This window comes from Phocoena sinus, chromosome 3 (genome assembly GCF_008692025.1).
Source record: "Phocoena sinus isolate mPhoSin1 chromosome 3, mPhoSin1.pri, whole genome shotgun sequence".
Taxonomy (NCBI): domain Eukaryota; kingdom Metazoa; phylum Chordata; class Mammalia; order Artiodactyla; family Phocoenidae; genus Phocoena; species Phocoena sinus.
In genome coordinates, this window is record NC_045765.1 from 139,605,597 (window position 1) to 139,743,878 (window position 138,282).

General features: G+C 38.8%; 1 protein-coding gene across 1 annotated transcript; it reads left to right on the forward strand.

Annotated features, from left to right (window-relative positions):
• The first annotated feature begins 17,176 nt into the window (after positions 1-17,176).
• On the forward strand, positions 17,177-101,623 carry C6 (complement C6). The gene is made up of 17 exons (XM_032627153.1): positions 17,177-17,319; positions 18,790-18,946; positions 20,226-20,370; positions 24,781-24,922; positions 29,642-29,780; positions 34,511-34,711; positions 48,417-48,657; positions 53,881-54,003; positions 63,624-63,790; positions 66,336-66,561; positions 67,453-67,624; positions 67,966-68,077; positions 71,242-71,374; positions 72,276-72,464; positions 77,450-77,540; positions 86,516-86,757; positions 101,442-101,623. Exons 1-17 carry the CDS (start codon positions 17,177-17,179, stop codon positions 101,621-101,623), a joined length of 2,805 nt encoding a protein of 934 aa, XP_032483044.1.
• Positions 101,624-138,282: the final 36,659 nt, after the last annotated feature.

The following is a 138,282-nucleotide window of genomic DNA, read 5'->3' on the forward strand; positions in this document are numbered from 1 at the left end:
AAAGAACCAACTAGAAGAAGTACACACATTTAAAGGATATATTTTCTTGCTCAGTCCTAAAATATTTTCTCTCATCTTTATTGTCTCAGATACTCATGGGTGAAATTGCTACACCAGCCCCAAGTGTCTTCAGCACTGGTCTGCAGCATACCACTCTTCCTTCCTAGCTTAAACTTTCAGGCTTTACAGGAACAAAGACGCAGACCTACTGGAGAATGGACTTGAGGATATGGGGAGGGGGAAGGGTGAGCTTTGACAGGGCGAGAGAGAGTCATGGACATATACACACTAACAAATGTAGTAAGGTAGATAGCTAGGGGGAAGCAGCCGCAAGGCACAGGGATATTAGCTCGGTGCTTTGTGACAGCCTGGAGGGGTGGGATAGGGAGAGTGGGAGGGAGGGAGACGCAAGAGGGAAGACATATGGGAACATATGTATATGTATAACTGATTCACTTTGTTATAAAGCAGAAACTAACACACCATTGTAAAGCAATTATACCCCAATAAAGATGTTTAAAAAAAAAAAAATTTTTTTCAGTCTTTAAAGTCTCAGTACAGTATAGGAGAAAGAAAACAGACCTCTATTCTCGGTCTGACTTGCTTTGGTCTTGGATAAGTTACTACCATGCATGTTAAAGCATGTTATCTTGGAGTACTGGCTCCTTGCTGTGCTTCTACGAATCTTTATACCCACTGAAATAATCACTCCCCGCCACTTGGTGAAAGTTTAATTTTTCTGAAGAATATTTGTTTTAGCCATTTTTCATATTAAGGATATAATTAGTATTTTTAAAGAAATTTTCTACTATTTTGAAAAAAAGTTTGAAAAACATTTAATTTACAAATAAGGAAACAGTTACAATGAAGTAAAGTGACTTGTTGAAAGTCACCTAGCTGGTTATTGCAGAATCAAGAGTAAACTATGTCTCCACATTCTCAATCCCTAGTTTTCTTTTTTCCTTTTTTTCTATTGCACTATTTTGTCTCACTTCACCTTAGCATAATTACCCATATTAGCAACTCTCAAGCTATACTGTGAACCTTTCATAGAATCATAATTGTCATTAGATGTAAAGAGCACATTTGACGATTGCTATTTTAAGTCTTTCCAGATTAAATATTTTATTTGGTTTTGCTGGGATACAGAAATAATTTTTTCTGTAATAAAGTTGTATCTAGTAATCTTATTAAATTCATTTGTTAATTCTAATATGTATCTGTAACTCTTTTTGGATTTTCTATGTACACAATCATTCTCTCTGTAAGTAATACCATTTTCTTTACTTTCTTTTCAGTATAATACCTTTTTTTTCCCTTCCTTCTTGCACTGGATAAGATCTCTAGTACAGTATTGAATAAAAGTGGTGATAGGGGTTTCCCTGGTGGCCAGTGGTTGAGAGTCCTCCAGCCGATGCAGGGGACACAAGTTTGTGCCCCGGTCCGGGAAGATCCCACATGCCGTGGAACAGCTAGGCCCATGAGCCATGGCCGCTGAGCCTGCGCGTCCGGAGCCTGTGCTCCAAAATAGTGATAACGGACATCTCTGTTCTGCCCTTAGGAAGAAAAGGTTCAATATTTTTCCACTAACTATGATATTAACTACAAGTGTTTTGGGTTTTGTTTCATTTACTTTATTCTACCTCATACCATTTATAAAATTATAGTGTAACTATAGAGAACTAAAGACGATTTCTGAAATATAAAACTATAGGATTAACTGAAGAAAATTTAGGACTATATCTGTGACTTTAGATTTCTTAAACAAAATGATTTCTTAAGTGAAAGAAAAACTATCCAAAGCAAAAATTATTAGGGAAAAATAGACAAATTAAATTACATTAAAGTTAAGATTCTCTCATCAATCAAAGATACTATAGATAAAACTAACACACAGGTGACAGACTGAGAGAAGAGAGATCTGTAAAATCCAAATCTTACAAGACACTAATATCTAGAATGTATGGGGCACACCTGAAAATCGGGTAACAAAAGTACAAAGGAGCACAATAGGAAAATAATCAGAGAATATGAATTGTTAATTCACAGAGAGCCAGAATGTCTGGTGAGCATGGTTTACTGAAGTTCACTACTGATCAGAGACATGCTACTTAAACCATCCTGAGATACCACTTTACATGCATCAGAGGTAATATCAGTAGGTTGGCTAACAAAATATGCTAGTAAGAAGTCCACATAGGCTGCTGGTAAGTGTGTAAACGTGTATAGCTTTTCTGAAGAGCAACCTGGAAGTCTTTAGGAATTTTCTCACAGGTTCACAAGGAAAGAGCAAATTGTGTTTATAACTGCAGAGAGTTGAAGCCAACAAAAATACCTGCTAAAAAAGTGGATAAATAAAATGTAGTTGATACAATGAATGTCTGTGTTCCAGTAGATTTACACTGAATAAGGCTCAGAAGCATAATGTTGAATGAAGGAAGTAAAAAACCAAATAAAACTTTTAGCAAAATACCATTTGTGTAAATTACAAAAATACACATGGAAAATAATCTTTGTATTTTTACGATATAAACACATATATCTAAATAATCATATGTAACGACCAACATGAAATATACTACCACATAACTAATCTGGGAAAAGAAATTAAACAAGATCATGGGGGAAATTAGTGAAATAAAGTAAAAGATCTGGGCTTCCCTGGTGGCGCAGTGGTTGAGAGTCCACCTGCCGATGCAGGGGACACGGGTTCGTGCCCTGGTCTGGGAAGATCCCATATGCCGCGGAGAGGCTGGGCCCGTGAGCCATGGCCGCTGAGCCTGCACGTCTGGAGCCTGTGCTCCGCAATGGGAAAGGCCACAACACTGAGAGGCCTGCGTACCGCCAAAGAAAAAAAAAAGGTAAAAGATCTTGCACAGACCAATGACGATATGGTTCTATAAACTGTGGAATGTGATAAATTCTGTGCAGTTAAATCTTTCAAAAAATATATGCTGTCAGACTTCCGGGAAGATGGCGGAAGAGTAAAACGCGGAGATCACCTTCCTCCCTACAGATACACCAGAAATACATCTACACGTGGAACAACTCCTACAGAACACCTACTGAACGCTGGCAGAAGACCTCAGACCTCCCAAAAGGCAAGAAACCCCCCACGTACCTGGGTAGGGCAAACGAAAAAAGAATAAACAGAGACAAATGGATAGGGACGGGACCTGCACCAGTGGGAGGGAGCTGTGAAGGAGAAAAGGTTTCCACACACTAGGAAGCCCCTTCGCGGGCGGAGACTGCGGGTGGCGGAGGGGGAAAGCTTCGGAGCCCTGGAGGAGAGCGCAGCAACAGGGGTGCGGAGGGCAAAGCGGAGAGATTCCCACAAAGCGGATCGGTGCCGACCAGCACTCACCAGCCCGAGAGGCTTGTCTGCTCACCCGCCGGGGCGGGCGTGGCTGGTAGCTGAGGCTTGGGCTTCGGTCGGAGTGCCGGGAGAGGACTGGGTTTGGTGGCCTGAACACAGCCTGCAGGGGGTTAGTGCGCCACGGCTAGCCGGGAGGGAGTCCAGGGAAGAGTCTGGACCTGACGAAGAGGCAAGAGACTTTTTCTTCCCTCTTTGTTTCCTGGTGCGCAAGGAGAGGGGATTAAGAGCGCCGCTTAAAGGAGCTCCAGAGACGGGTGCGAGCCACGGCTAACAGCGCGGACTCCAGAGACGGGCATGAGATGCTAAGGCTGCTGCTGCCGCCACCAAGAAGCCTGTGTGCGAGCACAGGTCACTATCCACACCCCTTCCGGGGAGCCCGCTACTGCCAGGGTCCCGGGATCCAGGGACAACTCCCCCCGGAGAACGCACAGCGCGCCTCAGGCTGGTGCAACGTCACGCCGTCCTCTGCCGCCGCAGGCTCGCCCCGCACTACGTGCTGAGCCACAGCTCCCAAATCAGCGGCTCCTTTAACCCGCGAAGAACAGACGCCCTCAGGCGACCTACACACAGAGGCAGGGCCAAATCCAAAGCTGAGCCCCTGGGAGCTGTGAGAACAAAGAAGAGAAAGGGATATCTCTCCCAGCAGCCTCAGAAGCAGCGGATTAAAGCTCCACAATCAACTTGATGTACCCTGCACCTGTGGAATACATGAATAGACAATGAATCATCCCAAATTAAGGAGGTGGACTTTGAGAGCAAGATTTATGATTTTTTCCTCTTTTTCTCTTTTTGTGAGTGTGTATGTGTATGCTTCTGTCTGAGATTTTGTCTGTATAGCTTTGCTTCCACCATTTGTCCTATGGTCTTATCCGTCCATTTTGGGGGGGGGGGTTGTTTTTTTTTATTATTATTTTTTTCTCTTAATAATTATTTTTTTATTTTAATAACTTTATTATATTTTACCTTACTTTATTTTATTTTACTCTATCTCCTTTCTATTTTTCCTTCCTCTCCTCCTTCCTTCCTTCCTCCCTCCCTACCAATTCTTTCTTTCTACTTTTTCTCCCTTTATTCTGAGTTGTGTAGATGAAAGGCTCTTTGTGCTGCAGCCAGGAGTCAGTACTATGCCTCTGAGGTGGGAGAGCCAACTTAAAGACACTGGTCCACAAGAGACCTCCCAGCTCCACATAATATGAAATGGTAAAAATCTCCCAGAGATCTCCATCTCAACACCAGCACCCAGCTTCACTCAACGACCAGCAAGCTACAGTGCTGGACATCCTATGCTAAACAACTAGCAAGACAGGAACGCAACCCCACCCATTAGCAGAGAGGCTGCCTAAAATCATAATAAGTCCACAGACACCCCAAAACACACCACCAGACATGGACCTGCTCAAGAGAAAGACAAGATCCAGCCTCATCCGCCAGAACACAGGCACTAGTTGCCTCCACCAGGAAGCCTACACAACTCACTGAACCAACCTTAGCCACTGGGGACAGACACCATAAACAACGGGAACTACAAACCTGCAGCCTGCAAAACGGATACCCCAAACACAGTAAGATAAGCAAAATGAGAAGACAGAAAAACACACAGCAGATGAAGGAGCAAGATAAAAACCCACCAGACCTAACAAATGAAGAGGAAATAGGCAGTCTACATGAAAAAGAATTCAGAATAATGATAGTAAAGATGATCCAAAATCTTGGAAATAGCATAGACAAAATGCAAGAAACATTTAACAAGGACCTAGAAGAACTAAAGATGAAAAAAACAATGATGAACCACACAATAAATGAAATGAAAAATACTCTAGATGGGATCAATAGCAGAATAACTGAGGCAGAAGAACGGATAAGTGACCTGGAAGATAAAATAGTGGAAATAACTACTGCAGAACAGAATAAAGAAAAAAGAATGAAAAGAACTGAGGACAGTCTCAGAGACCTCTGGGACAACATTAAGTGCACCCACATTTGAATTATAGGGGTTCCAGGAGAAGAAGATAAAAAGAAAGGGACTGAGAAAATATATGAAGAGATTATAGTTGAAAACTTCCCCAATATGGGAAAGGAAATAGTTAATCAAGTCCAGGAGCACAGAGAGTCCCATACAGGATTAATCCAAGGAGAAATATGCCAAGACACATATTAATCAAACTGTCAAAAATTAAATACAAAGAAAACATATTAAAAGCAGCAAGGGAAAAACAACAAATAACACACAAGGGAATCCCCATACGGTTAACAGCTGATCTTTCAGCAGAAACTCTGCAAGCCAGAAGGGACTGGCAGGACATATTTAAAGTGATGAAGGAGAAAAACCTGCAACCAAGATTACTCTACCTAGCAAGGATCTCATTCAGATTTGATGGAGTAATTAAAACCTTTACAGACAAGCAAAAGCTGAGAGAGTTCAGCACCACCAAACCAGCTTTACAACAACTGCTAAATGAACTTCTCTAGGCAAGAAACACAAGAGAAGGAAAAGCCCTACAATAACAAACCCAAAATACTTTAGAAAATGGGAATAGGAACATACATATCAATAATGACCTTAAATGTAAATGGACTAAATGCTCCCACCAAAAGACATAGATTGGCTGAATGGATACAAAACAAGACCCATATATTTGCCATCTACAAGAGACCCACTTCAGACCTAGAGACACATACAGACTGAAAGTAAGGGGATGGAAAAACATATTTCATGCAAATGGAAACCAAAGGAAAGTTGGAGTAGCAATTCTCATATCAGACAAAATAGACTCTAAAATAAAGACTATTAGAAGAGACAAAGAAGGACACTACATAATGATCAAGGGATCGATCCAAGAAGAAGATATAACAATTGTAAATATTTATGCACCCAACATAGGAGCACCTCAATACATAAGGCAAATACTAACAGCCATAAAAGGGGAAATTGACAGTAACATGTTCATAGTAGGGGACTTTAACACCCCACTTTCACCAATGGACAGATCATCCAAAATGAAAATAAATAAGGAAACACAAGCCTTAATTGATACATTAAACAAGATGGATTTAACTGATATTTATAGGACATTCCATACAAAAACAACAGAATACACATTTTTCTCAAGTGCTCATGGAACATTCTCCAGGATAGATCATATCTTGGGTCACAAATCAAGCCTTGGTAAATTTAAGAAAATTGAAATTCTATCAAGTATCTTTTCCAACCACAACGCTATGAGACTAGATATCAATTACAGGAAAAGATCTGTAAAAAATACAAACACATGGAGGCTAAACAATACACTACTTAATAACGAAGTGATCACTGAAGAAATCAAAGAGGAAATCAAAAAATACCTAGAAACAAATGACAATGGAGACACGATGACCCAAAATCTATGGGATGCAGCAAAAGCAGTTCTAAGAGGGAAGTTTATAGCAATACAATCCTACCTTAAGAAACAGGAAACATCTCGAATAAACAACCTAACCTGGCACCTAAAGGAATTAGAGAAAAAAGAACAAAAAAACCCAAAGTTAGTAGAAGGAAAGAAATCATAAACATCAGATTAGAAATAAATGAAAAAGAAATGAAGGAAACGATAGCAAAGATCAATAAAATTAAAAGCTGGTTCTTTGAGAAGATAATCAAAATTGATAAACTATTAGCCAGACTCATCAAGAAAAAAAGGGAGAAGACTCAAATCAATAGAATTAGAAATGAAAGAGAAGTAACAACTGACACTGCAGAAATAAAAAAGATCATGAGAGATTACGACAAGCAACTCTATGCCAATAAAATGGACAACCTGGAAGAAATGGACAAATTCTTACAAATGGACAACCTGCTAAGACTGAATCAGGAGGAAATACAAAATATGAACAGACCAATCACAAGCACTGAAATTGAAACTGTGATTAAAAATCTTCCAACAAACAAAAGCCCAGGACCAGATGGCTTCACAGGTGAATTCTATCAAGCATTTAGAGAAGAGCTAACACCTATCCTTCTCAAACTCTTCCAAAATATAGCAGAGAGAAGAACAGTCCAAACTCATTCTACGAGGCCACTATCACCCTGATACCAAAACCAGACAAGGATTTCACAAAGAAATAAAACTGCAGTCCAATATCACTGATGAACATAGATGCAAAAATCCTCAACAAAATACTAGCAAACAGAATCCAACAGCACATTAGAAAGATCATACACCATGATCAAGTGGGGTTTATTCCAGGAATGCAAGGATTCTTCAATATATGCAAATCAATCAATGTGATATACCATGTTAACAAATTGAAGGAAAAAAACCACATGATCATCTCAATAGATGCAGAGAAAGCTTTTGACAAAATTCAACACCAATTTATGATAAAAACCTTGCAGAAAGTAGGCATGGGGGAACTTTCCTCAACATAATAAAGGCCATGTATGACAAACCCACAGCCAACATTGTCCTCAATGATGAAAAACTGAAACCACTTCCACTAAGATCAGGAACAAGACAAGGTTGCCCACTCTCACCACTCTTATTCAACATAGTTTTGGAAGTTTTAGCCACAGCAATCAGAGAAGAAAAGGAAATAAAAGGAATCCAAATCAGAAAAGAAGAAGTAAAGCTGTCACTGTTTGCAGATGACATGGTACTATACATAGAGAATCCTAAAGATGCTACCAGAAAACTACTAGAGCTAATCAATGAATTTGGTAAAGTAGCAGGATACAAAATTAATGCACAGAAATCTCTGGCATTCCTATACACTAATGATGAAAAGTCTGAAAGTGAAATCAAGAAAACGCTCCCATTTACCATTGCAACAAAAAGAATAAAATATCTAGGAATAAACCTACCTAAGGAGACGAAAGACCTGTATGCAGAAAATTATAAGACAGTGATGAAAGAAATTAAAGATGATACAAATAGATGGAGAGATATACCATGTTCTTGGATTGGAAGAATCAACATTGTGAAAATGACTCTACTACCCAAAGCAATCTACAGATTCAATGCAATCCCTATCAAACTACCACTGGCATTTTTCACAGAACTAGAACAAAAAATTTCACAATTTGTATGGAAACACAAAAGACCCCGAAGAGCCAAAGCAATCTTGAGAACAAAAGACAGAGCTAGAGGAATCAGGCTCCCTGACTTCAGACTATACGACAAAGCTACAGTAATCAAGACAGTATGGTACTGGCACAAAAACAGAAAGATAGATCAATAGAACAGGATAGAAACCTCAGAGATAAACCCACACACATATGGTCACCTTATCTTTGATAAAGGAGGCAGGAATGTACAGTGGAGAAAGGACAGCCTCTTCAATAAGTGGTGCTGGGAAAACTGGACAGGTACATGTAAAAGTATGAGATTAGATCACTCCCTAACATCGTACACAAAAATAAGCTCAAAATGGATTAAAGACCAAAATGTAAGGTCAGAAACTATCAAACTCTCAGAGGAAAACATAGGTAGAACACTCTATGACATAAATCGCAGCAAGATCCTTTTTGACCCACCTTCTAGAGAAATGGAAATAAAAACAAAAATAAACAAATGGGACCTAATGAAACTTCAAAGCTTTTGCACAGCAAAGGAAACCATAAACAAGACCAAAAGACAACCCACAGAATGGGAGAAAATATTTGCAAACGAAGCAACTGACAAAGGATTAATCTCCAAAATTTATAAGCAGCTCACGCAGCTCAATAACAAAAAAACAAACAACCAAATCCAAAAATGGGCAGATGACCTAAACAGACACTTCTCCAAAGAAGATATACAGACTGCCAACAAACACATGAAAGAATGCTCAACATCATTAATCATTAGAGAAATGCAAATCAAAACTACAATGAGATATCATCTCACACCAGTCAGAATGGCCATCATGAAAATATCTAGAAACAACAAATGCTGGGGAGGGTGTGGAGAAAAGGGAACCCTCTTGTACTGTTGGTGGGAATGTAAATTGATACAGTCACTGTGGAGAACAGTATGGAGGTTCCTTAAAAATCTACAAATAGAACTACCATATAACCCAGCAATCCCACTCCTGGGCACATACCCTGAGAAAACAATAATTCAAAAAGAGTCATGTACCAAAATGTTCTTTGCAGCTCTATTTACAATAGCCCAGAGATGGAAACAACCTAGGTGTCCATCATCGGATGAATGGATAAAGAAGATGTGGCACATATATACAATGGAATATTACTCAGCCATAAAAAGAAAGGAAATTGAGCTCTTTGTAATGAGGTGGATAGACCTAGAGTCTGTCATACAGAGTGAAGTAAGTCAGAAAGAGAAAGACAAATACCGTATGCTAACATATATATATGGAATTTAAGAAAAAAAAATGTCATGAAGACCCTAGGGGTAAGACAGGAATAAAGACACAGACCTACTAGAGAATGGACTTGAGGATATGGGGAGGGGGAAGGGTATGCTGTGACAAAGCGAGAGAGAGGCATGGACATATATACACTACCAAACGTAAGGTAGATAGCTAGTGGGAAGCAGCCGCATAGCACAGGGAGATCAGCTCGGTGCTTTGTGACTGCCTGGAGGGGTGGGATAGGGAGGGTGGGAGGGAGGGAGACCCAAGAGGGAAGAGATATGGGAACATATGTATATGTATAACTGATTCACTTTGTTATAAAGCAGAAACTAACACACCATTGTAAAGCAATTATACTCCAATAAAGATGTAAATATATGCTGTCACAAAATTATATATCATGTTATATATATATATATATATATATACACACACATTCCTTTGAATGTGTGTACTTACACAGAGAGACACATACACATACATATTATATGACTGGAAGTATTTACTCCAAATATCAATAGTGGTTTTGTTTGTTTATAAAAAATGATTTTAGTTTTCCTCTTCATACTTTTCCACATGTTCTAAATCTTTCTCAATAAATATTATATAATGAGAAAAAATCTATATATTTTAAATTAAATGGACAAATTCCTAAAGGGGGAACGCAATTTTAAACAATTTATTCTAAAAGTTTTTCGAAATGAAGTCAGAAACTTTTCAGTAGCAATACCCATTACAATATTACTTGAATGGGAAAATCATTGAAAAATCAGGACCCTGTGCAATATCTCACTCTGAAGAGTTGCAGGGTTACTGTTGATTTAAGTGATCATTTGCAAAGTCCAGAGTTTCTAGGGAATGTTTATTTTAACAGCACTCTAGGTGTTGTTAGATCTCTGGGACATGACCTTGTGTTAGTTAGCAATGGGGAAAAAAGACTTGTTTGGATTGTCTTATAAACCCTTTTCACTGTGAGTACCTATTGTTTCCTTAGCCACTGCAGATTAGTTCCCTGGATACCACAAACTCTGTTTAAGGTGAGTAACATAATGATCTCCTTTGTATTCTTAATATTTCAAAATCATATATCATGTTTCTAACAAACTTACCCTTTCATGCATGAAAAAACATAAGAGCTTACAGCCATTTGTTTTTCTTTTAATATAAGATATAACGATTTTGCTTAATTCTCAAAAGAACCAAAATATTTATATTTCTTAAAGAAGTGTCCTTCCAGAGAGCTGCCTTGGTGAAATCAAGTTTTTCTATGAGCTAATCTACAGTTAAAAGTAAAACAAACATACCGTTTAGCCAAAGACTAGTCATGTGCCAGAACGCCCCAGCCTGCCCTAGCAGTGGTAAATATAATTTCTTGAGCTTCCAGGGCATGTGTGGAAGGAAAAAATAAGAAATAAGAGATTCAAGACATTTACAAGAAGATGGAAAGGAAGAACCTGCAGTTGGGGGCAAACTAGAGCATCCTCTGAACCTGTCGGGTAAGATGTGTTGAACTGCCTTAGGGACAAATCATTCATGTAAGTCAAGGACGTGGGAAGGTGACAGGTCAGAATAAAATGGATTTCATCCTGTGCTAGAATTCCCCAAATGCTCACAAAAGCCATCTTCAATGGTTCAATGGGATCACTAATTTTTAGAGTTCAAGAGGGGATGACAATTATGAGAAAACTGCAGACTGCTGCTCTTCTACTATGTTACTGCAGTGGAAGACTTTTCATAACTATCTTCCTCTATTCACTGAACATTCTTTTTGTTCCATGTTTATAAGAAAATTGTATGGTAATGGGTATAATGCCTGCATGAAATTTTGGATATCTCCAAAATGCCTAGAGATGTTGAAAATTAATAAATAAGGAAGCATTTGATATTAGATGCTGGGCTATGCTAATAAAAAAATAAGAGAAATAATTCTCTTTATTTGAATTAAAATTATCATTTTAACATAAAACAATTTTTCCTTATAACAATAAAATGTTATAAAAAGAGAACCTACTAATTAGCTCTTTTATTAGCATTTCCTCAAATAAGAAGCTTTGGCATTACCATCTTCATTTTAGCATTTTCCAAATTGTCTCAGAATACTATAGCCAAAGAAGAGATCAGAATATTTTACATGAGTTCTCTTACAGTTTTTGATTATAATTGGAATAAAATCCACCTATATTTTTCAAGCTTTTGGACTTTAAAACAGATAGCATCTGCTGAGAATTGAGAACTGGTAATCTCTTGTAATTCAACTTCTACCTATTGTTTACATGCTGATTCCAAAAAATACTTTAAGAATTTGTTTTCTCTACAATTGAATTATTCTGGAAAATATCTATCTGTTCAAAATTTAATAAGAAAAACAAATAACAACAAAAAACCCCCTCTTTTAAGTTTCCTTGCTGAAGCAGTTTCTATATGAGAAGATCCCAATTTGGGGGTGGGGGGATGGGGTGGTGGTCTGTCTAGTGATTAACAGGGAAACTTCACATTGTTTAGGAGCCTCAGCTCCCAAGGGCCCTGAAGACAGTTGAAAACCAATCTCAACTTGGGTCTGATGTATAGGGTATAGGACTCATACTATGTATTTGGTCTGATCACAGCCTAATTTCTGGACACTCTTGTCCCAAAGTCTATGGTTCTGTGCTGCTGAAGAAAACCAGAAAAGGTGAGTTACATACCAGTGAAATAAAATTGGCAGGCAAGTGCAGTGGTCTTTAAAGGAGCCTCTCTTTTTTATGATTGAAATAGCTTAGGGCCGTAGCAGCTTATCTATGAGTTGGATAAAAAAACTTGGATAAAAATCATGGGGAGCATCTTCAGTTTCTCTCTACCCTCCCCAGACAATGATAATGAATTCTATTTCTTTTTATTTCACTCAATGGATACTCAAATGTGTGTCAATTCCATTTTAAATTGAAGGGTATATTCAGCCATATGTCAGGGGATTTAGTTGCTTTTATTCTAGCAGTTTTCTCTGAGCTTGTAAGACAGTTTAAAAATGCTTACTGACTTACATACTAAGTGAAGTAAGTCAGAAAGAAAAAGACAAATACCCTATGATATCACTTATATGTGGAATCTAAAATATGATACAAATGAACTTATTTACAAAACAAAAACAAACTTACAGACATAGAAAACAAACTTATGGTTACCCAAGAGGAAAAAGGGCAGGTGAGGGATAAATTAGGAAATCGGGATTAGCAGATACAAACTACTATATATAACGTAGATAAACAACAAGGTCATACTGTATAGCCCAGGCAACTATACTCAATATCCTGTACTAAACCATAATGGAAAAGAATCTGAAAAAGAGTAAATATATATATATATATATATATATATTCAGTTATGTATGTATAACTGAATCACTTTGCTGTATGCCAGAAACTAACACAACATTGTGGTTCAACTATACTTCAATTAAAAATTTAAAAAAATTTTAAATGCTTACTGATTTATTATGAAGAAATGCTCTAACTTCTGAGCATACTGGAGAAAAAAATTTTTTTGTGGGGAAACAATTCTTGTATCTGATCTCAAACTCTTGGCTTGAATGAAGATTTATAAAATGAGGAGACTCATTTTTTTAACTGAAGTACCCTTTCATCCAAATAAAAAAACATAAAGTAAACACATTAAAATATAATTTTAACTCATCCTCTGAGACTTTTGAGGGAGCAATATTTCAGTAGGGCAATTTGGCAAAATCTATCAACATTTTAAAATTTATATCATTTGACTGAGCCATTCTACTGCTAGGAATATTTGTTGGTCCCATGGATATACTACAAAAGTATGCTAAAATATAAAGATGTTTATTGCATTATGTATGTATACTAAATGTCTACAGTTAGAATAATGGTTAAGTTCAGTATAATACATCGATACAGTATAAAACTATGCAGTCATTAAAAATAACGAAGTAGGGCTTCCCTGGTGGTGCAGTGGTTGAGAGTCCCCCTGCCGATGTAGGGGGCACGGGTTCATGCCCCGGTCCGGGAAGATCCCACATGCTGCGGAGCAGCTGGGCCCGTGAGCCATGGCCGCTGGGCCTGCGCGTCTGGAGCCTGTGCTCCGCAACAGGAGAGGCCACAACCGTGAGAGGCCTGCGTATCGCAAATAATAATAATAATAATAATAATGAAGTAGATAGGACTTCCCTGGTGGCACAGTGGTTAAGAATATGCCTGCCAGGGCTTCACTGGTGGCGCAGTGGTTGAGAATCTGCCTGCTAATGCAGGGGACATGGGTTCGAGCCCTGGTCTGGGAGGATCCCACATGCCGTGGAGCAACTAGGCCCGTGAGCCACAACTACTGAGCCTGCGTGTCTGGAGCCTATGCTCCGCAACAAGAGAGGCCGCGACAGTGAGAGGCCCATGCACCGCGATGAAGAGTGGCCCCCGCTTGCCACAACTAGAGAAAGCCCTTGCACAGAAACGAAGACCCAACACAGCAAAAATAAATTGATAATTAATAAACTCCTACCCCCAACATCTAAAAAAAAAAAAAGAATATGCCTGCCAATGCACGGTACACGGGTTCAATCCCTGGTCCAGGAAGATTCCCACATGCCATGGAGCAACTAAGCCCCTGCGCCACAACTACTGAGCCTGTGCTCTAGAGCCTGTGAGCCACCACTACTGAGCCCATACGCCACAACTACTGAGCCCACACACGGCAACTACTGAAACCCGTGCACTCCAGGGCCCACATGCAGCAACTACTGAAGCCCCCATGCCTAGAGCCCGTGCTCCGCAACAAGAGAAGCCACCGCAATGAGAAGACCATGCACTGAAACAAAGAGTAGCCCCTGTTCGCCACAACTAGAGAAAGCCCAAGTGCAGCAACAAAGACCCAATGCAGCCAAATAAATAAAATTTTTTAAAAAAGAATGCTAGGGGGCTTCCCTGGTGGCGCAGTGGTTGAGAGTCCGCCTGCCGATGCAGGGACACGGGTTCGTGCCCCGGTCCGGGAAGATTCCACGTGCCGCGGAGCGCCTGGGCCCGTGAGCCATGGCCGCTGAGCCTGCGCGTCCGGAGCCTGTGCTACGCAACGGGAGAGGCCACAACAGTGAGAGGCCAGCGTACCGCAAAAAAAAAAAAAAGAATGCTAAGGGAAAAAAATTGAAGTAGATATACATCTATTAATATGGAAATGTCTTTAAAGTATACTGTGAAATGAAAAAAGTACAGAGTAATATACATCATACTTCTTTTTTGTGTATATATTTAAAGAACATGCATACATGTATATGTGTAAGGGAATGTGTGGAAGAATTTTCCCTCCATTTTCTACCTATAAAAAGAGAAAAGTGATTATGTGTAGGAAGAGGTTCTGGCTATAGGTAGAAGAGACCTCAGGTGTTACATTTTTCTTTCTGTTCTTTTTAAACTTTTCAAATGCAGACATATATTATATGTATTTTTTAAATGTCAGCAGAATTTTTCTGGTTGGTTATATAATAAATCATCTTAATTTTCTTCTTCATCCATTTCTATATATTTTAGAACACAATAAATATTATCAAATAAATAAGAGGCAGACTAACTTAATATATTATGGTGTTCTAAAAATAAATTTGAATCTCAAGAGATCTAGTTTTTTATTTCAATCAACTATTACAACAAACTAGAAATAAACCAGTTATGCTACAAACTATCACTCTTGCTGAAACAATGGGTGACAACTGAACAGACAAGTTCATTTCTAGTCTATGAAATATACTTAATCTGGCAGAAATTTTGAGAATAATATTACAGAAGTGGCTGTAATTATGGACTTAAATTACATTATTCAGATTTCATCAAAACCCGTTTCTAAACTGTTTCCTAGACTCAATTCTACAACATTTATTCATTGCGTGGTATGCTTGCTCTCATTCTTCTAAATGCTGAAATGAACAAAACAGACAAAAAAGATCAACTGTCATGGTGTTCATATTTTAGTGAAGAAGGAGAAAGGAAAGAGGAGATATTTATTTAAATTACATAGTACTTTATATATTAGGAAGGTATGAATAACAGAGAAAAATAAAGCAGTGAAGGAGGATAGGAAACACTGGTGGGAAATTGTAATTTCAAAAAAGATGGTCAGGGATCTGATTTTATTTGTAAGATGAAAAGTAAAAGCCGTATTTCTAAATCATGTTAAACATGGATAGTCTTATTTAACATCAAAACATATTTTCAATTTTCACAAGGTTCTTGCTTTAATTTGAGGAGCCCATTATTTTGAAAAATTCATGACCGATAGCTACAATTAACTTTGAAACACTCAAGTGTTACTACTCTTTTGAAAAATTAATATTTATTGAGTGATGATTTTATACCAAGGATTGTTCTAAGCACTTAACATGAATTTTCTTCTTACTGAATCCTAACAAAAGTCTTATGAAGAAGGTAAAAGTATTCCCTATTTTATGGATAATAAAACTGAGACACAGAGAAATTAGGTGAATGGCATTCTATTAATATTTCTTTAAATGGAAGTTACTATACTAATTACAGCAGCATTTTCTGTACATATTTAACCATGTTGTGTGTTTTGTTAGAGATACAAAAATCAAAATGGCAATATTGGGAGGGCAGATAACAGTTTTGCAATTTCCATCCAATAACACACAGATCCTCAAGGCTCCACAGCACATGAGGAACCACTGGTCCAAGTTTTCTCTGGCATTCAGCCACATCTGAATAAACCCTCTCGTGTTCTGGGTAGTGGAGTTCCAAGCATCTAGATGCTCCAGGAACACTAGTTAGCGTTATTAGAAATTCAACGAACGAATGCATCTCATCCAAGAATGAGGAGTCTTGGGCTGTTACTTGTCATGTAGTCTCAACCTTACTGTTCCTGCATAAGCCTCCGTCTCATCATCCATAAAATGAGGGAGTTTAATCTGAAGGTTTCAAAGATCCGTTCCAGCTCTAACTTCTATGACTCTAAAACTAGAGATAGTTGGACAGTGAACTCTCTTTAACAAACTTCCAAGGTGCCAGAAAAGTAAATAGAGCTTCAAAAAGAAGGGTTCCAAAGTCCTTCCCCAGGCCCAGAAAAGTATGAAAAACTGAAAAGTAGTACTAGGTAGTACTTGAGGGCACTGTCCACACACAATAAGCAGTTTTTTTGAAAAGTATAAGATTACATAAAAATTTCCATTTAGGAATGAAATGAGATACAAATATATACTACATAGTTTGTCTTGTAGCCTATCACTGACAGTTCAGAGAAACTAGTACTGGGGTTTGTAACTATGGGAATGTCCACCCTAAAAATCTTTAGAAATAACATTTTTACTCATAAGCATGTGAATTTACAGGTGTTACTTTGCCTTAAGGAAGGCAAGATGTTTTCTAAGATCATATTTGAGGTTGTAACTGAGAATGACCTGTAAAGTTTTACCTCACAGATGTTTGGTATGTTTTATATCATTTCTTTTCAGGGTCTGGAGGCTCTCCAGGCATGGCCAGACACTCCATCTTATATTTCATCCTGCTGAGTGCTCTGATTGACAAGGGCCAAGCCTGTTTCTGTGATCATTACCCATGGACTCAGTGGTCCAGCTGCTCAAAGACCTGCAATTCTGGAACCCAGACCAGACAGAGGTGGGTGTGGACTTTGTAGCTTTTCTTTGTGCCCTGTAAAACCTCAAGGACAGGGTTAGCAAAATCAAAAGTGCCACACTAAGTGATGGGAAAAAAATATATCTAAAAGTATAACTTTTGCAGACTATAATCCACAATTTTTTTTTTAATTCTGAGAAGAATTCATGAATTTGGATGGAATTTGAGGTCTTTTCCACATAAGGTTGAAATGGAGTCTACTTTTGTTCTCCACGAAAATTGAGGTGTTTCAAAGAAATTTAATTAAGAATCTGTGCAATATTTTCAGTTGACTAACTTACTTAGAATCACTACTCAGGCTTTTTTTTCAATCAGCACATAACTCTGCTTGCCTACCGTTAGAGAGTTAATTATAGAGAATTTTCTACTCAGTCTAACAGGACATCAATTGATCAGCACTGCTAGCTATTAGCTTGATTGTTGTCATGGACCAGTAGGCAAGAAACTGTGTTTACTTGATAACATTTAATAATTCAGCCTTTTCATCAATTCAGACTACTCATCCCCCACAGTTTCTTTAAATCTGTTAGATATTTCTAGTCAATGAAGATGCACACATGACTTGGAGGAGAAAGGCATATATTTAATGTGTTTTAACTGTTATAGCACTTTTTTGAGATCTATTTTAGAAAACTATTTTTACATATGTAGTGTGAGTGTCATTAAATCACCAACAGACTGCCCCAATAAACCATCCACGAAGGATGTAAGAACAGATTTGTTTATAATACTTCTCTACTCAAGAGTCCCTCAGTAGCTCTCTACTGCCTACCAAATAAAGTACCACAATATATTCCATCCCTCTCAATTATGCACTTCTCAGGTCCGTCCCACAAGTCCCTCCACGGACATGTCATACTCTCCACCTCTATTCTTTGCACATGATCTTCCTTCTGAATGCCCTTCCCTTTCTTGCCTGGGAAATTCACATGAATTTTTCAAAATGTGTCTCTCATGTCACTTTCTCCCTTACTCTTTGGGCCCACGGCACTCTGGCTCTATCACAATCATTGTATTTATCACCCTGTGTTGTCATCTTCTAAGCAATTTGCAGAAACTTTCTTCTTCCTTTTCTTTCCCTTTCAGTCCCTTCCAGGAATTCAGTCATGGCCAGCTTCATGGACGTGTGACCTGCGCAGTCACACAGGACCGCACACTGAGAAGGGCTCTGTGCTTGGCTTAATGCTCTGCAGTCATTTTCTTGAAATTCTTAATAAGCTTTGAACGTGAGCCCCCCCCCCCATTTTCATTTTGCACAGGGCCCAACAAATTATGGACCCAGTGCTGAGTTCCAGTAAGTGGTAAGAATTGCACATATGCCACACTGCCTGATTTTCCATGAAAACCTTCTTTCCTTGTATTCACTGTAATTGAGTCGATGATCTTTTTCTTATGGAGCTGGAGCCACAATGAATACACTCATTCTGAGCAGCTTTTTCCTCACTGTTACAGACAAATCGTTGTGAATCAGTACTATCTGGAAAACTTTTGCGACCAGCTTTGCACCAAGCAGGAGACCAGAGAATGTAACTGGCAAACTTGTCCTATCAATTGCCTTCTGGGAGATTATGGACCGTGGTCAGACTGTGACCCTTGTGTTGAAAAACAGGTAGGTGATATGTGGGTGTATTCAGGAAGTCGGAATCACAGTAAAATTCTCGAATTCCCTGACAGACTCAACAGTCATAGAAATGCTGAATTTCTTCAATATTTGAAAATGAACTGTCCCAGCTTCCATTGCAGGAAAATTCCATTTAGCAACATGTTGGGGGGGAAGGAGGATTCATTTTGCATGGTTTCTTGTCATGTGAACACCAAAAACAATGTTCTACCCCCCAGAATTGGTGTTGCACTCGCCCAGCTCTGAATTCCACTGCCTGTGCCCTCTGAGAGCTCACAAAGCAAAAACAAGTGCTAAAAAATGGGGATTTCAGTCCAAGGTTTAAAATCAGACAGAAATGAGGGGCATTAATTAAAATGACTCCTTGCCTTTCCTCTAACATCCCTCTCCCCATGGGAAAGTTCCTCTATTTGTTTATTGTCCCCAGCTGCAATATTTACCCATCTCAAGCTCATTCCTGTAAGGACACTGGCCCGTGTGAACCCCAGTCAGGGCAGGGGCTAAGCATTCAGACATTAGGGAAGCAGAAAGAACTCATTATTGGAGCACCCACTCTCTGAGAGAAATTGTTCTACGCCCTTTACGTACATCACCTTATTCAAACTTCACATCACATTGTTTTTCTACCCATTTTATAGATGAGGAAGTGACAGCTCATTAGGGGTTAAGTAATTTGCCCAAGAATACACCACTAATGAATAGAAGACTACATTTCGAACTTGGATTTTTCTGACTTCAAAGTCAGTACTTTTTAATCCTGTCCTATTTCTTTCCGTCTCTGACTCTTTGTTTTACTACTGCCTGTTTAAAATCTTTTAAAGTGAGGAGAATGTGTCAGCCCTGGTTTCCATGGTGACTTCCTCATGCAAAAGAGCCCCCAAATCCTTTCACATTTATCACGTCACACTATCTTTGAGGAATAAAAGAGCTACTGTTATTACCTGGAAGATTTATTGCACTCAGGACACGCTCAGTAAATATGTGTGCATTTGATTTCTATTCAATTTAGAATCATATGATTTCAGAGTTAGAAATCTTAAGAAATCTTTTGTCCCAGTTCCTCATTTTACAGGTTGGAAAAGTGAGACCCAAAAAGTATTGACTTCCCTAAGGACACACAATAATAGAACTGGAAAAAGTCATTATTTAATTCAGCAAACGCCACTATAGGAAAAATCACTATTGTGATTGAGAAGCCCAGTTTTCTTAGATAGTTTTTGGCTTTGACCCAGCCTCAGTTACTCACCTTTCTCTCCTTTTCTTTCAGTTTAAAGTTAGGTCCATCTTGCGCCCCAGTCAGTTTGGAGGACAACCATGTACTGAGCCCCTCATGACCTTTCAACCATGCATCCCTTCTAAGCTCTGCAAAATTGAAGAGGTTGACTGCAAGAATAAGTTCCGCTGTGACAGTGGTAATGTACTTTTGGAAAATGTTCAGTCTTCATTAAAAATGACTAAATAAATTTATTCCAATTGACTCCCAGTGAAAGTCATGATAGAGAAGTCCCACCATATTTTAAGCCTGTGGGGACAGGGGTGTTATGCTACCAATTACACGCTATTCATGTGTAAAATTACAGCTTTCAAGCTATAATCATCTTGACCACTTACTTGATTCATTTGCTCATCAAGTACGACTCCCAGGTTCCTACACTGTGATACAGCAGTAAGAAGAGAATGAGGAGAAGGAAACGGAGGAAAAGGCAGATACTTTTAAAAATTGGCTAGGGCTTCCCTGGTGGCGCAGTGGTTGAGAGTCCGCCTGCCGATGCAGGGGACATGGGTTCGTGTCCCGGTACGGGAGGATCCCACATGCCGCGGAGCGGCTGGGACCGTGAGCCATGGCCGCTGAGCCTGCGCGTCTGGAGCCTGTGCTCCGCGACGGGAGAGGCCACAACAGTGAGAGGCCCGCGTACCGCAAAAAAAAAAAAAAAAAATCGGTTATTAAGAAGCACAAATCTAGAATCAGAATAAGCAATTGAAAAGGGGTTACAGTTTTAAAATTTTAATATCGTTTATTAAGATAAGAATATTAAAGCTAAGATAGTATGTCAAGGAGATGAGTAGAGATGATGTGACAAATGTTCTGGTGTGGTCCATTGAATGACTCCAAAGGTAATTGTCAGAAGAGGAGGTTGAAAATGATTTAAATGGTGGCAATGTTCCCTTCAGGTCCAATTCTCATTCAGAAAATTGTAAGTTTTTTAATTTAAGTATCATTAGATTATAATCAAATTTTGAATATACCACTTAATCTATGTATTCTCTTGCTAATTAATGGCTCTCCAAAGCTCAACACTTTGAACAGTCTAGACGAGATTTCTACGCAGTTTTTCAGGAAAGGTGCAGATAGCAAATATTCTAGGCTTTGCTGGCCACACGGTCTATGCAGCAGCTGTTCAGCTCTGGTGTCTTAGCATCAAAGCTGCCATAGCCAGTAGATAAACAATTGAGCATGGCTGTGTTCCAATAGAATTTTATTTACAAGAGCAAGTGGCAGGTCAGTTTTCATCCATGGGCCATCGTTCACTGATTTCTTATATAAATAGTCAATTTAAAGTTAAAATTAGAGTTCAGATGAATAAAATCCCGTCATTTCTGTGTACTCTGAGATACACTGAAAAGTATTTAGAACTAAATAGCAGATTTCAAATTCCTATAGAAAATTGACCCCAGACCTGGGTCTAATGTTTCTCTCTTCTTACTCCTTGCTTGCTGCCTTCAGCTTTGCCAATCTTTTCTGAGTGTCAGGCAGGAATGCTTGTGTCAGGGTTTCCCCTCTGTACCTCATCCCCCAAACCTGAGATGTGAGGGTGGGACATGGGTAGGGAGATAGACATTATGCCTACAAAAATAAGGTCATGTCACATATTGACAAAAGAGGGAATATAAGAAAAATCTTGATGGCAATGGCTCAGGGGAATGCAGACCTTAACAGTAGAACCAGAATATTAAGATAAAAATTTAGAACTGAAGCACAACTCTTTGAACCTTGAAGGGTAGTTTTTAGAACAGATTACCAGGAAGAGCTCTTTTATTCAATAGATGATAAATCTATGAGATTTATTACAAAAGAGCTTTGTTTAGGCCAGAAATATCCACAAGTTTGAGAAGGCTTTAGACACATCCATGAGCTAACAATTCATAATGAGGGAGTTCAGGAAAGTTAGTGGTATAGGCACAGCTGACGTCTAGTTCATCAGCAATATGTCCATAACTAGTGATAGAAACTGAGCTGTTGAAATACATCTGTAATGGTTGGTAAGCAGCTGCTACCCTGAGGTCTCTTAGTGACCTCTGCCCTACTGTCCAGATCCCTTCACCAAGAATCTCTAGATCTTCCTAGGATCCAACCACTAACCAGCTAATCCCTGGCACAAATATGGTTGGAATCCATTCTGACTGAGTGGTGCCATGGCCTATTGGTTGTTAAATATTCCACTGAAGATGATATACCACTGTGCTCTCCTAGAAACATCCACTAATGCCACTCTGAAAGGGAATAAAATGTTGAATGGACCATTATTTGTCTGACTCAGAATGATGTTTGGCTCAGTTAACAACAACATCAAAAAATGTCTATCTTTCCTTTCCTCTCTCACGATTGCATCTTCAGAGTCCCCCAAGACTGAATATATTACTTTAATGTATACATGGATCTTTGAGAAATACCCATGAGGATAATCCCCATGCACTATGCCAACTCCTCTCTCAAAGTTGTCACTTTAAGCATAAAGATGAGAATTTGCAACTAGTTATAAAAATAATATACCATTGTAGTAACACAAATCAGTTCAAGTAAATAGGAAAATCATGTACCATTCAAATGACTACATAGTTCCAGGTGTAAGTATATATATGCATGTGCTGGCTAAAGCATGCTGACTTCTACAAATCCTGTATTATCCGAATTTCCCTTCATTTTTCCCATTCCTTCTTTGGTATAGGATATATTTATGGCTTACAATCTCTCTCCCCTTGTGCTTCCTATTCCATTGTGTTTCCAAGTCCTGGAATCATTCTCAGCTGTGTCCCGTCACAGACCTATATCACTCCTGACACCCATTCCTAAACATCACTGAAGAGAATTCCTCTTGCTTTCATCCCTACCCTTGTTAATAAATCCTCTCTAATATCCCTGGAAGTACCAAATGAATAGAATTCCTAACATATCTGGTACCCTGCTCACAAACCTAGGTTAATGAGAACCGTACCTTACATGTGTACCCCTACCTCCACCTGATAAAATGGGAGATTTTTTAATGTAACCGTATCAAAAATTAGCTTTTGTTCAAATTTGTGAGTGCTAGGTTCAAAACTTTTAAAAACTATCACATTTGTCCTTTCTTTTTCTTTAGGAAAAGCATCTCTATTGCATACTAAATTACCCATTCTGCTCTGCCCTAAGAAAAACAAACGGAAAAACTAGAGATGTGCTGTTTTAAAAACAGAGCGTCTTTCAGTTGATATCTTGGGAATGACAGGAATTCAATTCCCTCTGTATTTTCAGTCTTGTATGTTTATGATGCTCAGAACTATAATGGTCTCGATACAAGATTTTGAATAATCAAAGGAGGACTTAATTACTTTCATTACATTCTACCTTCTTACTGAATGTTATTCACCAAAAAACTAAGTACTTTCTGGGGAACTCCCTTTTAGTACAAAAATTTAATTCAATAGAATACCCAATTTCCCCAAGCATTTCAGTTAGTCCAAATAGTCATGCATAGCTGTAGTGAGATGTTGATCACAATTTAAAATAGGTAACCAGATAATCCCGAGTAAAACATTTAATCATTGTCAGTGAGACCTGTACGTAATGGTACAGATGCCCGCATCCCTGACTATAGGCAAGAGGCTGAGGGGCAGGAGGCGGGCTATCTGTCATTGTACATAAACCATTTCAATTTCAGTAATATATAGGCACATACTGATTCCTAGGATCCTTATGAAATTCATCAAGTTTAAAAAGGAAGGGAATTGTCTGGGTACATGGAGTTGGTACTATTATCTAAATTCACTCAAACTGCTACCTAATACTGTAGTACCTAGGCATTTAATTTGTCCAAAAAAAAAATTAGATATAGTAAATTATATGCAGTGAAACAATTATTAACAGTAATCATAAACAGTGAATATCTACATTAAAATATGTAATAATTATGTATAGTAAAATACACTGATAGTAAGTGTGCGATTTGATTTTGACAAATATATACACCCATGTAAACAATCCCCAATCAAGGTACAGAAAATCTCCATAAACCCAAAAAGTTCCTGCTTTCCTCTTTCCAGTTAATCTCTCTCCTTGTTGTTGAATATCAGATAAAGGATTCAAACGGCATGACTCTTCTGTGTCGGGCTTATTTCACCCAACATAAAATTTCAGACATTCAGCCACGTTGTTATGTATACCAGTAGACGCGTGTGTGTGAAATTATAGTTTTTTTGAAAAAAACAGTGACCTTGAGTCTGTTTTCCTGAATCAAGAAAAATTCTGAGCCTATTGTTAATTTTCTCCTACAGAAGATGATTTCCGCAGCAAGCTCACTGTAATGGTAATGGGATTCTAGAATTATTTCCCTTATTTAAGACAATGAGCTCAACAGTGACTAAATAATTATATCCTGACTCTTGTAATCCTAAAAAATAAGGGAAAACATCAGTTTGTCATTCCATTTCCATATTTCCTAATTTTTTATCAAACATAATGAAAACTTGCCTCAACCTTCCCTTGAAATTTAAAGTACTCATGTTTCAAATCAGCAAATACTTTCTTAAATGATCATTTGTTGTCAATGTTGCTGTTTCTTGACTAGGTCGCTGCATTGCCAGCAAGTTGGAATGCAATGGAGAAAATGATTGTGGAGACAATTCAGATGAAAGGAATTGTGGGAGAAAAAAATCAGTATGCTCACGGCAGTATAATCCCATCCCTAGTGTACAGCTGATGGGCACTGGGTATGTATCATCTTTTTATCATTTGGGAAGTAGGACCATCTCAGAACTAATGAGTTGGAAGCAACAATGAAACAATGAGACCCACCATTGTCTACATTCCTCATGAATGTCTTACTCCTCTCACCAGCCCTGTCCCGGACACTAGGCTACCACGCTCAAGCAGCTCACGCGGCCATAATCCTCATTCCTAAGGAATAAAAGAATTTAGCATTTTCATATTTAGTTCGTAGCGGACAACGCTGTGAGTACTTCATAAACATATTTATTTTAATTCTTATATAGCCTTCTGACAGCTCTGGAGGGGATCGGGGGAAACTGGTGGGAGGCCAGCCAAGCTGGGAGGTACCACGGTGGATTCCCGGGACTATATCTTGAAAGGGTGAGGACCCACTCAGAAATGTGCAGTCTCCACATCTGTATGTTGGAAGACTACAAACTGATTTGAGGTTAGGTCCTAAAATTTCCTAATTAGAGCTGATTTCAATGAGAGTGCTTCAACAGCATCTTCTTATCGATGTGCAGAAATCGTTTCCTTCTTCTCCATTCCCTGGAAGAAAACCTCAGCCAAAAACGCCTACTGACAATGGAGAAAAAGGGTATCAAAAAGTACGCTTGTGAGTGTACTGAAAGTGAAAACGCTAAAGAAGCAAAACCATTCTTCAAGCATGAGAGGCAAACCCTGAGCCAATAGTGGAGACAGAGCCAGAAGGAAAGGAGTCAGGCAAACACAGAAAAAATAGGGTGATCAAAAAACAATGATGTGAAAAAGTAGGGGAGTAAGAGGAGATGTGAACATGGCGAGGGCGTCCAAAACTTCCTCTTACATGGACTATGTGATGTATGGGTAGGTCAGTACAGTTTAAGGGCAGAAGGTCAGACCTGCATTACCATCTGGTTCTACTTGCCCAACTTACAAACCAGGAAAAGGAGCCTCAGAGAGATTAACTAACCTGTCCAAGTTTAACGGCTAGTAAATGGAGGAACAGGATTCAAACCCAAACTCCAAGACCTGGGTTATTTCTACCATTTCATTCTGATTTGGGACAATATCCACCTTAGAGATGAGAACGTAATGGAAGAAACCTCGGTGGGCCACGCCACCCTCCTCCTGATCTTTAAATAGTGCTCAGAAATTCTAATGCTCCTCTTTTAGGTCACAAGGACATTGGAGGTTTGGCAAGGGATTCTAAATGCATTAGACTGAGGCAGTGTCTGAGAAAACTTGAGGAAATACAAGAAAAATTGAAAACAAGAGCTAAGCCTTAGTTGGAAGCATAAGAAAACCCAGTAATCTCTTGTACTCTCCTTTTCTCATGGTAAAGAATTCTTCTTTCAATTTTTGCCCAGAAGCAAATAGTTTTCTACAAACTTTTATTGCTTTGTAGTGGGGTTTTTTTTGTCTTTACTTGTATGGCCAGACTTGCATAAAATGAAACCTTGAGGCACCAAAGACAAACAACAGAAATTGCAAATACAACCTCATTTGATTAGAATAAAAACTAGAAGCTATTGAAACAAACTCAAGGACAGCAGTACAATGGAATAGCCATTAGTCTGGAAATAAGGGGAGCCATGTTCTAGACCTACTTCTGTATTAATTCACTAGATCATGACCAAGTAATTGAACATCTCTGGGCTGTAGTTTCCTCATCTGTATGTTGGATGACTACAAACTGATTTGAGGTTCTGTCCTAAGAACTCCTAATTAGAGTTGATTTCATCGAGAAGGTTTCAACAGCATCTTATCAGGGTACAGAAATGGTTTCTTTTTTTCCTTTCTTTGGAAGAAAAACTCAGCCAGAAACTCCCACTGATTATCACATTTTCTAATGTTCTGATTGATTAGGAATGACATTATAAACTCACCTCTTGTTCAGTTGGTCGAGACTTTCGAGTTACAGCTGGGGAGGACCACATGCTCTGTGTACTTTGGCAGAAGGACCGTGTGGGCCCGTGCCAACCAGAGCTGTTGTCCCAAGAGTTCTCAGAAATGAGCAAAACCTACTGGCTCAGGGACAGCCAGTCCTCTCCTCGCCTCCCCAGAGATTGAGAGTTTTGAGAGCTGCTTACTGGAATCTCTCTAACCTGCTGGCCTTAGAATCTCTGCCTCCCTCCAACACATTTCTACCCAAAAGAAGAAGTTTCCGGGGTAGCTATCCCTCTTTTTAAATGGCATCTCTCCAAGAAGGAATTTAATAAGACATACCAACATTGCTACTTTGTCAACATCAGTCACAAGGTCTGAAATCTGAAGCAAGAATCAGGCGATAGTAGTATGCTGTTTGTTTTTTCTCAGGCTCATCCAAAGTACAAACGCGTATACATACACACACACACACACACACACACACGTATAATACATGAATACACATGCATATTTATGTATCTGTATATATGAAAATTTTAATTAAATTCAAAAAGTTACAAAATATAACATTAAAGCTAAATTAGATAAAGCACTTTAGAAACCTAAAATATTAAAAGCCACAATGTATTTGAAACACCAAAATATTTAAAGTCAACTTAAATGCCACAGAGGGGAGGAGAAAGAATAGAGCTCAAAATTGCTGCATAGTTGGCTTCACTCCTAAAAGTTTCCTCAGACGCACCCTGACAGAGTCACCTCCACAAAAATCCTACCTTCAGGCTCTCTGCCAGCAGCTGCTAGCTTCATAGATTCCTCATGACCTGGGAACCATTCTTCTCAAGCCCTTTCTTGTTTGTGACAAATTTATAGTACATGGTATAAGGCAGTTAAAGGTAAACAATTCTTTTTTCCTCATTGATCCCTCTTAACTCAGAAAATGAAAGAGTCTTAAATACGTGTTTGTCATGCAAATTTAAGTACTTTGGAAAGTTCTTTCCAGACCAGCTCCTCTTATTTCCTCTCTCAAATATCTATTGATACAAATTCAGTAAGGGTGAGAATTTGACTAAGAGATACAACTTACAGAACCCAGAGGAATCACTCTTTTTTTAAAAAACAGCTTTACTGAGATCTGATTCACATATGGGTCCTCCTGCTGTGTACCTCATTTATTCTCACACTACTGCCACACTCACAACACTTCTGATGCCAGATGTGGGGTAGGTTTCCCCCAACCAAGCAATTCTCTGTGTCACCAGCCAGGAGCCCTACAGTTTAACTGAATTTTGACCCAATCTACTTGGAGATAGTGTCAGATCCCATAGGTTAAGGGCTCAGTCCTGGAAAGCTGCCCCTGCCCCCTGCAATGTCAGATGCCAATTGCAACTTCAGGTTCTCACCTGTGCCTCTTGACACATCGAAGATTTCCAAGAACTCATCCTTGGGTTTGATTAATTTGCAAAAGCTGCTCACAGAAATCAGTAAAATAACTTACTTATATTTACCAGTTTACTATAAAAGGATATGATAGAGGATACAGATGAACATCCTATTGGGAGAGATGGGTAGGGCAAGGATGTGGGAAGGGGAAGGAGCTTCCATGCCCTGGTTAGGTACCACTCCCCCACATCTCCATATGCTCACCAACCCAGAAGCTCTCTGAACCCCATACTTTGGGGATTTTTATGGTGGCTTCATTACATACGTGTGATAGATCATTACTCCTATTTCTAGCCTCTTTCCCCTCTCTGGAGAATGGAGGGTAAGGCAAACAATTCCAAGCCTTGAATCATGGCATGAACTTTCTGGTGACCAGCCCCCATCCAGGAGCCCACCAAGAGTCACCTCATTGGAACAAAAGACACACAAGTGCTGTCACACAAGAAATTCCAAGGGATTTAGGAGCTCAGTGTCAAAAACTGGGGTCAAAGAACAAATACTAGAAGAAAAGATGCTGTTAGTGTTCTCATCATTCAGGAAATTACAAGGGCTTTGAGAGCTCTGGTCCAGGAAATGGGGGGCAGAGACCAGTATATATATTTTCTATTATCTCATCTTATGTAATCCAGCATTATCAAATTTTTGACACAAAACTTTTATTTTCACAGAATACATATTAATATCTATAAGAACTTGGAAAACAATTAGCATTCCAAAAAAGTTTTTATCTACCACAAAACAATTTCTTAAATACTTGATTTGTACTAAGCTAATTAATTTCTCTATGCTTCAATTTCCTCATTTGTAAAATGGGTATAATAATTATATCTGTATCACATGGTTATCATGAATATTAAGTAAATATAATATTCATATTAAATACAGATCAAACAGTACTAGACTTATAGTAATATTATGTAAGCATGTTAAACAAATTTTAAATATCATTATAGTTATTAATAAAAACTATAATAATATGATTACAATTCTATTAAAATATTGCTATTACTATTTCATTATTAGCTCTCTATACGAATTCTTTTACTGGATCATACTGAAGGAAGAGAACCCAGATTGGCATTAATTATGTAATAATTTATTTCATAATCTACTTCCAAAGTTTGTACTGGTCCTGTAACTCATGAAATAATTATAAACTCAAATTTTATGTCATGATGAAAGCCTAGAACAATTAAATAAATGGAATAGGGAGAACCTAACAGAGCCAGAGGGGCTGAGTTTGGCTTCCAGCCCTTTTTGGATACCTCACCATAAACTACAAAAAAATGGGCTTTCCTTCAAGCCATTTGTCATGAGTCAAAAACGTCTAAGAGAATAATTTCTTTCATATACAGTAAATTTTAAAGATTGCTCTACATCTATTGAATTCTTAAAAATTACTTTGTTTATAGGTTTCATTTTCTGGCAGGAGAGGCCAGAGGAGAAGTCCTCGATAACTCTTTCACTGGAGGAATATGTAAAACTGTCAAAAGCAGTAGAGCAAGTAATCCATACCGTTTCCCGGCCAATCTGGAAAATGCCAACTTCGAGGTACGACAGCTTATCATGGGGCATTCCAAGTGCCAATGGTGATTATAAGCTAAATTTCCAATGAAAAATGAGTCATGAAGGAAGGGACAGAATAAAAAGGTAATGAACATTTTTCATCACCTTTTATGTGTTGGTGTTTAATCCTTCTACAACCCAGTAAGGTCAGTGTTATTATCATCAATTTACAGGTGGAAAATAAGGAAACTAATTTGTCCAAAGTTAAACAGCTAGTAAGTAGTGGATTAGAGATTTAAGCACAACTTTTCCAAATTCCAGAGTCCATGCTTTCTCCCGTGAACAAATAGCTGTAACATGTCCCCACTCAGATAAATGACTTGGTTTATTCAGAATTTTCTTCTACCATAGTTCTCTCAGATAACCACAAAATTTAGACATAAAAGAGGGCCTGGCTTCCAAAAAAAAAAAATTAAGATGAATTTAAGTATAATGGGGGTACTTCTGCTTACCTTCCACCCCATTTTATTAGTTGGTTTGGTTTTCTGTTTGTTTTCCTGAGAGGTAAAAAGCAGCATACTATATATTCTCAGAACCCAGCCCAGTGCCTTACACATGATAAGTACTCCATACTTGCTGAACTAAACAATTTGTTTCTTTTAATTTATAAGAGAAACAGGAAAGACATGACTTTAATGGCTACATCCATGCATACAAATTTGACATACTAGAGAGAATTTCAGAAAATCTAATGATTTCTGAGACCACTTTACAGATAGTATGTGTTCAGCAAAATTCACTCAATCCCTTCTTAAAAATAAAAAAAACCTTTTATATTCATATAAATACAGGCATTTGACAAACTCAATTTAAAAACCATCTAATATATGTTAATGGGTGTGGGGAAATGTCCTTGCGGTCCAACTGCCAAATTCAAACACGTTTGGGGAGACTTACCCTGAGAAGTCCCATCCCTGCCTGGAGGTAGATGCGACAAGAGTAACACGTGACTCTGACCAGGTAAAGAGAATACTCACTGATCTCCCCACAGATCCAGAAGATGCTAACCCCAGAGGGTCCACCACTACCAAGGGAGGTAGAAAAGGTCTTGCTGGTATGCTGAATAGGAACTCAAAAGAGACCTTTTTCCAAAGAAAAAATAACATCAAAAAGTCTGTCAATGATGGAAGATGTATTCTATTCTTAAGATGTATTGAGTAGGCTTTGTAGACAGAGCTAAAACCCAGACATTTACATATAATATCATTATGTTGGAGGATGCTTTCTAACTCCTAAACAACCAATCCATAAGCTTACTTTCAAAATACAATAATTTCCAAAGAAACATACTGCCTATATTCTCTGCAAGCATCCCTTTTATACAGTTTTACAAGTGACAAATGTTAATTAAGCTCAGCCCAAGAGAGCAAACACGGGCTTAGATAACACTTTACACTTATATGATACTATGCCCTTGAGATTACTTACACCTATTGTATCTTAAAAATACTATATAATAATTTGCAGGACAAAACACTTAACCATCAAAGCCAACTGTCAGTCCTTGCTAAACATTATAAACCATTAGTTGTCCCACCAAAAAAATACTAATAATTTGCCACTGTGCATCTCTTCCCAAGTTTGAATTCAGGGGCATCATATAGGTAGCTTGAAATCAGCTATAGTAGGAATATTTATGGCACAAGAAAAGGCAAACGCTGTAGTAAATCACAGATTTTTTTTTCCCTCTCAGAGAATTGGTTGTTAAACATTTACCAGCAGAATGTTGATTCCACCCATATAATTTAGTAACCCAAGCATGTATGGCAAGTTATATCAGGAAATACAGCCTGAAAAATCCTCATTCAAAAGAAAGTAGATTCATTTCGTTATCCATGTAGTTCTGAAACTTGTCCAACCTTAAGAAGCTGCCTGAGCTGATCTCTAACTATACGTCATTGAATTTTAGATAATATTCAATTGCTGAGGAAGGTCATGGTGATATTTCTTCAAACAAAGATTTGGAAAAGACCAGACCCAAGGTCACAGCTATTGGTTTACTTTCCACTGATCTCTTTATTACTTTGTTCATACCGTTAACAGGCAGCTGTGCAAATCTAAGCTATTCCTTACTGAAAACAGTAGAGGAAGAGAAATTCAGCAGGCATCTGACTTCCTTTCCTCTACAGTATCAGAACTTATTGAGACAGATGAAATCATGGGCTGGCTGGCACACAAAGATTAGAGGGGGCTCCTGAAAGGAAGGCAATTGGACAGGAAGTCAGAATGGAAGACCATAGGAAGAATTCTGCCCCTCAGGGATCTTCCAAACGCTAAATGCAGAGCTAAATACCATAAGATCCCTGCACCAGTCCCCAGAGTTGTATCAGTGCCTCAGGAATCCTCCTCTCGTTTCTTTGGAGCTGCTGCTCGCTACTGGGTGTACGCTAAAGCACTTGCTGTCACCAGCAAACTACAGAGTGCAGTTACCACTAGACTTTTGATTCTTACCAATATACTGACCTACCTAGACAAGGTCTCTTGCTATATCCCAAAGCCTCAAGCCTTCGTAGATTTGCAATGCCCCCAAAGCCTCCCTAAATCCCTTGTGAAATTCACAACTTCAGGTTCTGTCTCTAACCCTCACACCACAGAAAGTAGGTGTCACCCTGTCCCCTCCATTCCCCAACTCTCTCTTAACTCTCTTCTGCCCCTCCCTACAAACCCAGCTCCTTTCTTCAAACACAAAAGTGAAAGTGTCAACACATATCGAGCCCCAGGAGGTCATCAGCCCACAAGATCCACAGGTAGTCAGGAGGGCTAAGAATAAGATGTAAAAGAGGATTAAACCTTTTCCCCAGAGTTTGCTTAACATCTCTTCCTGGAAAAAGCTAGGAAGATGGAGCTAATCAGAGCCCACCAGCTGCTCCTTACACCTCACGAAAGGAGCTCATCTTTCTCCTTTCAAATGTTGTCTTGGCTTTCCATATTCCCATTCATCAAACAGCATTCCCATTCACTCACTCATACACTCTCTCTCTCTCTCTCACTCTCGCTCTCACACACACACACACACACACACAAAAACACACACACACACACACACACATACACATTTACTTGGTCAAAAACTTCTGTTGACTTACCTCCTAAATATCTGTCAAATCCACCACTTTCTCTCTACCCAACCACCATTCCCCTATACCTGGCCATTCTCCTGAATCACTTGGCTGATTGCAACAGTTTTTTAAACTGCTCTCCTCGCCTCTACTTTAGTTATCTGTAGTTAACATGATCTTTGCAAAACAAATGTGATGACAACATTCTCAACTTTTCAGTCACTCAAATAATATTTTTAAAGAACTTATCAGATGCAAAATCTTGCATTTAGACGTCAATTCAAATGCTTTAGCAGGGCATACAAGGCCAGGCCCCAGTTTCCCAGTTCAATCTAATTTTCCAGCACTGCTCATCTATAAAACTGCCTTCCCACCAAGCCAATATAGGTGGTCAGATTTTCTCTGAGCTTCTGCCCAGGAGACCCAATGCCCCTACTTTACGTGCAAATTTTGTTTTCTTTAGGCTGACGCATCTTTTCTTGTGTGAGAGTTAATTTATAAAATAAAATATTTGTAGTCTGAATTATTTTAGGCAAATGGTAAAGAGATGTCAGCAACTACATTTAGATATGGTTGCACTGCTTTGTTAACAGATGAGCCTCATTTGTGGACATTTTAAATGCTAACTAGCAGGCCCTGCAATGTCCCAAAGGAACACTGAACTTTTGACTGTATTTTACTGTTGAGCAAGATTCTCTTACAGCTGGGTTATTTCTTCCCTTGACTAATTGTGCAAGCTATTTAATTGTGACATGTGGTTTGCCTCAGTGCATTTTAATATTGAATATTTTAAAACAAGGGATTTTTCCATTGCAAACCAGACAAGCATTTTTTTTATTGGAATATAGTTGATTTATAATGTTGTGTTAGTTTCAGATGTACAGACAAGCATTTTTAACATAAAGAAGTACTCTTCAATCAATTTACTTTGCAACTTTAAAAAAATTGTCCATTGTTCTCTTCTTACCAGCATAACCATAACAAAGATTTACCTTGGACTTGGCAAATACCTGCTCCACTCATAATTCAAGTCCCACTGGCTTTTTTTTTTTCTTCTTCCCAGACCCAGTCAGGTGAAAACTGATAACCACCCACCAGGCAGAACCAATGGATTATTTGATTATTTGTCCTCTGTCTTGCAGACTTGGCCAGTGGAGTGCTAATGCCCAACATATGAATGAGACTAAAAGGTTGGTGATGGAGCCAGAGCAGGGTAGGACAGGATCTGTCCCTTTTCTAGGCCTCACTTTTCTGAAAGATACCTTCCATTAGCTTGCAAATGGCATCAAATTCACAGGCAGATTAAAAATAACTCTCTATTCTTATCACCTCACTAAATCTCAGTTATGGAGTCATTTCCTTGATAGAGGTTTCCCTGGTATTGCCTCTCTGAGTTGTATAGTTATTTGTGGCACTCCCCTTGGCAACACAACACTACCCACATTGAATTAAGTGTCTGTGATTATCTTTCTTCCTCACTAAACTTTGACTCCCTGAAGACAGGGACTAACACTATACCTCGTTCTCTAGCAAGATGGGTCTTCAACAAACCATTTACTGAATGTATAAATGAATGAATGATCATTGCATTAAGTGTTCACAAGTAACTCCAATATTTCCTAAATTATGTCTTACTTCATATGGATTTTTCTCCAGGTACAAACTGAAGAAGATGATTTGGAAACAGATTTCTACGAGGATTTAATTTCTCTTGATGATAATAAAGATCAACAAAGTTTAGCTATGGGCCAAGAGAAGAGCTCTTTTCATGTACCAATTTTTTATTCCTCAAAGAGAAAGCAAAGCAGCACCCATAATTCTGCCTTCAAACAAGCCATTCAAGCCTCCTACAAAAAGGTAAAGAAATGGTTCCTGATCTTTTTATTCTTTCCTGAAAATTAACACCAATTCCAGCAATCATTCAAGGAGGAGAGAGTTTTTAATATCAAGTGAATAGGATTTCTAACACAGATTTAAATAGACTTACATTTTTGTGGTTATATCCCACTTCAAAAGTTATAGAGATAATATGTATAATAATGCTTCTTTTTTGCATGCATTTGGCTGTGTTTACGGTTGTGTTCTCTTTAACATTTTTCTCATTATTTTAGGTGTATTTCTTATAAATCACATGCCACAAAATGTTCCTTTTTAAATGTGATCTGACAGTCTAGGGCCTTTGCTAGAGAAATTCAGCCAACTTATATTTAGTATATTCCCTGAAATATTTGATCATATTTCTTCCATCTTTAATTTTTTGTACTCAACTTTATTGCTGGTTTCCTATTTCTTTACTTTTGTTTTGTCTGGTCACATTTCTGTTCACTCCTTTTTGTCCTTTTGGTTATTTTGGAAGTTCTACTAAACTTTTAAATTCTGCTGGTAGTTACCTTTCTCTAGTTAACAAGCATAATTGAACATATGTTTTTCTTTTATCCCTTGAAGTAATATCTGTAGCCTCCCAAAGGATGTTTTATTTACCTATTCCCCACATCCCATTCCAAAGATCTCCTTGAAAACATATTTGCTTGTCTTTTTCCCAACACTATAATAACAGGGCTCCAAAACCTCAGTTTTATTGAGGTAGTTCAAAATCTTTGTATTTCAAGTTATTCCTAGGATTCCTAGGGATTGTTTTGTATTCATTTATATATTATATATGTTCATTTGTAATTTATTCTGGTTCTTGTCTTCCCAATTAACAATTCCTCACATAACACTTATAAATTTCAAGTTCATAATCTGTATTTTATATTTGCATTATATTTTATATATGTGTGTATATGTATGTGTATATATATACATATATATATATGTATATGTATATATCCATCCCATATACTCATTACTGTTTCCTCTTCTTTCATCTTCCCTTTCTTGAGATCCTGTTCTCATTCAATAGCCATATTTTTAGTATTTTCTTCAGGTAGGATACATGCAAAGTATATACCCTAAATCCTTATGTATCCACAAATGCCTACCTTTTCACTGAGCAATAAAGATAAAGAACATCATGGCTGGATAAAGGAATCTTGGAACATTGTCGTCTTTTCTTGATAGCTGGTGGATGTTATTCCACTATCTTCTAATTTCTATTGTTACATAGGAAAAATTACATGTAAGTTGATCTTTCTTTTGTTTTCTCTCTGGAAATTTACAATTTTTTTGTACTCTTAAGTATTGGACTTTTTCCACTAATCTTGCCAGAAACTAATGGAACTCTTTCAGTATATAAAAATGCATCTTCATCCATTAATTTTTCCTCATCTGTTCCTGTTTCTTTTATTATTTGCTTATAAAATCTCCTAGATATGTATTCCAACTCTTAAATGATTTAGGGGATAGACATTTTCTATTAGACATTTTTAGACATTTACAAGTGTCTTTTAAAATGGTATCTGTTCCTCATTACAACCACCACTCTAAGTAGGGTTTGTTCTTTTGAAAGAGATGAATGGGGAGACTGAGCCCTGAATCATAGAACCTGAGGGGAGAGGTGAAAAGAATGGACAGAGGTACCAACACCAGAACCAATGGCACCAACACTGGAGGGAACCATTTTATGGCTCCTCCTGTTTTTACCGTAGTGCCCCTCATATTTTTTATTTATTAATCCATACATTTATGTAAATATAAGAACTTATAGCACTACACAGATAATCTTTCCAAGCATTTCATTTATCTTCAAAAGAACCCTAAAAGGTAATAGTGAATTTTTCTTTTTGCTTTATTTTTATAATTGAAGTATAGTTGATTTACAATATTGTGTTAGTTTCCGGTGTACAGCAAAGTGATTCAGTTATATATATATACATATATACATATATATGTATATATATGTATATATACATACATATACACATGTATATATTCTTTTTTGGATTCTTTTCCATTTTAGCTACAACATATTGAATATAGTTCCTTGTGCTGTATGGTAGGACCTTGTTGGTTGTCTATTTTATATATAGTAGTGTGTATCTCTTAATCACAAACTCCTAATTTATCCCTCCCCCTACCTTTCCCCTTTGGCAACCATAAGTTTGTTTTCGAAGTCTGTGAATCTGTTTCTGTTTTGTAAATAAGTTCATTTGTACTGTTGTTTTTTTTGATTCCACATATAAGCAACATCATATGATATTTGGCTTTTTCTGACTTACTTCTGTCTGACATACTTCACTTGGTATGATAATTTCTAGGTCCATCCATGTTTCTGGATAATAATTTTTTGATGTACTGTAGAGTCCAGTTGTGTCACTGGTGAAGTCAACTTGATACCAGTGTTCTTTGAATGGGAGACTGATCACTGTTTTGCTGAAATCCAAATGTACCATATCCATAGCAGAGGTTCAACCTCCAAGTGGAAGAATGCAGGACTTAGTTCCTGGCCTCTTCTCTCTAGCTGTCTCAGGCCTTGGAGTTCCTGGCCTCTTCTCTCTAGCTGTCTCAGGCCCTTAGAGATGCCAACCAGACTCACAGCTTCAAATACTATCTATATGTTGATGAAGCCAAAATTTATGTTTCCAGCACTGTCAGTTGAACTCTATTCCAACTGCTTGTTCAACATTTCAACTTGGATTTTAATAAGCAACTCAAAGACAGCATGTCCAAAACTGGGCTCTTGACTTTTCTTCCTGCTGTAACTTGTCCTTTTCCCAGTCTTCTCCATTTTGGGAAAGGCAATTCTAACTGTGCAAGTGGCTGTGAGTAAAGACCTTGAGGACATGATTGATTCCTTTCTTTTCTTCACATCCCCATGTACAATCGATCAGCAAATCCTACTGGCTCTGCCTTAAAAATACATCCAAATTCAGACCATGTTCTATCACCTCCACAGCTACCATCCATGGCTCAAGACACTATGGCCTGGATAATACCAATAGATATCCAAGGGGTCTTCTTCCTTCCTCTTTAACTGTCTTTCAGTCTATTTTCAACAGAGCAGCCAGAGTGATACTGACTGGATACTGGCTATAAATCATACCATTCCACTGCTCAAACCCTCAAAGATTAAAAGCTTAAGTCTGTCCACTGACCTACAAGACCCCTCATTATTTTTCTGCCTTCATCCCCCATTATTCTCCCCTGTCCTCATTCAATTCAGCTCATAATGCCTCCTCACTGTTCCTCAAACACAGGCTGGCCACACTCTTACCCCAGGACCTTTGCACAAGCTGTTCCGTCTACAAGCTTTCCCCCAAGATTTCTGCTTGCCTTCCTTTCATTTTTTTTTTTTTTTTGAACTGGAGTATAGTTGGTTTATGCTGCTGTGTCAGTTTCTGCTGTACAGCAAAGTGAATCAGCCATACGTATACATATATCCCCTCTTTTTTGGATTTCCTTCCCATTTAGGTCACACAGAGCACCAAACAGAGTTTCCTATGCTATACAGTAGGTTACCATTAGTTATCTATTTTATGCATAGTAGTGTATTTATGTCAATTCCAATCTGCCAATTCATCTCACCCCCCGTTTCCCCCTTGGTATCCATACCTTTGTTCTCTACATCTCTGTCTCTATTACTGTTTTGCAAATAAGATCATTACCATTTTTCTAGATTCCACAAATATGCATTAATATACCATATTTGTTTTCTCTTTCTGACTTACTTCATTCTGTATGACAGTCTCTGGGTCCATCCACATGGCTGGATGTAATATTTTATGGCTGAGTAATATTCCATTGTATATACGTACCATATCTTCTTTATCCATTGCTCTGTTGATGGACATTTAGGTTGCTTCCATGACCTGGCTATTGTAAATAGTGCTGCAATGAACATTGGGGTGCATGTGTCTTTTTAAATTATGGTTTTCTCTGGGTATATGCCCAGTAGTGGGATTGCTGTATCATATGGTAGTTCTATGTTTAGTTGTTTAAGGAACCATACTGTTCTCCACAGTGGCTATATCAATTTACATTCCCACCAACAGTGTAAGAGGGCTCCCTTTTCTCCACACCCTCTCCAACATTTGCTGTTTGTAGGTATTTTTGATGATGGCCATCCTGACTGGCATGAGGTGATACCTCATTGTAGTTTTGATTTTCATTTCTCTAATGATTAGTGATACTGAGCAACTTATCATGTATCTCTTGGCCATCTGTATGTCTTCTTTGGAGAAATGTCTATTTAGGTCTTCTGCCCATTTTTTGATTGGATTGTTTGTTTGTTTTGATATTGAGGTACATGAGCTTTTTCTATACATTGGAGATTAATCCCTTGTCAGTTGCTTCATTTGCAAATATTGTCTCCCATTCTGAGGGGTGTCTTTTCATCTTGCTTATGGTTTCCTTTGCTGTGCAAAAGATTTTAACTTTCATTAGGTCTCATTAGTTTATGTTTGTTTTTTATTTTCATTACTCTAGGAGGTGGGTCACAAAAGATCTTGCTGTGATTTATGTCAAAAAGTGCTCTATTTTTCCTCTAAGAGTTTTACAGTGTCTGGCCTTACATTTAGGTCTTTAATCCATTTTGAGTTTATTTTTGTGTATGGTGTTGCATTCTTTTACATGTAGCTGTCCAGTTTTCCCAGCACCTCTTATTGAAGGACTGTCTTTTCTCCATTGTATAGTCTTGCCTCATTTTTCATAGATTGGGTGACCATAGGCAGTGGGTTCCACGGATATATATTTCTGTTTTTGTGCCAGTGCCATACTGTCTTGATTACAGTAGCTTTTTAGTATAGTCTGAAATGAGGGCGTCTTATTCCTCCAGCTCCATTTTTCTTTCTCAAGATTGCTTTGGCTATTCAGGGTTTTTTGTGTTTCCAAACAAATAGTAAAATTTTTTGTTCTACTTCTGTGAGAAATGCCATTGGTAATTTGATAGGGATTGCACTGAATCTGTAGATTGCTTTGGGTAGTGTAGTCATTTTCACAGTATTGATTCTTCCAATCCAAGAACATGGTATATCTCTCCATCTGTCTGTGTCATCTTTAATTTCTTTCATCAGTGTCTTATAGTTTTCTGCATACAGGTCTTTTGCCTCCTTAGGTAGGTTTATTTCTAGGTATTTTACTCTTTTTGTTGCAATGGTAAATGGGAGTGTTTCCTTAATTTCTTTTTCTGATCTTTCATTGTTAGTGTATAGGAATGCAAGGGATTACTGTGCATTAATTTTGTATCCTGCAACTTTACTAAATTCATTGATTAGCTCTAGTAGCTTTCTGGTGGCATCTTTAGCATTCTCTATGTATAGTATCATGTCATCTGCAAACGGTGACAGTTTTACTTCTTCTTTTCCAATTTGGATTCCTTTTATTTCTTTTTCTTCTCTGATTGCTGTGGCTAAAACTTCCAAAACTATGTTGAATAATAGTGGTAAGAGTGGACAACCTTTGTTTGTTTCTGATCTTACTGGAAATGGTTTCAGTTTTTCACCATTGAGAATGATGTTTGCTGTGGGTTTGTTGTATATGGCCTTTATTATGTTGAGGTAGTTTCCCTCTATGCTCACTTTCTGGAGAGTTTTTATCATAAATAAGAGTTGAATTTTGTCAAAAGCTTTTTCTGCATTTATTGTGACGATCATATGGTTTTTCTTCTTCAATTTGTTAATATGGTATATCACACTGATTGATTTGTGTATATTGAAGAATCCTTGCATCCCTGGGATAAACCCCACTTGATCATGGTGCATGATCCTTTTAATGTGTTGTTGGATTCTGTTTGCTAGTATTTTGTTGAGGATTTTTGAGTCTATGTTCACCAGTGATATTGGCCTGTAATTTTCTTTTTTGTGATATCTTTGTCTGGTTTTGGTATCAGGGTGATGGCAGCCTTATAGAATGAGCTTAGGAGTGTTCCTCCCTCTGTGATTTTTTGGAAGAGTTTGAGAAGCATAGGTGTTAGCTCTTCTCTAAAAGTTTCATAGAATTTGCCTGTGAAGACATCTGGTCCTGGACTTTTATTTGTTGGAAGATTTAACCACAGTTTCAATTTCATTACTTGTGATTGGTCTATTCATCTTTTCTATTTCTTCCTGGTTCAGTCTTGGAATGCTGTACTTTTCTAAGAATTTGTCCAATTTTTCCAGGTCATCCATTTTATTGGCATATAGTTGCTTGTAGTAGTTTCTTATGATCCTTTGTATTTCTGCAGTGTCAGTTGTAACTTCTCCTTTTTCATTCCTAATTTTATGGATTTGAGTCCTCTCCCTTCTTTTCTTGATGTGTCTGGCTAAAGACTCAATTTTGTTTGTCTTCTCAACAAAGCAGCTTTTAGTTTTATTGATCTTTGCTATTGTTTTCTTCATTTCTATTTCATTTATTTCTGCTCTGATCTTTATGATTTCTTTCCTTATACTAACTTTAGGGGTTTTTGTTGTTGTTCTTCTTCTTCTTCTTCTTTCCTTAGTTGCTTTAGGTGTAAGGTTAGGTTGTTTATTTGAGATATTTCTTGTTTCTTGAGGTAGGGTTGTATTGCTATAAACTTCCCTCTTAGAACTTCTCTTGCTGCATCCCATAGATTTTGGATCATCGTGTTTTCATTGTCATTTGTCTCTAGGTATTTTTTGATTTGCTCTTTGATTTCTTCAGTGATCTTTTGGTTAATTAGTAACGTATTGTTTAGCCTCCATGTGTTTGTGTTTTTTACAGTTCTTTTCTGTAATTTATTTTAATTTCATAGTGTTGTGGTTGGAAAAGATGCTTGCTATGATTTCAATTTTTTAAATTTATTGAGGCTTCATTTGTGACCAACGATATGATGTATCCTGGAGAATGTTCCATGTTCACTTAAGAAGAAAGTGTATACTTTTGTTTTTGGATGGAATGTCCTATAAATTTAAATTAAGTCCATCTGGGCTAATGTGTCATTTAAAGCTTGTGTTTCCTTATTAATTTTCTGTCTGGATGATCTGTCCATTGTTGAAAGTGGGATGTTAAAGTCCCCTACTATAATGGTGTTACTGTCAACTTCCCCTTTTATGGCTGTTAACATTTGCCTTATGTATTGAGGTGCTCCTAACTTAGGTGCATAAATATTTACAATTGTTATACCTTCTTCTTGTATTGATCCCTTGATCATTATGTAGTGTCCTTCCTTGTCTCTTGTAACATTCTTTATTTTAATGTCCATTTTATCTAATATGAGTATGGCTACTCCAGCTTTCTTTTGATTTCCATTTGCATGGAATATCTTTTTCCATCCCCTCACTTTCAGTCTGTATGTGTCTCTAGGTCTGAAGTGGGTCTCCTGTAGACAGCATATATATGGGTCTTGTTTTTATATCCATTCAGCCAGTCTATGTCTTTTGGTTGGAGCACTTAATCCATTTACATTTAAGGTAATTATCAATATGTTTGTTCCTATTACCGTTTTCTTAATTGTTTTGGATTTGTTTTTGTGGGTCTTTTTCTTCTCTTGTGTTTTCCACTTAGAGAAGTTCCTTTAACATTTATTGTAAAGCTGGTTTGGTGGTGCTGAATTCTCATAGCTTTTGCTTGTCTGTAAAGCTTTTGATTTCTCTGTCAAATCTGAATGAGATCCTTGCTAGGTAAAGTAATCTTGATTGTAAGTTTTTCCTTTTCATCACTTTAAATATATCCTGCCATTCACTTCTGGCTTGCAGAGTTTCTGCTGAAAAATCTGCTGATAACCTTCTGGAGATTCTCTTGTATGTTATTTGTTGCTTTTCCCTTGCTGCTCTTAATATTTTTTTCTTTGTATTTAATTTTTGTTAATTTCATTAATATGTGTCTAGGCGTTTTTCTTCTTGGGTTTATCCTGTATGGGGCTTTCTTCACTTCCTGGATTTGGGTGACTATTTCCTCTCCCATGTTATGGAAGTTTTCAACTATAATGTCTTCAAATATTTTCTCAGACCCTTATCTTTCTCTTCTTCTGGAACCCCTATAATTCAAAAGTTGGTGCATTTAATGTTGTCCCAGAGATCTCTGAGACTCTCCTCATTTCTTTTCATTCTTTTTTCTTTATTCTGCTCTGCAGCAGTGAATTTCACCATTCTGTCTTCCAGCTCACTTACCCATCTTCTGCCTCAGTTATTCTGCTACTGATTACTCTAATGTATTTTTCATTTCTGTTATTGTGTTCATCATCACTGATTGTTCTTTAGTTCTTCTAGGTCCTTGTTAAACATTTCTTATATCTTCTCAATCCATGCTTCCATTCTATTTCTGAGATTTTGGATCATATTTACTATCATTACTCTGAATTCTTTTTTAGACAGATTGTCTATTTCCTCTTCATTTATTTGGTCTTGTGAGTTTTTACCTTGCTCCTTTGTCTGCAACATATTTCAATGTCATTTTGTTTTGTCTAATGTACTGTGTTTGTGGTCTCCTTTCAGCAGGCTACAGTGTTGTAGTTCCTCTTGCTTCTGTTGTCTGCTCCCTGGTGGATGAAGTTGGTCCAGGTGCTTGTGTAGGCTTCCTGGTGGGAGGGACTGGTGCCTGTGCTTTGGTGAGTGGAGCTCAGTCTTTTCCTTCTGATAGACTGGACCACATCAGTTGGTGTGTTTTGGTGTTTCTGTGAGCTTAGTACAACTTTTGGCAGCCTGTCCACTGATAGGTGGGGTTGTGTTCCTGTCTTGCTGGTTGTTTGGTGTGAGGTGTCCAGCACTGGAGCCTGCATGCAGTTTGGCAAGGCTGGGTCTTGGTGTCAAGATGGTTATCTCCAGGAGAGCACACACCGATTAATATTTCCTGGTACTAGGAATTCTCTGGTGGTCCAGCATCCTGGACTTGGCACTCCCACCCTGGATGCCTAGGCCTGATCCCTGGCAGGAAACAAAGAGCCCACAAGCTGCACAGTGTGTCCAGAGAAAAAAGGAAAAAAAAGGAAAACAAACAGATAAAACCCAATACAAATGACAAAAACAAATAACACAAAAAAAGGAAAAAAGAAAACAGACAAAACCCAAAACAAACGATAAAAACAAACAAATAAAAAAAGACAAAGAAACCAAAAAAACAGGAGAACAAACAAAAGAGCTCAAAAATGAAAACCATCAAAGACTAATTTAACAAAAACAAAAAATAAAAAGCTAAACAAAAAAAGAAAGCAAACTAAATAAAAGGCAAAGAAACTATAAAACAAACACACAAAATGACTAAAAAAGAACAAAAACAGAAAAATAAACACAAAACAACAAAAAAGTAAAAATAGAAACTTTTTTTAAATATTAAAAAATAAAACATAATAAAAACAACAAAAACTGAACAAAATGAAACAAACAAAAAAGAATAATAGTGATAAGAATATTTTCCTGGGGACTCTGCTGTCAGTGTCCTTGCTCCCACAGTGAGCCACAGCCCAAATCCACCTCCCCCAGGAGGCCCTCCAATACCTCTATGTAGGTCTCGACCCTCTGTGGGCTCTGTAGGGTCAGCTCAGACTCCAGCCTGGCCCGGCTTCCATGTGTACTTGCTCCCAAAGTCCACTGCTTTTAAAGCTAGACAGGTCTCTGTTGTGGGAACACTCATTGTCTATTCAGGTATTCCACAGATGCGGGATTTACCAAGCTGATAATGGGGGTTTAATCCACGGCTTGTACAGCTGCGTGGAGTGATTTCCTCCTCCTTAGTCACACCACCACTGAGGCTCAGCTTTGGCTTTGGCCCCACCTCTGCATGTGTGCCCCCCTCCAGCATCTGTTCCCTGCCAAGGCAAGAGGGAGCAAAAGCCACACTTGATTGGAGCACACTTACTCTATCAGGCCAGGGAGGGGTTTGGCAGCCACAACTGGGGTGTGTGTGAAGCGTCTGTGCCAGCAGAGACCAACAGGCAGTTGCAACAGACTGGGATGTACTCACTCTGGTGGGAGTCCTTCCTGGTGCTGCAGAGGCAGGTGCTGGCATGTGGGGGCAGTGGCGGCCCTGCCCCTTGAACACCACTCAAAGATGGCACTTTGTTTCCTAGGCAGACCACACTTCCTCTAGGGGCGTTCCTGGCCTCAGAGCCCCTCACTCCTGTCCCCTGTTGTATCCGTGCAGCCAACAGTGGTCCTTTCCCCAGATATGCTCTCTTAACCCCACACTTTAGCACTCAGCCCCTGCCAGCACTGGCAGATTCCCATCTCAGGCAGGGGCACCCAGGGCTGATTCCCGAGGAGGCTTTGGCATGGGCAATGCTCAGGAACCTGGAGCCTATGCAGGGAGAGGAGGCCTTGGATTGAGGGGCAGGTGAGCCTGCTCAGATGGGTGCTCCTCCCAGTGCCCATGGAGGCCAAAACAGTTAGGTGGGGAAGGAGGTTGCAATGGTGGCCCCACCCCTTGTGTGCCACTTAACAATGACGTCTTGCTTCCATGGTGTCCCAGGCTTCTGCAAATTTTTCCAGTTGTGGATCTCCTTACTCCTGTCCCTTTCACAGCCAACAGCTGTCCCCTCCCTGGGTCCATGCTCCAAACCCCACTTTCCAGCACCCAGCCCCCCTCTGCACCAGGAGACAATGACTCAGGCTGGGATGTGCAGAGCTGTGTTGTAGACCATGCGCACAGCTCTTACTTTGTCCTGCCTTCCACAGACAGTCTGCTGCATTCCCCTTTGATCCTCTGAAGGTCCCTTTCTGTCCCAGCTGATTTCCCCACCATAAGGGGGTTTTACCGAGTGCAGGAACCTCTCCTCACCTTTGGCTTCCTACCAGGGGTACTGGTCCCTTTTTTGATTCCTCTTTTCTTTTGTCTTACCCAGTCGTGAGGGGATTTTTCTTGTCCTTTTAGGTGTCCGAAGTCTTCCGCTAATGTTCAGCAGGTGCTCTGTGAGAATTCTTCCATTTGTAGATGTATTCTTTTTTTTTTTTTAATTGGGATATAGTTGCTTTACAATGTTGTGTTAGTTCCTGCTGTACAATAAAGTGAATCAACTATATGTATACATATATCCCCTCCCTCTTGATGTACTTGTGAGGAGAGATGAATTCAGCATCCTCCCATTCTGCCATCTTGACTCCTCCCCCTCAGTAGTAGATGTTTTTAACACCATTTTGCAGATGAGTAAATTGAAGTCCATATATTTATTTTTAATTCAACAGAATTCATCAAATACCTACCATGTGTCAGGCACTACACTAAAGTCCAAGAAGTCAAGTCACTCCCATGATCTTACTATGAGTAAATGCCAGAGTTGGGAATTAAAATCAATTGTCTAATTTTTGCCCACTATCACATCTACCACATTATATCTCAAGCTACTCGCTTATTCATTCTTTCCTTTATTCATCATTTCACCAAACTCTGGAAAGAGTATAGCTCTGGTGATATGAGCATGTTGAAAAAGAATAAAATAAATTCCTTTTATAACACAGATTGTTAGTTCACTTTTGAATGGACTCTGGGTCATATTGTTCCCCTCACACTTACCAAATTATATTCTTAAGACAAGTTAGTGTCAGAATTACCAGGAGGTAAAAAGACACCTCCCCAGACCCTTCTTTTAATTTATTGATTCAGCATGTCTGGGATTGGGCATGTGAGTCTGGGTTTTTTTCAATAAGCCCCCCAGCTTGCTCTGAAGCAAATCTATTATTTATAAATATATACCAGTCTCAAAATTAAGGTTTGCTTCACAGAATTTGTTTATAAATGTTTCAAACATGCTAGAGAACACTTGTAAAACCCTTATCCGTAGGTAAACAGCTGTTATTTTATCTCTAATAGTCTGAGCCAAAGTGGAAACATTTCAGGCTATTCACAGTATCAGGGTCGAACATATGAAACTGCTGATATTCAACCATTTTTGACTTACAAGATAGTCAACTTTGTGTGGTTCAACCCAACATCTTTGATTAGATCTGAGCGGAATAAGGATATCTCAGGTTAAGTAGAAAATGCTACTGCAAACTCTCTTAATCTTCAAATAGATAAAATAACATCCCACAAACTTGAAAATCAATCCAAGCCCTTAAGTGGAGTTTAATGCTTTCTTTATCTTGTCACTAAAAGATCTGACTAAACATTTGTTGGGCAGATAGTCTGTTTCAAGTCAAAATACCAGTTATCTCAGCAAGATTCAGTGATTTTTTGAATTTTTTTACAAAATTGAACCAACAAAAAGATGGTTAAAATAAAGCAAGCTCTCACAGAATGTTGAAATAGACCACACATGGTTAATAACATACTGTCACATAATTTTTTAGTCCAGAATAGCCAGTTCTAGCCACCAGGCACTGACAAGTGGGGCACCAAGGAGGTGCTTGTGCTAAGTTGAGTTACCAAAATTTCACTTGTATTTTCCACAATTTCATTTTTTAAAGCAACCTGGTAATTTTTAACAACCCATTTCAATGCGCATATCCAAACAGGCATGTTTCAGTTATTCAGGAAGTTAAGTGTGCTTCTTTCTAAAAGCACAATGTCCCTCTACTTTTCCAAAGCCACACCTCCATGACAAAATTCAAGTATTAAACTTAGAATTAATGGACTCTTAAAATGTAAGCTCCATAAAGACCTGAATTTTTTCTTCCTTGTTCACATCTATGTCCACTGCATATGAGACAGCTGAGAGATAAATGTATTGAAGGTAAGCAGATAGGAAAGAGTAAGGAAAGGGACAGAAGGAGGGAGGAAGAGAGAGAGAGGTAGATGAATATTGACTCTTCCTCAAGCCTTGTGAGGTTTTTCTTCTTTTGTGTTAATAGTCATTTTGTTCCACAATTATAGCACACAGAAAGATAGCTGTTTAATAGTTTACAGCTATAATAATTTAATTAATAAAGTTAATAATTTAACTAATAAAGACCTTTGGCTAAAATATGCCCCTCTCTCTTTTTATTAAACTTTATAATTTGCTAAAATTGAGAAATCAGTTACAGTATATAAATTTTTTTTAAAAGAACAGTATACATGGATACACACATAAAACAGTGGCTATGGAGAAGGACAGTATAATGAAATGAAATTTGGGGCATAATACCAATCACCTAATCCTAAATTAATCTGACATAACAAAAGACAATTAAAGAAAAAAGAACCTCCAAACAAATATTTCTGTTTACGGATAGAGAGAGAATACAAATAATTTTGTTTAATTTTACTCCTTATGTAATTTTAAGTCACAACATTTTGGAGTTGAAAGGGGTGTGAAATGTCACAAATGAAGGCTGTGCAGCAGGTGACATTTCCCAGACAACTGAGGCCCAGAGAATTGACATGCTTTTCCTGAGTCTATGACAAAGTTATGACTTGAATCTCATTGGGTAACTTCCAGTCGAAAATTTACACAATCTTTGTTCAATTATTTGCATTAGCTAGGCTTTCGAAATAATAATGTGGTAGGGGTGCACCCACAATTGACCATCAAGAAAGAAAGATTTATTTTTTGATACTTGATCTCTTTTTGGTAGAGAGCACATGCCTCAGTCACACAGTTTACACGATTGAGGTCAGCTTAATCTGTTTACCATTTTGAACATCTGAGGAAGAGGTACTGGAAAAAAATAAAATGAAAATTATCATTTTGTCTGTGGGAACATGCAATGGAGAGTTAACAATTATTGTAATGCTGTGGTTAGAATGAAGCTGATGGTAAACATTTAATGCTTGATCCCTCCAGCTTTCATTACCTTTAATAATCTTTTTTTAAAATCCTTTCTCCTCTTCCATTTAGGATTCCAGTTTTATTAGGATCCATAAAGTGATAAAAGTCTTAAATTTCACAATGAAAACTAAAGATCTGCAGCTTTCTGATGTCTTTTTGAAAGCACTTAACCACCTGCCTCTAGAATACAACTCTGCTTTATACAGCCGGATATTTGATGACTTCGGGACTCACTATTTCACCTCTGGCTCCCTGGGAGGCGTGTATGATCTCCTCTATCAGTTTAGCAAGGAAGAACTAAAGAACTCAGGTTCGCTTTCTTCAACCTTCATTTTTAACTGATAAGATAGTGTGCAATACATTTTTCTCTTTCTCTATCCTTTTAGTTCTTCTTTATTGACTTTATTTCGACCCTGCTTTATTTCCAAAATGATATGAAGAAAACCCAAAAAGTACACTCAAGGAAATAAAATAGAAATAGAAAATTCAGACAAAAAGAAGAAGGAAAAATAAATAGGCTTCACCTCTTTGGGCATCAGATTTGACCCAGAATTTCCTGACATTAAGAACATCATAAGCTGCTTAGTAGTGGTAAACTAAAGAGAGACACATGCCATCACCTCAAGGAAAACAAAATTTGTCTTGGAACTAAACTCTAAAAGATAATTTACTTACAGCAATTTTATAGGAGATAATAATTTTATAAAACTGTAATTACAGCAAATCCACTGGCAGTCTTTTTTCTTGCTTTCTTTCTTTTCTTTTTCTTTTTTTTGGCCGAGCAGCTTTTGGAATCTTAGTTCCCTGACTAGGGATTGAACCCAGGCCCTCAATAGTGAAAGCGCAAAGTCCTAGCCACTGGACTAATTCTTTTTCTTTTAATGATTTTAACTGAAAGTCAAGGGCAAAGGATGAAAAGCAATTAAGGACTTGACAAGGGACTAAGTTAATATGGGCCAGATATGCACCTACTGGTGACAAAACTTGAAACCAGATGGGAAGCACTTTCATTTGAAGAAAGATTGCAATTTTATATCTTGGGATATAATCAGTGATATTTTTCTGCTTACATATAAAATTACAATATAAACCTTGGTTTAAAAAATAAATCTTGGGGCTTCCCTGGTGGTGCAGTGGTTGAGAGTCTGCCTGCCGATGCAGGGGACACGGGTTCGTGCCCCAGTCCGGGAAGATCCCACATGCCACGGAGCGGCTGGACCCGTGAGCCATGGCCGCTCAGCCTGTGCGTCCAGAGCCTGTGCTCCGCAACGGGAGAGGCCACAACAATGAGAGGCCCGCGTACCGCAAAAAAAAAAATTTTTTTAATAAATCTTGGTTTCTTATTATCCTAGATTGCCAATATTAATTACTACTACTTAAGTACCTCTGTATAAATTTTTCAGGCTCCTGTGTGAAATTTTTCAGGCTCCTGTGTGAAATGACACAGCATCCTTGTGATGCTTCTATCTTGAGAACATGGTTAGGAAATTGTATAATAACCAGAACCCAACTGACAGATTCCCCTAAATAAATCAGAATTCTTGATCATTTAAGTTTTTTTTTTTTTTGCAGTACACGGGCCTCTCACTGTTGTGGCCTCTCCCGTTGCGGAGCACAGGCTCCAGACGCGCAGGCTCAGCGGCCATGGCTCACGGGCCCAGCCGCTCCGCGGCACGTGGGATCTTCCCGGACCGGGGCACGAACCCGTGTCCCCTGCATCGGCAGGTGGACTCTCAACCACTGTGCCACCAGGGAAGCCCAGATCATTTAACTTTTATACAAAAGAAATTAAGAATTTATTTTAAAAGACACCAAGCCAACTCTGAGGTCAATAGAGTTTCAATCCTTCTGTTCTTATATCTCATTATGGCAAATGGTAATGTTTAATGGGGCTTCCCTGAGTCCTTCTAAACCTTAATTGATCAGATGTCCATCATGATCTGCTTTTTAAGAAAGGAGATGGGATAAATGTCTTTGAGAAAGATTTTCAGTAAGAAGGTCTTCAAATTTTTTTGCCTGACAGAGTTACTGAAATCCAAAAGACTTATGCTGTGATGGGCTTTCCACACTGCCTGCCTCTTATGTTTCCTTACAGTTATCCTTTCCACTGGAGCAATGTTTGCTTGATGAATTTCATCAACATTTATGATGAGCAAAAATCATTTGGGGAAGTCTCTGGCCCTTGACTTGGTTTCATCTCACCCTTGGGATAAAGTTATTCTGGTCACTGCTGCTGTAGCCAAGAATAATTTCTCACTTGATAAGCTATACTCATCATGCATTCACAGCAAAGCCTCTAAAGGCTTAGAGTTCAGGTCAGTTAAAGAACTATGTGAATCTTTAATCAACCATCCAGCATTTTAATAGTTGAAGCCCCATAACAAAAATGAAGAGTGATGAGCTATACTTCCTGAAATATTCTCACCTTCCATATTTTTCTCTTTAAATAAAAATAGAGACTTCAGACACAGAGCCACACATAATAAGAGAAAGAAAGGGAGTTTGAGATATGATATAAAACTGGAAATATATAACCATACACACCTATGTACACTCACACACACTATATATCCATAGTATTTATAGTATGTGTATATATATTTAATATATTAAGATATATATCCTTATATTCAATATTTTTATATGTAATATATATTCTTATAGTCATTAAATATGTGCATTTCCATGTATATATATACTTCTCTGAGTCACAATAATAATATTGGAGCTCAATTTTAATTGTGGTTAAGATGAAGCTCACTCAGACAGAAACAAATCTCAATAAAATGGAATTCTCCGGTGGGTATGCTTACCTGTTTTTGCCCACTCTTCAGATGTATACATATTCTGGCCTCCTCCCTTTTCCCTCTTTTAGTCCTTCTCCCCTTACTTCTCAATAATGTAGAGTTAGAGTTTAGGCTTAGTTTTTACTTGCTCTATTCAATAAGAATTATTTGCTTTATTCAATAAGAATTATATCCCTTGTCATTATTTTTTTAAATGACTTGAATACTTCATAGTACTTTCTCTAGTGCAAGAAGAATAAAACAAAATTAACTTGTTTTTTATTTGCATCCCTTGATTTATTCCTCTACTGCACAGTGTCCCATAGTCAATTTAAAACCTTGAATAAAAGTTGGCATTGCTTCAGCGTGCAACGTAAAAAGAATTTCAGGAATGCAGAGACAACATTAAACAATTAAAATATCATGTTATACAAGATGGTAATTTTAAAGTCCTTTGACTGGGAAGTCATTTTCTGCTCTGAATTAGAGGAGAAAAACTATACACCCCACTATTTATCAGTATGACTTTTTTTTTTTTTTTGGTACACGGGCCTCTCACCATTGTGGCCTCTCCCGCTGCAGAGCACAGGCTCCGGACGCACAGGCTAAGCGGCCATGGCTCACGGGCCCAGCCACTCTGTGGCATGTGGGATCTTCCCGAACCAGGGCACGAACCCGTGTCCCCTGCATCAGCAGGTGGACTCAACCACTGCGCCACCAGGGGAGCCCCTATCAGTATGACATTTTTGATTGACACTGTTGACCTTTGCCCAGTCAGAGTAGCTGAGGACATTGCTGAAATACTCATCTCTGTGTCACACCAGAGGGACACTCAGGCTTGAGAGGGCAAGTGCTTCAGCATCAAGAAACTCCTGTGTCAGTGTGGATATGGGTCAGGCACAAGCTATAGGACATCTTGTGAAGAAGAAAAGGCCGGCACAGAAATTCACTGATAAAGCCTTGATATTTTGATCACTGCATGACCAACACCACGACTCATAAGAGAAATTCATCATTCAAATCTTTAAGCATTCTCCTATAACCCTCAGCAAATGCAATTAACTTTACAGTTAATTATGTTATAATTAGTGAATTGGTCACATACAATTTAATTTTCACTTATAAATCATAGAAACCTAATGCAAGGATAAGAGTTGTGCACCACAGACGTATTAACTTCCTCACGTGGCCTAAACATTTGCCTGACCCACTTATAAGAACAATACTACCAGAAGAAAAATGAGTTGTGTTTATTCAGTCTGACCAAAACAGCCATCAAACCAAGAATTCTTTACTCCAACCTGTAATACATCTCTTTGAATGGGTCAAACTATTGAAAGAACGGTGAAGTAGGAAGCCCCATCCACATCTACTCAGCCTCATTCCTCGTTGATCTGCGCCCTCAGGTTTAAATTTCAGCATCGTACTCACATGACACATCCAGCTCTGAAAACATTCTTCCCTGCCTCTTGTAACCTGCAACCCTAAGAATCAGTATCTGATAAACTACTTTGCTTTAAGTTGCTTAAGAGCTCACATAACAGCTCTATCTCTCATGAGCTTGTATTTTTCAAGGCAATTTTTAACTAAACATCAAAAAAACTGGATTCTAGTTTAGGTGTTTTGGGTACCAGGTCAGGTGACTTGGGAAGCTATTAAAAAAAAAAAAGGAAACATTTATTCTCCTCAAATTACCCCAGATAAGCAGTACAACTTAGCCTCCAAACAGCCAGGCCTGTTTCTCTGTGCTCTGTCCCACTCAATCCCTGACATCCCCATCGGTTTTGAAGTCATTAAGAATAATGGCTAGCATTGGGGTGGAAAAGACTGATTCAGATACCAAAATCTTTAACAAATGATGCTTCGAAGTTTGTTAAAAGATAAGAACAATGAAGACCAAAGGAATTAGAATTGGATGTCCTGAGCTTCAGAGCAACAAGACTTTTAGAAGAGTTATAAAACTGTGGAGTGTCATCCTATGAAAGCAGCACTGGGAAAGTAGGAAGATATCAAGCCCAGCTCCAACTCCTAAAGAGGCTGGGAATGAGGCAGCATCAACCTCCCTTGGAGACAACAGTGGAAATATATCAAGTATAGGCTTGAATTAAGATGAGGAGAAAGAGTGAACAGTCATTGAGGACATAAAAGAAGAGTTCATGAGTCAGGAAGTCAGAATTTCTGATAGTAAAATGAAAGCGTTTTGGAGGTAGAGGTGGAGTGAGCAGCTAAGTCAGGGAGAGGAAGCATAGCCAAGTATGAGAATGAGTGTTCCGGGAAGGAGAGGTGACCAATGAGATCTACATTTTAGGTGGTGAAGAGGGGAAGAAGGGATATGGACTCAGTTCTCACAGAATCAGCTGTGGCCCCAAAAGAAGGCCTGTCAGCGGGGCACCAAACAGAGCATGTGTTTATCTCTTGACTTGTGAGGCTATACAAGGGCAGTGGCCAGCAGGACAGGAAAGCTTAGAGATTTGTTGTGTGTAGGCAACATGGAGACGCCAACATGATCCCCATGGGGGAGACAGCAGGGACTCATATATACCTCTTCTCTTCAGCACGTCCCAGGGCCTGTGAAGGACTGCCTCTGTAGTAAAAGCCATTAATCATTTGAGCTCACGGGGAGTGGAGGAGTTGTGTGCTGATATGGAGTACCTGTAGCTCCCCAAGTGCCCAGAGCCTCATGTTCCTCTTCCCTGAATTCTCCATGGTACATTCTCAGGGTTTTTTGCTTGTATTCCATTTCCTAGGTCTAACGAAGGCAGAAGTCCAAAACTGCATCCGGGTTGAAACAAAGAAACGCTACCTTTTTTTTAAGAAAACAAAAGTGGAACACCGGTGCACCACTAACAAGCTGTCAGAGAAATATGGAGGTAACAATGCTTTCTCTTAGCAGCTTACCCAGTGCATCCTGACTGGCCATAATTTAAGTACCATATTGCACATGATTGTGACTACACTATTTTTCACTTTTCATTAGTTTCATTTGTTTGCCTCAGAGCCCTATGTGTGGTGGGGAAGGGGAGCAAATCAAATATTAGTACTGCTTAAAAGGGGACATGGTTAAGATTTTCTTTATCTCCTATATAGTTTATTTAACTGAATGCACATTTATGGATTCTTCCTATCGGCCAAAACTCAGTATTAAGCATTGTAAAGCATTGTACAGATGGGCATGAACTAGGTCTTCCAGTCAAGGAACTTACAAAGTAAGGATACATATAGACAACCATTAAAAATACAGAAGATGTAGTACATATATACAATGGAATACTACTCAGCCATAAAAATGAATGAAATAATGCCATTTGCATCAATGTGGATGGACCTAGACATTATTATACTAAGTGAAGTAAGTCAGACAAAGACAAATACCATATGATATCACTTCTATGTGGAATCTAAAATATGATACAAGTGAACTTATTACAAAACAGAAACAGACTCATAGACATATTATAGAAAACAAATTTATGGTTATCAAATGAGAAGGGGGCATAGAGATAAATTAGGAGTTTTGGATTAGAAGATACAAACTACTATATATAAAATAGATAAGCAAGGTCTTATTCTATAGCACAGGGAACTATACTCAGTATCTTGTAGTAAACCATAAAGGAAAAGAATATGAAAAGAGTTATATATGTGTGTGTGTATATATCCATATATATGAAAAATTGAATCACTCTGCTGTACACCAGAAACTAACAAAACATTGTAAATCAACTATACTTCAATTTAAAAAAAAAGACAAATAAGTTGTAAGAGAAGTACATTAAAAAAGCTCAGGCAACAAAGCCAGAAACCTGAGTGCTCTCTTTGATTTCTCCCTCCCTCTTTCTAGCCTCTACATCCAATAAGTAGTCATTCCTCCTCCTTAATATTTCTCCCAGTTCTCCCCAGCTCTTCATTTCCATAGACATGCCTTCCATTCATCATTTCCAACCTGGATTACCACAGAGGCCTCCCAACTCATTCCCTTGCCTCTGGTCTTGCCTTCTTCCAATCTATTCTACACATTTTCTGTTAAAGGAATATTCTCCAAGGCAAATCTTATCATGAAACACTCATGCCTTAAACTTGTCAGGGTTTCACACAGCCTTGAAGATAGGTTCCTGCCTCTCTCCCTGCCTAGCTAAACTTTATGCAGTCTCTTAAATAAGTCATGCTCTCTTCTGTGCCTTGCCATTATAAATAGCTCCTTCCTCTGTGTAAAATTTTCTTATTTCCTTACTCTTCCTGACTGATTGCTACTTCTGCTCAGAACAAAGGAAATCAGAACCACAAAAACTCCCAAAATATGAAATTTATATGGTCATGGGAGGACAGCCAAGGAACAGATAATAATATCATATTTACTATAATAATAAATAGGTAGTTTTAAATATCAGAGCCTATCAATGGTCTACATGTGGATGCCCATGTTGAGCATAAGCAAAATGAGAGCTGACATGACAACTACACATTTGTATTATACCCCCCCAAAAAAGAACAGTATGCAAACAATCAATCTAGTAATATAAACCAAACAATGTACAGATTCTATACCAGTTTGTCTTGCAATAGAATAATTTAATAAGAATGTGAATTCAGTAAATCAAAAGCTCAGAGATAAAAACATTAAATATAAGAATTAATTGAAAAGGAAGATTTCAAAGCTAAGATACAAAGACAGCAAATATTGAAAAGTATTGCCATTATAGTTATAAATAGACACTGCAACTTCAAAATATAATTGTCTGAAGATAAAATTAATAAAGAAAAATCTAAAGTAATTCATAATGAATGCAGAGAAAAAATCCAGATATTAACCATTATTAAAGAATATCTAATGGAAATGGAATGACAAATGTAATTCTATAGATGGGAATTAGTGTTCCTGAAATAGAGAGCCCAAGAAATGAAACAGAAAAACTATTATTAAAAATATATATAAATAAATATACATATATATATATATAAAGCCCCTGAAATAAAGGAAGAAATTTGTCTTCATTATTTGTATCATAAATATTGTTCAAATATACAATTTCAAGACAAATTCTAGTTAATTAACTAAATACAAAGATTTTTAAAATGAATTCAAGTATCCTAGCTGAAAGAACAAGTTCCCTACAGAATAACAACAAAATCTGGCTGGCGTCAGACTTCTTGACAAAATGCAAAACTACAAGATGATAGAGGAATGTCCACAAATTTCTAAAAGAGAAAAGAAAATGTGTTCATATGTAGAGGTAACAGAAAGATGTCTCAAAACATGAGAGAATTCTGGTGATATTCATTCTTGAATACTTACTGAAAAAAAACTACTCGACTATAAAATCCATCCAACATAGAGATGAGAAAATGTCAAATATGAATTCTAGTTTTCAGCTTGTAGGGACACTGCAAAATCAGAGACTACTGCAATAGTCTCCAAACTGGTTAATCAACTATCAATCCTGCCCAGCTGACACATTGCTAATATTCCTAAATTGTGTCAACTCCCCAACCCAAGTTTTTAGTGCCTGGCTTATAGCAGATTCTCAACTAATGCTTATTAATCACAATGACAATTTGCCCAAAAAAGAGACACATTTATGTTGTTTTCTAAAAGCAAAGCACACTTAAGAACATAGATTTGGATGGACTGGTTCAAGATGGCAGAGTAGAAGGATGTATGCTCACTCCCTCTTGCGAGAGCACAGGAATCAAAACTAACTGTGAAAAATCATTGATAGGAAGACACTGGAACTCACCAAAAAAGATACCCCACATCCAAACTCAAAGGAGAAGCCACAATGAAACAGTAAGAGGGGCGCAATCACAATACAATCAAATCCCATAACTGCTAGGTGGGTGACTCACAAACTGGAGAACAATTATACCACAGAAGTCCACCCACTAGAGTGAAGGTTCTGAGCCCCATGTCAGGCTTCCCAACCTGGGGGTCTGGCAACAGGAGGAGGAATTTCCAGAGAATCAGACTTTGAAGGCTAGCGGGATTTGATTGCAGCACTTCAACAGGACTAGGAGAAACAGAGACTCCACTCTTGGAAGACACACACAAAGTAGTGTGCACATCAGGACACAGGGGGAAGGAGAAATGACCCCACAGGAGACTGAACCAGACCTACTTGCTAGTCTTGGAGGGTCTCCTGCAGAGGTGGGGGGCAGCTATGGCTCACCATGGGGACAATGACACAGGCGGTGGAAGTTCTGGGAAGTACTCCTTGGTGGGAGTCCTCCCAGATTAGCCCCACCAAAGAGCCTCTAGGCTCCAGTGCTTGGTTGCCTCAGGCCAAGCAACCAACAGGGAGGGAACTCAGCTCCACCCATCAGCAGACAAGCGGATTAAAGTTTTACTGAGCTATGCCCACCAGAGCAACAGCCAGCTCTACCTACCACCAGTGCCTCCCATTAGGAAGCTTGCACAAGCCTCTTAGATAGCCTCATTCAACAGAAGACAGACAGCAGAAGCAAGAAGAACAACAATCCTGCAGCCTGTGGAACAAAAACTACATGGACAGAAAGATAGAAAAAATGAAAGGGCAGGGGCTTCCCTGGTGGCACAGTGGTTAAGAATCCACCTGCCATGATATACTTAAAGTGATGAAAGGAAAGAACCTACAACCAAGTTTACTCTACCCAGCAAGGATCTCATTCAGATTCGATGGAGAAATCAAAAGCTTTACAGACAAGCAAAAGCTAAGAGAATTCAGCAACACCAAACCAGCTCTACAACAAATGCTAAAGGAATTCTCTAAGTGGGAAACACAGAGAAGAAAAGGACCTACAAAAACAAACCCAAAAAAATTAAGAAAATGGTAATAGGAAAATATATATCAATAATTACCTTAAACGTGAATGGATTAAATGCTCCAACCAAAAGACACAGGCTTGCTAAATGGATACAAAAACAAGACCCATATATATGCTGTCTACAGGAGACCCACTTCAGACCTAGGGACACATACAGACTGAAAGTGAGGGGATGGAAAAAGATATTCCATGCAAACAGAAATCAGAAGAAAGCTGGAGTAGCAATACTCATATCAGATAAAATAGACTTTATAATAAAGAATGTTACAAGAAGGAAGGACACTATGTAATGATTAAGGGATCAATCTAAGAAGACGATATAACAATTATAAATAAATATGCACCCAACATAGGAGCACCTCAATACATAAGGTAAATGCTAACAGCTATAAAAGAGGAAACCAACAGTAACACAATAATAGTGGAGAACTTTAATACCTCACTTACACCAATGGACAGATCATCCAAACAGAAAATTAATAAGGACACACAAGCTTTAAATGACACAATACACCAGGTAGATTCAATTGATATTTATAGGACATTCCACCCAAAACCAGCAGATTACATTTTCTTTTCAAGTGCATATGGAACATTCTCCAGGACAGATCACATCTTGGGTCACAAATCAAGCCTCAGTAAATTTAAGAAAATTGAAATCATATCAGGCATCTTTTCTGACCACAACACTATGAGATTAGACATCAATTACAGAGAAAAAAACATAAAAAACACAAACACACGGAGGCTAAACAGTATGCTACTAAATAACAAAGAGATCACTGAAGAAATCAAAGAGGAAATAAAAAAATACCTAGAGACAAATGACAATGAAAACATGATGATCCAAAACCTATGGGATGCAGCAAAAGCAGTTCTAAGAGGGAAGTTTATAGCTATACAAGCCTACTTCAAGAAACAAGAAAAATCTCAAATAAACAATCTAATGTTACACCAAAAGGAACCAGAGAAAGAAGAACAAAAAAACCCCAAAGTTAGCAGAAGGAAAGAAATCATATAGATCAGAGCAGAAATAAATGAAATAGAAACAAAGAAAACAATACCAAAGATCAATAAAACTAAAAGCTGGTTCTTTGAAAGGATAAACTAAATTGATAAACCTTTAGCCAGACTCATCAAGAAAAAGAGGGAGAGTACTCAAATCAATAAAATTAGAAATGAAAACGGAGAAGTTATAATGGACATGGCAGAAATACAAAGCATCTTAAGAGACTACTACAAGGAACTCTATGACAATAAAGAGGACAGCCTGGAAGAAATGGACAAATTCTTAGAAAAGTATAACTTTCCAAGACTGAACCAGCAAGAAATAGAAAATATGAACAGACTAATCACAAAGAATGAAATTGAAACTGTGATTAAAAACCTTGCAACAAAAAAAGTCCAGGACCAGATGACTTCACAGGTGAATTCTATCAAATATTTAGAGAAGAGCTAACACCCATCCTTCTCAAACGCTTCCAAACAATTGCAGAGGAAGGAACACTCCCAAACTCACTCTACGAGGCCACCATCACCCTGATACCAAGACTAGACAAAGATACTACAAAAAAAGAAAATTACAGACCAATATCACTGATGAATATAGATGCAAAAATCCTCAGCAAAATACTAGCAAACAGAATCCAACAATACATTAAAAGGATCATAGACCATGATCAAATGGAATTTATCCCAGGGATGCATGGATTCTTCAATATATACAAATCAATCAATGTGGTACACCATGTTAACAAATTGAAGAATAAAAACCATATGATCATCTCAGTAGACGCAAAAAAAACTTTTGACAAAATTCAACACCCATTTATGATAAAAACTCTCCAAAAGCTGGGCATAGAGGGAAACTACCTCAACATAATAAAGGCCATATATGACAAACACACAGCAAACATCATTCTCAAGGGTGAAAAACTGAAAGCATTTCCTCTAAGATCAGGAACAAGACAAGGATGTCCACTCTTGCCACTATTATTCAACATAGGTTTGGAAGTCCTAGCCACGGCAATCAGAGAAAAAAAAGAAATAAAAGTAATACAAATTGGAAAAGAAGTAAAACTGTCACTGTTTACAGATGACATCATACTATACATTGATAATCCAAATGATGCCACTAGAAAACTACTAGAGCTAATCAATGAATTTGGTAAAGTTGCAGGACACAAAATTAATGCACAGAAATCTCTTGCATTCCTATACATTAACAATGCAAGATCAGAAAGAGAAATTAAGGAAACAATCCCATTCACCACTGCATCAAAAAGAATAAAAAACCTAGGAATAAATCCACTTAAGGAAACAAAAGGCCTGTACTCAGACAACTATAAGACACTAATGAAAGAAATCAAAGATGAGACAAAGAGATGGAGAGATATACCATGTCCTTAGATTGGAAGAATCAATATTGTAAAAATGACTATACTATCCAAAGCAATCTACAGATTCAATGCAATCCCTATCAAATTACCAATGGCATTTTTTACAGAACTAGAACAAAAAAATCTTAAAATTTGTATGAAAACACAAAAGACCCCGAATAGCCACAGCAATCTTGAGGGGGAAAAATGGAGCTGGAGGGAATCAGACTCCCTGACTTCAGAAAATACTACAAAACTACAGTAATCAAGACAGTATGGTACTGGTACAAAAACAGAAATATAGATCAATGGAAAAGGATAGAAAGCCCAGAGATAAACCCCCACACCTTTGGTCAACTAACCTGTGACAAAGGAGGCAAGGATATACAATGGAGAAAAGACAGCCTCTTCGATAATTGGTGCTGAGAAAACTGGACAGCTACATGTAAAAGAATGAAATTAGAACACTCCCTAACACCATACACAAAAGTAAACTCAAAATGGATTAGAGACCTAAATGTAAGACCGGAAAGTATAAAACTCTTAGAGGAAATCATAGGAAGAACACTCTTTGACATAAATCACAGCAAGATCTTTTGTGACCCACCTCCTAGAGTAATGGAAATAAAAACAAAAATAAACAAATGGAACCTAATGAAACTTAAAAGCTTTGGCACAGCAAAGGATACTACAAACAAGATGAAAAGATAACCCTCATAATAGGAGAAAATATTTGCAAACGAATCAACAGACAAAGGATTCATCTCCAAAATATATAAACAGCTCATGCAGCTCAATATTAAAAAAAAAAAAATTTAAAATGGGCAGAAGACCTAAATAGACATTTCTCCAAAGAAGACATACAGTTGGCCAAGAAGCACATGAAAAGATGCTCAACATCACAAATTAGTAGAGAAATGCAAATCAAAACTACAAAAAGGTATCACCTCACACCAGTTAGAATGGGCATCGTCAGCAAATGTACAAACAAATGCTGGAGAGGGTGTGGAGAAAAGGGAACACTTTTGCACTGTTGGTGGGAATGTAAATTGATACAGCCACTATGGAGAACAGTATGGAGGTTCCTTAAAAAGCTGAAAATAGGATTACCATATGACCCAGCAATCCCACTACTGGGAATATACCCAGAGAAAACCCTAATTCAAAAATACACAGGCACCCCAATGTTCACTGCAGCACTGGTTACAATAGCCAGGTCATGGAAGCAACCTAAATGCCCATCGACAGACGAATGGATAAAGAAGTGGTACATATACAATGGAATATTACTCAGCCATAAAAAGGAACAAAATTGGGGCTTTTGCAGCCCCAATGTGAATGGACATAGAGACTGTCATAGAGAGTGAAGTAAGTCAGAAAGAGAAAAACAAATATCGTATATTAATGCATATATATGGAATCTAGACAAATGGTACAGATGAACCAGTCTGTAAGGCAGAAATAGAGACACAGATGTAGAGAACATACGTATGGACACCAAGGGGGGAAAGCGCTGGGGGGGGGGGGGGGGGATGAATTGGGAAATTAGGATTGACATATATACACTAATATGTATAAAATAGGTAACTTATAAAAACCTGCTGTATAAAAGAAATAAAAATTTAAAAAAGAGCTTTGATTTGTCTATTTCTAACTCTGAGCTACTTTGATTAAATCATTTGACTCCAAATTTTTATAATCTGTAATGGTACCATTAAATTTTTTTGAGGCTATATCCCTAATATATGTATACTTACTAACAAATGTTTATAAATATATTATTTCTAAAAATACATTATGGACAAAAATATATACAAGTGTGCAAAATAGAAAATATCAAAAGATAATCTATATGAAATAAACAGAATTTTCCTTGTCTTGCTCATATCATAATGATAATACTTCATAAAATTCCTTAAAATTTTTGATATGTTTTGAGAGTGGCTTGCTGTCAAACTCATGTTGTGATTGATGAGAAGCTTGTGGAAGAAATAGAAGTGTCTGCTCTTCCTTCTATTAGTTGTTTTCCTTATGTTTGCACTGTTGGTATCATCTTCAGTCTGCATTTTCTTTCTGGAATCCTTTTAATCAATTTATTCACTTGTAAGCGTTCTGTTCAAAGTAGCTAATAGAATAGTAAATAGACTTAACTAGTTCTTTCTTCAGGGTCCCATTCTTAGCATATATAGCTCTTACCAGTGTCAATCCATTTATGACATATATCAATCTGCATATCAGAGTCACCGTCAATAGGTATATGACATATTGGCAAATAATAATTTCTCCCTTATTTTATTTGAAAATTAAATGCAAAAAAACTCTAAAAATTTCTTCTTATACCCCTCTTAAGCAGCTCACTTTGAAAAGGACCATACTTTTTTCATAGAGAGAGTATTTCACCCATTGTTCTAATCATCCTAGACTCTCTTACTGTAGAATTTCTAAACAGTTGGGGGCATAGCTGATCCTTACTGGCACTCCAGAACAGACACCAGATTAATGCCATTAACTATTACCCATATCACTAGCCTCTTTCCCATTTGATTTTATTTCTCACTATAATTTCTTATTACTCAGTTCCTACCCATATTAAAGACACCATTAGTTAAGAGGAATAGTTTTGAAAATTTATATGAAAGATCTGTGCTGTACAGAGTAAACGCCAATACCTCTAAAGCAACATTGTGCCAACTTTTAACTTGAGATTTAATTGTTTTTTTTTTTTGGTTAGTTGTACTTTTACTCCTGTCTTTAAGCTTAAAGGTATTCTATCAACATTTTTCTGTAATTGTAGTCAGTTATGGCATGGCAGTCAACTGATTGGGTACCAGAAACCATGTGGTTTACGTTATTCTGGGGGCCCAAGACATATGCCCATATAAGTCAAAAGTGGGAGGTTTGGCATCAAAGAGCAGGAGACAGAGTCCTCAGGCCTTGGGCTACATCTGCATCCCAGCCCCACTCCGCCCCCTTAGTATCCATGTGTTCCAGGCCAAATTACTTCTGGCTTCAATGTCCAGGTTTGTAACACCTACTGCTCCGGGTTGTTAAGAGAATTACATAAATAATGAGTGCAGAGTGCCTGGCATACATGTGTTGCTTAATAAATGGTAGCTGTTGGCACTATTATTATCATTCCTATTATTAAACTCCCTATAGGGACAAGAGACGTGTTCTCTTGCTTTTCACTTAGTTTACTTAATTGAGCTACATGACTCTGCCATCTGCTTCTTTCTCCTGTGCAAATAGGCTTTACTTTCAAGTTTGAATTTGCAATAAAATTAAACGAGTAATTTTCTTGAAATACATTGCAGGTTCATTTATTCAGGGATCAGAGAAATCCATATCCCTGGTTCAAGGAGGGAGGAGTGAGTATGCAGCAGCTTTGGCGTGGGAGAAAGGGAGTTCTGGTCCAGAAGAGAAGACATTTTCTGAGTGGTTAGAATCAGTGAAGGAAAATCCTACTGTGATTGACTTTAAGGTAAGATTGAAAAGCATTATGGGTAAGAGCTAAGGCAGTTCTCTGGCAACCCAAACTGTACATCACACAATTCCTTTTCCATTTTCTTCTCAGATGATAAAAGAAATGTCTTTCTTTAGTGTGTATGCACAACATACCTTTTTAAAAAACATTAAATTAAACATCTCTTGTTTATGCTGTTCAAACAAGCATTCTGTAGTACAGCATTTAGAATTCCCAGCACACATTAAATACCAGAAGAGGGAGTTTAGTGCATGAAAATGCCTAAACTTACCTGGAGTAGTGTTCTACTCCCCATGTATGTAATAAATTTGATTTCTGTACTTTTCTTGCAATTCTTTATCTAATAAGCCCTGCTAAATCTTCATTTATAGCTCTGTGGGGTAAATGGGATTTTAGACCCTTTGATTTTCTGTTTCTATCACCATTGATTAAATTTACCAGTCTTATATTTGTTGTAATTACATTAAAGGGTGATTTTTATTAGGTATGAAATACTTTGTCCACAAATCAGTCATATGCCACTTTGAGCCAGTTTTGCCTAAAACATAAGCACATTTTAAAAAGCTCCTTAAGGAGCTATTCTGCTCATTTCATTTAAATGAAAATAAAGAAGTTCAATCATCATGAAGGCAGAATGATTTACATGTAGCATGAAGATACTTGGAGCTCTACAGGTTATGGTAGGAAAATGAGGTCCAGCTGCCCATCTGGGCACTTGTGAGTCATACACTTCACTAGAGAGTCATTCCTCTGAGGTTTTAAAATGTTAATTAAAATGAGCCCTGGAAGACCTAAATAGACATTTCTCCAAAGAAGATACACAGATTGCCAACAAACACATGAAAGGATGCTCAACATCTCTAATCATTAGAGAAATGCAAATCAAAACTACAATGAGGGCTTCCCTGGTGGTGCAGTGGTTGAGAGTCCGCCTGCCGATGCAGGGGTCACGGGTTCGTGCCCCGGTCCAGGAAGATCCCACATGCCGCGGAGCGGCTGGGCCCGTGAGCCATAGCCGCTGAGCCTGCGCGTCCGGAGTCTGTGCTCCGCAACGGGAGAGGCCACGACAGTGAGAGGCCCACGTACCGAAAAAAAAAAAAAAAAAAAACTACAATGAGGTATCACCTCACACCAGTTAGAATGGGCATCATCAGAAAATCTACAAACAACTAATGCTGGGGAGGGTGTGGAGAAAAGGGAACCCTCTTGCACTGTTGGTGGGAATGTAAATTGATACAACCACTATGGAGGCTCCTTAAAAAACTAAAAATAGAACTACCATACAACCCAGCAATCCCACTACTGGGCATATACCCTGAGAAAACCATAATTCAAAAAGAGTCATGTACCACAATGTTCATTGCAGCTCTATTTACAATAGCCAGGACATGGAAGCAACCTAAGTGTCCATCGACAGATGAATGGATAAAGAAGATGTGACACACATATACAATGGAATATTACTCAGCCATAAAAAGAAACGAAATTGAGTTTGTAGTGAGGTGGATGGACATAGAGTCTGTCGTACAGAGTGAAGTAAGTCAGAAAGAGAAAAACAAATACCATATGCTAACGCATATATATGGAATTTAAAAAAATGGTTCTGAAGAACCTAGGGGCAGGACAGGAATAAAGACACAGACGAAGAGAATGGACTTGAGGACATGGGGAGGGAGAAGGGTAGGCTGGGACGAAGTGAGAGAGTAGCATGGACATATATACACTACCAAATTTAAAATAGATAGCTAGTGGGAAGCAGCCACATAGCACAGGGAGATCAGCTCGGTGTTTTATGACCACCTAGAAGGGTGGGATAGGGGATATGGGGATGTATGTATACATATAGCTGATTCACTTTGTTGTAAAGCAGAAACTAACACACCATCGTAAAGCAATTATACTCCAATAAAGATGTTAAAAAAAATGAACCCCGATTTTGTGTTAGCTCCATATTTGTTATTGTAATTCTTCTATTGATCCTACCAGCACGTTCATTTCTCTATTTTGTCTCTCCACATTTTCTCATCTGGTTCCATCAAAAGCCAGTAGTAGTGTCCCTGGAAAAACAAAGAACACTGAAAGCCTCTCTTCACCCTTTCCAGATTTTTCTCCTTGAGTCAAACTTGATGAGCCTTCAGCAAAGCATTCCTGAGATGCCTAACTCTTGGTCACTTTTCTCAGTACTTTGATGCATGCATTTGATGCTTAATAAACAAGTCGATGTAAATCCAAGTAAGAGACACCTCATGTGAGGCTTCCTCCATAGTAGAATTCTGGGGAAAGTAAGCTCCAGATACTTTACACCTGCCATGTTTTAGGGACAACAGAAGCCACTGTAGAAGGGAAAGAAGCTCCCCCACCCTCATGGGAAGGGCTTTTCTCCACTAGTCCAATCGACAGATATACCATATTCTACAACAATCCCTTTGAAGTGTGGGATTTTCCATACCTTGCCTCTCATTCCACGGGAATTGGGCGATGATGGCAACATATGCCAAAGAGATGTGACTGACTGGACCTCCTCTCTCCCATCTGCTCTTAGCTTGCTCCCATTACAGACCTGGTAAGAAATATCCCCTGTGCAGTGACAAGACGGAACAACCTCATGAGAGCTTATCGAGAATATGCAGCCAAGTTTGACCCCTGCCAATGTGCTCGATGCCCTAATAACGGCCACCCCACGCTCTCGGGGACTGAATGTCTGTGTGTGTGCCAGAGCGGCACCTACGGTGAGAACTGTGAGAGGCGCTCTCCGGATTACAAATCTAGTAAGTGTCAGTAACTTGCTATGAGGTAGGAAGCTTTCCCCTCCCAAAGGTATTGTAGGTTGGTCAATGAAAACAACAAAACAAAACTTCTCTGCATAAGAGAACTGCATAAGCAATTTCCACCTTATGCAAACTCACAAGGAAAACAGGCCTGGAGAAAGTTAGACTCAAAGGTCAAACAGTCCTGGTGTGAATCTCAGCTGTAACCTACCAGCTATGTGACCTTGGGAAAGTCACCTAACCTCTCTATGCCTCAGTCTGTTCATCCATAAAATGGGGATAATGCCACTATATACCCAAAAATTATATATGTGTATATATATAAAATATACAGCACAATGCCTATAACATAAAATAGATAATAAAACACACTATAAAGTAAAATATGTGATGCTCTTGTTAACCTCTTGTGCATTATAATGTAGAATGAGGGTGGCTTGTAATAAGGGATAAATTAAGACACAACCAAAGGTTTCATACAGGACCAAGCAATGTTCATACCTCTAACCCTCCTTAGAAAGAGGATATGTCATGGGAGTAAGAATATAGTCTATTACCTTTAAAAATGTAATTTTATATATATTCTATTTGGAAGAAGTTCACATGTATACATATATTTATGTATATATGTATGTGTGAGATATGTTGCTGATAGTTGAAAATGATTCATAGTTGTTGCCATTTTATTCAGGCTGTGGGAACAGGAAAGGGAAATCAGGTGATGTGTCAGGCCCTTTGCACAGATAATTTCTTTTAATCCTCACAATAACCCTATGATATTCCACAAAGGCTCCCACAGCTAAACTGTGAGGAAGCCAAGTTGACCTGGCTTCAAAGCCCCAATTCTCCCAGAGGCACCATGATCGGTGGATGGGTCTTCCTGTGTTCCAGATGCTGTAGATGGGAACTGGGGCTGCTGGTCTTCCTGGAGCACGTGTGATGCTACTTACAAGAGATCAAGAACCCGAGAATGCAACAACCCTGCCCCCCAGCAAGGAGGGAAAAGCTGTGAGGGGGAGAGGCGGCAAGTGGAGCACTGCACATTTTCCATAATGCAGAACGAGTAAGGATGGATACGGGGAGAGAGCAGGGCATCTCCCCCAACACCGCTACTATACTAGACAGTTGAGATATTTATTTTCTTACTGCTAGGTAAAGAAATGATTAGAATTTTACCTATTCCAACACAACATATCAGTGAGGTGTTAGATCGGCTGCTACCCCTTTTTCTCTTTGTTTTCTCTCTTTTTTAAATGTATTATATACATATATATATACACACATATATAATGTGTATATATGCATGCATATATGTGTATACACAAACATGTAAATGTGTTTATACATATATATATATACACACATATTTATTGTATTATACACACGTTTATTTTTCCCTTTTAGTGGACAACCATGCATCAGTGATGATGAGGAAGTGAAAGAAATAGACCTCCCTGAATTAGAATCAGATTCAGGGTGTCCTCAACCAGTCCCTCCAGAAAATGCATTTATCCGGGTAAGCATCCTGACCTTTACTTTAGGTTTGGAATCCAAAAAAATAGAACTTAGGAAACATACACTTTCTTTTATTTACAGTTATTTTTTTCTTAGTTTAATACCTGTTGACTTAAAAAGTAAAAAAGGAATATTTAGAAAGTCTCCATCACTTTTCCCTGTGAATTCCCTGGAGGTGTCCTCATACCTGGTTGCTAGACCAAACTAACACATACACTTTTGTGTGCCTTGGCACTACTAACTCGTGTGGTGGTACATTTATGTGAGTGGAGAATGGTTTGGATGACTTCTGTAGGAATCTGCAACTAAGATCTGACTGTTTATTTCTGAATCTGAGCAAAGTAACCCCCTATCTAAGGCACGTTATCAGAGAAACAAACTAGTCTTGACTGTAACATAGGAGGTGTTGAGTCTGTAATGGCTTCTTAGGTTAAAAACCTATAGAACTCTTAAGGAGTCAGTACAGTTTTAATACCTTTTAATTTTATCATTTTTCATTAAACCGCTATATGTTTCTATGATTAAAAACAACTAAATACTTTTTGTTAGACAGTTCTGTGGCTTTAGATATAAACTTTCAGGAGATAGATAATATTTAAAATTGATCACGGGAGGCATGTGCCCTAATCAATTTTACCTTTATTAAAAAAAGTTTACCTTTCTTAAACCCAGTAAGGCCTTTAATCTGTTTCCAACTGTATCATATTTATGATGAAAAATCAATACCCTCGATTCTCCAGGGCCAGCAAATAAATATCCATGGAGCATAGTCTGGGCTAATGTATCTTCCCTGTTCATACATCTTCTGTTCATGTATAAGGTACCAGGCCTAAAGTTGTGAGGGGGAGGAAATATTTTGGAGGGGGAGTAATGTCGATTAGTCTTTACTCTAGAACCAGAGATTCTCACACTCCAGATGCACTAGAGGCTAATCTTGAGCAGGGCCCAGAAACTTCCATAACTAACAAGATCCCTGGTAATACCGATGCTGCTAGTTCAGAAGTCACACTTTGGAAATGAATCCTTTAGAATAGGAGTTAACAAATTATGGCCCACAGACCAAATCTGACCTGCCCTCTGTATTCTTTTCTTTTCTTTTTTTAATGAAATTTATTGGAACACAACCACATTCCTTTGTTTACATAATGACCATAGCTGTTTTGTGCAACTATGACACAAGGTGACAGACACTGCCTGACCTGCAATTGATGATCAAGGCCCGTTATAGAAAAAGTTTTCCAGTCCCTGCCCTACAACAGTATCCTCAGAATTACATTTTATCAGATCCAGATACCTAAATAATTTTTAATCTGCTTGTGCCAGCTGCTTAAATAAAGTATTAAAATGATTGACATTCTAATTTTAAAAACACACAAAGGGTTTAAACAGTGATTCATTCTTCTAATGACTCTTTACAAAATTAGATTATATGTTTCCATTTCCATGAATAAGTTCACTCCTTGTTTTAATTTGTTCTTTATTAAAGGCCTAATTCCCACCTGATGATAGTTTTTGCACAAAAGTAATACAATTTTAACTTTTCCTAATGAGTACCTTCTAGATTCCTAGTAGCAAAATGCTCCTTATATGGAGTCAAACAGAGGCAGGTATGCCTCATTTCAGGCTAGAGCAATCATGTCATTGCACGTGAAGATATCTTTTCAGTGACCAAGACACAAGTCCTACCCCCATTGGCAAGTGATAGTGACTAAGGGTTCTTGTTTAGTCGGTCTAGCAGATATGTCGGACAAAGCTTGATGGCTGCAACATACACTTATATGTTACAGCTTCATAAAGGAAATGGAAGCAGAAGTTTATGACAATAATTTATTTCAGGATGAATGTGCAGGAAAAATGTGCAGCCTTTGAATAAAACATCTAGATCATTAATACTACTCATCATGCCATTTCCCTTGGAAACACAGCCATACCCATAATAACCAAAGATGGAATGCTCTTTTTTGTATTCAGGAAATTAATCATCTTCTAGGAGAAAAGTTGAATCACATGGCCAAGTAATAACAAATGTTGACGATTGAGCTTTCACCTCCCTCAAAATTCCCAACTTCGATTCTCAGAGAATAATTTCCTAGTCAATTCTCTGTACTTGTCTCCCACTAGGTAAGGAAAGAGTTACATTACTGTTACATTACTGTCTTCCTAAGAAGGAGAGTGTTTTGCATTTTTTCAGCAAAGAGTTATTAAGCCCTGTGTAAAGGTTTGTGAGGGGAGACCTGGTAATAGAAGTGCCACTCAAGTGTAGGGGTGGGGATGATAAATGTGATAAACATAAATTAGAGCTTTGTACAAGTTTCCCCCCAAAACTGAAAGGATGGTACACCTGATGAAGCTAGGGAAATGAAAGAGATTCTCCACAGAGGAAGTTCTATTTGAGTTGGGTCTTGAGAGAACAGAAGAGAGAAGATGTTGAGGATAGAGGGAACAGCCAGGTAAAGACAGGGAGGCATGAAAGAGAGTATTATGTGCAAAGAATAGCAGATGGCTTTGTTTTGCTAGATGATAGGTTCTATTGGAAGAAATGGCAAGAGGTGAGGATGGGAAAGTGGGTTAAATCTCATATTCCAAGCTAAGAATATAAAACCCATCTTATCTTTAAAATCTTTTAGTGAACCCCAAATTCCAGGAGTTGTACTTTAATTACACATTAACTGGGAAAGTATATGATGATAAATAGGTTATTAGGAACACTTTCAAATGATTTGTAGTCAGTGTGTTACCACAGCATCTGCATATATTTGCTGCGTATGCAGGATACCTTTTTTATTCCATTTATAGCCACTACAGGATTCATATATAGTTTTCTTTTTCTTGCAATAGTAAGCCATCTCATATACAGAGGGGAGCAAGTTATTAATTAAAATAAGTATATATATTCTAATCAATTTAAGCAGCAATATGGAAGATGGATTAGAAGAGGGACCAATTAGATAGTTGTCCTGGTAAGAGATAATACATGCTGTAAGCAAAGACAATGATGATGGCAAAAGAAAGGAGAGAATTTTGAGACATATTTAGAAGTAGAAATTGAGCAGACTCTGAGTAGATACAAGAGTGAAGGAACAGAAAGAATCCAGGAGGACCCCGAGGTGTTTGAAGGTATTATTCATAACATTAGTAATGTGCTGATTTCTGTTTTAATTCTAGAATGAAAGGAAACTGTACTCCGTTGGGGAAGAAGTTGAAATCATATGCCTTACTGGTTTCAAACCTGTTGGATACCAGTACTTCAGCTGCTTACCAGACAGAACCTGGAGGCGAGGAGATGTGGAATGCCGACGTGAGAACTGGGCAGGCCTTCCACATGACTCTGCTAGAGAATGGATGTGCCCCAAATAGAGCAAAGTCACACCCTTAGATTAGTACACTTTACTATTTTTTTAGTAACTCTAGTGAAAAGGTTTAGTGAGGCAGAAAGTAGGATTCATCTGCTCAAATTAGATTTCAAACTATCTTCATATTTTAGTTTTCCTGCCCCTGAGTATTAGCAGGACTGTGAGGCATGTGTTTAAGAAGAAATCTGGGAAATCTGCTAACTGCATCTAACCACAGGCATCTGCCTTGCCCGATGTACAAAGAGATACGAAATAATGAGTCCCAGGAAGCTGATACTTACACTCTTTGTGTATCAGAGATGGGATTTTTTTTGTGAAATGCAATTTTCTCCTTGGAGCACATCCACATCCTTTGCTCAAAGAGAGAGGAGGAGTTCACAGGCTCCCCACATACCCAGGCTTCAGGAAAGTAAAAATGTGATTAAACAAGGCTCAGATGGGGACTCCAAAGAGTTATTCTGGAATATCATGACACAGAGTTGAGACCAGTGTCAATTAGAACATCCTGTCTCTGTGTCACCCACAATGTGGTGACTTGCTTTGGGGAAAACTCACTGGGGAGAAGAGTGGAAAAGATTATTTCTTGAAAAGCTCCCAATGATATAATGAAAGGAGTATCTAAAGCCAGTTCCTTAGCAAGTTCTTCAGTTAATGGAACTAAAGACAGTTTCCCAGTTTCTAAACTGGGATCCTCAACCCCCAGTCTTTCTCATCAAAAGGCAGCATTAAAGCTGAACCAATGCGGTAAATCATATTAAAATCACTTCTTGGATTGCACAAAATCTGCCTGTATCCATTGAGTATTCTGTTCCACCAAATACATCTGAAATATTTCTCTCTCTGCAGGGACAGAGTGCCTCAAGCCAGTGGTGCAGGAAGTACTGACACTGTCACCATTTCAGACATTATATAAAATTGGTGAATCCATTGAGCTAACCTGCCCCAGAGGCTTTGTTGTTGCTGGGCCATCAAGGTACACATGCAGTGGGGATTCCTGGACACCTCCCATTTCAAGCTCACTCACCTGTGAAAAAGGTGAGTAGCTGCTCAGGATACTGGGGTCTGCTAAGGTGGCGTCCTTTGTGGTTGGTCGTGTAGCATCTACAGAGGAGCTATTTCTTAAGAAGATTTCACTGGCGGGCTGGGTTGTATTTCACCCCGTGTCGATGATGAGGTCAGGCAGCACATAAGTAGCTATTGGTCAAGTGGATATCTTCAAATATTAGACAGTGAGGTCAGTTTTCTTTTCCAATTTAATACTTCACGATTTTGAGGGAGTGCAAGTGCTCTCATATGAAAAAATCAGAATTGATGGTTAACTGAAAATTTAGTTCAAGTGGAGAGCCATAGAAAAGTAGTCCACACTACTTTTTAATTAAACATTTTATTTTAACTTAGAACATAGAAATACACAAATATTCACCAATTTTCTGACATAGGACCAACCTGTTAGTTCCTAAAGGGTCTCCTGATTTGAGTTTCAAGATTTTTCTCAAATAAAACAAATACATAATTCATCATCTATGTTATCCCATATCAGTTTCTCTAAAACAATGGGTTTTTTAACTCCAAGTGGGGCACTTCTTTAAGAAACACCTCTGCTTAAGTCCCATCCCCTGGTTCTGATGCCATTGAGCTGGGAGGGCCCAATATTTTGTGTTTGTATAAAATCTCTCCGAGTTAATCCAGATACAGACAAAGTTGAGAATTATCTCTCTTTGGAAGAGAGGTGAAAGCTTAAAGGCAACTTTTGCATCAAATTTGACTACAAAATGCTTTTATTTTTCCTTAATCTTTTATAGTAGTCTCATCCACATTAATTCAAAGCAAAATTTTTGCAAACCACTTTCAATTATTCAGCATTTTCAACTTAGTTTTTATAAAAATAACTTTTTTTCCTCCTTTATCAGTTGATATGTTTAATCAACTTACACAATTACAATAGTAACTGGCATAAATAGACTTGGAAACAAACAAAACTGACTCTTGGTAAGTCTATAGCTGGACGGGTAGAGGCAGAAGTGTGAAGCTGTGGAAGAGAGGAGCCTATAAAACTTGCAGTTCAGTGTTGGACAGGCAGCTGGCATGGAGCAGCTGAAATCCCTGGTTAGTCTGGCCTGTTGGTTACTTGGAGGACAGTTAAGGGAGCTTCTGCTAATTCATATCTTCCAAATTTCTCAACATGCTTTTTCAAATAATGTCTCATTTTTAATCAGAGAATTCTTTATGATCTCTCTGAGCTCAGATATGATTGAGCCTATTTTGTCAAGGAAAAACCAAAGGCACAAAGAGGCTAAATTAGACCCAAAGTCAGACAGTTTGGGTCAAACAAGAACTGTGCAGCAGCTCTGATAATTCCTCAAGCTCTCTGCCATCTTGCCTTCTTTATCCTCTTTGGGCTTTTACCATGTGTGAAGGAAAAGGGGAAACTTAACCTATTATAAAAACCTTAAAACTATTGATAAAGAGACCACATGGAAATTTGTGAGAACTTCAGGTTAGTATTGTAGCTTGGTTTCACTCGACTCCTGATCATATATGTCAGAGGTATGAATGCATTTGGGGACCACAGGGTTTAGAGAGTTAAGATCCTCTGGGCATCTTAGGTAGCATCCTCCTCTTTATAAAAATAACAGCATATGTATACACACACACACACACACACACACACGCAAATGCACACACATCTCTGTGTTTGGAAAAGAAATTAAAATTATAATCCAAACTGAGAGATAACAAAATGTTCTACATCGAGATAAAGGAAAGAAATATCCCATCTCATATACTTTCTCTCAACAACGTTGGCAGGAAGATCAATGAAGGGAGTCACAGAAAAAGAAAGAAAATAATCAATAAAACTGAGCACTCTTTCCTGTCAATGTGGGAGGAACTGTGTGATAAAGAGACTTCAGGTCATTTGTTGGCCAGGAAGACTTTTAATTTTTTCAATGTGAAAAAGAATTTTGCTTCCTGAAGAAATGAGATGCTGCACACCTCCACTGTTAGTTTTTTCCCTTCCTCTGAGAAATCAACACCTCCAGAAGATCCCCTTGCCCTCAGCACTTAAAAATCGGAATGTTCTCATTTCCGTGTTTCTCAAAAACTGTGCAGGGCAGGCAGCATGGGCAGCTGAGGGCCAGTTTGGGCTTCCACCCTGACGCTTAGTGAGGGAGCAAAGAGTCCTTGCTGGTGATCATTGATGATGCCAAATCGGTAGGGAGGGAACAATGCTCTGTGTGCTTGAGAGTTGATGCTCTTTGGAAACAATGTATAGCTTAGGGTCCCTCTTTGACCTAAGCGTGGATTTATTCACAAAAGCCAAAGGCCACACAGAAACCAAAGAAAAATGAGCCCATGTCAATGGAAATCTTAGTATCTGAGACCTTACCATCAGCTATAGGTCTCCATGTTCATGAAAGTTCTGAGCCAAATTTCACCAGATGGAATGAGGGCCCTAACAGAGAGTAATAATAGGGAATGGAAATGCATAGCAGCAAAGAAGAAAACCTACCAATTTTCTAAATCTTTATTTTTGCCTCTAACATAAACTTCCTTCCCTACCAAACCTCTTGCCTGATATACCTGCCTACAGCCCTCCTTTGACAATTACTTGCTTACAGAGGCCACTGTGGTTCTGTGGATGCCTGATTAGTCAGATCCAGTCCAGGGACTAGACTGTGTTTCATCCGGGAGGCTCAGGATGTCAGCTCCAGGTTTAATTCAACCAGTCTAAAGCTTCTGTGGATGAGCCTGAACAAAAGCAAAGATAACCAAGATTTCCCCTTCCATGTAATATATCCAAGTGTTCTTCCTTCTATTTTAATCTCCCTTCCTCTCGTACACACTATTCAATTGCTCATCTTAGGTCAAGCATCATTTCCTTATAGATCTTCCTTACATTTCTCAGTTGGATTTTTTTGGTGATATGATCTCCTGGAACTTTATTTTTTCAAAATACCTATCTCTGCCTTTAATTATAAACCCATCACTATGACTGTTTGATTAATGTCTGTTTTCCCACTATTAGGGGACTACTGCTGTTTTCATTCTATTTTTTTTTCCACATAACATCCTAATATCTAGAATATCATAGGGATAAATCGCCACATTTGGGAGTTGCATTTCTTCATTGATTATTCTTATAAGAAAAATCTGACTTTCAAGCCATTATCCCCCCAAATCTATTCACATGATTGTCGTCACTGACATCCATATTGCTTAACAGAATAGACAATATTTTGGTCCTCATCTGCCTTGCCCTCCCAGCAGCATTCAACAGTGTTGACCTTCTTCTGCACATTCGTTCTTTCCCTGGCTTCCAAGACACAGCGCTGTCTGGTTTAGCTTCTACCTCTCTGGCTGCTGCCCTCTATTTTTGGCAGGCTCCTGCCTTTGCATGGACTTTAAATGTAGTTCCTCAAGGCTCAGATCTGTCCCCTCACCTCATGCTACACTCTCCTTCTGGGGAATCTCACCCATACCCATAGCATCAATGATCCCCCCATAGGCTAATAACAAATTTAAATCTTTATCACAGACTTCTCCACTGAGTTTTAGACTTGAATATTCAAATTCCTATGTGTCTATTTTGTTTGGCTGTCTTAAAGAGACTATAAATTCAACATATGCAGAGAGGAATTCTTGAGTCATCACCGTAGCTTCCCTACAACTAACATCTTCTAGTATTTTCTATTTCAGTTAAGGCACCAATATCTATTCTCTCGTGCAAACTATAAACCTAAGAATTATACTTGGCAGTTCTCATAACTTACCCACAATATGCAATATCATCCGTTTTATGTGCTTAAAATGTCTCAAGTTCATCCACTTCTCTCCATTTCTACCTCTGGCACTTCGGTCAAAATTCCCATTCTCTTTCACCCAAACTACTATAATAACCTCATAAATTGTCTATTCTCTTGACCACCATGCCTCTCCAAATTCATTCTCCACAGAGAAACCAAAATTAACTTCTTTTCCAAATCCAGACCTGATTTTGTCACACCACCCCCTGCTAAAACCTATCAAAGACTTGCCACTGCTTATAAAATAAGATAAAAATCCTTTGAAAGCCCTTTATGACCCTACACAGTCTGCCACACAGCCATCTCTCTGGCTGTACTGTTTCCATGCCCTTGTTTCCCTGGCTTTCTTACAGTTCCAAGAAAGTCACACATTACCTCTCTTTTGACCATGTTTATGCCTGCTATTGCCTTTGCTTCAAACACACTCCCTTTTCTCTTCCCATTTTACTGTTCATAACCTTCCTGGCTACATCAATTTTCTTGATTATATGCTTTCTCTTCAATAGCACTAATAACAGCAGCAATTCTATGTGTACAGTGTGTTTTTCTTGATTAATGTCTGTCTGCTCCACAAGACTAGAAGCTCTGAGAGCATGGGATATGGGTCAAATTTTTCTCAACCCACTATCCCCAGAACCTACAGCGGTGCTGGGAAATCATAGTCGCTCAATAAATGTTTGAATAACAAATGAGCAAAAATTTCACCAATTCCATCTTCTTTTTTTTTTTTGTGGTGCGCGGGCCTCTCACCGTTGTGGCCTCTCCCGTTGCGGAGCACAGGCTCCGGACGCGCAGGCTCAGCGGCCATGGCTCACGGGCCCTCCGGACGCGCAGGCTCAGCAGCCATGGCTCACGGGCCCAGCCGCTCCGCGGCATGTGGGATCTTCCCGGGCCGGGGCACGAACCCGCGTCCCCTGCATCGGCAGGCGGACTCTCAACCACTGCGCCACCAGGGAAGCCCCATCACCAATTCCATCTTCTTTAGTTCTCTGAACTTAGCAGCAGTTCTAGGTTGGAAAACGACAGCTCCTAGAGCTAGAAAGGACCTTTCAGATGGACTATTTCATGACAACATATTTGGAAAAGCCAAAATGAATGCTCTAACTCCAAAAGATAAATGAGAACTTTTCACCACTGCCTTTTCTCCTAAATCCAAACTTATCACTTGAAATCCATGGTGTGCATTGTTCTTATCTTCATTTTCTTTTCTTTCAGATACCTTGGCACTCTTAAAAGGCCATTGTCAACCAGGACAAAAACAGTCGGGATCTGAATGCATTTGCATGTCTCCAGAAGAAGACTGTGGGTAAGAGATACTCTATGGACTCTGTTTAGAAATGGAAAACCAGTCTAGTGTAACCAACTTAATGGAGGAGCTGGGCTTCTTGAACCATGGAGACAAAGCATATTAATTCTTCACATAACCGATACTCCTCATGCTCTGCTGAATTCTTCCCTCCCCACTTGGTAGCAAGCTTTCTTAATTGCCTCTCACCCTTGTCCACTAAGTTTGCATGGCTTTTGTTACTAAAACAGTCTCATTCTGCGGGCACGAGCTGCAACTATCAGTGCGGACACCAGAGATGGGCATGAAGCGCTAAGGCTGCTGCTGCAGCCACCAAGAATCCTATGTGGAGGCACAGGTCACTATCCACATCTCCTGTCCTGGAAGCCTGTGCAGCCCGCCACTGCCAGGGTCCCATGATCGAGGGACAACTTCCCCAAGAGAATACAAGGCGCACCTCAGGCCGGTGCAACGTCATGCCAGCCTCTGCCACCACAGGCTCGCCCCTCATTCTGTACCCCTCCATCGCCCCAGCCTGAGTGAGCCAGAGCACCATAATCAGCTACTCCTTTAACCCCGTCCTGTCTGGGTGAAGAACAGATGCCAGAAGGCAACATACTTGAAGAGGCGGGGCCAAATCCAAAGCTGAACCCCGGGAGCTGTGCAAACAAACGAGAGAAAGGGAAATTTCTCCCAGCAGCCTAAGGAGCAGTGGATTAAATCTCCACAATCAACTTGATGTACCCTACATCTATGGAATACCTGAATAGACAAGGAATCATCCCAAAATTGAGGAGGTGGACTTTGGGACCAACTGTAGACTTCGGGATTGCTGTATGTGACTGACTAGTTTCTGATTTTTATGTTTATCTTAGTATAATTTTTAGTGCTTGTTATCATTGGTGGATTTGTTTATTGGTTTGGTTGCTCCCTTTTTTTTATTACTTTTTAAATTTTATTAATATTTTCATTTTTTATTTTAAAAACATTTTAATTTAATTTAATTTTTTTCTTTGTTTCCTTATTTTCTCCCTTTTCTTCTGATCCATGTGGCTGACAGGGTCTTACTGCTCCAGCCGGGGGTAAGGCCTGAGCCTCGGAGGTGAGAGAGCTGAGTTCAGGACATTGAACCACCAGACACCTCCCAGCACCATGTAATATCAATAGGCGAGAGCTCTCCCAGAGATCTCTGCCTCAGTCCTAAGACCCAGCTCCACCCAACGGCCAGCAAGCTCCAGTGCTGGACACCTCATGCCAAACAACTAGCAAGACAGGAACACAACCCCACCCATTAGCAAAGAGGCTGTCTAAAATCATACTAAGTTCACAGACATCCCAAAACACACTGCTGGAAGCAGCCCTGCCCACCAGAAAGACAAGATCCAGCCTCATCCACTAGAACACAGGCACCAGTCCCCTCCATCAGGAAGCCTACACAATCCACTGAACCAACCTCACCCACTGGTGGCAGACACCAAAAAGAACGGGAACTGCAGCCTGGGAAAAAGAGACCCCAAACACAGTAAGTTAAACAAAATGAGAAGACAGAGAAATATGCAGCAGTTGAAGTAGCAAGGTAAAAACCTACCAGGCCAAACAAATGAAGAGGACATAGACAGTATACCTGAAAAAGAATTCAGAGTAATAATAGTAAAGATGATCCAAAATCTTGGAAATACAATGGAGAAAATAAAAAACATTTAACAAGGATCTAGAAAAATTAAAGAGCAAACAAGTAATGATGAACAACACAATAAATGAAATTAAAAATACTGTAGAAGGAATCAATAGCAGAATAACTGAGATAGAAGAACGGATAAGTGACCTGGAAGATAAAATAGTGGAAATAACTACCACATAGCAGAATAAAGAAAAAAGAATGAAAAGAACTGAAGACAGTCTCAGGGACCTCTGGGACAACATTAAATGCACCAACATTTGGATTATATGTGTCCCAGAAGAAGAAGAGAAAAAGAAAGGGTCTGAGAAAACATTTGAAGGGATTATAGTTGAAAACTTCCCTAACATGGCAAAGGAAATAAAGTCCAGGAAGCACAGAGAGTCCCATACAGGATTAATCCAAGGAGAAACATGCCAAGACACATATTAACAAACTATCGAAAATTAAATATAAAGAAAAAATAATAAAAGCAGTAAGGGAAAAGCAACAAATAACATACAAGGGTATCCCCATAAGGTTAAGAGCTAAATTTTCAGCAGAAATTCTGCAAGCCAGAAGTGGCAGGACATTTTTAAGGGATAAAAGGGGAAAATCTACAACCAAGATTACTCTACCGAGCAAGGATCTCATTCAGATTGGATGGAGAAATTAAAACCTTTACAGACAAGCAAAAGCTAAGAGAATTCAGCACCACAAAACCACCTTTACAACAAATGCTAAAGGAACTTCTCTGGGCAGGAGACACAAGAGAAGGAAAAGACCTACAATAACAAACTCCAAACAGTTAGGAAAATGATAATAGGAACATACATATTGATAACTACCTTAAATGTAAATGGATTAAATGCTCCAAACAAAAGACATAGACTGGCTGAATGGATACAAAAACAAGACCCATATATATGCTGTCTACAAGAGACCCACTTCACCCCTCGGGACACATACAGACAAAGTGAGGGGATGGAAAAAGATATTACATGCAAATGGAAATCAAAAGAAAGCTGGAGTACCAATTCTCATATCAGACAAAATAGACTTTAAAATGAAGACTATTACAAGAGACAAAGAAGGACACTACATAATGATCAAGGGATCACTCCAAGAAGAAGACATAACATTGTAAATATTTATGCACTCAACAGAGGAACACCTCAATATATAAGGCAAATGCTAACAGCCATAAAAGGGGAAAGAGACAGTAACACAATCATAGTAGGGGATTTTAACATCCCACTTTCACCAATGGACAGATGATCCAAAATGAAAATAAATAAGGAAACATAAGATTTAAATGACACATTAAACATAATGGACTTAATTTATATTTATGGGATATTCTTTCCAAACACAATAGAATACACTTTCTTCTCAAGTGCTCATGGAACATTCTCCAGGATAGACCATACCTTGGGTCACAAAACAAGCCTTGGTAAATTTAAGAAAATTGAAATCATATCAAGTATCTTTTCCGACCACAATGTTATGAGACTAGATATCAATTACAGGAAAAAAACTATAAAAAATACAAACACATGGAGGCTAAACAATACACTACTAAATAATCAAGAGATCACTGAAGAAATCAAAGAGGAAATCAAAACATACTTAGAAACAAATGACGATGAAAACATGATGATCCAAACCTACAGGATGCAGCAAAAGCAGTTCTAAGAGGGAAGTTTATAGCAATACAAGCCTACCTCAAGAAACAAGAAACAACTCAAATAAACAACATAACCTTACACCAAAAGCAATTACAGAAAGAAGAACAAAAAAAACAGTTAGCAGAAGGAAAGAAATCACAAAGATGACATCAGAAATAAACGAAATAGTCATGAAGGAAACAATAGCAAAGATCAATAAAACTAAAAGCTGGTTATTTGAGAAGATAAACAAAAGTGATAAACCATTAGCCAGACTCATCAAGAAAAAAAGGGAGAAAACTCAAGTCAAAAGAATTAGAAATGAAAAAGGAGAGATAACAACTGACACTGCAGAAATACAAAGGATCATGAGAGATTATGACAAGCAGATATATGCCAATAAAATGGACAACCTGGAAGAAATGGACAAATTCTTAGGAAAGCACAACATCCCAAAACTGAACAAGGAAGAAATAGAAAATATAAACAGACCAATCATAGGCACTGAAACTGAAACTGTGATTAAAGATCTTCCAACAAACAAAAGTCCAGGACCAGAAGGCTTCACAGGCATATTCTATCAAACATTTACAGAAGAACTAACACTTATCCTTCTCAAACTGGTCCAAAATATAGCAGAGGGACGAACACTCCCAAATTCATTCTATGAGGCCACCATCACCCTGATACCAAAACCAGACAAAGATGTCACAAAATAAGAAAACTACAGGCCAATATCACTGATGAACATAGATGCAAAAATCCTCAATGTAATACTAGCAAACAGAATACAGCAGCACATTAAAAGGATCATACCCCACGATCAAGTGGGGTTTATCCCAGGAAGGCAAGGATTCTTCAATATATGCAAATCAGTGAATGTGATACACCATATTAACAAAATCAAAGATAAAACAGCACGATAATCTCAATAGATGCAGGAAAAGCTTTTGACAAAATTCAACACCCGTTTATGACAAAAAATAACCCTCCAGAAAGTGGGCATAGAGGGAACTTACCTCAACATAATAAAGGTCATATATGACAAATCCATAGGCAATATCATTCTTAATCATAAAAAACTGAAACCATTTCCTCTAAGATCAGGAACAAGTCAAGGTTGCCCACTCTCACCACTATTATTCAACATAGTTTTGGAAGTTTTAGCCACAGCAATCAGAGAAGAAAAAGAAATAAAAGGAATCCAAATAGGAGAAGAAGAAGCAAAACTGCCACTGTTTGCAGATGAAATGATACTATACTTAGAGAATCCTAAAGATGCTACTAGAAAACAACTAGAGCTAATCAATGAATTTGGTAAAGTAGCAGGATATAAAATTAATGCACAGAAATCTCTTGCATTCCTATACACTAATGATGAAAAATCTGAAAGAGAAATTAAGGAAACACTCCCATTTACCATTGCAACAAAAAGAATAAAATGCCTAGGAATAAACCTACCTAAGGAGACAAAACACCTGTATGCAGAAAACTATAAGACACTGATGAAAGAAATTAAAGATGATACAAACAGATGGAGAGATTTACCATGTTCTTGGATTGGAAGAATCAACATTGTGAAAATGACTCTACTACCCAAAGCAATCTACAGATTCAATGCAATCCCTATCAAACTACCACTGGCATTTTTCACAGAACTAGAACAAAAAATTTCACAATTTGTATGGAAAGACAAAAGGCCCCGAATAGCCAAAGCAAACTTGAGAAAGAAAAATGGAGCTGGAGGAATCAGACTCCCTGACTTCAGATTATACTGCAAAGCTACAGTAATCAAGACAGTATAGTACTGGCACAAAAACAGAAATCTAGATCAATGGAACAGGATAGAAAGCCCAGAGATAAACCCACGCACATATGGTCACCTTATCTTTGGTAAAGGAGGCAAGAATATACAATGGAGAAAAGACAGCCTCTTCAATAACTGGTGCTGGGAAAATTGGACTGCTACATGTAAAAGAATGAAATTAGAACACTCCCTAACACCATACACAAAAATAAACTCAAAAAGTATTAAAGACCTAAATGTAAGGACAGACACTGTAAAACTCTTGGAGGAAAACATAGGCAGAACACCCTATGACATAAATCACAGCAAGATCCTTTTTGACCCACCTCCTAGAGAAATGGAAATAAAAACAAAAGTAAACAAATGGGTCCTAATGAGACTTCAAAGCTTTTGCACAGCAAAGGAAACTATAAACAAGATGAAAAGACAACCGTCATAATGGGAGAAAATATTTGCAAATGAAGCAACTGACAAAGGATTAATCTCCAGAATTTACAAGCAGCTCATGCAGCTCAATATCAAAAAAACAAACAACCTAATCCAAAAATGGGCAGAAGACCTAAATAGACATTTCTCCAAAGAAGATATACAGATTGCCAACAAGCACATGAAAGGATGCTCAACATCACTGATCATCAGAGAAATGAAAATCAAAACTACAGTGAGGCCTTACCTCACACGGGTCAGAATGGTCATCATCAAGAAATTTACAAACAATAAATCCTGGAGAGGGTGTGGAGAAAAGGGAGCCCTCTTGCACTGTTGGTGGGAATGTAAATTGATACAGCCTCTATGGAGAACAGTATAGAGGGTCCTAAAACACTAAAATAGAACTACCATATGACCCAGCAATTCCACTACTGAGCATATACCCTGAGAAAACCATAATTCAAAGAGAGTCATGTACCACAATAATCATTGCACCTCTATTTACAATAGCCAGGAAAAGGAAGCAACCTAAGTGTCCATCAACAGATGAATGGATAAAGAAGATGTGGCACATATATACAATGGAATATTACTCAGCCATAAAAAGAAATGAAATTGAGTTTTTTGTAGTGAGGTGGATGGACCTAGAGTCTGTCATACAGAGTGAAGTAAGTCAGAAAGTGAAAGATACCGCATGCTGACACATATATATGGAATCTAAAAAAAAAAAGGTTCTGAAGAATCTAGGGACAGAACAGGAATAAAGACGTAGAGAATGTACTTGAGGACACGGGGAGGGGGAAGTGTAAGCTGGGACGAAGTGAGAGAGTGGCATGGACATATATACACTACCAAATGTAAAACAGATAGCTAGTGGGAAGCAGCTGCATAGCCCAGGGAGATCAGCTCTGTGCTTTGTGACCATCTAGAAGGGTGGGATAGGGAGGGTGGGAGGGAGAGGCAAGAGAGAGGGGGTATGGGGGTATACGTATACGTATGGCTGATTCACGCTGTTATACGGCAGAAACTAACACAACATTGTAACGCCATTATACTCCAATAAAGATGTTTAAAAAAAAAAATAGTCTCATTCTGATGTTAAAGACTCATTCCTGTCCAGTTTAAAATCAAACTCATGTATATCAAAGGCTTTCTTTTCCCCCTAAATATAGGGCAAGTTTGTGCCTCCAAAAGCTTAGAGAAAGAGGTGTGAGCATGGACTTCACACACACACACACACACACACACACACACACACACACACACACATCCCTTTGTGAGATTAGTCTTTCATGTGGTGGCAGAGAGCTTGATGAAAAATGATATATCGTTATATGGCTGCCACGACTCTCTGCTGTTATAACTGCCTTTTTTTACATGAACTAACCCTGGCACGTCGAGGGTGCTTATTAATTTAAGGGATACTTTCAGGGGAATTTAATCGGAAATAACATTAGCTTAAGGTAAAGTTTTGTTTCTCTATCTCACAAAATAAATGCAGGGGAAGGCAGTCTAGGGATGGTCTGGTGATTCTCTCATTTCAGATAGGACTGCTTCTCCTTCCTGCTTTCTGTTCTGCCATTCATTTTTTTAAAATCTAATATTCATAAATTATTTTTTATTGAAGTATAACTGATATTTATTTATTTTTATCAAAGTAAAGTTTTCTCTTCTGACATTCTTAAATTTATTTCATGATCCAAGACTTCCCTGCTGGAGTACAAAGGAAGGAAGACCAGAAATGGACACCGTCTCTTTTTAAGGAGAGTTCCTGGGAAAATTATCATGGCGTCCATCTCATTACTCTTCTCTTATTCACATGGCCCGGTGGACCTGCAAGGGAGGCTATGAAATGCAGTTCTTTGGCTAGAAGCAAAAGTGTTTTTGAATAAAATTAGAGTTACATGACTGAGGGAGACAATGAATAACAGAGTAGGAAGCCAACCGACTGTGCCTAGCTGTGATATTTCACTTTTTTTTACTTTGAAATATATATTTTAAACAATGCAGACTGTTCTAAGGCAATTTTCATCTTTAAAACTGTGTGTCCATAATTGTTACTTTTAAATTTTTCTTCTATTTCTTTGCACCAACTTTTTTTTTCACTTTTAACACTGACTCGCTCCCACATTCCTCTGAGCTACAAGTGAACAAACACTTGTAGGGACACATTAATTTGTTTGTTTATTTATTTATAAGAACACTACAGGATCTTTTTCTGTAACATTCCACTGATAGAATTCAACCCAAGGATGGCTCTATCTACCCTCCTCAGTATTAACCACAAGTGGTCCACTTTGTATGAGCTTCTTGCAGCTGGGGTCCCCTCACCCAGCAAATGGCCTTCTAGGGAGTACTTCAAATGTTCCCATTGTCCATTTAACCCAGAGGAAACTTCTATCTTTATCTTTGTAATACCCAACCATGAGAATACAGACTGTCCTCTGGAACTGTCTGAATTTCAGCTCAGTCTTACCTCTCTAGCCCCTTTCTATATTCCTCAGTCCTCTTTTATATGGCATTGAGGATGTTTCTGAGAGTGACTGACCCCACAGCTTAAGTTCTCAGAAAGTGGCCTTTTGTTCTCAGCTATGGGCTTCAGTTCCTGGAAACAATTTTACATACTGGTGCACTCATTGTTAACTCTAAAGTTGACATTAGAGAAGAAACTCATATTTGGAGTAATCAAGGCGTTCTTGTCCTCTCAGCAAGAGAAGGACTATGGCTAACCTTTTGTTAGCAGGACCCATCCATTTACTTAGATTTAGCAAGTTACCCAGGGATTAATTGACTTAAAAGCTCATGCTCTTAACCACAATACAAATACACTTACAAAGCTATATAATATATAATTTTATATATATATATATATAATTATATATAATATATAATTATATATATATAATTATATAGAAGACTCTTGTATTACAATTAATAAGTGTTAAAAAGTGTTCAGAGGAGGTACAGGCTACCATCGGCTAGGTCGATCAGGATTAGCTTCAAAATGTAGCCAGGAATTGATCTGGATGCAGATAGGCAGAGAGGAGAGACAATACGACATTGATTGAGTAGGGCTTGGCATGGTAGCAAAGGAACAATAATCTTATTAGTTTAGAAAATTGTCAATTTTTCAGATGATAAAGAGGGATTAAGGAGGATGGATAAATGATTCTAGAAAGAAAAGTTGATTGGATCAAAATATGGAAGATTTTGATCATCAGAATTTAATAATTCAGACTTTAATTTGAAGGCAATTGGGAGTAGTACCATGCTTAAAGTGAAATTTTAGAAAGAGGAATCCCAATGCATGCCAGATAAAATGAGAGCAATTGGAGGAAAGAATAGCTGGGTGGTAAGTTAACATATGAGTTGGCTATACGCCATCTCTTCTTTTCTAGTCTTCATATATAAATGCTTGCTTTCCTCTCTTGGACAGCCTTTATTCAGAAGATATCTGTGTGCTTGATACTCGCTCCAGTCATCACTTTACTTCAACCACTTGTAAGTTTTTGGCCGAGAACTGTTTAAACAATCAGCAACTCCATTTTCTACATATTGGTTCATGCCAAGATGGTCCACAGCTAGAATGGGGTCTTGAAAGGACAAAACTTTCATCCAGTAGCACAAAGAAAGAATCCTGTGGCTACGACACCTGCTACGACTGGGAAAAATGTTCAGGTAAGCTCCAGCAGTGACCCATACTAGAAAAGCTCTCACTTAACCTTCATCTCAACTAGTATATCTTACTTGCATTTATACATTCTTTCTTTAAAATAACTTTCCTTAATCAAAAATAATTCTTTTCATTGTAAAAAAAATTTATGAATTGATTGAAATAGAAGGGAAAAGTAGAACCCAGCTCATCCACAATTTTGGTGTAAATCTCTCCAATCTTTTTCTGCACATACATAATCAGTCACACCCTTAGACCCCAGTAAGAAGAACACCCATCCTGATCTATGCTTTAGGTACTCTTCTTCCCCATCCCCAGCTTTGGAGGGCCTTTATCAAAATTGTCTAAGTTTCCTCTGGCAGTTGGAACCAGCTGGGGCCAGCACAGGTACAGTGCCCTGAGCCTAGACATGGATACCAATTACCAGAAGCATCTGCCTCAAATTTTTTGAAGTCCTCTTGCAGTGCCTGGAATCACCCCAGGTTGGCAGGGTTAGATAGGCAGGATGTCTTGAGCCCACACATAGACCCTCATGGGCCAAGGCCCTGTTTCTTCTTTGTGGGACATTCTCCTACCCTCTCCTGCTTTTCTCCCCCACCAGGCATGGGGTCAACCAGATGTTCCAAGGAGCTCTGGGACTCCACCTGTAGAGTCATACCTCACTCACAGCTAGACCTCATTCCCAAAGAGAAGCCTGGTGAGCCACTAGCCAGCAAGGTAGTCTTTCTCCAAATTGCTTGAGATCAGACAGCTAGGATGGTGCTGACACTAATTTGAAGTGACTTTAATCATTTATATAAAGAGGCACCCCATTAAAAACGTCCCTGGGGCCTCACACACCTCAGAGGTAGCATTGATTATATTACAAGTTTTTAAAAAAATAGGATCATCTACTACATCTTATTTTATATATTGCTGTTTTTCACTAAATATATCATGAAACTATTTCCATGTCATAATATGTTATTCTGCCACACAATTTTCTTTTTTAAATTTAATTTTAATTATTTTTTTATACAGCAGGTTCTTATTAGCGATCCATTTCATACATATTAGTGTATATAAGTCAATCCCAATCTCCAAATTCATCACACTGCTTTCCCCCCTTGGTGTCCATATGTTTGTTCTCTACATCTGTGTCTCAATTTCTGCCCTGCAAACCGGTTCATCTATACCATTTTTCTAGGTTCCACATATATGCGTTAATATACGACATTTGTTTTTCTCTTTCTGACTTACTTCACTCTGTATGACAGTCTCTAGATTCATCCTCATCTCTACAAATGACACAATTTCGTTCCTTTTTATGGCTGAGTAATATTCCATTGTATATATGTACCACTTGTCTTTATTGATTCATCTGTCAATGGGCATTTAGGTTGCTTCCATGACCTGGCTCTTGTAAATAGTGCTGCAATGAACATTGGGGTGCATGTGTCTTTTTGAATTATGGTTTTCTCTGGGTATATGCCCAGTAATGGGATTGCTGGGTCATATGGTAATTCTGTTTTTAGTTTTTTAAGGAATCTCCATACTGTTCTCCATAGTGGCTGTATCAATTTACATTCCCACCAACAATAAAAGAGGGTTCCCTTTTCTCCACACCCTCTCCAGCATTTCTTGTTTGTAGATTTTCTGATGATGCTATGAGGTGTGAGGTGACACCTCATTGTAGTTTTGATTTGCATTTCTCTACTAATTAGTGATGCTGAGCAGCTTTTCATGTGCTTATTGGCCATCTGTATGTCTTCTTTGGAGAAATGTCTATTTAGGTCTTCTGCCCATTTTTGGATTGGGTTATTTGTTGTTTGAATATTGAGCTGCATGAGCTCTTTATATATTTTAGAGATTAATCCTTTGTCCATTGATTCGATGGCAAATATTTTCTCCCATTCTGAGGGTTGTCTTTTCATCTTGTTTGTAGTTTGCTTTGCAAAAGCTTTTAAGTTTCATTATGTCCCATTTGCTTATTTTTGTTTTTATTTCCATTACTCTAGGAGGTGGATCAAAAAAGATCGTGCTGTGATTTATGTCAAAGAGTGCTCTGCCTATGTTTTCCTCTAAGAGTTTTATACTGTCCGGTCTTACATATAGGTCTCTAATCAATTTAGTGTTTATTTTTGTCTATGGTGTTAGGGAGTGTTCTAATTTCATTCTTTTACATGTAGCTCTCCAGTTTTCCCAGCATAATTTATTGAAGAGGCTGTCTTTTCTCCATTGTATATCCTTTCCTCTTTTTCATAGATTAGTTGACCATAGGTGAGTGGGTTTATCTCTGGGCTTTCTATCCTGTTCCATTGATCTATATTTCTGTTTTTGTGCCAGTAGCATATTGGCTTGGTTACTGTAGCTTTGTAGTATAGTCTGAAGTCAGGGAGTCTGATTCCTCCAGCTCCATTTGTTTCCCTCAAGACTGCTTTGGTTATTCGGGGTCTTTTTTGTCTCCATACAAATTTTAAGATTTTTTGTTCTAGTTCTGTAAAAAATGCCATTGGTAATTTGATAGGGATTGCACTGAATGTGTAAATTGCTTTGGGTAGTATAGTCATTTTCATAATATTGATTATTCCAATCCAAGAACATGGTATATCTCTCCATCTGTTTGTATCATCTTTAATTTCTTTCATCAGTACCTTATAGTTTTTTGCATACAGGTGTTTTGTCTCTCTAGGTAGGTTTATTCCTAGGTATTTTATTCTTTTTGTTGCAATGGTAAATGGGAGTGTTTCCTTAATTTCTCTTTCATATTTTTCATCATTAGTGTATAGGAATGCAAGAGATTTCTGTGCATTAATTTTGTATCCCACTACTTTTCCAAATTCATTGATTAGCTCTAGTTGTTTTCTGGTAGCATCTTTATGATTCTCTATGTATAGTATCATGTCATCGGCAAACAGTGACAGTTTTATGTCTTTTTTCCAATTTGGATTCATTATATTTCTTTTTATTCTCTGATTGCCATGGATAGGACTTCCAAAACTATGTTGAATAATAGTGGCAACAGTGGACATCCTTGTCTTGTTCCTGATCTTGGAGGAAATGCTTTCAGTTTTTCCCCATTGAGAATAACGTTTGTTGTGGGTTTTTTGTATATAGCCTTTACTATGTTGAGGTAGGTTCCCTCTATGCCCACTTTCTGGAGAGTTTTATCATAAACGGGTGTTGAATTTTGTCAAAAGCTTTTCCTGCATCTATTGAGATGATCATATGGTTTTTATTCTTCAATTTGTTAATATGGTGTATCACATTGATTGATTTGCATATATTGAAGAATCCTTACACCCCTGGGATAAATCCCACTTGATCATGGTGTATGATCCTTTTAATGTGTTGTTGTATTCTGTTTGCTAGTATTTTGTTGAGGATTTTCGCATCTATATTCATCAGTGATATTGGTCTGTAATTTTCTTTTTTTCTAGTATCCTTGTCTGGTTTTGGTATCAGGGTGATGGTGGCCTCATAGAATGAGTTTGGGAGTGTTCCTTCCTCTGCAACTTTTTGAAAGAGTTTGAGAAGGATGGTGTTAGCTCTTCTCTAAATGGTTGATAGAATTCACCTGTGAAGCAATCTGGTCCTGGACTTTTGTTTGTTGGAAGATTTTTAATCACAGTTTCAATTTCATTACTTGTGATTGTCTGTTCATGTTTTCTATTTCTTCCTGGTTAAGTCTTCAAAAGCATACCTTTCTAAGAATTTGTCCATTTCTGCCAGGTTGTCCATTTTATTGGCACGGAGTTGCTTATAGTAGTCTCTTAGGATGCTTTATATTGCTGCGGTGTCTGTTATGACTTCTTTTTCATTTTCTAATTTTATCGATTTCAGTCCTCTCCCTCTTTACCTTGATGAGTCTGGCTAATGGTTTATCAATTCTGTTTATCTTCTCAAAGAACCAGCTTTTAGTTTTATTGATCTTTGCTATTGTTTTGTTTCTATTTCATTTATTTCTGCTCTGGTCTTTATGATCTCTTTCCTTCTGCTAACTCTGGTTTTGTTTGTTCTTCTTTCTCTAGGTTTTTTAGGTGTAACGTTAGATTTTTTATTTGAGATTTTTCTTGTTTCTTGAGGTAGGCTTGTATAGCTATAAACTTCCCTCTTAGAACTGCTTTTGCTGCATCCCATAGGTTTTGGATCGTCATATTTTCATTGTCATTTGGCTCTAGGTATTTTTTGATTTCTTCAGTGAACTCTTGGTTATTTAGTAACGTATTGCTTAGACTCCATGTGTTTGTGTTTTTTACATTCTGTTCTCTGTAATTAATTTCTAATCTCATAGCGTTGTGGTCAGAAAAGATGCCTGATATGATTTCATTTTTCTTAAATTTACTGAGGCTTGATTTGTGACCAAAGATGTGATCTATCCTGGAGAATGTTCCATGTGCACTTGAGAAGAAAGTGTAATCTGCTGTTTTTGGATGGAATTTCTTCTAAATGTCAATTAAATCTACCTGGTCTATTGTATCATTTAAAGTCCTTGTTTTCTTATTAATTTTCTGTTTGGATGATCTGTCCATTGGTGTAAGTGAGGTGTTAAAGTCCCCCACTATTATTGTGTTACTGTCGATTTCCTCTTTTACAGCTGTTAGCAGTTGCCATATGTATTGAGGTGCTCCTGTGTTGGGTGCATGTATAATTGTTATATCTTCTTCTTGAATTGATCCCTTGATCATTATGTAGTGTCCTTCCTTGTCTCTTGTAACATTCTTTATTTTAAAGTCTATTTATCTGATAGGAGTAGCGCTACTCCAGCTTTCTTTTGATATCCATTTGCATGGAATATCTTTTTCCATCCCCTCAGTTTCAGTCGGTATGTGTCCCTAGGTCTGAAGTGGGTCTCTTGTAGACAGCATATATCTGGGTCTTGTGTTCAGTGAGCCTCTGTCTTTTGGTTGGAGCATTTAATCCATTCACGTTTAAGGTAATCATCAATATATATGTTGCTATTACCATTTTCTTAATTGTTTGGGGGGTTTTTTGTAGGTCCTTTTCTTCTCTGTGTTTCCCACTTAGAGAAGTTCCTTTAGCCTTTGTTCTAGAGCTGGTTTTGTGGTGCTGATTTCCCTTAGCTTTTGCTTGTCTGTAAAGCTTTTGATTTCTCCATCGAATCCTAATGGGATCCTTGCCGGGTAGAGTAATCTTGGTTGTAGGTTCTTCCCTTTCATCACTTTAAATATGTCATGCCACTCCCTTCTGGCTTGTAGAGTTTCTGCTGAGAAATCAGCTCTTAACCTTATGGGAGTTACCTTCTATGTTATTTGTCGTTTTTCCCTTGCTGCTTTCAATAATTTTTCTTTGTCTTTAAGTTTTGCCAGTTTGATTAGTATGTGTCTCGGCGTGTTTCCCCTTGGGTTTATCCTGTATGGGACTCACTGCACTTCCTGGACTTGGGTGGCTATTTCCTTTCCCATGTTAGGGAAGTTTTCAAAAATAATCTCTTCAAATATTTTCTCGGGTCCTTTCTCTCTCTCTTCTCCTTCTGAGACCCTATGATGTGAATGTTGTTGTGTTTAATGTTGTCCCAGAGGTCTCTCAGGCTGTCTTCATTTCTTTTCATTCTTTTTTCTTTATTCTGTTCTACAGCAGTGAATTCCACCATTCTGTCTTTCAGGTCACTTATCCGTTCTTCTGCCTCAGTTATTCTGCTATTGATTCCTTCTAGTGTAGTTTTCATTTCAGTTATTGTATTCTTCATCTCTGTTTGTTTGTTCTTTAATTCCTCTAGGTCTTTGTTAAATATTTCTTGCATCTTCCCGTTCTTTGCCTCCATTCTTTTTTGGAGGTCCTGGATCATCTTCACTAACATTATTCTGAATTCTTTTTCTGGAAAGTTGCCTATTTCCACTTCATTTAGTTGTTTTTCTGGGGTGTTATCTTATTCCTTCATCCGGTACATAGCCCTCTGCCTTTTCATCTTGTCTATCTTTCTGTGAATGTGGTTTTTGTTCCACAAGCTGCAGAATTGTAGTTCTTCTTGCTTCTGCTGTCTGCCCTCTGGTGGATGAGGCCATCTAAGAGGCTTGTGCAAGTTTCCTGATGGGAGGGACTGGTGGTGGGTAGAGCTGGCTGTTGGTCTGGTGGGCAGAGCTCAGTAAAGCTTTAATCCGCTTGTCTGCTGATGGGTGGGGCTGGATTCCCTCTGTGTTGGTTGTTTGGCCTGAGGCAACTCAACACTGGAGCCTACCCGGGCTCTTTGTTGGTGCCAATGGCGGACTCTGGTAGGGGTCATGCCAAGGAGTATTTCCCTGAATTTCTGCTGCCAGTGTCCTGTCCTTATGGTGAGACACAGCCACCCCTGACCTCTGCAGGAGACCCTCCAACACCAGCTGGTAGGTCTGCTTCAGTTTCCTAAGGAATCACTGCTCCTTCCCCTGGGTCCTGATGTGCATACTACTTTGTGTGTGCCCTCCAAGAGTGGAGTCTCTGTTTCCCCCAGTCCTGTCAAAGTCCTGAAATCAAATCCTGCTAGCCTTCAAAGTCTGATTCTCTAGGAATTTCTCCTCGTTTCCTAGGTTAGGAAGACTGACGTGGGGCTCAGAACCTTCACTCCAGTGGGTTGATTTCTGTGGTATAATTGTTCTCCAGTTTGTGAGTCACCCACCCTGCAGTTACGGGATTTGATTTTATTGTGATTGCACCCCTCCTACCATCTCACTGTGGCTTCTCCTTTTGTATTTGGATGTGGGGTATCTTTTTTGGTGAGTTGCAGTGTCTTCCTGTTGAAGATTGTTCAGCAGTTAGTTGTGATTCCAGTGCTCTCACAAGAGGGAGTGAGAGCACGTCCTTCTACTTCGCCATCTTGAACAAACCTGTGACTGGCCTCTTTCCACATAATGTTCAATGTCTGCAAAAGCCTATATGGACATTCTGTGATTTACTTAATCAGTCTCCTGTTAGTCCTTCAGATTTTTCCCAAGATTTTGCTATTATAAGCAGTGTTGTAATAGACAAATCTATCACAGATAGATCTATACTCTAAGACCATTTCTTTAGGCTCTACCTTAGAAAATGGAATTCTAGATAAATATTATTTTAAAATATAAAGTCTTTCTTGGTACAATGTATCAACTTGATTTCTAGAAACGTTTTTATCATATTAAATTCATATTGACCATGTGTCATAAAGACTGCCTTCCATACCCTCACCAAAACTTGGAACTGTTACCCCTTTATAGCTCTGCCTATTTGATACGTAAGAGGTAGCATTACCTTTCCATTTTCTGTAAGTGTATTGCCTATTGGCATTTCATTTGTGAATTGCTTAAAAACAGAAACTTCACAGCAGTACATTTGTCTAAGATGAAATTGGAACCTGAAATAGTAAAATTAAGCTTCATATAATACATAAATATGGGTTGAAGATTAGGATTTAACAGAACTCAAATAAGCAGCTAGATTTCCCTTATGGCACATCTTCAAAAACTCATCTGAAATCAAGGCATAAATTAAGCAATGGAAAATTATTGAATTGCTAACATCCAACTTTTGCCGAAACCACGTTACTTTTCAAAAACAAAGACAAAAACCTTATTATTACCCTTAGCTTCTCTTTCACTTTTCAAACCAATATTCTTCAACTCAGTCCTTGAAAAGGGGAGAGACCTTATAACCCACATCTAGGTTCTTCCTGATCCACTTAAAACTGATTATCAAGACCCAGCTCCCTTGACGGGTGGTGGGATTGAATCCATGACAGAGGGTCACCATGGGTGGCACAGTCGGCAGGCCATCTGATGGTGGCCACTCAGCAGGTCAGTGTCTAGGGGTTCTGACCTTCAACCATATCGAAACAAGGCAATTTCATATAAGAGACTGCAAACTAGGGCCAGACATGTACAGTGCCCAACTCTAATCATTATTAAATCATCACATAGGTAAACATTACTACTCATTTTTTTGCTGCCTGACCAACACCATTATCCAACTGACATCTCTCTCAGAGAAAATAATTTGCAGTAGACAAGAGCTGAAAATACTATGCAACTATGTATTTATTTAAATAGTGTATTTAAAATATAACTTTTTCTCTAAAAATTATAATGTACAAACATTATTGTCAAATATATATACAGAAAATAAAAGGGATTTGAACAACAGGGAGGATAAATGGTTCCTGTCTGTACAACAATAGGTAGTACACGTATTTGGGGATGTGTTTAGAGTTAGCATTTGTTTTCCTTAATTATCATGGAGAAAGAACTTCATGGAACTCTTCTACTGCAAAGAGTTTCTTTTTTTTTTTTCTTTTCCTTTTCCCACAAATAATTCTTTCCAAGCCTGTCTGACAATATGTGGCTTATGATTTAGTCAAAATCTACCTTTACCATTGGCCCTTTGTGGAACGTATATCTAAATACCACAATTCCTAGGAGCCTAAGTTTGCCTTTAAAAAAGAACATAGAGAAACACCCAGCTCTACCCACCACCAGTCCCTCCCATCAGGAAATTTGCACAAGCCTCTTAGATAGCCTCATCCACCAGAGGGCAGACAGCAGAAGCAAGAAGAACTACAATCCTGCAGCCTGTGAAACAAAAACCACATTCGCAGAAAGGTAAGATGAAAAGGCAGAGGGCTACGTACCAGATGAAGGAAGAAAATAAAACCCCAGCAAAACAACTAAATGAAGTTGAGATACACAACCTTCCAGAAAAAGAATTCAGAATAATGGTAGTGAAGATGATCTGGGACCTCGGAAAAACAATGGACGCAAAGATTGAGAAGATGCAAGAAATGATTAACAAAGGCCTAGAAGAACTAAAGAACAAACAGAGATGAACAATACCATAACTGAAATGAAAAATACACTAGACGGAATCAATAGCAGAATAACTGAGGCAGAAGAACGGATAAGTGACCTGAAAGACAGAATGGTGGAATTCACTGCTGTAGAACAGAATAAAGAAAAAAGAACAAAAAGAAATGAAGACAGCCTAAGAGGCCTCTGGGACAACATTAAACACAACAACATTCACATCATAGGGTCCCAGAAGGAGAAGAGAGAGAGAAAGGACCCAAGAAAATATTTGAAGAGATTATAGTTGAAAACTTCCCTAACATGGGAAAGGAAATAGCCACCCAAGTCCAGGAAGTGCAGTGAGTCCCATACAGGATAAACCCAAGGGGAAACACGCCGAGACACATACTAATCAAACTGGCAAAACTTAAAGACAAAGAAAAATTATTGAAAGCAGCAAGGGAAAAACGACAAATAACATAGAAGGTAACTCCCATAAGGTTAAGAGCTGATTTCTCAGCAGAAACTCTACAAGCCAGAAGGGAGTGGCATGACATATTTAAAGTGATGAAAGGGAAGAACCTACAACCAAGATTACTCTACCCGGCAAGGATCCCATTAGGATTCAAGGGAAAAATCAAAAGCCTTACAGACAAGCAAAAGCTAAGGGAAATCAGCACCATGAAACCAGCTCTAGAACAAAGGCTAAAGGAACTTCTCTAAGTGGGAAACAAAAGAGAAGAAAAGGACCTACAAAAGCAAACCCAAAACAATTAAGAAAATGGTCATAGGTACATACATATCAATAATTACCTTAAACGTGAATGGATTAAATGCTCCAACCAAAAGACACAGGCTTGCTGAATGGATGCAAAAAGAAGACACATATATATGCTGTCTACAAGAGACCCACTTCAGACCTAGGGACACATACAGACTGAAACTGAGGGGATGGAAAAAGATATTCCATGCAAATGGATATCAAAAAAAAGCTGGAGTAGCGTTACTCCTATCGGATAAAAGAGACTATAAAATAAAGAATGTTACAAGAGACAAGGTAGAGCACTACATAATGATCAAGGGATCAATTCAAGAAGAAGATATAACAAATATATATGCAACCAACACAGGAGCATCTCAATACATAAGGCAACTGCTAACAGCTGTAAAAGAGGAAATCGACAGTAACACAATAATAGTGAGGGATTTTAACACCTCATTTTTACCAATGGACAGATCATCCTAAATGAAAATAAAAAAGGAAACAGAAGCTTTAAATGACACAATAGACCAGATAGATTTAATTGATATTTACAGGACATTCCATCCAGAAACAGCAGATTACACTTTCTTCTCAAGTGCACATGGAACATTCTCCAGGATAGATCACATTTTAGGTCACAAATCAAGCCTCGGTAAATTTAAGAAAATTGAAATCATATCAGGCATCTTTTCTGACCACGACGCTATGAGATTAGAAATTAATTACAGGGGAAAAAACGTAAAAAAGACAAACACATGGAGGCTAAACACTAAGTTACCTAATAAACAAAAGATCACTGAAGAAATCAAAGAGGAAATCAAAAACTACCTAGAGGCAAATGACAATGAAAACACAATGATCCAAAACCTATGGAATGCAGCAAAAGCAGGTCTAAGAGGGAAGGTTATAGCTATACAAGCCTACCTCAAGAAACAAGAAAAAGCTCAAATAAAAAATCTAACCTTACACCTAAAGGAACAAGAGAAGGAAGAACAAACAAAACCCAAAGTTAGCAGAAGGAAAGCAATCATAAAGATCAGGGCAGAAATAAATTAAATAGAAACAAAGAAAACAATACCAAAGATCAATAAAACTAAAAGCTGGTTCTTTGAGAAGATAAAATTGATAAACCATTAGCCAGACTCATCAAGATAAAGGGGAGAGGACTCAAATCAATAAAATTAGAAATGACAAAGGAGAGTTACAACAGACACCACAGAAATACAAAGCATCCTAAGAGACTACTAAAAGCAACTCTTCGCCAATAAAATGGACAACCTGGAAGAAATGGAAAAATTCTTAGAAAGCAATAACCTTCAAAGGCTTAACCAGGAAGAAATAGAAAATATGAACAGACCAATCACAAGTAATGAAATTGAAACTGTGATTAAAAATCTTCCAACAAACAAAAGTCCAGGACCAGATTGCACCACAGGTGAATTCTATCAAACATTTAGAGGAGAGGTAACACCCATCCTTCTCAAACTCTTTCAAAACACTGTAGAGGAAGGAACACTCCCAAACTCATTCTATGAGGCCGCCATCACCCTGATACCAAAACCAGACAAAGATACTACAAAAAAGGAAAATTACAGACCAATGTCACTGATGAATATAGATGCAAAAATCCTCAACAAAATACTAGCAAACAGAATACAACAACACATTAAAAGAATCATACACCATGATCAAGTGGGATGTATCACAGGGATGCAAGGATTCTTCAATATACGCAAATCAATCAATGTGATACACCATATTAACAAATTGCAGAATAAAAACCATATGATCATCTCAATAGATGCAGGAAAAGCTTTTGACAAAATTCAACACCCGTTTATGATAAAACTCTCCAGAAAGTGGGCATAGAGGGAACCTATCTCAACACAATAAAGGCCATATATGACAAACCCACAGCAAACATCATTCTCAATGGTAAAAAACTGAAAGCATTTCCTCCAAGAGATTTCCTGCAATCTCACTACTGGGCATATACCCACAGAAAACCATAATTCAAAAAGACACATGCACCCCAATGTTCATTGCAGCACTGTTTACAATAGCCCTGTCATGGAAACAACCTAAATGCCCATCGACAGATGAATGGATAAAGAAGATGTGGCACATATATACAATGGAATATTACTCAGCCATAAAAAGGAAAGAAATTGGGTCATTTGTTGAGACATGGATGGATCTAGAGATTGTCATACAGAGTGAAGTAAGTCAGAACAAGAAAAACAAATATCGTATATTAACGCATATATGTGGAACCTAGAAAAATGGTACAGATGAACCAGTTTGCAGGGCAGAAATTGAGACTCAGATGTAGAGAACAAACGTATGGACACCAAGGGCGGAAAGCCGCGGGGGTGTGGGGGTGTGATGTGATGAGTTGGGTGATTGGGATTGACATGTATACACTGATGTGTATAAAATTGATGACTAATAAGAACCTACTATATAAAAAAAATAGGGCTTCCCTGGTGGCACAGTAGTTGAGAGTCAGCCTGCCGATGCAGGGGACACGGGTTCGTGTCCCGGTCCAGAACGACCCCACATGCCGCGGAGCGGCTGGGCCCGTGAGCCATGGCCGCTGAGCCTGCGCGTCCAGAGCCTGTGCTCCGCAACGGGAGAGGCCCCAACACTGAGAGGCCTGTGTACCGCAAAATAAATAAATATATAAATAAATAAAATATCCTTTGATCCTACACACAGTTAGAAAACTAAAAGCCTTTTTCCCCCTAAAGTTATGGTCTGCCTGTGCCAGCCTTCTTAGTTGGTGAGCAAAAGTCAGTGTCACAGAGATTTCTGTTCCTGTAGCACTACAGAACAGAGTCAATGTACAAACCACTGCATTTATAAAGAGAGGAAACTAAAAATGTATTTTATACCCAACCCACTCATGGAAAATTGGGATATTACTAATTTTGGGTTGAATTGAATGTCACCTTGATTAAATTGTGTTCTTGATTACATTCTGTACTACTTACTCTTTTCCTTCTCTATCAAAAATGAAATGATAAAAAGTTTAAAATGGAACTCCAAAGTAACATGAAGTTCACTTTGCAAAACTCAGAACACAGAAGCTTCCCCAAGGAGCCTACTTTTATAGCTATGAAATGTTTTATCTGAATTTCAAAAATATCCAGCATCAACCAACAGGCGGGGAAAATGTATTCAATAAACATCCATTTAGTATCCAATACGCCAAAGTCACTGTACATAGTAAGGTGAGAGGTGTGACGATAAAGGAGCTTTGTACCCTCAAATTGTTCAGTTTGGGGAGTTAATTTTCACAGTTTTTCAAATGATTACATGAATAACTTTAATACAAGACAGTATGTGACAAGAGTGGTAAGAGAGATAAATACCTTCTGGCCAGGAAGGGTTTCATAAGGATGGAAACATGAATTAGTGGAGGTGACAGGAAGGGCCTTTTCATGCTAATAATCTGAAAATCATCTTGCTAGGAGTATTTAAGCTATAACCATACTAAAAGAGTTGTGACCATGGCCTTTCCACAAGCCTGGGGAACTGACATCCTCTCTAGAGCTAGAACAGTCTCCTGTTCTTCACCAAACCCTATAGTTTCCAACAACAAACAAGACTCTCCCCAACTAGAATTTCTCTAGCTGGTTGGCAAAAGTGTAAAAGGGAAATTCACGCCTTTTCATGAACTATTTCCTACTGAGGACAGGAAGCTTATACGCTTAATGATCATCTCCCCATTCCCTTTCCCTATTTTCTCCCATCAGTTGAGACACGTGGGAAAGAACTGATACCTGCCCCAAAGAGACTACAGCCTGATCCTCAGGCTGACTCAGATATTTTGGCAACATAAATTATCACAGATCCACCAAATACGTTTCTTTTTGAATACTTATACCTGCACCCTCAAATTCAGAATTGAAATCAATTGATGAAGCAGAATTAATTGAGCACCTTGTTAACAACTGAATGGGATAAACAGATGGAGGAGCCATAGTTACTGCTCTCTAACAAAGCACTTGTAACTGTCTTGGGAGAAAGACATATGAAAAGCTAACTGACAAGAAAGTATAAAAATATCAGAGGTAGTGCTGACAAATTTACACCATTAAAGTTTATTTAAAGGAAACATCAGTGGGGGTACGTGGCTATAAAATGCTTCATGAAAGAGGTGAGGCTTGTAGACATCGGACATGTGGGGAACTGGAAAGAACACATCAGTCCGGCAAAGGAAGGGGCTAGTGTGGGCAAAGGACACAACCTGGAACACTTTCGGGGTCTTGCTTGGGAAAGAGAGGGAGTCACTCTACCTGGGATGGAGAAAGCAGAAAAGATAATGTTGTGAAGGGATGTTGAGACCATCTGTGGAGGACCTTGAACTTTGACTAAAACATGCGTGTGTATAAATGAGCCTATATCCATTTACTTAAAACTGGTTTAATATGCTTGGCTTTGGTAACTTTACCCCTAAGTGATCATTTTAAAACTCTTTCATGAACACAAGATTTATACGAATTATGAAGTGTTGGGGTGGTTTTGAAACCAGGCCTTATAAAAGTATCACCTAATTTAACTGCTTATTAAAAATCCAGATCCCTAGTCATAACCCAGGAATATTCTAGAAAGAAATTTAAAATGTGACACAGAGTTATGTTAAAAGAGTTCAGGCTTGCGAGTCATTCATGATTTAAAATATGCCTCTACCACTTACTAATTGTGGGACCATAGGCGTATCACTTAACCTCTCTGAGCTGAGTTTCTTCATCTGTAGAATTAGTATAATGCCATATCGTTCATATGTTTATTGTGAGAATTAAATGGAATAAATCACACAAAGCACTTGGCATAGTGTGTGGTTTCATGGTGCAGGCTCAATAAATGATACCTTAGATAACTGTTCCCAGGTGGTGCCAATGAGAGAAGAACATGAAGGACAGACTGAAGACATTGTGTAAATGGATTGATTGGATGTGGGCAGTGAGTCAGAGGGAGGTGTCAGAGGTAGCCCAGCTCTTGCACCTTACTGACTTACCAGTGCCCTCTCCTCTCTTATACCCAGATCACACCATTCAGCCACAGTTGGGTCATTGCCTTTGTTCCAGCATTCGCACTCATTGCCACCAAAGTGCTCACTGCTCTGGGGACAAGTTAGGTAAAATCAAACCTTAAAGCACTGTGGTGAGTCACGCTGTCTCTCTCATTGCAGCTGCCACCTCCAAGTGTGTCTGCCTATTGCCCTCCCAGTGCTTCAAGAGTGGAAACCAGCTCTTCTGCGTCAAAATGGGATCATCAATGAGCCACAGAACAGTGAACACCTGTGAAGTAGGAGCTGTCAGGTGTGCCAACAGGAAAGTGGAAATACTGCATCCTGGGAGGTGTAAGACCTAACACAGTTACTGATAAACAGATTTACTGCCCCCAAATAATCCCTACAAAAGGACACTCTTGAACCAACAGCAGACTGTCATATCCAGGAGTGACCAACATAAATCCTTTTGTGTTCATTTCACATTATTGTTCTCCCTGCCTCCCGTGTCTTCTCCCCTGTCCAGTTCCCATCCATGATGCTCTGTAGCATACCCCTAGGTAATAACGTCCACATCAATCTAATAAATTCTTCTGTTCATGTTGCACTAAAATGATGGGACTTCTGAGGACCTTATGAAGCCTGTGGTATTAAGCATCCTGACAAGTAGAAATCAGAACAAAAACTGTAATTTTCTTCAATGAATCAATAAGCATAGAAATCTACAACAACTTGTATAACACATTCTTGAAACCCAACCTTCATGCATTCACTCAACAGATAATTGTGAATGTCTACAATGTTCCCGGTACTGTTTAAGGTGCTGGGGAATCAGCAGTGACTAAAACATACAAAAGCCCTTGCCTTCATAAAGCTCACATTCATGTGAAGGAAGACATACAGAACATAAAATAAGCAAATAAAATATATGGTATGTTTGATGGTGATAATTGCTATGGAGAAGATAATGCAGGGAAAGGTGAGTCCCATCCTTAATCCTCTTACACGAGGAAATATTCTATAGTTAATAAGCATCACAGTAAGGATGATTGGACTCAAGTGGAAGTTGCCTTGCTTAGTTAATAAACTTCTGGAGTTTTCTCCTTAGGAGACTCTCTTTGCCTCAGCTAAAGTGCATCAGAAAGCTTTTAAGCTAAAGTGTGTGATGGATGGAAAATCATAAGAGAATTTCAAAGGAATAATTTTTAAGGTAAGGCATATCTTTCATATTAGGCCATACCAAGTAGACACCCACTTCTTAGAGTATCATTTTGAATTGGGGAAGAGAAACATCGTTGGAACAGCAGTTCTCAAACATGAGTGCACACTGGAATCGCTTGGAGCACTTGCTAATATAGATGCCTGCGACCTAGCCCCAGTTTCTGGTTCAATAGTTCTGGGGTGGGGCCTGAGAATCTGTATTTCTAACAACTTTCCATGTGGGACTGCTCATGATGATGGGGGTGTCGCATTGTGAGAACACTTAGCCTAGAAATGGAGTCATCAAACAGCTAATACACTACTGAAATAATGATCTCAAAACCTTAGCCAGCCAATCTCCAAGCAGGTGAGTGGAAGCAGATTCCCTTCCTCTAAAACTCACTGGGATGCCCAGCTAATGGAAGGGGTCTATGAGTCACAGCCATCTGGCAGCACCCTCTTTAGACCTTATACATTAAATCTCACTCCTCCATCTCATTAATCATAAGATCTTGGCAAAAATATAAAACATCTTGGAATATCAAAGGCTAAGTATGAGGAAGGGAAAAACCAAGAAAGAGAAAACACATTTTCCTGGTGTAACGGCAATTGAGTGGGAATTGATCTTTGCCAGGAGTCAGTGACGCATCTTTTCCCAGTCATGCCACCCTACACCCCTCTCACTACAAAAATGGTGCAGGTCACTTTTGTAAGCTTCGCGCCTTCAGCACTCCCAAGACGCCAAAGTGAGGGCAAAGTTTAGGCATGAAATATTCCCACATTCAAAGGAGAACCACCAACAACTGAGTCAAGACACTTTGCTCAGGACTGACGATTCTCACACCAGCTCCACACCTTTCCGGGCTGTACAGCAAGACTAGGGGTGGGAGGGGAGCCATAGGGAGCTGCAGGCGCAGGAAGGCAGTGCTCATAGTAAGAGTCCTGTTATCTCCCTCAAGTCCTTTTATTCTCCTTGCTGAGGAGGAGGAGGATGCTGTAAGTATCCACTGAAGCCAGGCAACCAAAGCTTGAAAGAATCATTTGTTAGGGCACCGACATCCAGGATATACAGTGCTGCCCTCGACGGCTGGAGGATGTGGAATCAGAGCTGCCACTGGTGAGCAGGTTGCTGGAGGAGTTTCTGGGAGGCATGGATTCACACCGGGAGAGTTCTCTCTTACAGGAGCACAAGACCACTTCCTGCCTAGGGCATACTGAAGGCAGGATGATGACAGAATGGTCTGCACTGTTTCCATAGTGACAAGGGAGTGCTGTGGCATGACTGGGAAAAAGATGGATGCAGCCCTTTCTCCATCTCAGTCCCAGGGTGTAAGGAAAGAATGGAGAACTTTGGTGGTTCCCATGGCTCCCTAGGAAGGAGCAGAGAGAAGAGGAAAAGCAGGCGCTCTGAGGCCACCCTGCATCTTGGACATGAACATACGGGAAGCACCAAATGGAGACTTAGCTGTCTCTCTCACAGGAAGTTCTGGGGGACAGTGTTGTTAGGAGAAAAGCAAACATCACCCCAGGGAAACACAGGGGCCACCAATAACATAGGACCAGATTCATTTAGAACAAGACCAAAGGGGACACCCCATCACTGACTCCTGCTGTCTCTCTGAGTTCACTTCCTTCCAACACCAGATCCAGCAGATGCAGGGGACAAGGTATCCTAGAATGAGACATGCCTCTCCATCACTTCTATGAGGGGTAGGAAATTTGCGAGAACAATCCTCATCAAGACCCCAAGTCCTCTGACCCAGAAGCCTGGCTGACACTGGAGGTGGGGAAAGAGATGAGATGTAAATTGGATATAAGATTAGAGACTTAAACTGGACTGAATTTTTAAAATAGTGACTGACCAGCAATCCATGTGATCTGTCTCAGACTTAATTGAGGCAAGGGAAGACAGGGATTTGGCAGAACCTAGAGAAAACCATGACTATTATTAGCTTGCTGCGGCCACCATAACAAAGTACCACAACCTGCATGGCTTAAAATAGCAGAAACATATTGTCTCACAGTTCTGGAGGCCAGAAATCTGAAATCAATCTGTCCACCAGGCCACGTTCCTTCTGAAGACTCTAGGAGAGGATTCTTCCCTGCCTCTTTTGGCTTTTGGTGTTTGCCAGAAATCCTTGCCATTCCTTGGTTTGTAGATGCATCACTCCAGTCTTTGCCTCCATCACCTCATGGCCACCTTCACTGCCTTCCTTCTGTGCATGTCTGTCTGCCCAAATGTGCATCATCTTATGAGGAGAGCAGCCTTGTTGGATTAGCGTCCACTCTAATGACCTCATCGTAATTAGATTACATCTGCAAAGACCCTATTTCTAAATAGTTTTACATTCGCAGGTACCAGGGGTTTGGACTTCAACTTATCTTTTACTGCAGACACCATTCAACTCACAGCACTGTGATTGGGAAAAAAATGTTTCCTGTTTACACCCCATAATATAATCAAAGGTTTATACCAGCTATTGCATTCATATTGTTTGATTAAAATCAGTCAAGCTTGCTTGTTTGCCTTATTTTATTCTTTAACTTGTAGCAACCTTCCCTTTTAATGGTCATTGGTTGGTCTTTTTTACCACTTTAGTTACCTTTGTTTCAAAGGATTTTTTGAGTGCAGGAATCCATTAAAGTTTGCATTAGGCTAATTTACATACCATTTACCCGTTGAATTTTTCACACTTTGACATTAATATTTTTTTAACGTTTATATTGGAGTTTAATTGTTTTACAACCTTGTGTTAGTTTTTGTATAACAAAGTGAATCAGCTATATGACATTAATATTAATATAGCAATTTAGTACAGTGTTAAGAGCTAGTGATAAAATTGTCATCATGAAGCAGAGTGCAAAACTGAAACATATTAAATACCTGGAATTTGGACCTAGAATCTCCTGCACTGTCCTAGAAGATTAAACAAATTCTAGATCAAAGGTAAAACCTTCATCCTCTTAGGCTATTAGAGATGAATGCTAAGCTTTGGTGCCTGTAGCTTAAATAACTGGAAACCAACTCAGGTCTTTTTTTTAATATGGATTTTAATTTTTGTTGATTCTGCAAGATATTGACAAAATAAATGAGACCCCAGTTTAAAGAACTTTATAAATAGACGTGCTATATATCTCAGATGTCCTAGAAGCAGAGTTCTAAGACTGTGCTTATTTCCAGTCTTCTGGTAGGGTGATATTCAAGTTTAAATGATGATTTCCTCTTTTTGGAGGTCTTCAGTAAAGCTCACTAAATTTTAAACTAAATTGTTACTCTTTCTACAAAAGCCTGCAACTCCCACAACCAACATTCCTTAGAGTTAAAGACTGAGATCTTCTGTTGTTTCCAGAAAACCACCCACAAGCTAAACAGAACCCACATCCCTTCCTAAATTCTGAGTAACAAGAATCTGACAGATCATGATGGCTCTGGTTGGTGCTGGGAACCAAATACCCTGAGGCTTGATTAATTGGATTCTGAATGACTGGCTGTCTCCAAGGTCACCTTCATTCTTTTGGGATATATTGTGTGTGGAATCAATGAGGCATCCAGTTTTTAACCAAATAAATGGCCTGCAAAATTATACTTGTATCCATTTTATTTTATGAGCGTGAGACAGGCCACTGCTACACTATTTGTCTTCTTAACAAGTTCTAGCTACACAGCTTCAGCCCCATGTGTCAAATATCAGTTAGCAGAGGTACGTGTCACCAATCAAGGGACTCCAAAGGACGGACGGTACATTGAAAATCATGCTCACAGAGATTTATATAGAAAGATATTCATCACAACATTATTTATAATAGCAAAAAAATGACAGAGCCTAAAGGTCCAATAATAAATTATACCCCCTTTATATGATGGAACAGTATGAGACCACTGACAAGCATCTTTCAAAAAAGATTTTAAAGGACATAATAAAGTGAAAAGTCAGGCTGCAATACTATATATACTGAGAGTTGTGTAAATTGTGTGTATACACATGCCTTTAAAAACAATGACTGGGAGAACGAATCTCTGGAATTTGGAGTTATTTTTATTTTCTTATTTATGTTTTTCCGCATTTGCTAGATTTTCTACAGTCAGCATGCATTTTTTTAGAAATCTTTTTTGTTTTTATTCCAGTCATGAAGGTAACACAAGCTTATTGCAAAAACCTTAGAAAATACAGTACAAAATTTATTCTTTAATAAGTTATTTTCATTTTGATTTGTTCTCGTGCTCACACATTTGTTATTATTTGTTGTTTGTTGTTAAATATATTATTCAGCATGCATTTTTTAATATAATCAGTCATGAAAATCATTCTTAAATCTTCTCTTCTACTTAGGTAGAAAAAACACATAGCTAATTCTGCTTGTTTAGAAAACTGATAGCAAATAGGCCTTGGAGTTCAAGCCAGCTCAACTGGTCTGGATTGGCGTGCGTAAAGCAGGTAGTAGCTTTCAGCCAGACATGTGAACCTCACACGGATGCATTCATTCAAAGCATTGTCTGAATACCTGCTAAGTCACAGGGTTAGAACTATAATTGTGCAAAGATTTTGGACGTACTTATAGTACACTGGGAAGATTTTAAAGATATAATTAAATCAGTATTATACAAAATAGAAAGCTATTTAAAAATTACAGGTATAAATAACATCTTTAGGGAATTAAAAGAAAAGAAATTAAAAGAAAACTGGACAGTTAATAAAATAAAATCAAGCCTAAATTCTCAAAGTTGGAGACACTGAGTAGCTGTTTGAACTTGGACAAACATCTGAGACTGTTTCCTCATATGAAAACCAGACGATACCAGCCAACTCACTCTATTTGTGCTGAGGATTGGCTAGAGTGTACTATATATTTGTATACACACACACACACACACACACACACACACACACATACACACAGCAACTACTAAAGAGCCTAGAATGAAATGTGCATTCAACTATTCAAATACTATTATTATTAGTACTATTATTATTTAACACCAATGGAGAAGAGTGGCTGGACTTCTCCCTTTATTTCCTGTCACATGAGACACTTCCCCTATTGCCATTCTTGCCATTGAAGCTTGATTTATTAAAGAGTCCATGGACTGACTTAGATTGTTCAGGGGCGAGAAATGGCTGGAGTATTCAGACTAAATATTCAGACTAAGTTTTCAGACTAAGTTGATTAAATGTACTTGTTCACTGTGCTTGCACAGGCATGACCACAATTATCAAAATCAGCAATAAAGGTTTTAAGTTCTCTTTAGAATGAATCACCCTTTATACCAAATAAATGGAGATGGCCCAACATTTACAATCAAAAACCTAACAATCTATGATATCAAGCAATGTGGATAGAAGACCCATGATTAGAAAGTGAAGAGGAAATTAGACTGGGCAGCTGGAAATACACTCCAAGGATTACTTGCTTGATACCACCCTTCCAGTATGCAGTGACACAACAGATTTGAAAAAGGCTACATTTTTACCTAACATGAGGGAAAAGTCATACTGCAGTTCAAGTCATGAGATGAGATTTTTTGTCCTTGCTGAAGCTGTATTTGTAGTCATACCAGGGTATAGAGCACCACCCTAACTGAAGCATTTCCATTTTGGTTATAACAACTGCGGACTAATTGTTCCTTAGGGCATGTCTCCCCTTCTGTTGAAAGACAGTGATACACACTGGTACATTGTTGCAGTTGTCAAAAATACTGCTCACCAGTGTTGCTGGCTCTCCATCTCCCAGGGACTTGGCAGGAACATACTTCTTGGCCCCCATGGGTTAGGGTGTCATGTAATTGGTTCTGACCAATAAAATGACTAGAAGTACATGTGTAGCTTCTGGACAAAACGTGTAATTGCTGACGTGAAGTTTCCCCCAAGCCCCCTTTTCCCTGTGGCACATTTGAAATGCTGGCTCCCCCGTCAACCTGAGTCCCTGAGTCAGTAAAATAAGCAGAGTCCTCTATACTCCATTGAACTTCTATGGGTATATGGCATGAACAAAATATAAACGTTTCTGAGATTGGGGTTGGGGGCGTATATTTGTTACACTGTTATCTAGCCTACTTGTCTGATATTAACTGTAACAGATGATATGATGATCTGGGAAGCTGATCTCTTTCACTTGCACAAATTGCATCCCAGGACTCTCGGTTCTCCTATGGGCATTACTGAGTAAATAGGAATTGTACTGCTGTGAACATGGCCTATAATCAGTAGTATGCTTGGGACAAAAATACAGAACAAATTAGGAAAGGGAGTGATTATACTTAGCTCTTAAATACATTCTTTTTTTTTTTTTTTTGCGGTACGCGGGCCTCTCACTGTTGTGGCCTCTCCCATTGCGGAGCACAGGCTCCGGATGCCCCCTGCATCAGCAGGCGGACTCTCAACCACTGGGCCACCAGGGAAGCCCCTTAAATACATTCTTAATTGCATCCATCATTTTATAGAGAAATTGATTCGTGGAAAATTAAAATTGAAAGAAAACAAATCCTTACATAGAGAGTTTACCTTCTAGGACTATAAAGAAACATAAATGCAAAAATGGTGAACACACTTTTAACAAACTCCTTAGTATACTTGGGAAATTTTTTAGAGGCTTAGAAACACTTATTATTTTAAAAAGCATTTCAAAGTTAATTAAATCTACTTCATCTTTCTTGATTACCAAATCATTACTATTATGTTTCATGTCAATTGCTTATCAAAACTACATTCTAAAGAACTTCAGGCATTTGCTAATGGTGTAGATATACAAAAATGCATTTTTCATTCTAATTTCTAATGCTTGGATATAACAAAATCTAACTAGTATACTGTAGCACAGGGGTCCCCAACCGGTCCACAGCCTGTTAGGAACCAGGCCGCACAGCAGGAGGTAAGCGGCAGGCAAGGGAGCCTAGGTAGCTTCATCTGCCGCTCCCCATGGCTCCCCATTGCTCGCATTACCGCCTGAACTGTCACTCACATTACCACCTGAACCATTCCCTGTCCGCCAACCCCGTGGAAAAATTGTCTTCCATGAAACCAGTTCCTGGTGTCAAAAAGGTTGGGGACCGCTGCTGTAGCAGGTAGTATTTATTGCCCCTCCTCCCACATTTTTTCAGCTCCCGGCCAATGGCCAGTATTTCAGGAGAGGCTGGTGCCAGTCCCAACACCAGACCCAAGAAGTTAACCACAATTGGTTTAAGTCAGTTAATGGGGGTTCCATTTCCCTTCCACAGGTGGTTTGGACATGGGCAAGTGATGCAAATCTGATGAATGAGCGGTGAGGAGAATCTTCTGGAGGGCTTCTTAGAAGGAGTTTCTCACTCTCCAAGAGTTCACAGGAAAAGATGATCTCTTCTGAACGTTGCCATGTCTGAATGTGATGCTGGAAACTACTGCAGCCATCTTGCCACCATGAGAAGGTTTCCATTTGTGGTCTAGGCCAACCTATAGAAGAGGCTCCAATAGAGGCTTTTGTGGTCTCTTAGACTGAAACCTTTGTGGACCCTTGTGAGATCACTGAGCCACTGAATTGCCCAACTCTGGAGCATTCATGCTTCTGGTCTTCCTGTTATAAAATAATACAATTTCTCTATAGCTTAAGCTATTTTTGAATTGGGTGTTCTGCTACTTGTAGCGAAAAGTATCCTGATTCAGAAATTAGGTTTGTTGTACCTTCATGATGCTGGTAGATTGATAATACGTTTTTCTTTTAAATGACTATAACTTGTTTTTAAAAAATGGAGAATTCTCTCTCTTGGTTGATGATACTTAACCTGCATCCTAACAAAAGAAGATTAACCTTCAGAAATGGGAACTCATGAGGCAACAATTTAAGTGTATAATAAATTTCTTCATTATTTCTTAGAAAACCAAAGTCGCCTCTAAAGCTTCCCAACCAACCAGTAATTAATTGTAGGCCTATTGAGCACTCAGTGACATGTTTAATTCTCTGAGGTGAAAGGGAGACCTAAAGCTTACTAAGCCACTACTGGGCGCCAGAATCATCGCGTAAGTATTTTATTAGGCCTCACAGCCACCCTAAGACATAGTAGGTATCATTGGCCTCATTTAGAGATGAGGAGACTAAAGATTAGAGGCCAGAGCTACTTACCAAAAGTCTATACCTCATAAAAAGCAGAGACAGACTCCAAACTTGGCCAGTCTAACTCAAGAACCAGGGGCCAACGGTACTGTATCAGTGCTAAATGTATTGATTTTATAATTATACTGTGGTTATTGTAGCGGTTATAGAGATTGCTGCAAATCTTCGACACTCTTCCATTAAGATATGGCTTCTACAATTGTCCATCAGCAGATGAGTGGATGAACAAACTGTAGTATATACTACATACAATGGAATATTATTCAGCTTTTTTTTTTTTTTTGCGGTACGCGGGCCTCTCACTGCTGTGGCCTCTCCCGTTGCGGAGCACAGGCTCCGGACGCACAGGCTCAGCGGCCATGGCTCACGGGCCCAGCCGCTCCGCTGGGCATGTGGGATCTTCCCGGACTGGGGCACGAACCCGTGTCCCCTGCATCGGCAGGCGGACTCTCAACTACTGCGCCACCAGGGAAGCCCTTATTCAGCTTTTAAAAGAAAAGAAATTCTGACTGTATGCTACAACATGGATTAACCTTGAAGACATTATGCTAAGTGAAATAAAACAAACATTGTATGATTCTGCTTATATGAGTTTCTTCAAATAGTCAAATTCATTGAGACAGAAAGTAAAATAGTGGTTGCCAAGGGCTGGGAAGAGGAAGGAATAAGAAGTTATTTGTTTTACAGGTACATAGTTTGAGATGGGAAGATGGAAAATTTCTGGAGGTGGATGGTGGTGATGGTTGCACAAAAATGTGAATGTATTCAATGCCACTAAACCATACACTTAAAAATAGTTAAAATGGTAAATTGTATGTTTTGCATATCTTACCCCCAAAATTAATAAGTAAACATAAATAAAAAAGATGTGGGTTCTAATCTCCCTACCCTTGAATTTTGGCAGACTTCTGACTACTTTCATCAAGGAAGTAGAGCAAAAGTGACGTTATATGACTCTGAGGCTGTCCAAAAAAGGCCTTGACGCTTTCACATTGTTCACAGAAACACTCATTCTTAGTGCCCTGAACTGCCACAGCAGACGCCCAACAGCACTGAGGCAACCCAAGTAAGGAAACCCAGTGAGGAAACCAAGACACAAAGAGGCCACATGTAGGGGTCCTGGTCAGCAGTCACAACTTAACCCAGATGTTGAGATAACCAGTCCAGACACCAGACATGTGAATGAAGAAAGTTCTAGGTAGTTCCAGATTCCAGTGTTTAAGACATCTCCAGAGGTTTGAGTCTTCCCATTTGAGGCTCCAGACAGCATAAAGCAGAGGCAAGCCATCTCCACTGTTCTCACTCCAAATTCCTGACCCACAGAATCCATAAACAATACAAAATAGCTGTTGTTTTACACCATTAAGTTGGAACTGGTTTGTTATATAGCAGTAGATAACTAGAATAATTATGCAAGAGAATCTCTGTCTCAGGAAATATACATTGAAGTACATAAGAAGAAAGGATATGATGTCCACATCTTACTTTCAAATGGTTCAGGGGTGCAAAATATATATATGAATATAGAATATATATATTCTCTCATATATATATTAAAGAATTATAAAAGTGGCAAAATGTTAACAATTGGTGAATCTGGTTGGTGAAATGGTATCGAGTTCTTAGTGTTATTCCTGAGATGTTTTGTAAGTTTGAAACTGTTTAAAAATAAATGTAAAAGAGAGAAGCCATGGGCTTCCCACCATTACACGTATGAGACATCATACCTTATAAAATCATAGTAAAAACCAAAGCAATATCTAATTTTTTGTTGTCACGTGATACAAACCACTTCATTCCATTTCTGCACATCAATCTCAGTCTGGAAGGGAGATATTCAGAAGTAAAACAGAGCTTCCTTTTCACCTCAGAGTAAGAGACAACCACGTAAGCAGAACACAGCATTGTGGTCTGATCTGGAGCATAGGACGTATTTTAACATGTACCCATTTTCTATCCAAAATATGGCTTTGTAAAACTGTAACATGCAATTATGGTTGTGCTCTCCAAAATGTTTGTTTGAATAAGTGTTTAAAAGATAATAGGCACCTAAGAAACTAAATAGGTCTCCCACTCTCCAAAGGAGAGTGGGTGCTCTTATAAAGCCAAAAACCTAGGTGAGAGCAGATTAAAAAAGCAAACAAAAAGAGCTGGATTCTGTTTAACTATAAACAAGAATCAGTTAGTACTCTTTGCCTGGCTGATGGCAGCTAATCATTCCACACTGAGCATTAGCGATCACAGCCCTGATTGCTCACAAGCCTCTCATTATGGGGCCTGAGTAGACAGAGGGAAAGAGCAGAGCTCTGGGGTTGAATTTCACTTTGTGGACGCTGTCTTCTTCACCCGATCAATATGCCCATTTTACTCAAGACCAGAGATCTCATTTTTCAGATTGTTGTGACTTTCTGCCCTTCCATCTAAACAATGGCTGTAGTCTTTGAAGGACTTTACTGCTTGCCTCCCTTCCCAAAGAGAGTGGCTGGGCAGGAGCAAAGAAGGAGGATCGGTCCAAGCCCAGTCTGTTAATGCAAGGGCACCAGAATCAATGACCATAAGACATGTTTTCGTGGAGCTATGGACAACTGAACTGAGAGTAACTCAGGAGTGTGGCTTCTGGGTCCTCAGTCACTGGAAGCCATCCCCTTAGTACCACAGGATTGGCCAATAACACTAAGAAAGTCTCAATTGTGCCTTTGTTTTCACCAGGTGCTGCCTCTATAACAAATTAGCATAAACTTGGTGGCTTAAAATAACATACATTTATTATTTTATGGTCTGGGAGTCAGAAGACCAAAACGGATCTCAGCTAAGAGCAAGTCTGCATTCCTTCTTGTGGCTCTAGGGGCAAATCCCTTTCCTTGTCATTTACAGCTTCTAGAGATCATCTGCCTTCCTTGGCATGTGGTTCCCTTCCACCACCTTTAAACCCAGAAATCTCATCACTCCAACCTCTGCTTCTGTCATCACATTCTCCTCCTTATCTCTCTTTTCTCTTCTCACTTTCTCTTATCAGAACACTTGTAATTACATTAGTCCCACCCAGATAATCCAGGATCATCTCCCTATTTCAAGATACTTAACCTAATCACATCTGCAAAGTCCCTTTGTACATGTAAGGTAACACAGTCAGAGGTTCTGGAGATCGGGACAGACAGCTTTGGGGAGTCATAGTTCTGTCTGCCACATTTGGTATGCCCCACATGTCATTAGCCATAACAGATCAGAGTTCTACTGAACTTGGAAGTTGTTTTTTTTTTTTTAATTAAAAGAATCATTTTACAAAGCAGAAGACCAACGTCATTCCTGCAAATAGTAAGGATATCCTGCCCTCTTTGCTCCTGACCCCATAACAAGGGACCACAGTTGCTAGAACCTTCCAAAATACTTGGATTTGAATATTATCAAGACTGTCTCCCTATCTCATATTTAAGTTCCTATAAGCATTCTGCTTTATTCTCTATCTCCACAGATGAGCTCTGTCCCATAGTAGAAAACATGATAGCCAGATTTTAAGGAAATAATGAGTAGATAAAACTTGGCTCTCTGAGTCTCAAGTTAAAACCCCAAGAAAGACTCTCATTAATCCTGTTTCAGGGAACTTCCCTGGTAGCACAGTGGTTAAGACTCCACCCTCCCAATGCAGGGGGCCCAGGTTCAATTACTGGTCAGGGAACTAAATCCCACACGCATGCCATAACTAAGGTGCCTGCCTGCCGTAACTAAGACCTGGCACAACCAAATAATAAATAAATAAATAAATCCTGCTTCAGTAAGATGGCTACCTCTAGACCAATCAACTGTGATCAAAGAGCAAGGTCATGTAGAGCAAAGCAGCTCTGGCACTAGCACTCTGGAACAGAGAGAGAGAGAGAGAGGTGGGGGGGGTAGGGGTGCAATCCCCTTGAGATTGGATACCGTAACTAATACAGCCGTGCAATGTCACAACAAGCTTCGAAAACGATACCTCCCTCAGAAAGTGGAGACACTGTTACCACAATAAGAAATCTCCTAGCAGTGGTTCCCCAACCTGGTAATCATCAAAATCATTTGGAGAGCTTTTTAAAAATATTGACTCCCAGGACTTCCCTGCTGGCGCAATGGTTAAGAATTTGCCCGCCAATGCAGGGGCCACCAGTTTGATCCCTGGTCCGGGAAGATCCCACATGCCATGGAGCAACTAAGCCCATGCGCCACAACTACTGAGCCTGCACTCTAGAGCCTGCAAGCCACAACTACTGAGCCCACGTGCCACAACAACTGAAGCCCATGTGCCTAGAGCCCGTGCTCCGCAACAAGAGAAGCCACCTCAGTGAGAAGCCTGTGCACCGCAACAAAGAGTAGCCCCCACTCACCCACAACTAGAGAAAGCCCACACACAGCAATGAAGACCCATCCCATCCCATCCCAACAATAAATAAATTAATTAAAAATATATATATGACTCCCAAGTCCCACCCCCATCTACTAAATAGAATCTCCAGAACTTAAATGAAAGCACACATTCAATTAAAAGCCCAATCAGGAAAACTCTTTCAGATCTGGGCTGAGGCAGGCAATTTATAACAGGAATCATATACCTACCTGTTCTGAGTCCACACTGGTGCTAATCCAAACTCTATCCCTCACCCATCTTTCTTACACCCACTTTAAAGCCTCCACACCTTTCCCAGGTTTGTACCAGTGCAATAAGATCACTTGGCTACCTGAACCTTTCTCTGAAAGTTTGTTCCTTACAGATTGTGCTCAAGTCCTCCACCTTGGCTGGATGCACTGCTGACTCTAGCTTTAAGCTCAGGAATCACAGAAATCCACACCCACTGGTTAAGGGAACTATTTCATTCCTACCCATTACCTCTAGAGTGTTTACTGCTCTAAAATAGCAAGGAATGGAGGAAAAATGAGGAGAGAAAAATGGTGGAGAGTAAAATGAAAGTACTATGACAGACTGCGATGAAAGAGAAAAGAATGTGTCATGTAGGCAATTTAGGCACAAAAACAGAGATACAGACCAATGGAACAGGACAGAAAGCCCTGAGATAAACCCATGCATATATGGTCACCTTATCTTTGGTAAAGGAGGCAAGAATATACAATGGAGAAAAGACAGCCTCTTCAGTAAATGGTGCTGGGAAAACTGGACAGCTACATGTAAAAGAATGAAGTTAGAACACTCCCTAACACCATACACAAAAATAAACTCAAAATGGATTAAAGACCTAAATGTAAGGCCAGACACTATAAAACTCTTAGAGAAAAACATAGGCAGAACACTCTATGACATAAATCACAGCAAGATCCTTTTTGACCCACCTCCTAGAGAAATGGAAATAAAAACAAAAATAAACAAATGGGACCGAATGAAACTTAAAAGCTTTTGCACAGCAAAGGAAACCATAAGTAAGATGAAAAGACGACCATCAGAATCAGAGAAAATATTTGCAAATGAAGCAACTGATGAAGGATTAATCTCCAAAATTATAAGCAGCTCATGTAGCTCAATATCAAAAAAACAAACAGGGTTTCCCTGGTGGCGCAGTGGTTGAGAGTTCGCCTGCCGATGCAGGGGACACGGGTTTGTGCTCCGGTCCGGGAAGATCCCACATGCCACGGAGCGGCTAGGCCCGTGAGCCATGGCCTCTGAGCCTGCGTGTCCAGAGCCTGTGCTCCGCAACGGGAGAGGCCACAACAGTGAGAGGCCCGCGTACCGCAAAAAAAACCCCAAACAAACAAACAAGCCAATCCAAAAGTGGGCAGAAGGCCTACACAGACATTTCTCCAAAGAAGATATACAGATTGCCAACAAACACCTGAAAGAATGCTCAACATCACTAATCATTAGAGAAATGCAAATCAAAACTACAATGAGGTATCACCTCACACCAGTCAGAATGGCCATCATCAAAAAATCTACAAACAATAAAAAAAAAAATCTACAAACAATAAATGCTGGAGAGGGTGTGGAGAAAAGGGAACCCTCTTGCACTGTTGGTGGGAATGTAAATTGATATAGCCACTATGGAAAACAGTATGGAGGTTCCTTAAAAAACTAAAAATAGAGCTACCATATGATCCTTTAATCCCACTACTGGGCATATACGCTGAGAAAACCATAATTCAAAGAGTCATGTACAATGTTCATTACAGCTCTATTTACCAATAGCCAGGACATGGAAGTAACCTAATTGTCCATCGACAGATGAATGGATAAAGAAGATGTGGCACATATATACAATGGAAGAAACAAAATTGAGTTGTTTGTAGTGAGGTGGATGGACCTAGAGTCTGTCATGCAGAGTGAAGTAAGTCAGAAACAGAAAAACAAATACCATATGCTAACACATATATATGGGATCTTAAAAAAAAAAAAAAAAAACTGGTTCTGAAGAAGCTAGTGGCAGGACAGGAATAAAGACACAGATGTAGAGAATGGACTTGAGGGCACGGGGAGGGGGAAGGGTAAGCTGGGACGAAGTGAGAGAGTGGCATAGACATATATACACTACCAAATGTAAAATAAATAATGGGAAGAAGCCACATAGCACAGGGAGATCAGCCTGGTGTTTTGTGACCACCTAGCGGGGTGGGATAGGGAGGGTGGGAGGGAGACGCAAGGGGGAAGGGATATGGGGATACGTGTATAGTATAGCTGATTCACTTTGTTATAAAGCAGAAACTAACACACCATTGTAAAGCAATTATACTCCAATAAAGATGTTAAATAAGAAAAAAGAGCAGCCACAAAAAAGGCATTGCTAACTTCCACACTATCAATAATTATTAAAGACTAGTAACCAAGTGTGAAGACAGTTGTTTGTCTTTTTAAAATATATTATGGCAAGAAAAATCATAAGTATAATGTAAGTTCTCAAATTAAATAAAATGTTGATTCACGCTGCTACTAAAAAAAAAAAAAATTAATGGTTTTACAGTTAATGGAGATTTAGAATCAAGGAAATAACTTTGATCCCCCAGGCCATTCATTCATTCCTCAGCAACAGGAGTTTTAGAAGGCTGAAGGCCTATTCCTGGCCCCCCACTTGGATAGTAAAATTTAGTTTTCCTTAGATCCATTTTGTGAAGTCCTTGTGAAATCGCCAGTTTCTCTCTCTCCCTCCCCTGCTCTTTTGCTCTCTGCAGCCTGTAAAAATCTTTTTGAAAGTCAGGTGTGCTTGTCAGCGTCACTCTAGCTTCTGGCTTTGTAAAAAGATGAAATGTTCCTTTTTTTCACTATTCCCTGGAACTGTCTCAATGGTTTAGGAATATTTAAAACTTAAGATATGAAAAAAATGTACCTTTGAAAACTTTTTTTTCAGTGTCTCCTATGCTTACTGAGCTATTTAAACATTTCACTTCTTTCTGCATCATCTTTTTACAACTATGTAGTCCTAGAATTATTTCCTTTTTATCTAAATTTTAAAAGTTATTAACATAGAAGTATGTAGAATATTTGTATAATTCTTTTCTGTTCCTCTGTATATATAATGTTCCTGTTGTATTCCTAATTTTGTTTGCTGAGTTTCACCTTTTTTTCTTAATTAGACCAGTAATGGATCATCTATTCTTTCTCATTTTTTAGGAAAACACAATTTTTTTTCTGCATTTTCATTTACTAATGTCTTTCTATACTTATGAATGAATTTCTTCTGCTTTCCTTTGGTTTATATTTCTTATTATTTACTTCTTCAGTTGACTGCTGGATTCATTTATTTCATTTTTTCTTGTCTAGTAAATGGCTGGTAATCTGGGGGAAAAAAGGTAGGCAATTTATCCTCTAACTCAAAAGTTGGTGCCAAGATCACCTGTACTGAAATCATCTCAAGTAGTGCTACTCAAAATGCTTGTCTGTGAATTATTTATTGTGGTCTCCAAGAAGATAATGAGCTAGCACCAAAATGTAAATCAACAAACAGCTTCCTTTATCCACAAAGTCTTGCTTAAAAAAAATAAAATTAAAAAGTAGGCTAAGCTAAGCAGTGTAATTAGTAATAAAGTTCCCATGCATTCTGTCGTAGACTCCTTGTCCCATGAAAACCAGCAAAAATCGGTTCTCAGAAGGCACTTCAAGTACACTTGACCTAGGGTACTTGTTTAAATAATAACAGCAATAATAATAATATACAGAATGTTTACTACATGTTTCAGTGTTATATATATTGTAAGTTTTATGAGTTGTCTACTAAAATTGATAGCACTATATATGAGGAAAGGAGCTATACTAAAATTCTTCGTAGTAAACCTCAAAATAACTGGCACAGAGCTACTGATACAGCAAAATATACTTAATTGAATAAAGTAAAAGCATAAGAGAAATAAAGAATATGTTGGACTAGAAATATAAATTTAGAAGTTATCTACCAGTGACACAAAAAAACCATATAAGTAAATAATTTCCCTAAGAGGATAAAGCCCAATTTTCTTTTCTGAATTATTCATCCACTAATTCTTTTTAGTATTTATTCATTCATTGAGAGCTTACTAGAAGCATTATTAGGGACAAACATGACTCTTACTCATGAAGCATAAATTATTATGGAAAAAACAGAAAATAAATGATTAAGTACTAATAAGTAAGTTATTACAAACTGCGATGAGATCCAAAGAACTGGAAGAAGCCAGACAGCACGTGAAGTCTGAGGGCAAGTGGAGCAGACAATGAGAACAGCCCAGGTAAAGACCCTGAGACGAGAGAGGCACTGGGGCCTTTCCAAGAGGTGAGACTAATTTAACTTTTGCTTTCAAGTAGGTTGGAGGCCAATATGCTGTTGAAAACAAAAGAAAAGCCAGACAAATTTTAAATTATATATTAAGGCGTAAGAAAGCTGTAGAAGCAACAAGGACCAAACGGGATAACATTTCAGAGAAGGAACTTTCAAGAGGTGAGCTGAGGATTTGCTTCTGTCCCTGGGGACACATGCTGATCCTGACGTTGGCTACATGCCAAAAATCAGGGCGAGGACAGGCAGGGGGCCAATGCTGGGAGACAGTGAAACCAGTGGGATCTTTTGGTTGTGCAGGATGGAGTGATAAAACTGGAGAAGTGAATGGCCTCAGGCACATGGCCACTTTCTCCCTCAAAACACTGACATTCCAAAGATACGGAACAGGAGGCTAAAACATTAAACTGAGACCTTAGAAAAGCAGAGGGATTTCCTGCAGTCTCCCAGCGCTTAGGAGCAAAAGACCTGGGAGGAAAAGAACAGTAAGAGTCAGGAGCCCTTGAGGGAATGATGAGATGACCCTGGCAATATCTTACCACATCTTACATGAGGGCGTGTGCCAATACGGAAACATCAGCACTTCTAGAAACTGAAAATCCAGGCTGGTTCCTGGCAGTGTCACAGGTGCGGTACGGAAAAGCCAGCAGGACTTTCAGCAGTCCCGTAGGCTAGGAGAGTGACAAAATGGAGATTTATGGGCTTCAGCACAGAGTAAGTCTCTCCCTCAAGACATCTGTCAATTCCGAAGCTTCGTGGGTAGGAGGCTAAAGAGCTAAGCCCAAAACCTCTCAAATAGCCTAGATTAGATTGCAGTGATGGCTGCACAACTCTGTAAATATACTGAATTCCACCTGTACACTTAATGTGGGTGAATTTTGTAGCTCAAAAAAGCTATTAAATAAAAAACTCTCAAAATCAGAGCAGAAATTCCACACCATATCTCTCCACTGAGAAGATGCAGTTCCACAAGACACTCATTAAGAAGCCCCAGAAGACCAAGTCCTAAGAACAGGGGTGACCTGGATAAGCTGCAATCCACCTCAACCAAGCTCAGTCAATGAGTAGACTAAGGCCATCAGTGCTGCCCTCTATCTCCCTAGCAAAGAAAAGAGTGAAAGTTCCTTGATGAGTTATAGCATTAACTGGAGCCTCTACATTTTTTAAAATATATATATACTGGGCTTCCCTGGTGGCGCAGTGGTTGGGAGTCCACCTGCCAATGCAAGGAACACGGGTTCGTGCCCCGGTCCGGAAGGATCCCACATGCTGTGGAGCGGCTGGGCCCGTGAGCCATGGCCACTGAGCCTGCGTGTCCGGAGCCTGTGCTCCGCGAGAGGCCACAACAGTGAGAGGCCCGCGTACTGCCAAAATAAAATATATATATATATATATATATATATATATATATATATATATATATACACTGTCTAATATTTAACTAAAAATTACTAGACAGGATCGTATAATGGTTATAAAACAAATAACCAAGAGAAAAAAGTAGATTGATAAATACAGACTGTCATGGACCTAGATATTGAAGTTAGGACATAGGACATTTAAATAAGTATGATCATTATGTTCAACAAAATACTTTTAAAATAGAGAAATAAGGCAATGTGGCTGGACCTACAAGAGAATGAAATATAAGATTGAAGATACAAGCAGGGGCTGATCATTCAGGGTCTTTTAGGCCATGGTAGAAAGTCTTAATTTTATTCTAAGTCATAGTTTTAAGTAAGAAAGGAAAACAACCCAATTTGCATTTAAAAAACAAGAATCAAGGTAATCATCTAAAAAGCTATAGCTCTAACCCAGCTAAGAGATGATGGTAGCTTCGACTGGGATTGCTGTAGAAGATCTGGAGAGAAGGAGCTAGATTCAAGATATATTTTGGAGGTAGAAGCTACAGGACTTGCTCATGGTTTGAATGTAATGGATCAAAGAAAGAAAGATAGCAAAGATCTCTCAGGTTTCTGACTGGAGCAAGATGGAGTAGAATGACAGTAGAATAGGTTAGGGAGCAGAGGGAAGTTCCATAGAAGTTGGGAGGCTTTCCTAAGATTACCAACAAGTTAGTAGCAAAACAAGGACTAGAATCCAAGTCTCTTGATTCTTACTCCAGTACTTGCTACCATAGTGAACTTACTTTCCTCTAGGAATTCTTTTCAGTACTATGATGTCTGCCTGTTTTACATAGACAGTGAAGAGTGTGTTCAGAAGTCTAGTGTCCAGGAGTGGTCAAATATTAATTTTGAAGCTTTAAACATGGGTGGAAAATGCCAGTGCTTTCAGAGCCAGGACATAAGATGGGTAAAGGTTGGGTTTTATGCTAATAGAGAATGGGGGGAGGGCTCTTTTGATGAACCTGCAGCATATACACCACCTACAGCCATTCAAATTCAATTTTTAAAATATTTTTAATTACCCTCATGCCAATGAAAACATATTTATATGCAGTTTACCAACTTCTGCTAATTAGATGCAAATATTTTTGGTGTTTCTAATTGCATGAATATTTATATGTAAAATAGAATTCTAAGGTTTATTCCATAAACAAACAAAGAACTAAAAGAAGGCCATGCCTAAACCAGTGATGATAATGTATTGTGATCCAGCAACCATGATTAATCCAAACTTTTACAACCAAAATCCAAAAATCAGTTAATTGGATTATCTTGCCTGATGCACTTATCGTTCTCTTGAGATATGATACCGGGAACCCTCAACCTCATCACCTAGGAACAGACAACAGAAAGAGGAAGAAAAGCATGATTACAAAATGGAAGCTGCCAGTGATGTACTAACATATGGGTACTCAATAAGAAAGCAATGGGAAAAAATTGTGACATGAAAAAACCTAGTTTGCACCTATTTCACGAAATTGTTTAATGCCTCCAGAAAATGTTTAATTTTTGTATGTTTCAACTGGGAAGACATTCAGCTTAAATGTTTCTAGCCAGTTTTATAATTTCTAAACTCATTATATAGAACCAAATTTGGCAGGATATCAGTGTAGTGTGTTTTTGACAAAATTCCTGAATGTCTTTTATATGTTTAATTTTTGAAAATGTATTTAATGAAAGGACAAAAATTCAGTTCATTATATAATCCACAAAGCAAAATAATTAAATAAAAATGAAACATCTTGAAAGCATATGGGGGGGACCTTGAAGATGGCGGAAGAGTAAGACGCGGAGATCGCCTTCCTCCCACGGATACACCAGAAATACATCCACACGTGGAACAACTCCTACAGAACTCCTACTGAAGGCTGGCAGAAGACCTCAGACCTCCCAAAAGGCAAGAAACTCCCCACGTAACTGGGTAGGGCAAAAGAAAAAACAGAGACAAAAGAATAAGGACGGCACCTGCACCAGTGGGAGGGAGCTGTGAAGGAGGAAAAGTTTCCACACACTAGGAAGCCCCTCCGCGGGCGGAGACTGCGGGAGGCAGAGGGGGGAGTTTCGGGACCGCGGAGTAGTGCATAGCGACGGGTGCGGAGGGCAAAGCTGGGAGATTCCTGCACAGACGATCGGTGCCGACCAGCACTCACCAACCCGAGAGGCTGCTGCTCACCCACCGGGGCGGGCGGGGCTGCGAGCTGAGGCTCGGGTTTTGGTTTTGGACGGAGCTCAGGGAGAAGACTGGGGTTGGCGGCTGAACATAGCCCTGAAGGGGTTGGTGCGCCACGACTGGCCGGGAGGGAGTTCGGGGAAAAGCCTGCACCGGCCGAAGAGGCAAGAGACTTTTTCTTCCCTCTGTGTTTTCCTGGTGCGCGAGGAGAGGGGTTTAAGAGCGCTGCTTAAAGGAACTCCAGAGACGGGCGCGAGCCGCGGCTAAAAGCGCGAACCCCAGAGACGGGCGCGAGCCGCGGCTGAAAGCGCAAACCCCAGAGACGGGCGCGAGCCGCGGCTAAAACCGCGGACCCCAGAGACGGGCGGGAGACGCTAAGGCTGCTGCTGCCGCCACCAAGGGGCCTGTGTGCGAGCACAGGTCACTCTCCACACCCCTCTTCCGCGGAGCCTGTGCAGCCCGCCACTGCCAGGTTCCCGGGATCCAGGGACAACTTCCCCGGGAGTACGCACGGCGGGTCTCAGGCTGGTGCAACATCACGCCGGCCTCTGCCGCAACGTCACGCTGCCTCTGCAGCCGCAGGCCCGCCCCGCACGTAGTGCCCCTCCTACCCCCATCCCCCAACCCCCGGCCTGAGTGAGCCGGAGGCCCCGAATCAGCGGCTCCTTTAACCCCGTCCTGTCTGAGCGAAAAAACAGACGCCCTCCAGCGACCTACACGCAGAGACAGGGCCAAATCCAAAGCTGAGCTCCTGTGAGCTGTGAGAACAAAGAAGAGAAAGGGAAATCTCTCCCAGCAGCCACAGAAGCAGCGGATTAAAGCTCCACAATCAACTTGATATACCCTGCATCTGTGGAATACCTGAATAGACAAGGAATGATCCCAAATTGAAGAGGTGTAATTTAGGAGCGAGATCTATGATTTTTTTCCCTTTTCCTCTTTTTGTGAATGTGTACGTGTATGCTTCTGTGTGAGATCCTGTCTGTATACTCTTGCTTCCACCATTTGTCCTAGGGCTCTATCCGTCCATGACTTTTTTTTAAAATTCTTTTTCTTAATAATTAAGTTTAATTGTAATAACTTTATTATACTTTACCTTCGTTCTTTCTTTCCTTCCTTCCTTCCTCCTTTAGACAACGAATCACCCCAAATTGAGGAGGTGGTCTCAGGGAGCAGGATTTATGATTTTTCCCCCTTTACCTCTTTTTGTGAAGGTGTATGTGTATGCTTCTGTGTAAGATTTTTTCTGTATAGCTTTGCTTCCAACATTTGTCCTAAGGTTCTATCCGTCCCTTTTTTTTTTTTTTTTCTAAATATTTTTTAATTCAATAACTATATTATACTTTATTTTATTTTTACTGTATCATCTTTCTTCTGTCTTTTTTCCTTCTTTCCCTCCTTCCCTTCCTTCCTCCCCTCCCTCCCTCCCTCCCTCCTTTCTTTCCTTCTTTGCTCTTTTCTTCCTTCCTTCCTTTCCTCCTTTTCTTCTTTCTTTACTCATACTTCTACTAATTCTCCCTACTTTTTCTCCCTTTTATTCTGAGCTGTGTGGATGAAAGGCTCTTGGTGCTCCAGCCAGGAGTCAGGGCTCTGCCTCTGAGGTAGGAGAGCCAACTTCAGGACACTGGTCAACAAGAGACCTCCCAGCTCCACATAATATTAAACGGTGGAAATATCCCAGAGACCTCCATCTTAACACCAGCACCCAGCTTCACTCAACGACCAGCAAGCCACAGTGCTGGACAACCTATGCCAAACAACTAGCAAAACAGGAACACAACCCCACCCATTAGCAGAGAGGCTGCCTAAAATCATAATAAGGCCACAGACACCCCAAAACACACCACCAGACGTGAACCTGCCCACTAGAGAGACAAGATCCAGCCTCATCCAGCACAACACAGGCACTAGTCCCCTCCACCAGGAAGCCTACACAACCCACTGAAACAACCTTAGCCACTGGAGACAGACATCAAAACAACGGGAACTACGAAAGTGCAGCCTGCAAAAAGGAGACCCCAAACACAGTAAGATAAGCAAAATGAGAAGACAGAAAAACACACAGCAGATGAAGGAGCAAGATAAAAACCCACCAGACCTAACAAATGAAGAGGAAATAGGCAATCTACCTGAAAAAGAATTCAGAATAATGATAGTAAGGATGATCCGAAATCTTGGAAGTAGAATGGACAAAATGCAAGAAACAGTTAACAAGGACCTACAAGAACTAAAGATGAAACAAGCAACGATGAACAATGCAATAAATGAAATTAAAATCACTCTAGATAGGATCAATAGCAGAATAACTGAGGCAGAAGAACGGATAAGTGACCTGGAAGATAAAGTAGTGGAAATAACTACTGCAGAGCAGAATAAAGAAAAAAGAATGAAAAGAACTGAGGACAGTCTCAGAGACCTCTGGGACAACATGAAACGCACCAACATTCGAATTATAGGGGTTCCAGAAGAAGAAGAAAGAAAGAAAGGGACTGAGAAAATATTTGAAGAGATTATAGTTGAAAACTTCCCTAATATGGGAAAGGAAATAGTTAATCAAGTCCAGGAAGCACAGAGGGTCCCATACAGGATAAATACAAGGAGAAACACGCCAAGACACATATTAATCAAACTGTCAAAAATTAAATACAAAGAAAGCATATTAAAAGCAGCAAGGGAAAAACAACAAATAACACACAAGGGAATCCCCATAAGTTTAACAGCTGATCTCTCAGCAGAAACCCTACAAGCCAGAAGGGAGTGGCAGGACATACTGAAAGTGATGAAGGAGAATAGCCTGCAACCAAGACTACTCTACCCAGCAAGGATCTCATTCACATTTGATGGAGAAATTAAAACCTTTACAGACAAGCAAAAGCTGAGAGAGTTCAGCACCACCAAACCAGCTTTACAACAAATGCTAAAGGAACTTCTCTAGACACGAAACACAAGAGAAGGAAATGACCTATAGTAGCGAACCCAAAACAATATATAAAATGGAAATAGGAACATACATATCGATAATTACCTTAAATGTAAATGGACTAAATGCTCCACCAAAAGACACAGATTGGCTGAATGGATACAAAAACAAGACCCTTATATATGCTGTCTACAAGAGACCCACTTCAGAACTAGAGACACATACAGACTGAAAGTAAGGGGATGGAAAAAGATATTCCATGCAAATGGAAACCAAAAGAAAGCTGGAGTAGCAATTCTCATATCAGACAAAATAGACTTTAAAATAAGGACTATTAAAAGGGACAAAGAAGGACACTACATAATGATCAAGGGATCGATCCAAGAAGAAGATATAACAATTGTAAATATTTATGCACCCAACATAGGAGCACCTCAATACATAAGGCAAATACTAACAACCATAAAAGGGGAGATCAACAGTAACACATTCATAGTAGGGGACTTTAACACCCCACTTTCACCCATGACAGATCATCCAAAATGAAAATAAATAAGGAAACACAAGCTTTAAATGATACATTAAACAAGATGGACTTAATTGATATTTATAGGACACTCCATCCCAAAAACAACAGAATACACATTTTTCTCAAGTGCTCATGGAACATTCTCCAGGATAGATCATATCTTGGGTCACAAATCAAGCCTTGGTAAATTTAAGAAAACTGAAATTGTATCAAGTATCTTTCCGACCACAACGCCATGAGACTAGATATCAATTACAGGAAAAGATCTTTAAAAAATACAAACACATGGAGGCTAAACAATACACTACTTAATAATGAAGTGATCACTGAAGAAATCAAAGAGGAAATAAAAAAATACCTAGAAACAAATGACAATGGAGACACAACGACCCAAAACCTATGGGATGCAGCAAAAGCAGTTCTAAGGGGGAAGTTTATAGCAATACAAGCCCACCTTAAGAAGCAGGAAACATCTCGAATAAACAACCTAACCTTGCACCTCAAGCAATTAGAGAAAGAAGAACAAAAAAACCCCAAAGCTAGCAGAAGGAAAGAAATCATAAAAATCAGATCAGAAATAAATGAAAAGAAATGAAGGAAACAATAGCAAAGATCAATAAAACTAAAAGCTGGTTCTTTGAGAAGATAAACAAAATAGATAAACCACTAGCCAGACTCATCAAGAAAAAAAGGGAGAAGACTCAAATCAATAGAATTAGAAATGAAAAAGGAGAAGTAACAACTGACACTGCAGAAATAAAAAAAATCATGAGAGATTACTACAAGCAACTCTATGCCAATAAAATGGACAATCTGGAAGAAATGGACAAATTCTTAGAAATGCACAACCTGCCAAGACTGAATCAGGAAGAAATAGAAATATGAACAGACCAATCACAAGCACTGAAATTGAAACTGTGATTAAAAACCTTCCAACAAACAAAAGCCCAGGACCAGATGGCTTCACAGGTGAATTCTATCAAACGTTTAGAGAAGAGCTAACACCTATCCTTCTCAAACTCTTCCAAAATATAGCAGAGGGAGGAACACTCCCAAATTCCTTCTACGAAGCCACCATCACCTTGATACCAAAACCAGACAAGGATGTCACAAAGAAAGAAAACTACAGGCCAATATCACTGATGAACATAGATGCAAAAATCCTCAACAAAATACTAGCAAACAGAATCCAACAGCACATTAAAAGGATCATACACCATGATCAAGTGGGGTTTATTCCAGGAATGCAAGGATTCTTCAATATACGCAAATCTATCAATGTGATAAACCATATTAACAAATTGAAGGAGAAAAAACCATATGATCATCTCAATAGATGCAGAGAAAGCTTTCGACAAAATTCAACACCCATTTATGATAAAAACCCTCCAGAAAGTAGGCATAGAGGGAACTTTCCTAAACATAATAAAAGCCATATATGACAAGCCCACAGCAAACATCATCCTCAATGGTGAAAAACTGAAAGCATTTCCACTAAGATCAGGAACAAGACAAGGTTGCCCACTCTCACCACTCTTATTCAACATAGTTTTGGAAGTTTTAGCCACAGCAATCAGAGAAGAAAAGGAAATAAAAGGAATCCAAATCGGAAAAGAAGAAGTAAAGTTGTCACTGTTTGCAGATGACATGATACTATACATAGAGAATCCTAAAGATGCTACCAGAAAACTACTAGAGCTAATCAATGAATTTGGTAAAGTAGCAGGATACAAAATTAATGCACAGAAATCTCTGGCATTCCTATATACTAATGATGAAAAATCTGAAAGTGAAATCAAGAAAACACTCCCATTTACCATTGCAACAAAAAGAATAAATATCTAGGAATAAACCTACCTAAGGATACGAAAGACCTGTATGCAGAAAATTATAAGACACTGATGAAAGAAATTAAAGATGATACAAATAGATGGAGAGATATACCATGTTCTTGGATGGGAAGAATCAACATTGTGAAAATGACTCTACTACCCAAAGCAATCTACAGATTCAATGCAATCCCTATCAAACTACCACTGGCATTTTTCACAGAACTAGAACAAAAAATTTCACAATTTGTATGGAAACACAAAAGACCCCGAATAGCCAAAGCAATCTTGAGAACGAAAAAAAGGAGCTGGAGGAATAAGGCTCCCTGACTTCAGACTATATTACAAAGCAACAGTAATCAAGACAGTATGGTACTGTCACAAAAACAGAAAGATAGATCAGTGGAACAGGATAGAAAGCCCAGAGATAAACCCACGCACATATGGACACCTTATCTTTGATAAAGGAGGCAGGAATGTACAGTGGAGAAAGGACAGCCTCTTCAATAAATGGTGCTGGGAAAACTGGACAGGTACATGTAAAAGTATGAGATTAGATCACTCCCTAACACCATACACAAAAATAAGCTCAAAATGGATTAAAGACCTAAATGTAAGGCCAGAAACTATCAAACTCTTAGAAGAAAACATAGGAAGAACACTCTATGACATAAATCACAGCAAGATCCTTTCTGACCCACCTCCTAGAGTAATGGAAATAAAAACAAAAATAAACAAATGGGACCTAATGAAACTTCAAAGCTTTTGCACAGCAAAGGAAACCATAACCAAGACCAAAAGACAACCCTCAGAATGGGAGAAAACATTTGCAAATGAAGCAACTGACAAAGGATTAATCTCCAAAATTTACAAGCAGCTCATGCAGCTCAATAACAAAAAAACAAACAACCCCATCCAAAAATGGGCAGAAGACCTAAATAGACATTTCTCCAAAGAAGATATACAGAATGCCAACAAACACATGAAAGAATGCTCAACATCATTAATCATTAGAGAAATGCAAATCAAAACTACAATGAGATATCATCTCACACCAGTCAGAATGGCCATCATCAAAAAATCTAGAAACAATAAATGCTGGAGAGGGTGTGGAGAAAAGGGGACACTCTTGCACTGCTGGTGGGAATGTGAATTGGTTCAGCCACTGTGGAGAACAGTATGGAGGTTCCTTAAAAAACTACAAATAGAATTACCATATGACCCAGCAATCCCACTACTTGGCATATACCCTGAGAAAACCAAAATTCAAAGAGAGTCATGTACCAAAATGTTCATTGCAGCTCTATTTACAATAGCCAGGACATGGAAACAACCTAAGCGCCCATCATCGGATGAATGGATAAAGAAGATGTGGCACATATACACAATGGAATATTACTCAGCCTTAAAAAGAAATGAAATTGAGCTATTTGTAATGAGATGGATAGACCTAGAGTCTGTCATACAGAGTGAAGTAAGTCAGAAAGAAAAGACAAATACCGTATGCTAACACATATATATGGAATTTAAGGGAAAAAAAATGTCATGAAGAACCTAGGGGTAAGATAGGAATAAAGACGCAGACCTACTGGAGAACGGACTTGAGGGTATGGGGAGGGGGAGGGGTGAGTTTTGACAGGGCGAGAGAGAGAGTCATGGACATATACACACTAACAAACGTAGTAAGGTAGATAGCTGGGGGAAGCAGCCGCAAGGCACAGGGATATTAGCTCGGTGCTTTGTGACAGCCTGGAAGGGTGGGATGGGGAGAGTGGGAGGGAGGGAGACGCAAGAGGGAAGACATATGGGAACATGTGTGTATGTATAGATGATTCACTTTGTTATAAAGCAGAAACTAACACACCATTGTAAAGCAATTATACCCCAATAAAGATGTTTAAAAAAAAAAAAAAAAAAAAAAACAACACAGATGTATTATCTGGCAGTTCTGGGGGTTAGAAGTCCATGATGCATCTCAATGAGCTAAATCAAGGTGTTGGCAGAGATTCATTCCTTTCTGGAGGCTCCGAGAGAGAATTAGCATCCTTGCCTTTTCTAGCTTCTAGGGGTCACCCACGTTCCTTGGCTCCGGGTACCTGCCTCCATCTTCAAAGCCTGATGGTCGGCCAAGTCTTTCTCGTGATGCCATCTCTCAGTTCTGAATCCTCTGCCTTTCTCATCCCAATTTAAGGACCCTTAGGATTACACTGGCCCACCCAGATAATCCAGGATAATCTCATTAAATCAGCTGATTAGCAAACATCATTCCATCTGCAACCTTAATTCCCCTTTGCATGGAACATAATATATTTACAGGTTCCAGGGATTGGGACATGGATACTTTTGCAGGAGGGGCATTATTCTGCCCTAGTGGGGATGCTTCTTTGGATAAGGCGGTCAGGAAAGGCCTCCCTAAAGAGTTGGCACTGAAGGCAAGATCTGAAGGACAAAGAGGAGCCACCCGTGTGAAGAGACAGAAGAAGTTTCAGGCAGAGGGAGTAGCATGTGCAAAGACCCTGGGCAGAGAAGAGCTTGGCTTATCAAGAAGCAGAAGGTCGCCCAGAGAGGCTACAGTATACCGAGCAAGGAGGAGAGTGGTCCCAGGAAGAAGGCAGCCACCTACAAACCAAAAGAAGAGCCTTCAGCAGACACCACAATCTGCCAGCACCTTGATCTTGAACTTCCTAACCTCCAGAAACTATGAGAAATAAATGTCTGTTTAAGCCAAAAAAAAAAAAAAAAAAAAAAAAAAAGAAAGCATATGACCCACAGGATTGTCATTATCAAGTTAATATTTTAGAATTTTTAATATCACTTTTGCATCTGTTTTTTTCATAACATTTTATCTTTTCGGGGGAGCTCTCAATATATCTGTTGTGACTTGATGAATTTATTTCCTTCCACTCATTAATAAAAGTGAGCAATTTGATTGATCTATTTCTTCTGCTGTTGTGTTATAAACAGTAACTTTAGTGTGATTATATAAACATGGCTGTTTCCCTTCATCTGCTTCCAAAAATATATGAATGAACATCAAAAGTATTGTTGTGCATGTAGAAAATCAAAAGCTGTCTTGCCGACAGTTTGTATGAAAAAAATCTAAGAATTTTAGGTGATGACAATCTTAATGGGAGCCTACACAGCACTAATTACTAGCATTATTTCTACTGTTACTATTACTACCACTGGTAATAACAACAATACTTTATTCTAGTCAAGGTAGTATATAAGATTTTCCATTAAATAAACAACCTTAAAATAAACACATAACAATGATAAATAAAATATTTGCGTATGTAAAAAAAGTTGTATTTGTGCTTAAAATGATATTAACCAGGTATTCATGAACCAGAAAGAGAATTACACTGGGTTAGGACCCAGACCTACTAAACTTGAGGATGGAACCAAACCAAACATCTACATCAATTTCTGGTTGATTAGAAATTATAATGTCACATACATTTTAGACAACCAGGGTTAGTTTTGTGGCATGAATTCAAAGACCAGCAGAGGCTTCTTGTCTCAACAAAGTCTTTTTTTTTTTTAAAAGCCCTTCCTATCTGGAGAGAGTAGTAGCATTTGAGACCCCAAACTTGGGTCAAGCTAGCCTGTTGGCTTACAAAATGGGTCTTTGATATTCTCCCAGCATAGTAGATCCACGTTACCAAAGTAAGGTCTGGTTCCACAATGAGGATCCAGCATACTGGGTAAAGCCAACCGGAAAATATTAACATAGAGATATGTGTGAGGCAAGGAAGAAAGAAAACACAAACAAGTGCACACACACATACACATACATTCTATACAAGTTAAACTTGCAAGTAAAAACGTCAAAGCACATGAGAATAATAAACATCATAGAGCTCAACAAAACAAGAAATTACTCTAAAATAATAGCAAATATTAAAACATTCTTCTAAGGACTTTAAGATCTCCATAAAGAGGAGGGAGGTGGGGAGAGGAGAATAATAATAAAGTCAACAACAAAAATAATAGTAGCTAAAATGAATTGAGTACCTCTGCCACAATTCTCAAGTGGACTGATTTATTTACTATAACAAATCAGTGAGGAAAATAAAGGAAAAAATACAATTTTTACCTGGACCCCATTCTTCCACTAAAAGCAATGCTTAACTTCTCAACCTCTTGACTTGGAATCAGCAAACACCTCAAGGAAAACAAAAATGTTGCCAAATACTGAACACTCCTTTGCGAACTTTCTCCCCTGAATCTCGCTCTCACCTCTATAAGACAAAATCAATCATCATGAAACAATGACCTGAAGATTAGGAATCAAGATTTAGCAGAGCAAGAGGAAACAAATCACAAAAATGAAAAATACAATCACTGAAATAAGAAAGACAGAATAAGGATCTAACTGACGGGATACTGGGGAATTGGAGGATAACAGTCAAGAATTTTCCTGGAATGAAATGTAGAGCATAAACAAAGATAAAAACTTAGAAGATGTGAGAGAAGGAGAATAGATAAGAAGCTCCAACATATACCTGACCATTTTTCCAAAAATTAAAGACTAGAGAATACGGCTAATAATTTTCCTGAATTAAAGGAAGACAGAAATTATCAGAAAGAAAACTCTTGGTGCACAACAGAACAAATCAAAACAAGCCTACGCCTATGAGTTTGATTATAATAAGAGTGACATTTCTATAGCACTGCACACTGCACTGTCTCACATAGGAGTTCTGCTTCTAGCAATGGCAATGAGGACAGCCGGGAAATCTGGATAATTTGTTAACAAGATTTATATGAAAGCATCAGAGAGCTACCAAGGGGATGAGGATCTGTGGTATCAAGATCCATGCAAAGAGCAGAGGCACAGAAGCCAGCTCCTCCCGTTAAGATAACTGCCAACTCTGAAAATGGCAGCTGAGGGGTGAGAAGCTGAGCAAAACTTTAGAGCAATTGTGATGTTACTGCAGTTGAGTTCAGGGATCACAGAAAAAAGAGAGCACTGCTAAATATGCCAGGCTTTTGAGTGAGCCCGTGAAGAGCTACACCCTAAGAACAATGCTGAATTAGACCACATGTAGTTCCTCATGGTCCAACTGCTAAAAACTAAAGACAGAAAAAATCTTTAATGTCATTATGAAAGAAAAAAAGGACCCTCAAAGTAGTAACAATTAACCTTATGGCTTAATTCTAAACAGAAATAATGAAGTCAAAGACAAGAGAATTGTGAAAGGACAGAAAGAAAACATCTACTAATATAGAATTCTATATACAAAAAATACCTTTTGAAAATAAAATGATGTAATTATATTTTCTAAGAAACAAACTGAGAGAATTCATCATTAGCAGGCTACACTAAAAGAAATAACAAAAGCTGTTCTTTAGATAGAAGGAAAATGATTGAGGTGGAAAAGCTAATATGTGGGTAAGTGAATATAGACTACATAACATGTGTGAGGATTTAATAAAACATGAAGAAAAATAAAGAGAAAATATATGAAAACAACACTACATAATTGGAGAAAAGGTAAATAAGGTTAAAATGTTTCTAAGGTCCTTGTACTGTCTAGAAAGTGGTAAAAGTATTAATTTATAATATAATTTAATAACTTGAAGATGCAGATTGTAATCACTAAACCCATATTTACTAAATAATAGTAAAAACATATATAACTAACAAGGTAATAAGTGGTATCATGATTAAAAATACAATTTTAAAAAAGTCAAAAGGAGCAAAAGGAATTAAGAATAGTTAAGACAAGGAGAAAGATAATAACACAATAAATTTAAAAGTATATCAGTAATTACATTAATATTTCAAACAACTATATTGTGTCAGTTTGAGTCTTCCTGGAAGCAGGCACAAAGATGGAATGAGAGGTACAAGATTCATTGACAAAAATAAAAGAGGAGAGGAAACAGTATGCAGAGAGAATCTCAGATCACAATGCAGATCTGACACCTGTGAAAATAGTAGGGGGAAGGAAGGATTGCAGAAGAAGCTCCTCAGACTGCAGTTGCAGCTCAGCGAGAGTCTCAGCCAGGCTGACGTGGAGCCCACAGCAAAGATTGTCCGTATATGGACAGAAGGTCTTGGCTCCTTTACCCTTGCCATGCTTACTCATTGCTGGGAGCAGCTCAAGTAAGGATGACTTTGGGCTGAAGGCAGGGAATTGGATCTACCCAAAGTAGTTGGAGGCTGTCAGCTAATTACACTCCTTGTGGCAGCTTCTCTTTAAAGACAGATCCGACAACATACCTCTCAGATGCCACAGTCCCCCATCTGTCCTGTGCAGATCCACTTCCACACTTATTCAAAGACCACCTCCTTGTGGGCCTTTCATCCTGAGGTAAACACAGAAGAAGACGAACTACAGCCCCTGTCATTACTTTTGATCTGGGGGTGACAACTGACACTCATTGTCTCTCTGCTCTGCTTTGCATTTTCAATTCCCCTCACCCTCAGCCATCACCTGCAGGTTTTAGTGCTATGTAGTAATATTACCCAAAGCCTCATTCTGGAAAGGTCTGAGACCCTGGTAATCATCACCTTTCCTGTTCAGGATTTGCTGCTTTTGTCAGTTCACAATTACAGTTGGGTAAGGGAGTAATAAAATGGACCCAATTGGATCACTTGGATTCTATACATATTCTTCCCTGCCCCCACTGTGTATAAGCAGCCCTACCTACTGGATCCAGTTGTATCGTTTTGATCCCTACAGTCTCGATCCTGGATGTATCATTCCCATCTTATGATGGACTGCTTCTGGGTCTCTCTGGCTTTAGATTTGGCAGGTCTGACAGAACCTAGATCATAACAGCAAATAAGGGATGGTCACCTGGTACCCATGGTCAAGTGTTCTACCAGGACTCAGTAACACTCCAGGAGCTGTTTCTCAAAAAGTATAATTCTCCACCACACATGACTTTGTCTTTCTCTAGAACACCAGAGTCCTGGATTGTAATTCTTCCAGTGGGGCTTGCCATAAACTCCATAATGAATCGTTTTTTACCTTAGACTCTTCAATACCATAGTGCTGACTAGATCATATGGCCCAATGGACAAAGGTGTTTGTGTCAAGGCTGTCAGCCTTCCATGTTACTGTATGTGAGCTAGAGCACAATTCCTAGGTACTGAATGTGCACCTCCAGAGCCTAAAAATGACCATCAGGTAGTGTCCAGCAACTTGTCTTTTACTTTGGATATTCTGACACATCTCTGACTACATCCTCTAAAAACTTCACTGAAGTGTCAAGTCCCTGAATCTCTATGATTTATCTCTCATCCTCTGAAGTACCAAGGCTTCAAGCATGCTAGTTACCTCTTGCTCATCTTGCTCAATCAGCTTGGCATCATCAGTGTGGTGTTCTGTGGGATATTCAGATGATACAGGTGGTCCAGATCTCTTTGAAGTATGTTGTGACAGAAGATGAGAGAATTACATAGCCCTGAGGCAAAACTTTAAATGAATTGTCTACATGGATGCAAATTGTTTCTATTCCATTCAAAATGGAAAAAAACACATTCACCCAATAAAAGGCCACATAGTATGTACCTGAGACTTTATTATTCTGGTCTACAAATGATGTCATGTCTGGCATGGCAGATGCAATTGGGACTACTACAAGGATAAGAGTGCAGTAGTCTATACTCACCAGCATCCATCAGATTTCTTCAGGGGCTGGACTGGCTAATTAGAGGGATAGGTTAGGTACAACCACCCATGCATCTTTTAGATCTTTATGTCCAACATGAATATCCATCCCCCCTTCCAGGATTTTATATTTAACATCTTGTTCAAGGTTTAACACAATTCAGAGTCTTAAATTTGTCCTTCCCCATCATAGTAGCTGTCAACCCACAGGCCAAAAACTCAATGTGAGGATTACTCTAACTGCCAAGTGTGTCGATTCCAATCAGTGACAAGGAATGGACCTGTTGTAAGGCAGGCTTTGGCCAGGACTCCATTCATTACTTAGCTCCCGCGTGTCTCCACTCTAACAAGAAAGATTCAATGATGCTTTGAGTCTCTGTATCAACTCAGACCCTGTGTCCTAGGGTCCTCAAAATATTTGACATCCCTATTTTCACAGTGTATAGTGACCTGAATAAATGGCTGTAAGTCCTTTGGAGAAGGACTAGAGGTACTTTTATAGTATGCATTTGCCATGGCTTGTAAGTTCCTTCCTTTTGACCTGACCACCCCTTGATTCATCGAGTTCCGGATCTGAAAATGGGCTCATCAAGGAAAAGCTGGCTGAGCAAGGAATCAGGACATTTTATTGGGCAACTGTCCCCACCCTCTTGCTCCTCTATTGTTTTTAGTTTTTTATGTGCATCTCAAACTTCTTTAAACATAGGATTACTTCATAAAAGAATAAAGCAAACTCAAAACCCATTGATAAAACCTGAAGTAAATAAAGAAGGGAGGATTTTTTTTTTCTCTTGAGACAACAGATTACAGGTCAAAAAAAGTTCATGCTCCAGAAGATTCAGAGAAAGAAGAGAGGTGAGGACACATATCAGCTTTTACTTGCTGCATGAGAAGCCATTCCAAAATTTAGTGACTTCAAACAATAATCACTTGTATTTTTCCCACAAAGATATAGTTTGGCTTGATGGTTTCTACATTGGTCTTGCCTGGGCTCACACATGTGGCTACATTCATCATGTGAGCGTATTCCACATGGATCAAATTTCCCCTCCTTTGCTAGAAGTACTCCTCTGTTCTTGCCTTCTTCTGATAGTAGAATGAAGCAGCACCCTCACTGGCTGCCCCTCTTGGGCAGATGGTCTTAATGAGTGGAGTGTCCTCTGGGTCCACCTATGCAATGCAATCTTCTGGTGGATCTGCTGACCTCACATAATACATCTCCTCCAGCATGCATAACTCCCTCAGCCTTTTTGCTTCCTCTACAATCTGCCTCAACAACTCAAGCATTTCAGTTTCACTCAGCGTGAGCTACTACTTTCTCCAGGCTTCTAATAACCAATCCAGCAGTTAACTTGCCCCCATTTTCTGGGGTCCTTAGCAGGGTGTTAAATCCCATGTTTGAGAAAGTGCTCCTAAAACACTGAATTCTTGCTTATGTTGTCTTACATTCCTACAACTAGATCAAAAACCCTAAGGGATAACACTTTAAAACCTTTAAAAATATATCAGCTACAAAATAAAGTACTTACAACTGAAATGGTTTGACACCTGTGCATTTTTTTAAAACACTCAATAGAAAAGTAAAGGAAGTAAAATGCGTGTGTGGAAAGTGATAGATGAAATTAGAATACCAAAATGTTGATAAGTACTGAAGCTGGTTGATAGACTTATGAAGGCCTATGTGTGGTCCTTATTACATGTTTTCTTTTTTTGTATGTTTGAAATTTTCCATAATAAAAAGATAAACAGCAAAAAGGAATTTGAGAGCTTCAGATTTTTTATTTTCCTATGGAGTTTCAAGGTGAAAACATTTTTGGATTTTTTTACAGAAGGCAGGAAGGAAGGTTTAAATATAATGGAAGTGGGCAACATGAGAGAGAAGGAGAAAGCCAAGGAAGAGACAGAGAGGGAGGAAGGGAAATCTGACATATAATAGGGGATGGAGATCCAAAACTTAAATGTAACTTAAACACTGCCCATTGGACATTCCTTTTTCACAGAGCTGCAGTCCTCTGGGAATTATATGCCTCGAGAAGATGCTGTGTGTAAGGGCTCTTCTCAGTCTCATAGCTGACCACACGGCCTTTGGAAGATGAGAAACTGGTGTTCTGAAATCTCCAAGAGCCTCAGGCATGCTACCTTGAGGTACTATGTCTATGTTTAACGTGTGAAATAACTCGCTTTGCATAAGGGATTCTAATTTGGAGTCAGGGTTGAGAACCACTGGATTAAGGGATACAGGTGTAGGCACTGCCCTTCACTGGGAGTCTACATTGAATTATGATTAGGAGCATTATTTTGGAGTCAGACAGGCTTGTGTTTGGATATAATCCTGCTATTCTTAGCAAGTCATGTAACTTCTCTGGGCCTCACTTTTCTTGGTTGTCAGGTATAAATAGTGATACCTACTTCATAAAGTTGTGAGCAGTGAATATAATACGATGTGCTATTGTTTGAAAAACATCTAACTCTACTTCCTAGATAAGTGTTCAATGAAGGGTAGCATTGTTACTTTACAAAAGGTTCGTGAAGCCAGAAAA

Coding starts and splice junctions, on each gene's coding strand:
- C6 (XM_032627153.1), top strand. CDS start 17,177: ATGGCCAGACACTCCATCTTATATTTCATCCTGCTGAGTGCTCTGATT. Junction 77,541..86,515: donor TCTCCAGAAGAAGACTGTGG/GTAAGAGATACT, acceptor TCTCTTGGACAG/CCTTTATTCAGAAGATATCT. Junction 86,758..101,441: donor CGACTGGGAAAAATGTTCAG/GTAAGCTCCAGC, acceptor CTCTCATTGCAG/CTGCCACCTCCAAGTGTGTC.